Source organism: Pseudonaja textilis, chromosome 1 (assembly GCF_049901715.1).
Source record: "Pseudonaja textilis isolate UNSWEBS1 chromosome 1, rPseTex1.2, whole genome shotgun sequence".
Lineage (NCBI taxonomy): Eukaryota > Metazoa > Chordata > Lepidosauria > Squamata > Elapidae > Pseudonaja > Pseudonaja textilis.
In genome coordinates, this window is record NC_141990.1 from 80,702,062 (window position 1) to 80,823,957 (window position 121,896).

General features: G+C 36.9%; 3 protein-coding genes and 1 long non-coding RNA gene across 4 annotated transcripts; 1 reads left to right on the forward strand and 3 right to left on the reverse strand.

Annotated features, from left to right (window-relative positions):
- Positions 1–3,402: 3,402 nt before the first annotated feature.
- Positions 3,403–13,422, reverse strand: VIP (vasoactive intestinal peptide). Its single transcript, XM_026705251.2, has 7 exons — positions 13,190–13,422; positions 11,333–11,449; positions 8,745–8,888; positions 8,456–8,560; positions 6,534–6,668; positions 5,922–6,042; positions 3,403–3,776 (listed from the first exon to the last, which is right to left on the reverse strand). Exons 2-7 carry the CDS (start codon positions 11,437–11,439, stop codon positions 3,768–3,770), a joined length of 621 nt encoding a protein of 206 aa, XP_026561036.1. The 5' UTR covers positions 11,440–11,449; positions 13,190–13,422; the 3' UTR covers positions 3,403–3,767.
- An 11,903-nt stretch (positions 13,423–25,325) lies between these two features.
- MYCT1 (MYC target 1) lies at positions 25,326–37,215 on the reverse strand. Its single transcript, XM_026705019.2, has 2 exons — positions 37,042–37,215; positions 25,326–27,024 (listed from the first exon to the last, which is right to left on the reverse strand). Exons 1-2 carry the CDS (start codon positions 37,103–37,105, stop codon positions 26,495–26,497), a joined length of 594 nt encoding a protein of 197 aa, XP_026560804.1. The 5' UTR covers positions 37,106–37,215; the 3' UTR covers positions 25,326–26,494.
- A 15,156-nt stretch (positions 37,216–52,371) lies between these two features.
- LOC148127696 (uncharacterized) lies at positions 52,372–58,421 on the reverse strand. The gene is made up of 2 exons (XR_015744715.1): positions 58,295–58,421; positions 52,372–52,655 (listed from the first exon to the last, which is right to left on the reverse strand). It is a non-coding gene; the product is annotated as an uncharacterized LOC148127696 (long non-coding RNA).
- Positions 58,422–58,478: 57 nt separating this feature from the next.
- LOC148127697 (nesprin-1-like) lies at positions 58,479–121,591 on the forward strand. Its single transcript, XM_087913478.1, has 14 exons — positions 58,479–58,736; positions 71,664–71,933; positions 95,770–95,831; positions 103,846–103,941; positions 105,774–105,857; positions 107,258–107,350; positions 108,968–109,146; positions 111,167–111,363; positions 111,512–111,621; positions 112,969–113,073; positions 113,392–113,529; positions 115,277–115,441; positions 120,674–120,786; positions 121,387–121,591. The coding sequence occupies exons 2-14, from the start codon at positions 71,831–71,833 to the stop codon at positions 121,589–121,591; spliced, it is 1,650 nt and encodes a 549-aa protein (XP_087769604.1). The 5' UTR covers positions 58,479–58,736; positions 71,664–71,830.
- The last annotated feature ends 305 nt before the right edge of the window (positions 121,592–121,896 follow it).

The following is a 121,896-nucleotide window of genomic DNA, read 5'->3' on the forward strand; positions in this document are numbered from 1 at the left end:
TGAAGTTTTCCCCCATATTATTTTTCTCAATAATTAAACATAAGGATGAAAATATTCGTTAGTGTGATCATAAGAGGATTGAGAGTGAGAAATACCCGTGGTTCTACTTAAAATAATCTCTACTAAGAATTCCTGAAATCTGCTAACAATTTGTCTGGTATAATGGTAAAAGGAGCTCCGATGATGCAGTGGTTAGAATGCAGTATTGCAGGCAAACTCTGCCCACAAGCTGGGAGTTCGATCCTGGGTTGAGCTTGAGCAGGGGGTTGGACTAGAATACCTCCAACATCCCTTCCAGCTAGAAGGATTGATCCTGATGAGGGTCAAGGTTGATTCAGCCTTCCAACCTTCTGAGGTTGGTAACAGTGGTGGGATTCAATTTTTTTTTTTTTACTACTGTGGGCATGGTTTGGTGGGCATGGCAGGGGAAGAACACTGTAAAATCTCCAGTCAGAGGAGGTATTTGCCAGTTCTCTGAATTACTCAAAATTTCCACTACCGTTTTTCCAGAACTGGTCAGAACCTGCTGAATACCACCTCTGCTGAAGATGTGTATAGGGACTTCTGCTGCTTTCCTTGCATGAAGCCAAAAGTCTCTATCCCTCTGTCTCTGTCTCTGTCTCTCTGTCTCTCTCTGTCTCTCTCTCTCCCTCCCTGAGAACAGAGCTGGAGACAGTACCCTGCAAGCCCAAATAAAGAATGATCTATCAGTAGGAAAATGGGGTGGGAATTTTCCTGTAGACTTTTTTTTGGATTTTCCCAGGGTCTCTGGTCCGCGGGATTTAAAATTATGAGTGTGGTGGTCCCTGAGGTCCAAAAGGTTGGTTACCCCTGCTCAAGACTACATAGTCAAATGCCAACCATATCATGGTTTCTGAATCCTGATCAAATGCTAACATACTATATTCTGGTCCAGATCTTTTAAATGAATAACAACAGCAGCTCCATCAGGTAAGTCCTCAATAAGTCTTCCCTGTAGCTTGTCTTGTGCATCTATTTCTCCTTTATGCTGAAGAAGGCTCTAGAGTATCTTGGACATCATGCTAATATTAACTGCTAGGACAGAAAGAGGGGTAGGTTTTTTTATATATCCTTACTGGAATAAGGATGTTCCCTGGCTACTACTGGAAAAAAATGATAGCAACTACAACATGGGTCCAAGCTGGTTGGTTGAACAACAATCTGAGATATGAATTTGGGCAGTTTACCATGTACTATATTGAGAACATTCCCCTAAGTTCTTTTGTAAACTGAGTATTTTTCCCACTTGGTCTTTCAAGAAAATTGTTTGGATCATAGCAGAGACCTGGGAAGGAACATCTCTTCAGCCAGTTCTAACTTGCTCCAATGCCCCTTCTCATTTTCTTATAAGTCTCACCTAGTTTTTGTAACACTTAGAACAGGGGTCCCCAAACTTGGAAACTTAAAGACTTGTGGACTTCAACTCCCAGAATTCTCCAGCCGGCTATGTTATGCTGACTGAAGAATTCTGGGATTTGAAGTCCACAAGTCTTAAAGTTGCCATGTTTGGAGACCTCTGACATAGAATGTAAAGATGTCCAGATGCTAGAATAGGGGTCTTCAAGTTTGACAGCTTTAAGACTTGTGAACTTCAACTCTCAGAATTCCTCCTCCAGTCATGTTAGCTCAGGAATTCTGGGAGTTGAAGTCCACAAATCTTAAACTTGACAAGTTTGAAGACCCTTGTACTAGAAGCTTTGGGATACTGCTTTAAAAATAAAAATCAGCCTGGGATGTTCACATTTCAAATTCCAGGAAGGAAAAAGAGGAAAAGTCTAGCATTTATAGTTTACTGCATTGTTCACTTGGAAGGGTAAAATTCCACTACAATAATTAGCTATCATCTACATATGGAAGGAGGTGCAAGGGACTAACATTCTCCCATTGAAGATAAGCAGAGCACCATCAGAATAGCAAATTATAACTGTAAAATATGGTTTGCTAGCAGCTGTCAATATTACAAAATTGAAGCCCTGGCTACCTATGTTGAAAAATAATTTAGATGAAACAATATTTAGCTTGTCAGTTTCCAGCCTTGAACTGGCAAGAGGTTTATTTATGGGTGCCGGGCTTTTTCCAGTTGAAAACGATCAATGGCGATTTGAGTAAGTCATGTCTCAAGAGGTTTCACTTGCTGGCTCCACAGAAGCTAGGCTTATCCCTCAAAAAGGTCAGTCAGTAAACCAAACTTTGTCAAGCTGGAGAAGCACTTGGGAATCAGGCAGAGTATGTGTATGTATACACAAGATTTCTACTTCTCACCTTCTGCATTGCCAGTTTTCTGGGAAAGTAATTTCACCATCAACCTGCATATGTGTGTGTGTGTGTCTCCCCCACCCTCTCTCTCCCTCTCTCCCTCCCTCCCCTTCTCCCTCCCTCCTTCCCTCCTTTCCCCCCTCTCTTTATGTTTGTGTGTGTGTTTCCATTTATTTAGTCCATCAAAATATTCCCATATCTATTATACTTTGCTAGAGTTTTAACAGTGGTGGGATTCAAATTGCTTGACTACCGGTTCTGTGGGCGTGGCTTGGTGGGCATGGCAGGGGAAGGATACTGTAAAATCTCCAGTTAGATGTGGTATTTGCCGGTTCTCTGAACTACTCAAAATTTCCATTACCAGTTCTCCAGAACTGGTCAGAACCTGCTGAATACCATCTCTGATTTCAACCATTGCTCCTAATGACAAGCCAATGTTCCTAACATTTCCATTCCCAAATTCAATCAATTTATGTTCTTATTTTCTGACCTTCCCTAGGAACATCGTTTTTCTGCTGACATCTGCTGACAGGCCTGGGCACGAGCATTAAAAGTCAGGGCTGCAAGCTTTTATTATACAGGTAGTCCCTGACTTACGACCACACTTGAGCCTAAAATTTTTGTTGCTAAGTGAGAACAGAAGTGAGTTTTGCCCCATCTTACGACCTTCCTTGCCACCGTTATTCGGTTAGTGGCATGCTTGTTAAGTGAATCTGGCTTCCCCATTGACTTTTGGTTGTCAGAAGGCTGCAAAAAGTGATGTGATCCCAACTAACCGTCATAAATATGAATCAGTTGCTCAGCCTCCAAATGTTGATCCCGTGACCATGCCGCCACAGTCACAAGTGTGAAAATGGTCCTAGGTCACTTTTTTTCAGTGATGTTGTAACTTTGAATGATCTGTTGCAAGTTAAGGATTTTCCCTGTATCACGACGGAAGGCAGAAAAATGCTGCCAGGTTTTGCATGGATACTTTATTCCAGCATATTTCTGGAATATCTTCCAGCGTCTCCCTTAAGGCGGAGATACAGGGATGAGGAAAGCACAGCACAGAAATCCCTGAATTACCCAGCAAAGAGCCTAAGCCATTTTCTATACCAAGTATAAACAGCAACTTTTGATGTATTTTGCTTCTCTGCATTATATGTCTTTACTGAAACTGCAGGCATCAAAGCAACAGACCACATCAGAAGACAGAGAATGTGTATGAGGTAAACCAGCATACATACAGAATGTACAGTCAGATCCTTCTTAAGTTATTATTTACAGTGTAAACATCCATTTTTATTATATAAGAAACATAAATATCACAAATTTCACTCCAATATATATATATATATGTATATATTCATTTTGATTTTAAATAATGAAATCATCTCTTTGAAATACTATGAGGAACTCAAAAAATAGCTTGATCTTTTTTTAGGATTTTTTCTTCTTTTTTTTGGCAGGACTTTTTGCAGAATGTTTTTTTTTTTACTGAGTCGTCTTCAGAGGTTCTGGAGAGAGAGAAAAAGAAATAAATAAAACACACATATATTTGTGTGTATGTATGTGTATATATATATGTGTGTGTGTGTGTGTGTGTGTGTGTGTGTGTGTGTCTTCTTAAGTTTTCACGGGTACTTACATGTATGGCATTCAGCTTTGTTCGGGTATTTTCCCACGTCATTGTAGTTGTGCTTTTAAAGTTGTAGTGACGTTTCAGCAGAATCTCATCTGCCATCATCAGGCTTCTGTACAGAAGCCTGATATAATATATATAAATAAATATTTTCTTAAGTTTTTGTGGGTACATGTATGGCATTCAGCTTTGTTCGGGTATTTTCCCACGTCATTGTCAACTATATATATATACATACATATACATATACATATATATAGAAAACAAATATATATATGATAATGTGTGTGTGTGTGTGTGTGTGTGTGTGTGTGTGTGTGTATATATCTATATATATATATATATATATATATATATATATATATATATATATATATATATATATATACACATACACATACATACATACACATACATTGCTCAAAGAGTATATAGTTGCATTCAGAAAAACTAGTCTTGGTGGTTATCCAGACAGTTTTAAAAGGGGATTACACAAATTCATGGATGAATATATTGCCATATATTGCCTCCAGTATCAGATATATGTCTGTTGCTCAGGAACAGTAGTGGGGAAAAAATGATGCCTAAAAGCAGGTGTTATGATTTATGGAGGGATTAAATTGATCACCTTGGAAGCAGAATGCTGGGTTCAATAGGGTTTAAGCTTGATCCACCATGCCTGCTTTTTGTGTTCAAGTGCTACATGTATAGTCCAGTTTAATGTCTTTTAAATAGGATTTGATATTTCCCCACTTGTCAAGACATGACTCCTCCCTACCCTGGCTATAGGTACTACCCTGTGTACCAATAACTGAAAGTTATGTCTAAATTCCACCTCCAACAAAAGGTCTAGGCAAGGCTGTCCATTTTAATCACAATCCTTTGAAGAGGGTATTTTCCTTCATTGACTGCTTTTGACTGGCTTAATGGAGAACAACTCACTGCTTTGAAACTATTGCATAACTAGCTCGATACCCATGCTTCACTACAAAACTATGTGGCTAGGCTTAGCTTTTGGAGAGGAAAATAGAGGGGGGAATTCTGCCTCTGCTTACCAGCATCCATCAGTATTCATCTGGCTAGCGCCCTGTCAGTGTGTGAGAGAGCTAAGGGCTGTTTGGAAACAGAAACAGTATTTACTGTGTGAGCAAGAAGGAGACAGCAAGGAGCCTGGACGTGGCTTAGCTCAACTGTTCTTTACTAAAGCTGCTTGGTGCTGTGAAACTAAAACTGAAACTGAAACTCCTCTCCTCTGCTTGTGTTTTGCATTTGGATTTCTTTTCAGATGGGGAGAGGGAGTAGAACTCCTTAGCATCAGAGCGTATTAATAATAATATACAAAATACTAATGCTCTGATGGTCATTTCAAAAAATCCTTTCTTAGTGAGCACCTAGAAGCCAAGAGGAATATACATGCGAAATTTCAAGTTTGTAGGCCTTACGGTTCTGAAGATTTTGTGATGATGCATGAGTGGCATTTCGCTTTTAGATTTCAGTCTCATATATATGGGAACTCACAGTTTAAGAGTGACGGACAGGTAATCAAGCTATGAGACAATAATCTGTAAATGCAGGTCTGGTATGTCAGGATAAACTTTGGGGATTGTCAGCTACAGATTCTGTTTCAATTAATCAGGATATGAAGAAAAAAGCTATGGATTATCTATCTATCTATCTATCCATCCATCCATCTATCTATCTTCTATCTATCTCATTAAAGTTAATGATCTTCAAAGAAATGATTCTTACCTTAATTAAGGAGGAGGCACATGGAGCTACAGCTTAATTTTCACAGTTTAAGAAAAATCCCAGGAAACTGAGTAAGTTAACCGTATCAAACTACTAATTTTCATTAGCTTACATATATTTATTTAAGCCCTGCAATTATCTTCTTGTGATATGAAGTTATATAATGTAATTTATTTATTTTTTATGGACAGGGGAAAGGAGTAGCCATGTCATAGGTGTCAAGGATTGAAGGTCAGGTGGTTTCTGTGATTGGGAACAAATTTCAACCTACCAGTGGGAGGCGATTCAGAAAACTCAGATCATCTACAGTGACATCATCATAATTTTCTGAGAAGGCTGGTTCAAGCAATTCTACTTCATCCCGAAGGTTGGGTTGGTTGAGATCTTCTTGACTAAATAACAGAGAAACAACGCACATTTTGCTGAATCCTTAGGAGTGAATTAATCTTAGTGCTTTTGTCTTTTATTGTGACATTATAGGTCTTTACTGAAAAGATACATCTCAGCTAGTTTTGTTATATAAAAGAACGTACAGCTATTCTATGGAAACATAATACAAACCTTTTTATTTAGTCATTATAAAACTACCATTTGATAGTTAGATCTCCAATTCTTTGCTAAATAATTACTTTGCGTGCAGAAGATGTCAAAAAAAATAACAAATAGAAAACGCAGAGGTTATGCTCGTTTTTCTCTAAGTACAAAATCTGTTGTAGTTTAACACTATTTTTATTATAATTTGTCCTCAAATTATAATAAAATAACAGAAAGCTGCTGTTGTTAACTCTTTTGCCATGCATTAAAAAGAAGATTTTGTTCGTGGGTTATGTTACTGCCTGATCCTTTTAAAGCCCATCTATTTTTAGGTATTTCCTCAGCCTACCTTCTTTTCCCAGTTAAAACAGAGTCCAGGTACTTCTTCACCGCCATCTGTTGTCGTAAACGGCTGTAGTTGTCAGTGAAGACAGCATCCGAGTGACGTTTGACTGGCACCTGCTCATCAAGGGGGTTGTTGTTTCTTCAAGTAAAAATGGAGTTGCAAGAAGCATATTAATGCACAAGGCTCTCAAAGACTAGGCCAGTCAACATTCATACTTTTATTGCAATTCTCACTTTAAAAAAAAAAACCCAGCAAAACCACTTGTCTTGATCTTACCCTCTGCTCTAATGGATTAACACCTGATTAAATGTTTCTTGGGTTTGGGAACACATTGACTCTGAAGGGAAATCATAGCTAGAATAAATATCCAAGTATGAAATGTGGCGTTTGGGCCATGTGCCAAATAATGATTTTTTTTTTATTGGTCTTGAAATACTATCTGTCATCAGTAGGTGCCATCCTCAAAATATCCAGCATATTTAAGTGCAAAAGTGAACAGTGCAATGGCCTAGATGGGGAGTTCTTGCCTCACAATCAGGAGGCTATGAGTTCGATCCTAGGTAGAGGCATATATTTCTCTTTCTGGGCACGATGGGAACATATCTGCTGAATATAACTCCACATTGGTGACAGGAAGGGCATCTGGTTAGTAAACACTCAGCTCCATTCAATTGCCCAGAATCCCGATTTAAGTGCAACAGTGAAATGCCTGCAAATGAATTATTGACGTCACTTTTTCAGCATAAAAGGTAGGAGACCCAAGGCACAGGGGATGTTTCTGGGCATGTGTTCAGCTTTACCAGAGGCATCTGTGTTCTCACATTTTAATTCATTTGTTCACAGTTTATTCAGTGTGACTGGTTTGTATCTAATGCAAAGCCATAATGAGCAGATTTTCATGTCACAACAAGTCCTATTTTGTATACAGCACACTATCAGGGCTTTCCCTAAGTTATGTTCTAGCTTCAGAAATTTCCAGCAGCTCCTTCTTTCTTTACTTTTTTTTAGTTTTCCAACCTCAGCTTCTTTAATAAATGTATTCATGTCTTGGATTTATATCCAGCCTTTTCCCCCAGGAGCTCAAAGAATCATATAGAACAGTGCTCTAATTTTTTTTCTCTCTCAGACTCAGCCCGGTGATCCCGACATTACTGATGTCAGGCAAATCCATTCAATTTCCAAATGATCTTTAAAGCTAACCCCACATATAGCCTATTACAGCAGGTAGTCAAGATATGAATAACTGAGAGAAGGGCCTCCCAGTCCAGGAAAGCTCATCACTGTTGTACCAGATGGAGTTGTGTAGTCTTCCTTGCCACATCTTGTACCTCTCCTTATTGCAATAACAAATAAATTGTGTAATAAGGTAAAGGTAAAGATTCCCCTCACACATACATGCTAATCATTTCTGGATCTAGGGGGCAGTGCTCCATCTCCGTTACAAAGCTGAAGAGCCAACGCTGTCCAAAGACATCTCCATGGTCGTGTGGCCGGCATGACTAAATGCCGAAGGCGCATGGAATGCTGTTACCTTCCTACTAAAGTGGTCCCTATTTTTCTACTTGCATTTTTACATGCCTTTGAACTGCTAGGTTGGCAGAAGCTGGGACAAGTAATGGGAGCTCACTCCATTATGCGGTGCTAGGGATTCGAACTGCCAACCTTTCTGATTGACAAGCTCAGCCCCTTAGTCCCTGAGCCACTGCATCCCTTTGTAATAACATACTGTAAATATCTCTTCAGCTATAATTCAAATTTCTAAATTCACTGCAAGGTTCAGTTAAAGTTTTCTTCTTCAGCATTGCAAACTTCTTTGCCATTAATACAAAATATAAAAAAAATAACAAACTACTGGATCATATGAACTATATTAGGAATATTTAAAGGTAACCTGCACTGGGGAAATACATAGTATAACCACTTACCCAATCCTTTTTCCAATTAGGGATTCCAAATACTTCCTTGCGGAAAGTTGACCCAAAAGTTTGCTGTAGCCACTTGTAAAGAGCCCATCAGCATGTCTTGTATTTCTATAATAGATTTAAAATGTATGATCAATACATTTTGTGATACGCACAAAATTGCTATGAATTCACTCCTTGTTGAAAAGTCTTTGTTTCAAACAGGACAAGGCAGAAAGCATCAATGAGTTTATCAACATTACTTTACAAGGACTTTTTTTTCCCAATGTTTATTAGAGTTCAAAAGTTTTACCTGTCAATAGCTCTGGACATATCAAAATAGAATTTCTCATTTTCAGGTAGAGCAGTCTGAAGAACCCCGTCAGCCTCAGGTTTTAATGAACTTTGGGTGTGATCAGATTCACTTTGTCCATCAAATGGTATTCTGTTTCCTAGTCTGAGAAAAGTTGGAGAAGGGGAAATAGGGTGGTAGACAAATTTGAGAATGATTTGGAAGGAGAGCATTCACAAGGCAAGGACTTCGAAGATACTTTATAGTCACCTACTCATGTCATAATGGTGGCATATCTCTGCATTGCCTAAAAGCAGAAGGAAACCATGCTGTGCTCTCACACAAGAATATTCCAAACAGAACTGCAACAATGTGAGATTTTGAATCATTTGTTTAACTGATCAGTTACTTAAATATGGTCAATTTCATTGAGATGGGGTATGCTGAAAAGAACACATACATCTGACAGTAAATATATATGAGCTGAGGTCCCCATTCTAATCTTAAAATAGAAAAGGAAAGGGGTTGATTTCTGGGACCATATTTGATTAGGAATTCTTTGCAAATCCTGATGTTTTGTTACATATTTCTTAAAAATAGCTAACTAGCTAGACAGCTAGACAGACAGCTAGACATAGACAGATAGACAGACAGACAGATAGATAGATCCTAAATATTTCCTTAACACCTTTCCCAGAATTAATCAAAAACTAAACACAAAACGTAAGTTTCAGAATTGCTCTATGAATTATGTCTTGGCAGAAGTCATGGATTAACATTAAAGGCAATAAATAACAAGTGATTTGATATAATTTAGCCATAATATAGCAATAATTTCCCTTTCATGGGAAATCATTTTCAGTATAGAAGAAGAAACCTGGAAAAAAATATATTAATACAGTCAGTATGTGAACTATCAATTTGCTTCTGATTTGTTCACTTATTATGGTTAGTTTAAATAAATAGGGCTCCAGTCAATTTCTGGACTATACATATTAATGTAAGGGTTATATGTGCAGGGTTGACGTTAGCTAGTCCAGATAAACACAACCAGGGGTACTAGTTCTATCTTTATTATAAGGTCACAAACTTTTGCAAGACTGAAAAGATTTTTCAGAATACTTTTACCGTCTGAAAAAACTAAGGAATCTCTTTTCAGACACTTTCTCTTCTTCAGACTCAATTTTTAGTTATCAGACTGTTTTCTTGGCTGTGGCTCTTCCTTCCTATATGTCAAAGTCATTCCCACGTACCATTCCATAACAGAATAACAGAGTTGGAAGGGACCTTGGAGGTCTTTTAATCCAACACCCTACTCAAGCAGGAAAACCCGTATCATTTCAGACAAATGGTTGTCCAATCTCTTCTTTAAAATCTCCAGCGTTGGAGGGCCCCACAACTTCTGAAGTGAAGGCATTCCGCTGATTAATTCTTTCTAGCTGTCAGGAAATGTTTCTGTCTTTAATTAATTCCCATACATTGCTTCTTCTTCTGCCTTTAGGTGGTCCCCACTCTCTTTGTAGAGTGCAGCCCCTTAGATATTGGAACATTGCTATCATGTCATCCCTAGTCCTTCTTTTCATTAAATTAAACATTCCCAATTCCCACAACCCTTCTTCATATGTTTTAGCTTCCAGTCCTCTAATCATCTTTCTTGCTCTTCTCTGCACTCTTTCTAGAGTCTCAATGTCTTTTTTATAATGTGGTGACCAAAACAGGATGCAAAGTAGTTACATGAATGATGTATTGTTTTCTGGACAAAGTAGTGCAACTTCCAGAAAGTTTTTCTCCCTAATTCTAATCTAGATTACAACACTTGTATTTCCTTTTGGGCAGCCATCTAAGTACTAAGACTTCTTAAGGCTTATAATAAAGATATTTCTGAATATCTCAAATATTGTTTTTTTTAAATCTCTGAGGCTTATTGCTAAGGATGCCTAAGTGAAGGTGTGCCGGTTTTCTCTTGTGTGATATAGTAATGTGTGTCTTCTATACGAATGGAAAACAAAGCTTAGAATTCAGATCCCAGAGCACCAAATTTATGACAACTATTCAAGTTTCTCATAAACAAATATAATGACTATTTTAACAGCTTTCCAAATAATTAAGAACATATTCTTTATATTCACAAGCTAGCAGCTGTATAATGACCTTACCTACTTACAGTAGTAGGTGCATTTGCACATATGGAAATCTATCTCCCCACCTCCACTATCCCCAGCCTTGAGTTTAATAATTTAAAGACACCCAAACTAAAAAGTAGTAAATCTCCCAGTTAAATCTTTATTGTTATTGGGCTTTTTAAATATTTACTGAACTAGCTTATATTTTCTATCCTGCTTCATGTATTGAGGTAAAATCCAATTGCAATAGCTCAAAAATACCTAATCCATTTACCTAAAGAAATACTCCAGTATTTATTTGTCAAAGAGTAAAAAGTAGCATAACATTCTTCAGATGACTTTGGGGCAGTGGAAGCAATATTTATTAGATTTGGCTATCAACACCGGTAAAAATTCTGTCTTATTTCAGTCCGTGGGATTCAAGTAGTTCTTAAATTTGCAAATCGTGTTAACAGTTGTAGGAGGGATTGCTTAGGGTTTTCTTACCTTATAGTTGAGTATGATCCTAAAGGAGGCAAGGCAATGGCTTGAGACCAGAAAACATAGAGGAATGTAAAAAAGAGGAGAAGATGGGTGCTACTTCTGTGTTCCATCTCTTTTGACCTGGATTGGCAAAAATGACAGAAATAAGCACTACACGCTATGAGTTTCCAATGCTTGATAAATAAAAATCTTGACAGAAGTAGCCTTCTGTGCAAAATCAGTGCCATTGATATAGAGAGGGGAGGGGGGAAGGAGGCAGGGAGGGAGAGAGAGAGAGAGAGAGAGAGAGAGAGAGAGAGAGAGAGAGAGAGAGGTGGAGATTTATAGTAAATGAGATCTACAGTAGATATATAAGTAAATGTAGGTGTAAATCTATAGATCTCCCTCCATCCTTCTATCTCTCTGTTTTTCTCTCTGTCTCTCACTCTGTCTCTCTCTCTCTGTCTGTCTCTGTGTCTGTCTGTCTCTCTCTCTCTCTTTCTCTCTCTCTCTGTGTACCTGTGCTCATTTATAGCTCAAAGTATGAATTAAAAATGTGGACTAGACATTTTCATTAAAATATTCAAGAAGCCAGAAATTTCTTCAAACTGAATATCTGAGGTAGGAATTGTTGTGCAGGTCTACACAGAAGACTCTGCTGATTTATACAGAAAAAGTGTTTTTATTCATTTGAATAACCCCAATAATACATTGAATATCATATCTATGCTCGATAAAAGCTTTCTTTCATGAGGTTAAGCATATGGCATGCAGAAAAATTCTAAATGAATCCTGACATAAAAAAGCAATGGCTGAAGTTGAGGTACAGAGGATATGGGAGGGTGGGGGTGGAAATAGACTGATTGACAGATAAACAATTTTGCTAATTATATATAATTAAAGTGTCAAAATATTAACTTAGATCATCTTGATTTTCAAAGTAAATTTATCCTGTTGTTAAAAATAGCATCAAAGAACTTGTATTGGCTGCATTTGCTTTAAAGTTATGACAGAAAATAGAGCAAAACATTTGAGACACCAGTAAACTCATTGAAAATTAGTCCATAACATCCACATAAAAAGCTCTGAGATTACAAGACAAGAAAGAGGAGGGGAAAAACGTGTGATGGTGATCCATTTTCCTGAAAATATTTATCCAAGGGAGAGTGTGATCAAATAAAGCTTCTGTTATAAAAAAAAAAAGTACAAATCTTCAAGCTGCTACAAAATGTTGTTTTTACTGCCATAGTCTAACACAGTTTCCCCTCAGGAATATGTTCACATTGTTCTGCAACTGAAATTGTATGAGAAAAATGATGGTTTATTTCATTGTTTTTTTAAAAAAGTATTTATTTTATCTGATCACAAGAATAGAGTTAATATAAAAAATATTAGAGCACCACTGAAATTTAAGTGAATAATTTTAAAGAAATGGAAGCTAAACTACATATTTCTTAACTACTTTTTAAGCATGTGTATGTGGAAAATGATGGGGAAAAAGTCTTCATGATTTATTTAAAAAGTTTTAAGTTGCATATAAATATAAAAGAAATATCTAAGTGATCAGAAGGAGGTGAGTAATAAGTATTCCCTTTTATTCAAGGAAAAGGGACAATTCAAAAAGAATATGAAATAATGAAATACGCATTTTTTTTAAAAAAGAGAAACTTTTGTTATTTGAGAGAGAAATCAGAAAATCATCCCAGAGAAGAGAAATTCATATTTTGAATTCCTTTTCAGCCTTCCTACACTACATTGTGATAACTGTTTGCATTATTATTAAATCAGACCAACTCCACATGCATACAGAAAATCTAAAAATGAGTTCAGGGAAAAAACATTTCTCTAGACAGAATTGAACAAATACCAACTTTTACTTACAAAGCCAGAAGATGGACTTTTGGATTCTTCAAAAAATCACCGTAATGGTGATTTTGGCACAAGTAAAACTTGGAGCTCTCCTTGGTGCTGAATTTCTCTTCAGCGTGCCACACTTTCTTCTTCAGATACTGAGCAGAGCATTCAAAGGCAAGTATCTGGTCTCCTGGTCTGAAGTTTACCAGCCTGCTTTTCTTTGCACTTAGTGCAGCCTTTCCAGCTGCCTCATTTAATGGGTTTATATACACAGGGCCACTTTTCCACTTCAGAAACAGCTATCGCATTATGCAGGAGACGTCACATTCCCCAGGGGGGGTGTATGGAAATATCCGTCATGGTTTTGTTAAGGATATTATGAGACAAAGGAAGTTCATATTTAATTCAAGGGAAGGCACCCTCCCCCTCCCCTTCCCTGATTCGTCAATTTATCACTTGATTGATGAACAACTCAGGATGAGTAACATTGAGCCAGGCAAAGCATTCAACTGCTTTTGGGAATGCAGAATTAAAGCTGGTAAGACAGAAACCTTATCAACTAATATTGATTGTGATGGGTACCCCTTTCCAAATTCCTTGAGGAGAAAGATGGTTACAAGAGTCTAGCATTCATACAGAACACCAATCAGAATTGTAGGAGGAATTGAGAGGTGTTTGATATTTTCAAAGTCATTGCATTTGTCTGAATTCTATCACCCATAGTTGAGGTATGTATTAAGATGAATTTTAGGAGATTAAACAAATATGGTATGAAAATAAACTCAAGCGTTCTAGCTTGCAAAACAGTTCTGATGTACATGTGACTTCAAAGGTACATAGGAAAGAAAATGAATTTATCTTCCTAAGTAGAATTTTCTACTATTCTCAATTTTAGCAGAAAGAATGTTTCTTTTTAATTTTTATAGTCCATGAATAAAGTAAAAGAGAATACTGGCCTCTCTTTTTGAATTATCAGTAGGCCATATTCAAGTCACAATGCTAAATGGTTAGCTAAGCCCTCTTGAATATTTTGAGAATATTTGCTCTGACAATCTTTCTAGAGTTATCTATAGCTTAATTCTTTGAAAACTATTCTAATTTTTTGAAAACTAACAATACCACTACAATTGTTCTAAGATCTGAAATGTAAATTTGATCCATCTGCTGAGTTTACATGGGACTGACTGATATTTGTCATGCTTTGAATTCTGGTATATTCCTACAGGTATAAATATTTGTCATCATCTGCTTTCTCATTTTAAATACAGTATTTTTGATCATTTCATTGATAGGACACAAACTGGACCTTGTAGCTACAAGTCAAACCAAATAATGGTAATTTATGATTTAATTTACACATCAGACTTGCTAGAAACAGCTAGTCATACCTAAAACAATTTAAAGAAAAATATATCACAAATTCAAGGAAACATTCAATAGAATGTTCATTTTGTTTCTATTAAATATCTAATTGTAGGATAAAGATGTAATTAATTTGAGATACAGATGAAAATATATATGATTTAAATTTATCTACTGTTTTAACAAAATATTTTCTCAATACATTTGCAAATATATTGTAGAGGCATAAAAGAGAGGCTATCTGGAATGTAAGGTTGCCACCAACTAGGGAATTTTGAATTTCTTATAGCTAATGTTTATCTGTTCAGGACAGTATCTGTTAGAGCAATAAAACAAACTGTTGTATTTTAAGAATGGGAATTTCAGGTACATTTTATAAAACACACATGTCCACAAGGGTGGTGGGTGTATTTTCATTGATCTATTGTTAAGCATGTAAGGCTCAGTCATGTTTACTTTTTCCCCTAATTTGAGAAACCTGACAGAAGAAATTGAGAAACCTGACAGAAGAAAAAATCCCAGGTGCATCACCAGTATTTCTTTTGTGTGACATATTTGTAACAAAAGAATGCAAGTGTCAGCCTACGTAGCAACTTGCCCTTATCATGTTATATTGTCAATTGTTACAGTTTTATACAAATGCTTTGAAGTTTGTGTGTGTATCTGTGTGTAGCTGGGTATTTACTATTCACATATAATTCCTAAGATGGGGTTTCTAGACAAGGCCATGGTTGATGGACAATTAGGAAAAACTGCTTAGATTAATTCTAACGAGCATCTTTGATTTTAAGTTGACCTGATGGGGTAGAAGCGGTGAATTAATGAGATAAAAATATTACTTGTGGTAAATCTGGAATAAAAATAGAAAGCTGTGATACTCTCTTAAGCAATCATGGTCTTAATATTTAGAAATAATAAGTATGTGAGGCATTTATATTGATATTATAGGACTAACCAGTTTTTCCCCTCCAATGTTCACTCCCACAAAATGTGGTAGACCTCCAGTTCCAATGTATATTTTGCATGTAACCCTCATGGAGAAACCACTTATGAAAGCTGCAATAAACAGCCATGCTTAGTTTTGTTTCAGTCTGAAACCATGATCAAGCTAAAGTAAAATATTAATACTAAATACCATCAATTCCAATGGCCAAAAAATAAGCATGAAGCCAAGCAATGTTTACTTTGGACTGGAGTGTTTCTTTTTCTTCCTATTTTCCAGTGGAAAACTAATTTCCACTGAATGTTTGCCCAGTAAGTGTTGAAAGTTAAATTCAAACACTTACAAATAAAATACCACAGAAATTAGAAGAACATATTCAAAAGTAAATCACTTTAGTCTCAAAGCCTACTAAATAGAGAATATCTTTTTCCTTCTAATAAAGTTTTCATCTTTTTATTTTGCCTCTGCTTCATGAGTTTGTAAGTTTAGACAAACCTGGTAGAGAACGTTCAATGATCTTTAATCATATTTTCTAATTCATTTAATGTAAAAATTAAATGAAGTAAGCCTCCAAAGAAATGTCTGGAAATCTGTTTCTGAGTTGACAGCTGTGACCTAAACCAGAGCTCCTACAAAATATTAATTCCCTGGGAAGCTTCTTTCCCTTCTTATTTCGTGACTGGTGGTGGTGGTGGGGGAACCCTATTTTGTCTTAAAATGGAGGGAAGGAATCTATCTCTTGCAGTCATCAATGCTCTCCTTCTCACATGGAAAGAGGAAAAGAAGAAGAAAGGGGAGTAAGCAATGGATTTGTCAAACCTGCCATAGCTTAAACCTGTAATTAGAAACAACCCTTGGCTCCATTTGCTGAGAATGGTATAGTTAATTAGAGGTTGAGTGTATTGCAGTAAGGCAAAGCCAGATCTGAAAATTGCGTGCCCAAAACCCTAAGTTCCACTTTTCCCTCCCCTAATTGTCTGTCATTGTTCCCCTCGGTGTAATCAATCTGATTCAGACAAGCTGTTTTAATAACGGACAGGCCAAGCCTATGCATCCCCCCTTCTTCTAACTGGGTAGCCTTGAGGCAGCATCTAGAGGAGATACAGCATTTACTTTCATTTCCCGAAGCATTCTCTTCTTCATAACCCCCTCCCTGATAATAATTTAGCACAGGCATAAGCATAAGGGGGCAGCTGTCAAGATTCAAATCACAATCTAGAGGAAAGTTCTCTTACTTATTAAATTAATAAAGATATCCCACTCTTCCATGGTTCACTTAATAACAGAAAATCTTCTGCATCCTCTTTCCTATGAGAACTCTTGTTTGTTATAAGTGTCCAGTTTCTTGTACTGAGATGCACACCCCTCAATGTGTATATTTCATTTAACTCTTATGGCTAATATCCATGGCTGGAGAGATGTAACCTTCACTTTCAACATTAATGTACCACTGTAAGTACCACTTTAGCCATGTACGGAAATGGACTCATTGGAACAAATTTGCATGTAATTATTCGTACATTTACTTTCCATTTATTTTAAAGACTATTAGAAGCGTAAGTTAGCACGAAGGGAGCAAACGCAAGTTAAATGATACATGCTAATGAAAGTAGAATATAAGAAATTAAAGAACACAGAGAAGCAAACAGGGAAGAGGAAAATGAAGAACAGCAGCATATTAATCACTTTTTCAGTTTGCTAATAGCGACAAATAAAGTTCCACAGCTTTCGGAAAGCAGGCAAAGAAAGTTTGAAGCTTTGGGATACGAAACAATTGCGTTTCCGTATAGCTTAACAGCGCCACCTAGCCGTTGAATTAAGTGTTTTGTTCCTGGCAAAACTTGCCTGAAGGATTTACAACATATTTTAGTTAAAATAAATAAGCCATTCAATAAAACCCCATGCCATGTTATGAAAACAACAATAAATAAAATAAAGTACTCTTCAGAAAAGAAATATCAGAATATAAAACTAGATTCCAAGTACAGTTTAAAAGGGATGAAAAACTGTACATCAGAGAAAGCGGAATCCTGGAACCATCACAGGGAAGGCTCTTGATTCCAGTCAGATCTTGTTCCTGGGTGACATCCTCTGAAGATACTGAATTAAAGAGTAGAAGGGTATAATTTGCTTAGGATGTAGTATACCGGTAGTCCTTGACTTAAGACCACAATTGAGCCCAAAATTTCTGCTAAGCACAATAATTGTTAAGTGATTTCTTTTTTATACAATTTAACAACCCTTATTGCCAGAGTGGTTTAGTGACGTACTGCAGTTGTTAAGTAAATAAAATGGTTATTAAGTCAATCCGGCTTCCCCATCAACTTTGCTGTCAGAAAGTCATAAAAGATAATCACATGCCTTCTCCCCGCTTTGGAAGAGCCTTAGCGCTCCCGCTGCCTTAAGAAAGTTCAAAACATTCTCAAAAGATCCATCTCATCCTCGGAACCCTTTTTTTGCACTATTACCATCCGGCAGATGGTACAGAATAATAAAAACAAGGACAAATAGGCTGAAAAACAGCTTCTATCCCAGGGCAGTAGCTCTTTTGAATTCTACTGTATAGTGCAGTGTTGGTGTAGTGTCGGGGATTTTCAGTTCAATGTGTGAAGGGTGAAGGATGTGTGTTTGTGTTTATTTTCATAGTGGTGGTCATGATGTGCACTGAAGATGGTGTTTGATTTTGTTGTACAAGGTGAAATGACAATAAAGTGAACTAAATGAGCCCAGGACACTACAACTGACATAAATGTGAATCAATTGCCAAGCGCCTGAATTTTGATCACATGACCTGTGCTGCAATAGTCATAAGTGTGAAAAATGGTCCTAAGTCACCTTTTTTGGTGCTGTGTAACTTCAAATGGTCATTAAATGAGCTAATATAAGTTAAGGACTACCCATAGTACAGTTTTTAAAGCATTCTGCATTAAAATTGGTCAATTGCATAATCATTCATGTTTACGCATTTTGATAACTGTTATCAAAATGCATAAACATGAATGACTACCCCAAAAGTACAGTTGGATACTATTTTAAGACCATGGAATGAATGTTTATAATTTTTACTTTTCACCACTCTCCTTAATCAATTCCTGGTATCTGAAATGCATTTTGCTGCTCTCCTATGATTGATCCACACTGGGGATGCTAACCTTGAACTGTCTTCTATTGCTCAAAAATAAGCTGTTGCATGTGTGTCACCTCCCCCCCCGCCAAATCTTCTCTAAATCTTCTCTCTTTTCCAAATCTTTTTGCTCTTCTAACACTAAAAGACCATGTATATCAACCTGCAGATCAATGTCATGTCCAGCACTAACAGAAAAGAAACATCTATTTCTGTCTCTTTTGATCCTAGTAAATACATTTAAATGTCCTCTCTGACATCCAGGATTCAGAATTGAGGGATTTATATATAGCAGTACGTTTTCACGTCCCTACAATGTTTTCTCCATCCATTGAATGCATGGGAGAAACTCACAGCCAGATTCGGGTTCATTCTAATGGAACGTATTCTTGTTTGTTTTATCCTGACAGCAGTGGTCTGGGTTGTTTGGACTGGTAGGGTTGTCAATCATTGAACTTTTAGGGAAAAGAAAAAAGTGGTCGATCATATTGCCACCAGCAATCTGGATCCTCATTTTACCAACCTCAGAAGAAGCGAAGGCTGAAATAAATCTTGAGCTAGCCAGGATCGAACTGCTGGCTGTAGCCTACAATTCTGCATTATAACCACTCCACCAGCCCGGCTCCTAATCCAGTCAATTATACGGTTAGAGAAGATTGTCTTAAAACAGCCCTCAGGTTGTTCAGAGTTAAAATAATTCCATAAAGTAATCCCATGAATAGGAGAAACTGAAGCTTTTCTTTCATGCTGCTTCCCACAGAGACAAAGTCCTTGAATGGACAGATAAATATGGGGCTTATCTAAGTAGGCCCTTCTCCATTTTTTCCTGCTTTCACATTAGAGGATCAAAATGAGTAAGATTCCTCCAACCCTAATCTTGGACACCCAGTCCCAAATTAGGTCACCATACATTTTTATTTTTGTTTTAAAATTACAACATTAAAATAAAGCAGAATGTGACGGCTTCCTCAACTGACAGGATAACAAAAGTGTCATTTCCTGATTGAATAGATCATTTCTGATCATATACTGTTGGTATGTGGAGTATTACCCAGAGTATTACTCATTTCACTGAGTAATGAAACATATTTATTGAAAAAAGGCCTCTAATTAATTTATTGTTTAATGCAGTTTTATTGAAAGAAAAATGTTGAAAGAAAGTATTTGGTGGTAGTTCTATAATTATGTCAATATATATCAAGAACCAGTTTGGTGCAATGGTTAAGGCCTAGAAATTAGGAGACCGTAAATTGTAGTCCCATTTAAGACATGAAAGCTAATGGAGTGGCTATGGGACAGTCACTCTGTCTCTCAGACTAACACACTTCACAAAGTTGTTGTGGGGAAAATAGGAGAAATGAATGTTAAATATTTCACCATCTTGAATTAAATATATAATATAAATAACAACAAACAAACAAACAAACAAATAAATAAAATAAAAACAACAACAATAACAACACTTGGGTCCAGGTCCTGAAAACCAGTTTCAGGGACCTAAGAAAGACTAATAAGATCTACATAGACCCCTGCTATATGTAGATGTATCTCAAGAGTCTTCAAACTTGGCAAGTTTAAGACTTGTGGACTTCAACTCCCAGAATTCCTGAGCTAACATGATTGGAGGAGGAATTCTGGGAGTTAAAGTCCACAAGTCTTAAAGCTGTCAAGTTTGAAGACCCCTGATGTATCTGGTGCCACATGCATTATTAAATCAAAGCAACCATCTATATTATTGGAAATTAATTACTTCTGTATGCCACATGATACAAACTGCAGAGCTAGGTTCACAAATAATAGATTGTATCCATCCCAAGCAGTGTTAAAAAATTTACAAGAGGTCACAGAAGTCTGTGAAACCTAATCAGGTTTCCACTGGCAAAGTGGAGAACAAAAGTTCAACTGATCTTTAAGAAATGGCTAATACTATAGGACTGATTAATTGATTATAGACCATAAAGTCATTGTCAATTCTTTGAAACACATAGACTTTCTCCATAATGATCTGTCCCTAACCCGGTCCTTCAACCCTTCCAATGGGGCACCCATCACTACTGTAATTGAGTCTATCCACCTTAATGCTGATTGTCCTCTTTTCTCAATGCTGTAAGTCTAGTCTCTATCAAAATAGCCACAGCTTTATATCTTTTTCAGTGGTATTCATGAGGTAGATTGCACCAATTCATTTATCACTATAGGTGACTACTATATCACAAAGTTCGAGACAGGCAACTTTGTTGATCAAACAAAGCAATAAAAGAGAATTAGATCTACTGACATTTCCTCTCTCTTTGATATTTTTAACAGCAGTCATGCATGGATCTAATCATTTTCTGATTTTTTTTTCTTCCACATACAAATCTTTTAATATTTTAAGAGGCCTATAGGGGAAGCTATTTGTGGGGAAATCTAAAAATTGAATTGACTCTTCAAACTATACTTGGAATGAAAAGAAAAATCAATCCTGTCATTTCATCTATGGAGATTCTCAATCATCCAGGTCACGATTGTCCCAAGAGTACTTTTTCAAAAGGCAACTGGATTTTGTTTCACCTTGAAGATGTTTCCCTTCTCATTCAAGAAGCTTCTTCAGTTCGTGAGGAAGCTTATTGAACTGAAGAAATTTTTGGATGAGAAGCACAGTAATGTCTTCAAGGAAAAACAAAGGCCAGTTGCCTTTTGAAAAAGCAGCAACTTTAGGACAACCCAGACATTTCAAATATTTTATTCTATCTAGGATGGGGACCTTTTCTTGTTCCCCATTGCCTTAGAACTACTGTTCTACAGTTCCAGAAACCATAAAATAATTCCGTCTTTTTTCTTCCCTTCCTAGCCTCCACCCTTTTGTTTTTCTCCATAGTCACAAGGGCGGCAGACACAGTCCCGTTTTCTTCTTGAAGTGAAATAGCCAGGAATGTATTTGCACTAAGAACTATATATATATTTATAGAACAGGGATTTTTTGCTATTCAGATATCTGGGCTCATATACATACTAAATCATTTATATGCAAATGTGATGTTTCATGAAAGGCAGGCTAAAGGTGAGCAATGAAATAAAAGTTCAGTTAAGCTGCAGTGGTAAATCTCGGGCAAGCAAGTTGCACAAAAGTCTATTCTACTTCAAAGGAAGCCCCCAGGTTGAACACAAAACGGTTGATTCTCAAATAGGAGAGTGGAGCATTATTGTGGTCTGCTGTGCTCCCTGAAGCCTACAGAGTATCTGTCTTGGAAAATAATCAGTTCCTCTGCTCCCTATCAGTTTCTTGCTACCTTACCTGATGGCCTGCAGTCAGATCACCTCCTCCTTTCCTGGGATATGGGATAAAGAAGAAGGGACAGAAGCAGCAGCTTTGTGGATTGTCTATTTGTGATAAGACCCAAATTCCAAGGGCCATGTTACCATTGTCTGGAACAAGTAGAGACACTCCTCATTTTAGTGGTATGTGAAATTCAAACTCATATTTCGCAAAGAAGTATTTATTTTATATTATGGGAAGGAGAGGCTATAGAGCCTTTGAATCACTTTTAATGTTCTCTCCCTTTCCCTCTCTCCCTCTCCCATATATGAGCTGATTAACTTTACCCTTTGGGCTTTGCCAGAGAGATACTTCCTATCTCTGTTTTCATTAATTGCTGTAGAAGCTGAATCATATCACTAGCACTTCTAATCTTCTGAAGTATTTCTAGGAGAAAATCTGGCACAGGCTGGTACATAACTCTGGTAGCTCCAGTAAATACAGTTTTCATTTTACTTTAAAAAAAAATAGTAACTTGAGATGAGTCAAAGACAGGTAATGATTTTCTGGTGAACTTTAAAAACCCAATTTTATCCAAGTTCAAATCATCTACTTGATGTCTTCTCTATCAATGATATATAACATTCTGCAAAATATTATACCAGAATTGTAATTTATTGTAATCCAGTTTTGCTCTATTAAACTGATATTTGTGATCGGTTACCCAAGAGAAATACTTTTCTTTTTGTTTAGGACCTGAGAAAATTTAAAACTACAACTAGGTGTAACAAGAAATTCTACACGCTTTCCCCTTCTAAATATCTCCAGAAAAGCAATCCTGAAAGAATGACTGGCCCAAAGTCGTCCAGCTAGCTTTCATGGCTAAGGTAGATCTAGAGACTTGATCTCATGGTCTCTTGTTTTCTAATCAGGTGTCTCAACCACTAACCACACTGGCTAAACCACAGTTCAGCCGAAGAAACCAAGGCCATGTAGGTCAGAACTACTTATAGTAATAGCACTTAGACTTACTGTGTATTCTGCTTCACAGTGCTTTACAGGCCTCTCTAAGCAGTTTACAGAGTCGGCATATTGCCCCCAATAATTTGGGTCCTCATTTTACCCACCTCAGAAGAATGGAAGGCTGAGTTAACCTTATCCTGTAACACCTCTAGTAGCAGAATCTTGCAAGTCACTTTGTGTGAATAAAAGAGCAGTTTGTCTGTGACATTTTTCTCACAATATTTTTTCTTTTGTTGGTCCTGGCTCAAGTTCCACTTATCTGACTGTTGCCTTGGTAGTGGCTCTTCCTCCTGCCTTTCAAGCAACCAACCACATACTGATAGTTGTTGTTTTTTTCATTTTCTAACCTATTACCACTGGTCCTTGATTTACAACTTTTCATTTAGTGGCCATTCTACATTTCAAGGTCATTGAAAAAAGGACTTATGACCATGTTTTGTACTTATGACTATTGCAGCATCCCCATGGTTACATGATCAAAATTCAGGTGCTTGTCAGCTGGCTCAGATTTATGATGGTTGCAATGTCCTGGGGACATGTGATCACCTTTTGTGATTTGCTGACAAGCAAAGTCAATGAGTGAGCCAGATTCACTTTATAACCAAATAACTAACTTAACAGCTGTGGCAAGGAAGGTTGTAAAAAGGGGCAAAACTCACTTAACAACTGTCTCAGGAAATGTTTGGCTCAATTGTGGTCATAAGTTGAGGACTACCTGAAAATCTAGGATCTTTTGCTAGGCTGCCATGAATTAAGTAACATGGCAACAGGTTGGTCTATTGACTTCAGCAATAATTTTAGTTAATAAAGATGATCTAGCCTCCAATTCATTGCATGTGTTTTTCTATATCATATACTCCAGAGGTCTCCAAACTGGCTGAGGAATTCTGGGAGTTGAAGCCCACAAATTTTAAAGTTGCCAAGTTTGGGGATTCCTGATATACAGAATAGATTTTCTGCCTAGGAGCGTTGTATATACATATTTAAAGAATAACTGCCCACTTTTCCACCTGAAAAAGTTTAACAAAAGAAAAACTTTCAATAGTGCAGTGATACTTGGTACTTAACTGCTTTGAAACTCATCGCATTTGGTATTCATCGCATTTTGATACAAAAATTTTGTCCCAGTATTCATCTTTTGTTTGGTGCTCAAGCCAGAACTTGTTGGTGTCAGCTGCCTTTTGACTCACTATATTATTGCTTATGCAAAAAAAAAAAAAAGTTTGATACTCATTGTTTTTGTCTCCCAGAACCTATTAATGATAAGTACTGAAGTACCACTGTATATGATTGAAACAATTTTTCTTTACCCTCACTTCTTAAGTGCCAACAAAGCTTGAAAATATTAACTGAAACATTAAAACTCTTCTCCTTTTATGCGATGATCACATCGGTTATCTGGAGTTCTAGAACTTTTGCATGTGGAATTGGTCACATGATGGATGACGGTGCCCTGAATTTTTTGGAATAGGTAGGCAAGATAAATTTGTCAGCAACACGGCAAAGCTTTCAGAAATGCCATGCTGGCAGAGTAGCCAGTCTTCTTCTGGGTGTCAGAAATCCTGTGGCTTTTCTTGAGAAGGACTCAAATCTGTCGATGTGTCAGTGACTCTGCCTATACAACAAACAGCTTTGTGTAGCAACCCTTTCTTGGAAATTGTGTTATATCATCCATAGGGCTTCTGTACTAGTAATGCATGCAAAAAAGGAAGTACCTTGTGAAAGGAAAAGAAAGAGGATCGTCAGAACTATGTTGAAACAGTCATAAGATTGAGATAAAATTGTAAGTTTTGCTTGTCAAGAATAAATATACTGGACAAAACCTACTGTAATTTCGTGTCCTGTTATTTAAGCATAATGAGAAAGTATCATTAGGCACAGTGAGAAAGTACCATGATTTTTAAGAACAATGGGAACGTACCATTGGGGAAATCACTTTTCTATTTTGGAAATGAAGTAAGCCAAAATAAACAAAATAAGCACAGAAAGTTAGGAACAGAAAAGGATTTGAATACAGATCAAGTCAGAAGTCTTTCTATCCTTTGGTAGCTTCTTGCCAAAAAAGATAGCCAATCAAGAGCTTTCAAAGAAATGTATTGCAAATGGCACTGCAAGGTGGAATATTACAATAATATCACTAAGGAAATTACTTGCCTCAAGCATTCTAAAAAGAACACCACAGGGCAAGACATCAGAGATATAGTGTCAATGCAGTGTTAGGAAAAGAATTGTAACTGTTTGGGTATCTAACAAAATGTAATACCTATCTCTTCCCTTTCCCAAAATGAATTCCTTTCAAATATAATGTAGAACAAGGGTCTCCAACCTTGGCCACTTTAAGACTTGTGGACTTCAACTCCCAGAATTCCTCAGCCAGCAAAGCTGGAATTCTGGGAGTTGATGTCCACAAATCTTAAAATAGCCAAGGTTGGAGACCCCTGATATATAATAAACAATCAACTTATAACACAGATCAAGGGTCAGAAATTTATTTAAATTGCATCATTTCCACAGCACTCATGAAATAACAGATTCTACAATGTTTTAAACATATACCAATAGACAATTATTTCACAAATTGTTATGAAATAAAGAATTTATGCATCAGCCTTAGGACTTCAGCTTGACTATACACATAAAGGGAAATTTCTGCCAGTATTTGAGCTGAATTATAGTAAGGAAAAATGCCTTCACATAAGCTGTTTATGAAAGTTAGAAGTTACACGTGGAATAATATCAACTGTAACTTTAAATAACTCTTCATGATCAACAAAAGCCCCCACAAATTTAACATTCTCCCTGAGGATACCATTCAGTTCACTGGACAATAAAAGGCTCCCATTTTTATAGGTATAATGCATAAAGAACTCTAACATTAACAAAGAGCATTGTCATTTTGCAAGATCAGTTTACACTCACAAAAGAACGAAGTTTGTAGTTTGATAGCTATACCCTAATATCAACATACAGACTCACTGTTTCTCAATCATGGGCGAAGCAGTTTAAGATATGAAGATGAGTTTGCCTTCTCAGGTATGAATAAATCAAGGACTCAAACACGGAAGTGACCCTATTATAGTTTCTTTCATATTTCTTATGTTCAGCTTGTGGGGCTGAATGACATAAATCAAAACCCTTTTGGTTCTGCAAAAGTAATACATGAAGTAACCTAGTTTTCTGCTGAAGAATTAGTGAAGAGCCTGCATTCATATACTGTATTGGTAACTGATATACACATCACAGGAAAAATCAAATCTGGAAATTCATATTCCCAGGGAAAAGCCTTTGAATTTAAATCCCATTTTAAAAGAGAAAACACTGCTATGTTCTAATTAATAGCAGGATATTTACCATTGTGTTTATGCTTTGTGTCTGTACTGCAAGCCATTCTGTATTGTCTTAAATGAAAGACAATGCTTAATAAGCAAAGTTAATTATAAAAATGCATTAATACTGCAAACATAGCTACAATCGTGAGAAAGATCTTCAAAGTTGAGGAACATCCAGATACCAAACCATCTGCTCAGGTTTCATTTAGATCCCTCCTGTCCCAGCACTGTAGTTCCTTTTGGTCATAGTAAGCTTCCCGGGTATCTTCAACAGCCCAGAGAAAATCATAGAATTGAGATTCAAGAATTGAAGTCAAGAATCTGGAAAGGCCTTTATGATAGAGTCATAGGCAGGAGGCGGAATTTGTGTCGAATGGCAGACACGAAGACTGTTATTTGACCAGGTGAATTCTGGATGAGTGAAGCTGTTGGTAGAAGTTCCGGTAAGTGTGGTTGTTGTACTGGTAGGGACCAGAGTAATCAACTGGCTCTCAGTTTCCACAGGAAGTGGAGGGCATTGGAGAAAAGGGTGAAATGTGGAGGCCCGAAAACTTGATTTCCTTGGGAAAGAATTATTCTGGTCTAAAGATGCTTGCCTTTGGAAAGTGAGGCTGGCTAAGCTGAGATTGCTTCGGCGCTCACAGCTGCTGTTGCGATAGAATCCGGGCCTGCTGGCCACACAGCTATGAGCAGCTCTGGTACGTCGGCTGGATGATGAGGTGCTCCACTGGGAAATGTGGGCACTGGCTCTACGGCCAGACAGGCAAGTCAAAAGGGCCCAGATTATGCTTCCAATGACAAGTCCAATGACCATAGAAACCGAAAATGCTATTAGTATTTGATCTAGAAAAGAAAAATAATGGTCAGGCAATTCATCACAAATTCCATGAAAAAAATGGCATTTTTGCAAAAAGCATGCAGTTAATAGTAAGTACAGTTCTCATGGAGAAATGATTTTCTAGATTTCTCCAACCTATTTATCTTCAGAAGCATTGAGACTAAAAGTTCAAAGATCTCCTTCCCACCAGTGGGATTCAAAAAATTTTACTACCAGTTCTGTGGGTGTGGCTTGTTGGGCATAGCATGGCTTGGTGGGTATGGCTTGGTAGGCATGGCAGGGGAAGGATACTGTAAAATCTCCATTCTCACAATAATAACAATAATAACAATAACAACAACAATAATAATAATAACAATAACAACAACACATGTTGCTTGTGCTCTATCAATTCAGTGAAAGTCAATTCAATAAAAATACTGTAAAATCTCCATTCCCTCTCCACTCCTGGGGGAAGGTTACTGCAAAATCCCCATCCCTCCCCACCCACTAACCTGCTTTCCAGCTCCGTTGTCCTGTGCAGAGCAACAAAAGAAGACCCAGCTGATCAGCTGGGACTCAGGAGGAAGATAATAGATGGGGGTGGGGCCAGTCAGAGGTGGTATTTTCCAGTTCTCCGAACTAGTCAAAATTTCTGCTACCGGTTCTCCAGATCTGGTCAGAACTTGCTGAATACCACCTCTGCTTCCCACCCTGGCCAACAGCTACGCTAACTGAGAATCCTGAGAATTAATTCCAATATAAAGAGAGCAAAGGTTTGCAGGCCAATCTAAAATCTTTGGTACCCTGCTGGGTACCAACATAGTTTTTGTTTTCTTTTCAATGGCTATATTAAAAACTGACTGTCTCCCAAGCTTTGACCTAGAAATCTTGTAAGATTTCATCCACCTATCATCATCATTATCATCACCATCATCAAATTAGGGGAACTGTTGGTGCCATTTAGAGGAAAAACATGTGTCATGGTCCCTGAGTGAGATGGGGTCCTATAAAAGCTTTCAGTAATTTTGTAGTGATCACATTAAAAAAAAAGTTTGGAACCATTGAGCTAGAGGCCTCCAGTTTAGGAGAAGATTTATAGGTTTAATGTACTCAAGAAAATGCAAGATGGTGAAGAGGCAATACCACCACCACCAAGAATATGATGACTAAAAAATTCTGAGAAATTCTGAGAGAAATTCTGAATTTCTGAGAAACACCGCTCTAGAATTATTAATTTTGCTAAATTTCTTGGTCACTTTTTCATACATGAACATGAAAAAAAGAAATCCACAAATATGTACAGGACATAATTAAACCATAAACCTTATTTTATAAATCAATATATTGAAGAAAAAGAACAAAAAAATAGATACTTGCTACATTTTATCTCAAAATGATGGGTTATTTATATTAAGATATATTAAAAATTAATTTAAATGTTAATATATTGTATTAATCTTCCATTTATATTTTTTCATGGCTTGCTGATGTTTTTATTTAGATACATTTTTTCCCCATATTTTCTGTAAAGACAAAATAATAAATTAAGAATAAGGAAAAGAGGGGAAAATAAATTTGGGAATACAGATAGCTGAGAAAATATATACTCCTAGAGAGAAATATAAAATTGTATACATTTATATTCAAAAGTTTTACTAAGATATGAGGAAAGCACAGATAAATTAGCGGGGGGCTGGACTACTAACTAGATGACCTACAAGGTCTCTTCCAACTCTATTAATCTGCAAAGCATGTTTTCAAATAAAACAGCCCTCCTTTGTTTGATTTTTTTATTATTTAAAATATTTCTGTACCTCCTCCCCACCCCCCACCCCCCCAAAAAAGCAATGCAGTTTATAACAACATTCAAAGAATTAGAACTCCAGGGTAAAACAATTGATAAAAGTAATTTAGTTCATTGTTTAATGGTTAGTCTAAGAACCGTATCAAATAAAATAAGATAAATATGATAGTGTACTGGATATTTTCTACACACACATACATTAAAACACTGTATAAAGTATACAACCCAAAGTATTACCTAAAACAGTCTATAAGGCAATTTCAGAAAGTCAAAGCAGCAATAAAAAGTTAATAAAAACTAGCAGCATTATCACATTATTTAAAAAGTCAGTACCAGAGGTGGTATTCAGCAGGTTCTGACCAGTTCTGGAGAACCGGTAGCGGAAATTTTGAATAGTTTGGAGAACCAGCAAATACCACCTCTGACTGGCCCCGCCCCCATCTATTCTCTGCCTCCTGAATCCCAGTTAATCGGCTGTGTCTTCTTTTGTTGCCCTGCACAGGAGAATGGAGCTGTAAAACAGGTTAGTGGGGTGGGGAGGGAATGGGGATTTTGCAGTAACCTTCCCCCAGGAGCGGGGAGGGAATGGAGATTTTACAGTATCCTTCCCCTGCCATGCCCACAAGCCATGCCCACAGAACCAGTAGTAAAAAAATGTGAATCCCACCACTGGTCAATACAATGTCTTTCTGTGGGTTTGAAAAGCTATGACAGTAACCCCAGATGTGGTTCCATTTCAAAATCTGGGACTCAGCAGACTGAAAACATTTGCTACCTATAAGCATTCTTAATCCATCATAACATGGGAGCACTAAAGTATAGCAGGCAACTATGGGAAGTGGTACAGATAGTCCTTCCGATCCCAATTGAACCCAAAATTTCTATTATTAAGTGAGACATTTGTTAAGTCCGTTTTGCCTCATCTTACAACTTTTCTTAGCACAGTTGCTAAGTGAATCACTGCAGTTGATAAGCTAGCAACCCAGTTGTTAAGTGAATCTGGCTTCCCCATTGACTTCGCTTGCCAGAAGGTCACAGAATGTGATTCACATCACCTGGGGACACTGCAATGGTCATAAGTATGAAGTAGTTGCCAAGCATCAGAATTTTGATCAGATCACGGGTGTCAAACTCGTGGCATCATGTTGACCTCACGTGATGTTTTGTGACATTTTTTCCCTTCACAGGCATGGCCTGTGTATCTCACGGGCTGCCAGTTTGACACCGCTGGATCAGATGATCATGGGGATGCTATAAAGGTCATAACTGTGAAAAATTGTCATAAGTCACATTTGTCAGTGCCGTTGAATGGTCACCAAATAAACTGTTGTAAGTCAAGGACTACCTGTATTCTTTCAGCTCCTGGGATCTGGAGAGCTTTTATACTTAATATTATCATCTTGAATTGCAACTGGAAATGAATGGGAGTTAATGAAAATCATAAAGAACCAGAGTGTGAGGTGTTCTTTTTATTTTACTCACTTCTAGTCAATAATATTTGTTGCCTTACTGTTTGATATTACTTTCCTTTTTAAACTTTCTACAAAGGTAGCATTAGGAACAGTGCACTGCTGTTATCCATTTTTAGGAAGGCAATAATAAATAGTGGTACTTTAAAAGCTTGAAGTCTAAAAATGTAACACTGTTCTGTTGGAACCCAGTGGCTATAAAGGAAATTAAGCTTAATGAAGTCATGAAGTAATCCACTAAACACGCTACTTGTATATACTGCCAAACGTGGATCCAACCAAACAAATATAAATCCACTCGATTTGGCAATAGAATTTTAAAATGCGGTTTGTGCATTTAAACTCAGTACCTTTGATATGCATCACTTATGCATGATATCTATGGAGATTCTCAGTCCTCCAGGTCATGATTGTCCCAAAGATGCTTTTTCAAGAGGCAACTTGGACTTTCTATTTTTTTCTCTGAAGACGTTTTGCTTCTCATCCAAGAAGCTTCTTGGATGAGAAGCGAAACAGAAAGTCCAGCTGCCTCTTGAAAAAGCCCCTTTGGGATTTATACATTGTAGTTTACTAGCTTTAACGGGGAGGGGGGGGGAATTTAAAAGGGAAATAAAAATTATTGGCTGAAGCTGGTGAAGCTTCTTGTGAGTAGAATTCACCTTTTACTTTGCGTGTATCAGGTGTGGTAATATACTACAGCAAAACTGTTTAAATAAAACAAATATGTACCACAAGATCCTTAATTTTGCTCTGCAACGCCAGGGATTAAAAATGGGAGAATGAACCATTTCCCTGACATGCTTTTGGCAACACTGCCCTCTACTGGAAATGTGCTTGAATAGAGCAATTAGATGTATGAAATGTATGCTGTATGAAACATTAACAAATACTATTAGAAAGAAATGTATCCCCTTAGCCTCCTAATGTAATTCAGAAGCTTGTTAGACAACAACTTAATAGATTAGTTTTCTTCGTTAACATTCCTAATGCTATGGTATCAGTCTGATGACACTGTACTCTATAACTGTTTTATTTTTCCAGCAAGACAGAAGTGACAGGAGGAAAAAAACAGAGAAAGATTACAAATGGACAGTAAGAGTGTTTCATTACCTCATGAAATTCTGCTAATCATACAAGGTAATTACATCATTTAAGCGTTAGTGCTTTCATATCTGCAGTGCACAAATCCAGATGACTATTTAATGAAAGCAGGGGCAGAAATTTCTGTTTCTTTTTATTGCTATCTAGTGGTTATTTAAGCATTAGATTGATATGGTTCAGTTTACTGAGATTCATTTGAAAAAATCCTGAGTAGCAATATACCACAGGTGTCAAACTCGCCGCATCATGTTGCCGCCACGTGATATTTCTCAATATTTTTTCATTTGTGGAGCTGGGGTGGGCATGGCCTGCATGTGACGCATCTGGCTCGTGGGCCGCCAGATTGACACCCTTGCAATATACTCTCCATGCCACCAAAGCAGGCCAGATGTTTTTTGGTTGGCCACTTTAGCACTGTAGTTGCGTTCCATATTTCAGCTGTAAAAATCTGGATGGCCATTAGATGGCAGCCCAAAACAAAGGTTAACTTCTGATTGTATGCAGTTGCTGAAGGATTTATTTCAGAACTAGCTGCTTTACCTAACGTAATGAAGCCTGCATTGCTTTTGGAAGCCAAGTTGCATCTTATTTTCTACATAACTAAGAATAGACTGAGTCTTTACTATATATTGCAATTCTGTGTTAGGTCTTGAAAGATCTTTTACTAAAATGCTCAGGCATGGAAAGATATTTTCTTTGGAGTTCAACCAATATTCAAAAGAAGGCATTTCCTTCTGCATTATTTAAACAGAATCATTAGAAAACAACATTGAATATATAGTACATTATCAATCTAAATAAAAAGTACCTAATGCGTGTAAGCACTAAAATATTAGTGCTGTTAGAAAAATTACAGTAACATCATTAAGATCTATGTTCCTCTCCTAGAAAATATGTCTATATTCAAACAGATCTTGATTTATTATTTTCGGTTATGTACAAAATTAAATTAGATGGAAGTAGCAGTTTCCTGCTGTTGTTGAGCAGCTAACCAATAAAAAGTAGTTTTGCAAAAGTTGGCAAGCACAAAGCTTTCTGTGGAGCCAGGCTGCTTCAGGTGTCCCTTAATAACAAGGAAATTCAACAGCATTGCAGTCTGCAAAATATCCTGCTCAAACATTTGGCAAATACATTATAAATCTGATCAACAGGGTTTTTTTCCAGATCCCCTCCATCTTAGACATGCTAAAAACCCATGCATTTTAAAAATTGAAACTGTAAAATAAACTCTGTTTTTTTCTTATTAGGCATGAATCGGTATTTCTAATTCATTTATAAAATGCATGTGATTTATGGAAGCTTTTGTTTTAAATGAGCATGAAAAGGAATATTAATCACGTAGCAGAAGAGGCCATAACCTTCCCCAGACCTCACAGAGCCATCACTGATCTAAAAAACTAAAATTAAAAGACTCAAAATTTTATAATGTATTATATTTATTTATCAAATTTCTATGCTGCCCACTTCACCAAAGTAACTCTGGGGAGTTTGCAAACAACATCATAAAATAATTTTAAAACTCGACTAAAACAGAGTTAAAAATAGAGTTTAAAACAAGGCTCAGATTGACAAGCTAAAAGTAAAAAATAAATGCTGACATTGCACTTTTCCATAAGATGCACTTTCCCGCCCCGCCCCGCCCCACCAAAAGGGGATGGAAATGTCTGTGCATCTTATATACTGAATGTTGCTGAAGCCCCGCCCACCCACCGGCCTCTGCCTCCCAGCAATTTGCCTCCTTGAAGCAAACAGCAAACAGCCTGGTCAAGCTTCAGCACAGCCTGAGTTAGCACAAGCAGCTGATTGGCAGTTGGATCGGCCTCCTGGAATAGCACCCCGTTCCAGGCTGCAGCGATCGCTGCCGCCCATTGCCGCCATTGCTGCCCATTGCTGCCACCATCTCTGCACGTCCTATTTTGGGCCTCCATACACCCCATTTTTGGCCTACAGGTGTCTCATTTTCAGCCCATCCCAGGCAGCGGGGATTGCTACGTCCGTCTATCACCACCAAAGGGCAGCAACGATCAGCGGCAAGAGGCGATGGTGGTGATCCCCGCCATTTGGAACAGGCCAAAAAACGGACACGCAGAAGTCGATAATAGGGCGCACGGATGCGGTGATGGGTGGTGACAGTGGTGATGGACAATGGCAATCCTAGTAGCTTGGAACAGCTGATGGGCGGTATTCCGGGAAGCTAATCCAACCACCAATTTGGATCGTTTGCTGCAAGAAGGCAAATTGCTAGGAGGCAGAGGCAGATTTTTTTTCTTGTTTTCCTCCTCTAAAGCTAATGTGCGTCTTATAGTCCGGAGCATCATATAGTCCGAAAAATATGGTATCACTTTTTTTTTTCTTCAAGGTATTAATTTATCTAAATCAATAAATTGATTATAAAATAAGTTGGATAAATTATGACCTGTACATATTTATGGAATTTTTTCATGTTCAATTATTCTGTTAAGTGACCAAGAAACTAAGCTAAGAAATTAACAAGGGTAAAAGTTTAACAAGCTGGAAGGCATGTCCTGAAGCCACTTGCTAGCCTCAGAGTTGCATAACACTCTTAGACTCCCATGCTAATTGGTAAATCCAGGTCTTAACACTCCTCCAGAAGGCCAGCAGAATGGAGGCACACCATATATTTTGGGGTAAGATGTTCCAAAGTGTAGGAGCAATGGAAAGGCCTTCTTCCTACATCCTGTCAGTCAAAATTATTTAACTGACAGATCCACAGCATGCTCTCCCTGTCTGACTGAGTGGGATAAATGGGCATGAGATGGCTCCTAGGTAACTTGGTCCCATACCATGAAGGACTTTCAAGGTGATAACCAACACTTTGAATTGGATTTACCCAGGGGTGGAATTCTACCAGTTCGCACCTATTCGCTAGAACCGGTTGTTAACATTCTAAGCAATTTGGAGAACTGGTTGTTAGAAGAAATTACTGGCCTAATCTTGTAAGGAAGGCAGGAAGGAAACATTCTGGTGTTGCTTACAGAAACTGCCTCTCCGTTAACCCTTATTACATTCTTGGCAGGGTTAGACTTCCTGTCTCAGGAACTTCTCTGGAGTTTTTTTCCCTTCCTTTGCTGGTACTTTGCTTGTTTGGAGTGACCATTGAAAAAAGTGACTCATGACCATTTTTCACACTTACGACTGTTACAGCATCCCCACAGTCACAAGAGAGACCAGACGAGGAGATGTGTGCCTCGATGTGAGTGATGTTGAGTTGACCAGGCCCAGCCAGTAACATGACCACCAAGCCATGTCCGCCAACTAAGCCATGCCCACAGAACCGGTTGTTAAAAAATTTGAATCCCACCCCTGGATTCACCCAATGCATTCATGTAACGGAGGTATTACATGTGTCAACTCAGGAAGTTCAGACTACTCTAGGAGCTGCTGATTCAGTTCTACACAGGAATTATTGAGTCTTCTATAACTTGTACTTCTATAACTGTCTGGTTTGGTACAGCAATCAAAAGTGACAGATACAATATACAATATAAGGATGTACTACTATTGGATGGATTTAGGATGATAATATGAATTGTTATACATTAATTTAAAATCTTCAATATCTCATATAAAATGAAGGAATAATAGTTTGGTCAAATAAAAGATTAAAAATGATAATAATGTAAACATATATATTAGATTGATAATGTGAGAATTTATACAAACAATTGTAAGTGAGGACTATGGATTGGATGCACAAAAAATTCGTAACCAATCGACACACTGTATGTATGTAACTGGAAGATAGTTTTATGTTTTATGTTTTGTTTTTGTCCAAAAATAAAAAAAATCTTTTTTTAAAAAAGGGACAGATACAGACTCCAACAGATAGTTAGGACTGCATAAAAAAATAATGGCAGCCAGCCTGCCTTCCATTGAGGACTTGTATATTATATGGCTCAGAAAGAGTGCTGAGAAAATATCTACGGACCCCTCATATCTCAAACATAGCTTCTCAGCTCGGCTAACTGTCAGCTGCCTGCAATTTGGCAGTTTGAATCTCACCAGGCTCAAGGTTGACTCAGCCTTCCATCCTTCCAAGGTTGATAAAATGAGGAGCCAGATTGTTGGGGGCAATAGGCTGACTCTGTAAACCACTTAGAGAGGGCTGTAAAGCCTTGCGAAGTGGTATATAAGTCTAAGTCCTATTGGTATTGTGATTGATTTCCAGTATTTCACTATATTGGGAGGGAAGCATGGTGAATCACATGGTTAGGACCCTGGGTGGAGGTTAGCAAGCCCCTTTTTGAGAAAGCCCTTGATCTCTGAGAGGAGGTGCTGCAGGCCTGGGCTTGTGTTAGGCCTCCCAGGGCCTTTCCCATCCCTAAATCACCCTGTGTTCCATTTAATGATTGCTATGAGGAGAACACTGATTGAGGTTGTTAAGCAAGGCAATCCTTTGGTCCCTTTCTTAACAACTGTCATGACTTGCGACCAAAATGGGCAAGCTCCCTTTATAGCTACTATTCACACCTATCATCTCAAAATAGGACGTACTCATTTGTGACAAGATTTTCAGACAATGCAATATAATAAGTCCCATATTCAGTGAAGTATATTATTTGAACTCTCTGCAGTTCAGTTTTCTACCAAATAGTACAGGATTTCCTGTCCCTTCCAATTCTGTTATTCTGTTCTCTATCGAAATGAAAATTAATTAATAATCTTTTTATTAAACACTTAGTTAATTAAATTAATTAAGTGTTTAATAATAAGAGCTCAAAATAAAGGTCCTTTATGACTACTTATCAATATAATTTTCAGCAAAAGGACATTCAATGACCATGCTTCTTTATACATCTAGCTCCTTATCTAAAAATTCATCATTTTACAGGTTCCCAAGAGTGGTAAAAACAGGCTAGTGTGGTTCTTCATCACCAGCCCACAACTTCCTTGCCTGTTTCTGTCTGATCTTTGCCCAGCACATCAAAAGGCAGAACATCATATAACAGCAATGAAGCAGTTGGAATAAATCAACAGGCGGGCCCAGTAACAGAGAAATGTGACCATACTTTCCAAAACAAACAACAACACCTTCTTGGAACTTGGAAAACAAAACAGAGGCACCATGCTGGTTGGATAAAGGCAGAGAAAAAATAACAGCAATGAGGATGCCTAAGAATATCATAAAATTCAAAGTATTGAAATTCAAAGCATTCCATTATTTTTATAGTTTCCAGTTTAGGCTTTTAGTTTGTAGGCAACAAAAAACAAAACACCTATTTCTCTACTGGATTCACCTCTGTAGATCTAATAAACCTGAAAGTAGCAATCCTGCTCTTTTTGCGGTCAGCATAAAATGTCCTTTGAAGGTTAGTGACATATTTATATTTAAAAACAAGCTGAGCTTAATAAAACACTCGTAAGTTGCCAATATCCGCCTCAGTTTATGATTGTTGTCATTATTATTACCCCAACATTGCATGAGCTAATGAAACTTTATTTCAAATGTGGGATAGCAATGTTAAAACATTGTTCTACTTTGGAAATGCTTTGTTTATCATAAAATATTCTGATTTATACTGAATACACTATCTATGCTGGACACAATATAATTGAATAGCACAAAGAATTCAGAGACCATACAGTTTTAAAAATATTTTCATCCATATTGTTTGTATAAATAACAAGTCAACTAGCATACTTACTCCAGAAATTGGGTGGCCAGAAATTCGCAGAACTTGTGCTGTTGTTATCCATAGCATTCAACATGGACAAAGAAAGTAATTTTAAGAATAAATGGGGAGTATATTAGAATTTTGATTTAGGAAAACAAAAATACCGTTACACATTCCCTAAACTTGTTCTGTTTTCATGAAAGGAAATCAGTGTATCAGATTTCCTGCTTTTATACTAAATTAGCAACCGTTTCCCTTATCTTGCATTGCCACATGTTTCCTGAGAAATGGAACAATTTCCTTCTCGTCATTTCCTTGGTTAATCAGTGTATCAAGTGTGAACAGTACCTCAATCTTTTGTGTTCAGCTTGTTGTTGGATCCAGCTCATCTCTAAGAGAAGCAGAAAGGTTTCCATCCCTTCTCCAGAATATTTCTATAAATGGAGCGGTTCATCCTGCATTCTGAAATCATCAAAAAGACACATGGGACTTACTATTTTCTTCATGATGATGGAGCCATTTTAAAACTTTGTCTGGTGTTGTGCTTACTTCATTTTTGATTGCATTTTCTTTCTCTTGTGCTTTAGATTGGGTCCCTAATAAGATAGCTCTTCTTGTTATTTTGTTTGGCTTTGTTTTTTCTAATTGTTGTAGTAGGATAGTTTAAGTGTTGGTACATTTTATTTTGATATTAATTATGTAAGACCCTTTGGAGGGTTGAGATCAGCTTCAAAATATTCCAACATACATAATGTTTTAATTAAAAATAAACACAAAACCATTTCATGTGCATTATTTAGTTATGCATTTATTTACTTCATTTTTCCATCAACGGTTGGCACTAAAAAAGGCTCACTAAGCACTAAAATGCAATTTATAGTGCAATTAATTTACGACCATAATTTTAAAAAACAATAAACATTCAAACATCAGAAAGCTGACTTTGCGGGAAAGAAGTATAGATGCAAGGCTAAGAAGCTCTAAAACCTATTCAAAATATTCACATTTTAGCTAAACACTGTTTAATTATTTATTATTTACTTCTTGTCTCACATTTCTTTACTCAACAGGTAAACTGAAGACTACTTTTGCAAAAGTATAAGTAATATATCATGTGAAAGCTGGCAAGTACCAAATCTTTCTTCATCAGAACTCATGTTTCTCTTCCATCTCTTTATGGGGAGAAAACAAAGCAGATTAAGCTAACATTGTCTAACCAACAATTAGAAAATGGTAAACTGTTGTATAATACCAACAATGAGAGTTTAGTTTTCTTTTTGCTTCTTTCTAAAAAAAAAAAAAGTCTGAGAAATGCTGGTCTGATCTGCAGATCAACCCGTGTTCTTAGAAAAGATCAAAGGTGTCCTGTTTCACTTTATCTCTTTCTTTTAATTTAAAAAAAGTACATGGTAGACAATAGCTTCTAGGTCACTTTGCTAGCTCCTTCCATGAAGCATGTCTATGAAGATACTGACTCATCCAGGTCATGGTTGTCCCAAAGGTGCTTTTTTTCAAGAGGCAACTGGACTTTCTGGTTTTTCTTTGAAGACGTTTTGCTTCTCATCCAAGAAGCTCCTTCAACTCTGACCAGTTGGAATCCTTCCATTCTCCACCATCCAGTAGGAGCTGAAGAAGCTTCTTGGGTGAGAAGTGAAATGTCTTCAAAAAAAACCCACAGAAAGTCCAGTTGCCTCTTGAAAAAGCACTTTTGGGACTTCCATGAAGCAGGCAAATATTTATGGAAACTACTACCATCTTTACTAATAATCATATGAATTTTCTTTTACGTGCATTGTCTCTTTCTCAGTTGCCAATTGCTCCAGCATTATTAATGTTCAATCTTCTTAAATAAAACAAAGGGAGGCAATTGAAATTACTAAGTAAGAGAGATCAGCATCAAATGGATATTGGTAAGTGGGGACATCATACCTGCAAACAAATCAGAAGAACCAAATATATTAATCTGTAAATGTGTATGTAAGACGCTAATGTCATTATTATATTTTTCCCTTTTAAATTCATTTGAGAAGAGATACAATGGAAGTTGTATCAAGAGTGGCATCTTCTGGTGTACAACCATAGTTGCACCATGAATTTTTAGTTACACAGATACAAAGGTCTTAGTATTTTTCTGAAGTACACTTCTATAGTTCTCTGCTGGGGCTGGTGATAAGTTTGTGTATGTATGCTTGTGTGTTTCCTTGTTTATTATTTTACTGTTGCATTTATTAATGTGAGTATTGGTTTTAATGGACTAAGTAGTCATTGGTTAAATAGTTAATAGTTATTGTTTTGTGTTTTTTGTAATTTAGATACTAGAGCTTTGGGTGAGTTTCCTTGGTGATTAGATAGATGAGGAGAGTTAAAATATTTAAATCGTCCTTTTATAGAATAATTAATTCTGCTTTTTATTATTGTTTTGAACCAAAGTGAACTTGCCTTGACACAAAGACAGCTGTCACATGTTAAGGCAACCCGGGAAACAGATTTCCTGGGATTCTTGGTGTTCATTTCAGTGATTTACAGAAAAGAGCACATTGAGTGAACTTTGGACAGCCAGGAAGAAATTGCTGACTTTATTTCTGTAACCCTGGCTAGCTGCAACCCTCCAGCTTCATTGATATGATGTGTGTGTGTGTATGTGTGTATGTGTGCACGCACATGCTTGCACTGCCATTTCATTAACAGAATAGAATAATAGAATAACAGGTTGGAAGGGGCCAGAGGTGGTATTCACCAGGTTCCTGGAGAACTGGTAGCGGAAATGTTGAGTAGTTCAGAGAACCAGCAAATACCACCTCTGATTGGAGATTTTACAGTATCCTTTCCCTGCCATGCCCACCAAGCCACGCCCACAGAACCGGTAGCAAAAAAAAATTGAATTCCACCATTGGAAGGGACCTTGGAGAGCTTGCAGTCCAACCCCCTACTCAAACAGGAAACTCTATAACATTTCAGACAACTAGTTGTTTAATCTCTTCTTAAAAACCTCCAGTGTTAGAGTACCTACAACTTCCAGAAGCAAGTCACTCCATGGATTAATTGTTTAACTGTCAGGTAATTTCTACTTAGTTCTAAGTTTGTTCTCTTTTTTCATCCATTGCTGTCTTTATTCATCCTATCCTGCCTTTGGGTGCTTTGGAGAATAATCTATCCTCTTCTTTGTGGAAGCCCCTTATGATATTGGAACACTGCTATCATATCACCCCTGATCCTTTTTTTATTAAACTAGACATACCTATACACACATTGGGAGTCCCAGCAAATATTTTTGGTGTATATGGGAATTGGACTCACCGTTTTATAGAGGTGCTTCCTTCCTTCCTGGTCAATTCCATACAGTGTCCATAGGATGAAGAACTGCCTCCTTTGTGGGGTGACATAGGCCTCCACATTTTTTATCCTTCTATTTAACATCTAAATAGAGGCCTGGATGCTGTGTGGATCTGAATGGGGAGAAACTGGCTCTAGTTCAATCCTAAGGCAGTAGCTGTGGCTGTTGGGACTTCCTAGGCTGTTGGGGGCAGGGAGGGATCTTCTATCTTTACTTATGGACGTAATTCCATCCATAAGTAAAGATAGAAGATCCCTCCCAGAGTGGTGCACTACTTGGGGTTCTCTTGGACCCATAGCTCCTGCTTGAAGAGCAGATGGCTGCTGTGACAAAAATGCTAGTTGTGATCAAGAGAGGGATTTTGCAAAGCTGCAATGTTCTACACCAGATGAGTCCTTTCATGGATTGGCTGGTTCTCTAGTAATCCTGCCCTGTCACTTTACAGCATAATGAGCGTAATACACTGTACATCAGGCTACCTTTAAGGGTCACTTGGAGACTTCAACTTATCCAGAATTCGGTGATAAGAACAGAGATGCGTTGGATCATATTATCCCTCAATACTGTGAGCTACGTAGGTTGTCAGTGTGCTTCTATATGTATTTCAAGGTGTTTCTTATTACCACTCCCCCCCGCAAAAAGAACCCCAACTCTTAGGTCATATAGAAAGGTAGAAAAGCCTGAACGAAAAAGTCACCGACCTGCTAAGCATACCATTGTGCTGCGAATTCATCATATTTTCTAGGGAAAATACATAGAACAATCCCATTGGAGGGTAAATCCACTTAGGGTTAGGGTTATATCCCCATGAACTCCTACAGTGAAATGGACATCGCCAATGAGTTCATAACACATTGGTATGCTTAGGAGGGAGCTTACTTTTTCGGTCCGGCTTCTCTACCTTTCCAGGGAAAATACATGGAAAAATCCCATTGGAGGGTAAATCCACTTAGGAAAAGAAATAGGTCCCCGTGAACTCATACAACAAAATGGATGTTGAAAATGAATTAGCGGCTTATCGGTATGCTTAGGAGATCAGTGACTTTTTCATTCATTCGTTTCTACTTTTCTAGGTAAAATACATGGAAAAATCCCATTGGAGCGTAAATCCACTTAAGGTTAGGTCCCCATGAACTCGTACAACAAAATGGATGTCGCCAATGAATTCACAGCACTGGTATGCTTAGGAGAGCATACTGATGGGCTGCTAATCCATTGGTAACATCCATTTTGTTCTTTGATTTCATGGATACCTAACCCTAATCCTAAGTGGGTTTACCCTCCGATGTGATTTTTCCATGTATTTTACTTGGAAAATATGATGAATGTGTAGCACATCAGTATGATTAGCAGGACGGTGACTTTTCGGTCAGGTAATTCTACCTTTCTATGTAAAATACATGGAAAAATTCCATTGGATGGCAAACCTAGGGTTATGGTTAGCTCCCTGTGAACTCATAGAGCAAAATGGATGTCACCAAGGGTTTTGTGGCACTTCGGTATGTTTAGATGTGTTGTGCGCAATTTTCGGCACAGGAGCCCAAAAAGGTTAGCCACCACTGGTCTATGAGAAGATGAGGAAGTATCAGGGTTTGAAAATGGAACTAAAGCGATCTGATTAGAAATTTGAATAGAAGTAGAAATAAGAATACACACCTTTATATGAATCAATAGTTAGATGGAAAGATTGGACGTTGAAAGATGGTATTAGGTATGTTTAAATAATAGGAAGACTGGTACTTGAATAGTGTATTGTGACTTTGAACAACTAAATAACGAAGAACTATGTCTTAATATAAACGTGTATTAATCCTAGGATTAACAATGGTGACCTGATTAGAAGCTAGAATATGGGGAATATTAGCAGATATAATTTTTATATTACAAAATATAAATAATAATTCGATAGAAAAGATCAGAGTTTGAAAGATGGTGTTACCGTGTACAGTAGAACCTTTGGTCACGAATGCTTCTGACCATGACCAAACCGGATTCTGACCAAAAAATTCACAAAATTTTTGAATCTGGTCACGAACACATACTCAGGTGGCGCTCAAACACGGTGGCAGATTTCATCTTCCGCACCATTTTTTTTTTTTTTTGTAAGTAACAATTCGATGGGGAAATGAGGTAACATCCATTTTAACAACCAATTCAGGTTGAGACCAAAGTTATGCAATAAATTATGGTAGTGACCAGAGGTTCTACTGTATGCTTATAATATCATTGTCATTAAAATGGAATGTGGAAATATTGAATATCTACTTTAAAAAAAACCATGTATATTAATACTAGGATTATATGTTTGATTAATATAACAACTATTATGATTATCATATTGATATTTTGTATCTAAAAGAATTATACCCAAAGGCCATATTGTTCATGTATTGATATTGATGTATACTTAAAAATAAAAATATAATAAAACTTGAAAAAAAAGAAAGGAAATGGAACTAAAGAAGATAACAATAGCACTTAGACTTATATACTGCTTCATAGTGCTTTAGAGTCCTCACATCCTCATTTTACTGGCCTCAGAAGGCTTAGTCAACCTTGAGCCAGTCAGGATTGAACTATGAGCAGAGTTAACCTGCAATACTGCACTCTAACCACTGTGCCACTATGGCTCAAAAAAGAAGATCTGAGATTGAGGAAGACACCACTAATAGGGGTTAGAAGGATTCTTTTACTGGTATGATTAATTTTGCAACATGTCTTTCATGTATGCTGTCCCAAGATATCCTAAGAAAATCATCCAGATTTGAGGAAAGATCACATGCCCCCAAAAAGGCAATGAAAAAATCAGACAGACTGTTAAGCTTGCTTCCTGCTTCTTGAAAGTACAGCCAAAAAGGACAGTGCTATTTCTATTCAAATTTCTAATCAGATCACTTTAGTTCCATTTTCAAACCCTGATTCTTCCTCATCTTCTCATAGACCAGTGGTGGCTAAACTTTTTGGGCCGAAAATTGTGTGCTTGCTCACACGCGCTTGCTCACATGCCAGCACCCAGAAGTCAATGTGCCCCCTGTCCCCTGCACATGTGCACACAATCCTCCCTGCCCCCTTACCTGCATTGCATGTGTGCACACCTCCCAGCTGATTTTCCGGCCTTTTTCGGACTCCCAGAGGCTCGAGGGAAACCTCTGCAGTCTTTGGAGGCTGAAAAATGGGCCCATTTCATCACTTCCAGTATTTCAAATACAGGAAGTGATGAAACAGGCCTGTTTTTTGGCCTCCAAAGGCTGCAGCGACTTCCCTTGAGCCTCTGGGAGGCTGAAAAAGGCCCGAAAATCAGCTGGGAGGCACATGCATGCACAGTGCGGTAAGTTTGCCTGGGGCTCGTGTGCCTGCACAAATAGCTCTGTGTGCCACCTGTGGCACACATGCCATAGGTTCACCATCATGGTCATAGACCTTGATGTTGTTGTCACTTGACTCTACTATGTCTATTACCACTGCTGCTAGCAATGATTCCTTTCCTTTATACTATAGTGATTATGATCAAGAATGTTCTTCACCATTAAAAATAATCATCTGAAGAATCCAAAAATTTCTTGATCAAGTTGAAAGCTCAGTTCAGACTTCCAAAATGATTACTCCTTTTTGTTTTGGTGAAATAATACTGAAATGGCATTCCATTCTGGTATAAGAAAACCCAGTCTCCCCTCCACCCCTTTCCCTCCCTCTACTGGAATGAGATGAAACAGATCAGTAAATTAGGCAGCTGGAATGTTGTAAATCATTTCAATTGTTTAAAAAACTGGCATAGGAAATTTTGAGTTACCCAACCTTAACACCCTCTCCCCCTTTTAAATTAAGTAACTAATAACTTTGTTGTTTTGGGACAAAATGTGATGTAATTTTGAGCAATAGTCATTTCTTTAGGTGGAAACATTCCAAATATCAAGCAGGTATGGTAATTCAATTTTGTTTAAAAGACAATGTGTTTATATGATAGAATTATCAGCCTGCATCAAGTGAAACAAATTATTGGGAGTTGAGATGGAACTAATAATCACAAATCAACAGTCAGTCATCAATGTTATTGAATGCAGTGGCATTTTTTTCCATTGGCTCTTCAGAATATTTATTTCAAATCAAATTTATAACTGTAAGCCACCCAGAGTCCCCTTGCAGGGGAGATGGGTGGCTTAAAAATTTAATCAACAAATAATTAAAAAAATAAAATGTCCACATGGATTTATCGTCAAGTAATTTCAATTCCTAGGTAGAATTGTTATATAATGACTTCACTATTGTCCAGAAGGTGGCAATATATTGCTATTTTTCCTTTTAAGATGCAGAAACTATGACCTTCAGTGCAGCACAATTTTTACACATTTTGGAACAGCTGATATTTCAGTTGCTACATATGGTTTATCTGGTAATGTGAGGTACGCAGTGCAAAACATATTATTTACAACCAGCCACCATTATCCCATTTTTCTGTGAATTGTTTACTGTTATTTATATTGATTTTTATAGCCATCTTGCAATTGCAACTCCGTGTATTGAACACAGGATTAAAACCTACAAACAACAAAAGCAATACTGTACATATATTTGTATGTGTGTGAGAGAGGTTAAAATGTTAGCTTAGAATATCACAAATGAAATGCAAGAATAAAAACTAAAACATTTCAAAGCACAGTCTGATTTTTCTATTTCTCTTTTGCACCTGTGTACAGAGAGCAATGGAGATGGCTTTGAGGGCAATATTTAGAAATAGATTTTTTTTTTTAAAAAAAAAGGGCAGAAGCATTCCTTAAGCCCTGGGTAGTAGTATAAAGATAATTGTTGTTGTAAATGATTGGCTCCTCCATGACTCATTGAGATATAAGAGGGAAAGGATGAAAAATACAATCAGTCTTGCAAGATTCTATTAAGATAGTCAATCTCATTAAAACTTGGTCTTCATGTAGAGTCCGTATCCTGTTTTGGACAACCATGAAGGGCTGACACTATGTGTTTTAAAGCAGGGGTTGCCAACGTTTTGGACCTCAGGGACCACTAAATTCATAATTTTAAATCCCGTGGATCACTAATATGATTTTTTAAAAAAGATAAATAGTATTTAGTGCAATATAAAAAAATGCAAATAATTTTTCTGTGGACCACCAAAATTTTCTTGTGGACCACCAGTTGGCAATCACTGTTTTAAAGAGAAAATTAATGTATCTTACCTGAATGGTGTGATCTTTCTGAAAGACAAATTAGAAACATACCTGATTTATCTCAATGTGCAAAACTTTTGCAATGAACGGAATTATGTACTCCATTAGCTATTCTGAACATGAAATAGCACTTCGCACTTAGTCTTATATACCGCTTTACAGTGCTTTACAGCCCTCTCTAAGCAGTTTTATAGAGTCAACATATTGCCCCCAACAATCTGGGTCCTGATTTTACCGACCTTTGAAGGATGGAACGCTGAGTCAACCTTGAGCCTGGTGGGATTTGAACTGCCAAATTGCAGGCAGCCGATAGTCAGCAGAAGTGGCCTGCAGTACAGCACTCTAATCACAGCACCACCGAGGCTCAAATTCAAAACGAATCCGTATTTCTTTTTCTGAAGAAAATATAGACATATAAGATATTTGCCTACTAAGGCCAAACACCATTGAGTTTGCAATCAAGGCACTATGAAATCAACCACTTCCTTTTATAAACTTCCTTCGAGTAATCAACATAATGCAGTGTTCAACAGAAGACCAGGTACTGGAAAAACTTGCATGGTTTCTCAAGAATCCCTTGAGGTTTAGTACAGCATGGGGGTCTTCTTCAAAGTGAAATCGTACTATTAATTTAACGTGGGCTGGTACCAGGCTTACATAGACTTAACTCATGTACTTCTGCAGCATTTGCAAGCAGTGACTATTCAAATTTACAACAGAATTGGAAAAAAAAGTAACTTAATGGCTGTTTCCCACGCTTATGACCATTGTAGAGTCTCTGAATGTAGCATCACATGATCAAAAGTCAGACACTTGGCAACTGGTTCATACTGATGACGGTTGCAGTGTCCCAATGATTCCCTTTTGCAACCTTCTGGTAAGGGGGAAGCCAGATTCATTTAACAACTATGTCACTAACTTAATAATCATAGTGAGTCACTTAACAACTGCAGCAAGAAAAGTCGTGAAATGGGACAAAGTTCACTTAACAAATGTCTCACTTAACCACAGAAATTTGGGGCTCAATTGTGATTGTAAGTCAAGGACTACCTGTACTGTATATTGTTATTGGCATATGATTAAATATCCTAGCTGATGTGCCCTGTGAATATGGACACTGCATAAAAAGCCAGATTGAAAAATGTCCAGTGCATAGGAAATGTACACTATTTTAGTGGATTATGGACTCGGGTCTTGAGTCAAGTGCTCAATACAGTTGATAGGTTTTCTGCTAAAACACACAAATATTTCATTAAATTTACATGTCTATCATCTTTTTCTTGTCTTATCTCATCTAGTCAACTAATGAATCCAAAGAAGATACTGAATAGTATCAAACATGGAATTTATTTTACCAGTGGTTGGAAAAAGGGGTGGAGATTAAAAATGTAATATATATTGTCAAGCAAATTAAATACCCAGACAACACAATGTTTATTAAGCACTAATAAATATAAACAGTATAAAATTAATACAATTTATTTTTAAAAAAATGAATCCAGAGCAGTTATTTGTAGCTTCAGGATTGTTTGGAACTAAAATAAGTACTTCCATATCATCTATATTACGAAAATATTTGATTTCTCAGGTAACTGACCACCCATACTCTCTTCACAAAATGTTCCAGGCTCTACAAAATAGGCCTTTATTAAGAATCCCTGGTTTTATTTTATTATTTTTTTACACTCCTGTAATAATATGCAGCACGGAAAAAAGGATGAATGAGATTGATAAACTCGATCACACTGTCCATAGTGATACTCACCCACAATGAGGTTACCATAGATTTTCCATTTCAGCAAAACATTCTGCCAAAAGGAATGGAAACCCAGGGAAGTGGCAACATTGCAAGATTGGTTATGATGCCCGGGAGGGCTTAGAAATTTCCCAGCTGATTGGGTTGCCAGAGATTGTGCATTTCTAGTATGTGCATGTGAGTTTTTTAATTGGAGGAGTGGTTAACTGGGTCAAATTATGTTATGTAAATACAGCCAGCGAAATACACATCATTTGGAAACGATGCTGTTTGTCCAAATACTATAGTGCAATATGATAAAGAAAACAACAAAAATGCATATTCTTGCTTCCATGCATAAGCAAAAGCCAGAGAAAAGAGATTAGTGTTTTATTTTTAGCTCTTGTATAAATTTCCACCTGTCACTAATCATCCATTATTGCAGCTTCCTTTCTCCAACGCTTGACTGATTGTTAAAAGAGAGGAACTGAAAGGGGCTCCACTGAAAAGATAGTTCAAAGTTATGTAAATACTGAACAAAGAAACTATTGTCCTCATAACCTACAGAACTGTGAATAATTTTTAGCAGAAAATAATTAAGAGTTGCTTAATCTACAATTAAAGCATTCTGGACAAAAAGAACAAAACAAAATGTACTGGAATAATAAATAACTTAATTTTCAGCATCCATCAGTAGCACATTGATACATAATTGGAAGACTACTTAACTACCGGTAGTGGAAGACTGAAGTGCTGAAGAATATTTAGCTATGGATTACAAATGATTCAACAATGTTTAATCAGTTATTAAACTGGTTTTATTATACTTTGAACAAATTGGCGTATCATTAAAACCTGAGCAAAGATATTATTTCCACATATGGCTTAATATAGCGGAAACTAATCTTTCTGGCTTGGTGGCCCGTCATTGGTGGTGGGGAGCGGGGATGGTTTTGTGTGTGCATGCAAGTGTGCACAGCTCCATTTGTGTAAGTGGCATGTGCATGTGCACCAATGGAGCTTTGCACGAGCACAAGTACCTGCCACTCATGCCAACGGAGCTGCATGTGAGCAGTCGCCCATTGCTTGTGTGGCCTGGTTCCAAACAATCTGTGACCCACTAGTGGGCCATGGTACAGGGATTGGGGACCCATAGCTTAATATCTACCATTGTTTGGCTACAATGGCTGAAATTTTGATTTATATTCATATCTCCTTCCACTTGTAGGAAAAAAAACCACCCTTAGAATCTCATTAACCAAAAATTTCTTAGCATCTGCCTCATCATCTTCTAGATCCTCTAGCCTTCTGGAGTTGCTTTTTGAGAGGCACGTTGTTCAGTTGTTAAGTTGCATCCAGTTCTTCATGACTCTCTTCCCTTTGCTGTGTCCCAGAGTTTGCCCAAATTCATGTTCATTGTGTCTATGACACCATCTAACCATCTCATTGCCTGCCATTCCCTTCTCCTTTTGCCTTCAGTCTTTCCCAACATCAGGGTCTTTTCCATCGAGTCCTGTCTTCTCATTAGGCGGTCAAAGTATTTAAGCTTCATTTTCAGTATCGAGGAAACATAGAGCAGTGCAAATGGAATGAGAAACTGGCAAATACTTCTGCTCACCAGCTTCTAAGAATGCAAGTAGAATTCCACAGAACTCAAATCTGGATCTAAACTTTAGATAGTCAGCTAATAGGAGATCCCCAAACAATAGGGATGTTTATCCACCAACTAAATGTTATAAAGGCTATGAATTCACAAATCAGTGATTACCTTCTATCCATGGAATAAATTACCTGTCTGACAGAAGGAGGGGGAATCTCCAAATCCCTCTCTCTAAAAATGGGAACTGGAGAGTCAATAATCAAAGGCAACACAAGCATATTGGAGACTTGAAAAAAAGGATTTATGCATATTTATTAACAATTACTTTACATAATATACCAATTATGTATGAATCAATATCTAAATAAATTAATTGTTAACTTTAAAATAAAGGTAACGGTACTACAAAAGGGATAGATGCTAATTCTAAAAATAGTCAAACCATATCTTAAATTACAATTAGAAAAACCTATTGTAACTTTCAGCCAGTTACTTTCTCTCTCTCAACCAAATTCAGAGGTTGTTGTGGAGAAAAGAAGAAGAGGGATAAGTATCAGGGATATTTTTACTGCCTTGAATTATTTATAAATAATAAAGACGGGATTAATAAAATCAAATAAACAAATATTAATAACACATTTTTTAAACATGCCCGTCTGAGCAGCTGTTTTTAAAGTTTTCCAAAAGTCAGCAGTAATGTTGCTATCCGGATTTGTGATAGGTGGCTATAAAATGAGTAATATTGGATTTAAAAAAGGAGAAAGAGTTTTCCAGCTTTATTCTAGACCTCATGGGAAGGGGAAACTTAACCACATTCAAGATCCATCTACTGCACAAGCAGGATTTATTTGAAATCCTGTAGATGACCTGGTGCTAAGCACGGTGTAATTTGAAGTTAAAAACAGAAAGCACTACTGATATCATAATGTAGAAGCCTCAGCAGTAGCATTATGTGTGAACAGGGACTTTTAATTGCAATAAGTGCAGATGACTAATTGCAGCTTCAAAAGTCACTCCATGTACGTCATATTTCAGTAATCTAACTGGGAGTTTACAGGACCACAACTTGACATTGCCAAGCAGGGCTTCATTCTCCAGAAAAACCAAAGCTGAGCAGTTTTTCCCCTAAATAAACAGTCTTCATCTTATCCAGCAGTAGCTGGGAAAGTCAATAATATTGCAAATATTGAAAGTCACTACATTGTCACAGAGGCATCACGTGATGTATCGGGACTTTTTCCCCTTCACTAAACTGGGTGTGGGCGTGGCCAGCGTGTGATGCATCTGGCCCATTGGCCAGGAGTTTGACAGGTCTATACCAACCTTCAAGTCACACACCTGCTACTTCCAGAGTAATGCTATCTCATTCAGAGCTGCCACTGGAGTTGAGAGCGAGCCAAACAGCGGGTGTTCCAACACTGGAGATTTTTTAAAGAAGAGATTGGACAACCATTTGTCTCAAATGGCATAGGGCTTGAGCAAGGGGTTGGACTAGAAGACCTCCAAGATTCCTTCCAACTCTGTTATTTTGTTAATTCTGTCTAGTTTGGATTCAATTCTAAATATTTTTTTTTCCCCTTTCGGATTCTCATAGCCTTCAAACACCAGTTCTGGATTTACAATACATCACCAGCTAGAGCAGTGCTGGCTAACCTTTTCAGCACCTAGCGCTGAAATGGGAGCTCACGGCGCAAGTGGCGGAAACCAGAAGAGCAGCTCCCTGACACACGGACATGGGAGTGCCAGAAACTGGCTCAGCTTCCCGGTATGCATATGCGTGCCAGCCACCTGGTCTTCCGGTTTCTAACGCATATGTACGTGCGAAGACCAGCTGGCCGGCACATGCATGTGCTCCGGGGAGCTGCTCTTCTGGTTTCCTGCGCTCCCACATGCACAAAGACCAGCTGGCTGGCATGCGCATGCATTCCGGGGAGCTGTTCTTCCAGTTTCTGGCACTCCTGCGCACAGGAAGACCAGCTGGCTGGTGTGCATGTGTGTGCCAGAACCTGGTGATGGCTGATGTCTCCAGAGACATGGGTCTGCACCAGTGGTGGGATTCAAATTTTTTACCACCGGTTCGATGGGCATGGCTTGGTGGGCACACTTTGCATGCATGCACACACTTTGCAGGTGCGCATGTGCCAAATGCGCACTTTGCGCAGGCACAGAGGTGTTGGCATAGGTGCAAAGGCATTCTAACTCACCTCCTGCAAGCCTGCAGCTGAGCTCCAAATTCAGAGGATAAAGGTGAGTATGGGAGCCTGGGTGGGCGGGTGGGCCCAACAGCAGAGGGGTGGAGAGAACTGGTTCCGTCTCCGCTGCTCATCACCGCTACTGGCTTGGCAGAACTGGTAGAATACCACCACTCTCTGCTTGCCACTTCCGGCACACATGGCATAGTTTTCCCATCATGGAGCTATAGTATCATTGATGTATTGCTAAACCTCAATTCAAATTACTAGCTGACCTCTCCCAGCAATTTCATGCAAATGTTAAGCAGAGGTGGAGAAAGAAAAGTACTCCATCTCACACATGGCTATAAACATCTACTACATTAAGTGATCAACCCTTCTGGGTGGCCTGAAACTTTTGCAGGTGTGGCCAGTAGTATGAAATGCCACTGGGAGATTTAGGAGTCGCTTCCCTTCATAATTTCCATCTCAGATCAACCTAAATTCTGGTTTTAAAAGATAATTGAAGTATATATTTATCTTAAATGAACAAAAACAAAGGATCTCAGGATGGGATGGCTGCACAGTGGGTCAAAGTTGTCTAACACAGGAATCGCCTTTTCCAGAGATACCAAATCACTGTCTTTTTCAAGGCAAGCAATACTATCCCTCCCCAATGTTGACAACTTCTCTTATTTACCTGATTACTCCCCTCTCTGCTTCCCAGTAAAAAGCTAGTCTTAGAACTCAAATGGAATGATGTTTTAGATTGCTCATACTGGCAAAAATGGTACAGAACAAATATTCCAGTTCAGTAATGGCCATGCTGACGATGAGAGTTGTAATCAAACATTTGGAGCGTACCAAGTTGGGAAACTGGGTCGGATCCCGCAGGTGACACTATCAGAGTGGGAAATTGTTAGGACTGGGAGACCCAGCAGGGTTTGCCCTGGTTAGGACTTGGTTGCAACGTGCCAAGGAATACCAAGATTTCTGTACAGCTGCCTACAAAACTACAAGGATATGAACATGAAGAGTGGAGGGACACTGTTTTAGATGTTCATAGTAGGCATCTTTAATCTAGCTACAGCAAGAAGTACTTTCAAATTATCCTAATAACTACCAATAAAGCATATTCCAGTATAGTAGTGTAGTTTTAAAATCACCAATGAGTGAATCTGTGGCTGATTGGAAAACACAAATGTACAATTTTTTTTTTTTAAAAAAGCCAAATACCCAAATAGTTTTGATTGGAATTGAGAACTGATGACCTTTGTATCAAGCATCACAAAAACATGTGTCGTGTGAAAAGTATAGAAACACAACAATCTGCAGAATAGTTTTATTACCAATAAATATATATTTATCTTAACAAGTTTTATAGGAGAGGGCGGAGCTGGCGTCCTGACGGTTGGATGGGAGATCTTGATTCTCCAAGATCACCGTCGATATCTCAGCTGCTGGTCGGTCCCCATGGACCTAAACCGTCCCGTAGAGATGGTGATTGACAAGGGCACATCCTCTTGATCCCAGGGACATAGCAAAGTCCCTGGTTGATCCAGGGAAAGCCCTTTTTGCCGGTGGCAGAGAGGCAGCCTCCCAAGCTGCTGAAGCTGGGACAGCTCTGGAATGAAAGAGATTGGAAGAAAGTGTGTCAGTTTGGTGAGATGAACTTTTACCTATTATTTCTTGGAGAGAACACCCTGAAAAAATGAAAGCGGACTAAAACTGAAGAGGAAAGAGTTTAAGCGGCGGTATTAATTGTCAAAGTGAAAGTTTTGTCCTTTTTCTGCCCCTTTTTGTTGGAATTTTGAACTTGGCAAAGCTGTTTTACTTTTTAAGCTGGACTGGTACTTTTTAATCTTTTTATTTCTGTTTGTATTTCCTTCTCCTTTTTTAAACAATCCTTTTGAAAATTCTTTTTTGATCAAGACTCTTCTTCTTGATTCAAGATTCATTTCTCTCCCTTTAAAAAAAGGGGGGGGATTCTACTTTTTTCTTTCTTTCTTGTAGTTCCTGGCTGTAGATTGAGGAGGGGGAAGTGAAAGTGAAGGAAAGCAAGTAGCACTGCTGAGCAGAGGCTTGGATACATTGTTTCTTTTTCCTTTCACTAGTTTGTGTTACAATCAAGGACTGTTGAGCTGTGTATTGGAAAAGATAGAGATGAGCGTGGCAGTTTGTTTATTCAGGTGCTCATTTCTGAGCAGATAGTTGGGAGTCTGGAGTTGAAGTTGAAAGAAAGAAGATTGAAGTGACCTTGAAAAACTCTGAGCTGATTCATCAAAGAGCCTTGGATATTTGGCGGCAGAGGCTTGTTTTATATTAGAATTGCTTTTTACCTCTTGCTTCCCTTTCTAACCCCCACCCCCACTAGTGGGGCTCTTTTTTTTCTCTCTAATTGGATTTTAACTTTTCAAACCAGGAACTAGAATGTAAACCTTTTATTTTGGTTTTCTTTTTGACTATTAAGAGGAACATATAGAATATTTTTCTTTTTTTCCCTTTTTCTTTTTTACTTTTTACATCTACCATTGCAAATAATCGGATTAAGGTATACAAGTACCTGAAGAGTTTCTTTTTCCTTTTTTCCTTTGGAGTGGCAACTGCTTGCCTTCGGGGTTTTATTTTCTTTTTCCTTTTTCCTTTCCCTCTTTTTTTTTCTTTTCTCTCTCTCTTTCTTTACAGATAAGCATTACAAGATGAGTAGAAAGACAACAGCCCCAGCTTCTTTGATACCAACCCCCTCACCATCTGGAGGACAACGATCTATACAGACAATATTACAACAGGAAAAAGAGAAATAGAAGGAAGTGATCATTCAAGGAATTCAGAAAATTGACCAAAAAATTGAAAAGACAGATGAAAAAGTGGAAAAGATTCAACAGATGATGATGAAATATGAAGACAGATTCCAAAAAAATTGAAGAAGATATACAAAGAGATAAGAAAATTGGAGATATTGATATTCGTTTGAGTGATATCGAGAAGGGTAGGGGTGAATCATTCGGATGGGAAATAGACAAATCAGAATTTTACTTAAGATTTCAAAATATAGAAGAAGGGAAAAGTGAAAACCTTGCTGAAATAATGGCAGAAATATTGGCAGAAGTACTGGAAATAACTAAAGAAAAGATGATGGATAGGATGGATGAAGTGATTCATGTCTACGTGTCTAAATGAGGAATAGAGTACCAAGAGAAGTTCACATCAGATTTACTAAGAAGAGTATTAAGACACGGATGCTCCAGGTGGTGAGAGAGAAAACACTAAAATATAAAAATAAAAAAATTGTGGTGCTGAAACAGATACCAAGAAGAGTAAGAGAGATGAGAAGAGAATATTTATTCTTGACTAAAGAGTTACTTAAAAGAGGAGTAAGGCCTTTTGTTCACTTGGCAGGAACAAAGACACAGAACTGACACAGTTGGAAAAGCTGAGCTATTCTACTTAGAATACTTTAGAGAAAAGGAGGAAGAAGAAAGAAAGGAAGAGTCACTAATTGAATTCCAAGAGGAGTCTATAGCAGTAATTGAAAAAGAAAAAGAAGAAGATGCAGTAGGTGGTGAACCCAGAGAACGAGAATTGAGATCTACTAGATCAATAAAACCCTCCTATAAAGCTTAACATGGATGAAAGAAAATTGATTACAATTAACATAAATGGACTTAATTCGGCTATTAAAAGAAGGAAAGTATTTCACAAATTAGATAAATTAAAATTTGATATAATCTGCTTACAAGAGGTACATATTAAAAAGCAACATGAATATATACTAAAACAAGAAAAATTAGGGAAATTATTCACATCGCTAGCACAATCGAGAAGAAGAGGTGTGGCATTATATATTAAAGAAACAATTTGGCAGAACTAATTTATACAGATGATGATGGAAGGATTTTGATGGTGGAGATAACGGATAACAGCATTAAAACACTTTTAATTGCAATTTATGCCCCGAATGATAAACAAGAAGAATTTTATAGGAAATTACAAAAATAACTGATTTGGACTATGTTGATATCTGCATGATGGGTGATCTTAATGGAATAATTAATGACTGGTTAGACTATAAAACACAGAAAACAACAAAAAAAAGAAAGATACTACCAAAACCCTTCCTTCGAATAATAGAAGAATTTAATTTAAAAGATGCATGGAGAGAGAGAAATGCGGAAAGTAAGCAATATACTTTTTATTCAAATAGACACACATCCTGGTCTAGAATAGATATGATATGGATGTCAGCAGAATTATTGACTAATGTATGACAGATTGAAATAGAAACAAGAACACGAGCAGATCATAATCAATATCAGTTATTTGGAAAGGATATAAGAAGAGATCCAGATGGACTCTAAATAATATGATTCTGAAAGAAAAAGACTTTAAACAGAAAATAGAGAAAGAACTTGTTTTCCTCTTCAAAGAAAATAGAAAAGAGGATACATCTTCACAGAATCTCTGGGACACGATGAAGGCCTACACAAGAGGCTTGATAATAGATTATACTAGGAGAAGAAACATAAAACAGAAAAGGATATTTAAGACATTAGAGGATGACTGTAAAAGACTGGAAGAAGACTTACAGAAGTCCCCACAAAAAAAAGACATTAAAAATAAAATGGATATAATTAAACATAAAATGGGACTAATGGAAAAAGAGGAATTAGCACAAAAAATTAAAAGTGCGAAACCAAATTACTTTGAAGATGCAAATAAACCAGACAGGTGGCTAGCTTATAAACTGAGAAAGGAAAAAGAAGCAAGAAGAATTAGCCAATTGATAAATAAAGAAAGACAGGTTTGTGGTGGAAATGAGAAGAAGAAAATTATACAAGATTACTATGGAAAACTATACTTTCAAGAGAATATTCAAGAAGAAAAAATCAAGCAATATCTTCAAAAAGCAAATTTACCTCAGATACCCAAAAATATTGAAACAACGTTAGAAGGAAATATAACAATGATGGAACTAACAGAAGCCTTAAAAAAACAGAATTCTGGGAAAGCTCCAGGTCCAGATGGATTGTTAAAATATATATTATATGGGTCAGTTGCTGCTGACATTAGATCATTGTCTGCTTCCCAGAGCAGATGATTGATGAAGATAATTAAAATTGTTTCCTTCTCTTAAGGAGTAGATATCCTGAAAAGCTTGCTTATAATTGGACGAACTTTTATAGTCTGAGATAAGCCTACCAAATTTGGGTGGTATAAATTCAGACAACTGGGAGAGGGTAAGCAAGATCGAGCAGTTTCTATATTGTATGCCTGCCATATAATCATGGCAGGAGTTGTAGCCCAGATCTTTTAGCCTTAGTTGGAGAAAAGGAAAGACCCTTTTCCATGTTTCCCACCCCCCATTATGGTTTGAAAGTCAGAAAGGAATATCTGGAAGAGGACTTTCTGTGATGGCCTCAGTGTTTAGTCAGTCTCATAGGGGAAAATATTTTATTTATTTATATCATTTCTGTTATTACTCTTCTCACACAAGTGACCTCTGAGCAGTTTTCAAGATTGAAACAAACCACCCTAACATGTTCCTCTGGTGCCCAAGAACAAATTGTTAACTCCACTTGTCAGCAATAGTATAGTCATGGATGATTAATAACTGATAAATATGTAAACATATGTTAGTTTGACAGTGTGAAGATTGATATAAATTGTGAGTAAATGACTGATAAAAAGTAGAGCACAAAAGATACGTAACCAATGGACACACTGTATGTATATAAAATGGAAGAGGATTTTATGTTTTTATGTTTTTGTATGTGTATGTTTGTGTTTAAAAATAAAAAGAACTTTATCTACAAAAAAACCACAAGTTTTATAGAAAAAAATAGAAAATGCAAAACAAAAACAAAAAACAACAACCCAACACAAAACCAGCAGGAAAAGAACCTCAGAAAGGGAAGGCTGATCCTCGACTTGCCATCGTTTGTTTAGGGATCCTTCAAAGTTACAATGGCAATGAAGAAAGTGGCTGGCAACTGGTCCTTTGCACTTAGAGGAGAGTTGCAACCTCCCTAGTTACAGGATCAAAATTCAGGTGCTTGGCAACTAGCATTTATTTATGATGGCTGCACTGTCCCAGGGTCATATGATCACCATTTGTAACCTTCTCAGCTGGCTTCAGACAAGGAAAGTGGGGGGGGGGAGCCAGATTTGCTTAACAACTGTGTGAGTCACTTAACAACTGCAAGGAGTCACTTACCAACCTTGGTCCCAAAAAAAGAAAAAAGAAAAAAAGGTCGTTAAAAGCGAGTGAGGCTCACCTTGCTTAACAACAGAAATCCTGGTCCCAATTGCAAGGCCTAACTGTAAGTTTCATGAGAGCCAGACCTGGGGGCGGGGTGGGGGGTAATAACATCGCCAAGTCTTACCTATAAACATGAGACTTAAGATGTCGCGACTTGCTATATTAAGCCGAGTGAAAGTACTTGACGTGCACCTGACATTTCAAGTGCAAGTGGAAGAAACGAACCGCGCTTTTTTTTCTTTTTCTTTTTGCAGAGGTTCCTCTTTTGGATGGCGGTTCAGAAAGCGAGGCGAACATTGGCTACCCAAACCGTAACTCGTCTCTCTTCTATCTACCGTCGCTCGGTCGCGCGAGAGGCTTTCTCTGCCCTTGTAGAAAAATGGAGGCTCTTCTTCCGCCTCCCTACTATATACATATACATATACATATACATATACATATACATATACATATACATATACATATACATATACATATATATATATATATATATATATATATATATATATATATATATATATATGTAGTATATACACACACATCATCTCTCACGCACACACATCTTGATCCTTCCCCCCAGAAACGTTACACGCTCGCCCTGGCCACAAATTGGGCTGTACGCGCTGCGGCTAAACCGCTCGATAAATCTTTTGGGGAATGTTTTCTGCGGAGGGGGAGAAAAAGAGAGAGGCGGGAGCGGAGGGAAACCACACTCGGCGGGCCACAAATGCCCCAATAGCTGCTCCTGGTTGGCGGCGAATCGCCACAAGCAGCAGACTTCCCCGGGCAGGAGCGCGCGCTCGGATCCTCGGACTCAAAGAGGGCGCCTCGGAGCCTGTCTCGCGCCCTTGGATCGCACCGCGCGTGCCCGCCCGCCCGCCCGCCGTAGACCCGTCCGGGCCTGGCTCTGGCGCAGCATCTCTGCTCAGCCCTATCTTGGGAGAGAGGCCGTCGGGTTCCGTTCCCCTCAGCCCCGCTAACCGTCCTGGTAGGCGCGCACGCACCTGCTCTCTTTCCTGCCTTCCTTCCGTTTTAGCCTCCCTCCCGACTAAGGGAGTTTAAAAAAAAAAAAGCCAGCCACCGAAGGAAGAAGAGCCCTGCGCGCTCCGTTAAGGGAGGCGAGAAAGAGGCGGGGCTTTCCTGAGAACCCGTTCTCCCCTTAGGTGCAGTAGTGCCATATACCTCTCGGTGGCTGCGTGCGCGCCTGCCCGTTCGTTTGTAGTGTAATGTGTGTGTAGTGTGCGTTGTGCGCGGCTGTCGCTGGGGTGGGATTGTTGCCCTCGGTAACCAGGGAACCTGCCGTGGCTGTCCAGCCGCTCCGGAGCTCTGGGGAGATTCAAGCGGGAGGTTGTTGGGGGGTCAGGCGCGTCGTTTTGAAGAGGACAGTTTGGAGAGGCGGCGAGGGAATTGCACACCGTCGCCGGCCGCCTCGGAGCGTGAAGAAAGGTACGGGCGACGCGATTTCTATCCGCCTGCTTTACTTGCAGAGGCGATGCTTCTGCTTTCTGCGCCGTCATGTCCGTGAAAGGAGAGAGCTTGAATTGGGGCAGGTACAGCATGCCTTGGGGGGCATTTCCGGAGTTAAGGAGCGAGTTGCAGTTCAAAATGTGCACGCGTGCACTGGGTGATGGATGCTGCACCTCCAAAACGAAATCTGTTGTCGCTCCGGCGGTCCCCAAAGCAGTTGAGTCCATGTATAGTTGGACCCAAGATGACTTGGCTAATGGCTAAGGGAATGCGGGGGGCGGGGGGGGAGCGGCGGCGAGGATTTATTTAAGGGTGATTGACTTAATTGGGTTGTAAAGCTAAATCTGAAGTGTGGGAGTGTTGGGTTCCAGATTGAGTAAAAAAAAAAACCGCACACACGCACAAGTCAATTCAAATGAAGGAGAGGGTAGGAAGGTTGCCAAGATGGGCAGTTTGCACAGTAGAGTAAATGCACCTGCATTTCTGAATCTTGGTTTTCAACTCGTGTAACTGAAAGCAGGACAACTTTTGCTGAGGAAGAATTGACTCACTCCGCTCCCGCGCCCCCCCCTTTCCTTTTATCAAATGGCTGTTGAATTTATAACACCTTCAACAGAGTTCTGACAAGAAGTGTTAAATTGGTACTGGATGGAACTACCTGTAGTAATATATATTCACATTTAATCAGACATAGTAACTGACATCTAACTGTTGAGCTACTTGCCTGTGAGAATTCAATGACCAATCCATTTAATGCAGTTCAGCTTTGTAGGAGGTTATCTCAGCTAGTTAAACTTGTTTTTGGTCAGAGCATCTTATGAAACATTTGTATCAACTAATACTTAAAAAAAAAACACCTTATCTATAAATTGCTCTAATATGTAACAACTTATACAGATGGTTGTAACAGTGTAATTAGCTTCGCCTATGAAACAACTTGAATTAATTTCCAGGCATTTTCAAAGTTTCAAAAGTGTTTATGTGACTTTCATTTTTAGACGTATGGTTGTGGATACCTAATATGTTTAAGAGTGTTCTGTTATGATTAAAACACAAAACAATAGCAATATGAATCAGCATCTATAATTAATCCAATACTTTTCGAATAGAGGAAAATCTGCCAAATAAGGGAGAGGGCCTAATAGATTTCAAAAAAAATATTTTTGAAGAGCACAAACTCATCCTTAACTTGGATTTAAACCATTAAAGTTCATAGGCTTTAGAAATAGGTATGTTTAAGCTTCACCTGGCTAAAATGCAAACCGATGTTCTTATTAAGCTGTATGCTTATTTCAGTGGGGTGATTGGAAGTAAGTACCCAAATAAATAAACAAACAAACAATAAGCATTGGAAGTGAGTATGCATTATAAGAAAATGCTTCTATTGAAAAATAGAAAGAGGTTATTTTAGTGTACATAAGAAATGGAATAGAACTTTTGAGTCCTCAACATGGTAGCAATATATCTACAAGCGATTGTGAAGAGATATTTGGAGATAGGTATGTAACTATGGGCTGCTTCTGTGAAAAAGAGTCCCACCCTTGGAGTAAAACAGGACTAGAACTGGGTATCTATAAATTCTGTTTTAAGCCATTTATAGAAAAAAGAACAAACTAGGGGAAACATGCAGAATATGATTACTGAAATTCTATTAAATCAATTCTTTAATCGTAGCTCTGCTTGGGGTCATGTGACCTGAATGGAGGGGCTTAGAATGGAACAGTGAGCAACATTCTGTGCCAATGCCAGCTTCCTCTCTCACGGTGATGCACTGTGAAATCTGTTTTCTGAATTTTTTGCTCCACAGCCTGTCCAGCCAGAACTGGCTCATTTTTGAAATTGGTCTTTCTTTTGTTGACTTCTCTTGCCATACCAAACTAGATCCCATTCTTTTCTGATTGTCAGGAAGAATGTTGACCTCTTTTACATAATTCCTTCCAAACATTCTCTGGGATTGGGAAGGATTAAAAAAAGAACAAAAAAGTAATGGTTTCTGAATGCCTTTCTGAATGCTAAACCACCTTGGGATGATGGGGCAGAAAGAGGTTCCCACAAATTCAGAGTAAATGTATTCAGTCCTTTTTAGGCCTTAGCTCAGTTCTACTATACAGGAAGTCCGGGACTTAGAACTACAGGTGAGCCCCAATTTTTTGTTGCTAAGTGAGACAGTTGTTAGGTGAGTTTTGCCCCATTTTTATGGCCTCTCATGCCACAGTTGTTAAATGAGTCACTGCAGCTGTTAAGTGAGTAACAGAGTTGTTAAGTGAATCTGGCTTGACCATTGATTTCACTTCTCAGAAGGTTGTGTTGGAAGAATTATCCTTCTGGGTTCAGTTCCAAGTGGGGGAAAAGACACTGGAAACATGGAGGCTGTTTGGAAAGATGGTTTAATGGTGGACAGGATCACAAGCCCTTGATGAAGAAAGAAGGAAAAATGATGCTGAGATGCTGAGAGACCCTTAGTTTTATAACCTCTGTTGGGCCCTATCTTAGTTTTTCCTGTTCCTGTGTAAGAAATGTATCCCATTGGCTGTCAGACTCCCAGGGGCGGGGGTCTTAGCTAACTTTGTAGGCTTTGTCTGGACCCCATGGCTTCACCTGAGTGTTGGCTGATACAATCTTCCCAGGCCAGGTAGTGAGATGGGTAGAGGCTGTTATTATGTAGAATACTCTGGCCTAGGCCTTAATGGCCCATTAGCAAAGGTGTGGGACTGAGTTCCTCCCTCTCTGAGGTAAGTTTCTGTTTCTGAGTTTCTATTCTTTTTATAGGGGAAATATTCTACCTTTTTAATATTTCCTAGGATATTTCATTTTTCTAGGAGTGGGGTGGGTGCTAACTTTCTACAGTTGCAAAAGGTGATCACATGTTCCGGGGACACTGCAACCGTCATAAATATGAGTCAGTTGCCAAACATTTAAATTTTCATCACATGACCATGGGGATACTGCAACAATCCTGTGAAAAATGGTCATAAGTCACCTTTTTCAGTGTCATTATAACTTTGACGGATCATTAAATTACTTTTGTAAGTCAACAACTACCTCTATTAGCAAATTATATAATATGATATAATATAGGCCCTAGTTAAGGAAAATAAAATATTTTCTATTTGAAAGGTAACTACTGTAACTGTAACTGTGTTTAACCCTATATCTTAAGATATATAATTCCGAAATACCAGAAACAAATTTATCTTATGCTACCCTACTAATTTTATATTCATATGTCATTCTCTCATTATGTCTTATTACCATATGTTTCTGCATCAATCATCTTTGATTCTGACAAATAGGTTACAATAGCAGGATTACCATTTATGGCTGCAGTCATATATTTACCTGCATGTGTTTCTTTCAATTTAGTATTTATTTCTGAACATATATTCGGAAGAAAATTATTACTCATATGTAATTTCAACTAAACTCAGATGTAATCATGCTTAGAAACAGAAAATAATATTTTGTAATTATTTAAACTTAAACTTTTTCTAACAAACACTTGAACAGGTTGCTAGAAAATTTTAACACCGATGAATGTGAGTGTGTTTGTGTATGAGTGTGAGACTCATTTACTGTTAGGGCAAAATCTCTATTTTCATCTTTAGAAAAGCTTATGTTATAATTTGTCCTGATTGCCACAGTAGTTTTTGTGTTAATGTTTTGTTCTGACATAGCTCTTTCACTAGAAATTGTCTTTCAACTTTCATTACATGTGGAGAAAAATTACAAATAAATCAAAGATTTGAAGATTATTACCAATGACTAGCAATAGAAGATAAATGAACTTCTTAAAATGCTGAAGCTCTTAGCACTCCTTCGATTTTATATTACGGTTGGAGGAAGTTTTTTTTTTTTACTTATGCAGTGCCAAAATTAATGTTGTTAGTTTGGATTTAGTGTTCATTTGACACAGTAGCATGATTGTCTTGTCCTGAATTAACAACATGTGCTGAAAAGGTCTGGACATCAGCCATATACAGAGTAGCACTTTGTAAGAGTATTTTGGGTCTTGGGCTAAAAATTACTGTGTGTGCAATTGTGTGCAAAGCCTTTCTCTAAAGATGGTCAAGAGGGGCAGTGATATATGTATAGACAGCAAGTTAGATTATCTCTTCCTGTCAAGTAGGAATGGAAATTGAGATGGAAGGGCTAGATATGTTTAGCCTTCAGAAGGAATAATTTCAGGGAGAAGATAGCATTTTGTGAATACATGAAAAGATGTCACCTCAAAGAAAAAAGGGCATGACTGTTTCTGCATTATTCTAGAATAGACCTGGGCATTTTACAGACCTCAGGCTTCTAAGCCTTTGGCTGTTCTCATCTGCCCTGCATGGGATCACTCTGAAATTAGAAACTGAATGTAAATGTATGGCATGCAGGCAATACAACTGCATTACTTTTAATTTGAAGGTGACTGCTATTGTTTTTTTTCAATTTATATATGTGCATGCGTGCCTACGCACCTTCACAGTATTGTGTTGGTCCTATTGATTCGGCAGACACAACAGCCCCAGTTTCTCATGTAGCTCCTTGAGAAAATTAATTGCCCACCCCGTAACCTTTCTCAACTAGGCTCCATGGAATTTATACTGTAGGTGTCAGAAGAGGTTGCTAGGGATTCCACATGAGACAGGGATTGAAAACAAATTTAAAAAATTTGAACTTCATGCACCATACAATGCTAGCATTTGTAGTGGTGGTGTTGTGGCATGCCAGCTGCCAGCAGACTCGGACAGTGAGGAGGTTGGGGAGGAACTTGGGCCAGTCCTGGAGTCTGGGGAAGGCTCTGATGGATGCTCTGCGTCAGAAGCAGAGATGGGATCAGACCTGTCTGACATTTTTCAGCTGCCTATGGAGTTGGAGATAGGTGGGGAAGAAGAATAGCTGGAGCCTGTTCCAGATGCGCAGAGCTGTCAGGAGAGGAGAACAATTAAGGAACAGGGGACAACTTGGAAGGAAAGGCACATGTGGATGCTGAATAGCCCCTCCCTGGGGAATAGATAGAAGCAAAAGGGGACAATTAGTTCATATTTCTTTTGGAAGATTTGCTTATCAGAGTTTGTCCCTCACAGGGATTCCTTGCTAGGTATTTAATTTATAGCTTTGCGACTGGAAGCTCTCAGCCTGGCAACTATCCAAGGACTGATAAGGTCTGTTCTTAAAATTAACCCTTGGGAGGATTATTGCCAGGACTTTTTCTGTGTGTGTATGTCATGAATTCACAGTAACTAAATAAAGGGTTTTTTTTGGGGGGGGGGATAAGGAGTGTGTTTCTGGGTTCTGCTAAGCCTGGATCAGAACAGGTGAGATTTTTATGGGTCTCAAGTCATCTGCAAGCCTACTGCTTTGCTGTTGTAAATATTGTAAAATGTGGATTGTGTAGGTTAGAAGTGAACTGTGTTGTGATTTTCATATTTTTATGCATGAGCTTCTCTGAGACCTGAAAATTCTTTTCCTGGATTCCTCTGGACAAAAAAGGTTGAGAAAGCCTGTTCTAGAGTATGGGGTATGGAATAATGTTCATAAATTATAGGAAGGCAGATTTCATGAGGAGGGTAGGAAAAATTCCTAATTGAAAGAGCAGTTTACCTAGAGTGGTGATAAATTTTCCTTCATTAGATATGATCAAAGAGAGCCTAGACCAGGAGTGTCAAACTCATGTTGGTGTCATGTAATGTATCAGGACTTTTTTCCACTTCGCTAAACTGGGTGTGGGTGTGGCCAGCACTTGAAGTATCCGGCCTACGGGCCAGGAGTTTGACAGCCCTGGGCTAGATAGACATTTTGGTGATGCTTTAATTTGATTTCCTGTATTGAATGGAAGGAGGTAGACTTGATGGCCCAAATGCCTCTTTCACACTCTGTGACTCATAAACAAAGTATGTTATATTTCACATTTCATTATTTTTAAACACCTGTTAATATTTTTGATCACCTTGTTCTCATCTTGTGTCTCCAGATTGCTGAGGGTAAGAAGAAAACATGAGCGGAGAAAAATATTGTGTGAACTCAGATGTCCATTTTCATGTTCTGCATGTGATGGACAATTTCCATTCTAATGAAGATAATTGCTTTAGATTAATATTGGGAACACTCAGTCATTTAATTTAAGCATCCAAAGGGCACCATGTAATACAATTATTGTAATAACTGATTACTTGTATCCCATCTTATCCCAGAAATGCAGGATTGGGCTTGGTGAATGTAACTTGTGAATAGACCCTATTTTCCCCTTTGTGAAAGAATTGGGAGTCATTAACAATACAAGAGTCTGTTCATCAAGAATAATCTGCCTACTTTTCAAGGGGGGAAATCTAGTTTTCAACCATAATGAACATATAAAATTTATTTTTTATTTCAAAAATAAGTTTTTAAATGACAACAGTCAAACTCTATTGGACATTGAATCTAAGGTGTTAGGCTCCTTAGGGGAAAATAACCATATCACATTGACATTCAAAATATCTATGAGAAAAACTGGGACAAGTCAGTCATAGATCTTGACTTAAGGAAGGCCATTTATCCTGTTACATAGACAAAGCCAACAGAGATAGGAGTGCTGTAGAAATTAGAAAATGAAAGCATAAACACACCCAACTTCATGACAAAAATACAAATTGGAAGCTTTAAGGAAACCTATTTAGATGAAGAGTGAACTGGTAAGAATTGAGTCAGAAAGTTCAGCATGAAATTAGGATAGTACAAAATGCAAAATTGAATAAACAAACAAAAGCAACATCTCTCTTGCAGAAAGGTAGATACATAAGATTGTTTAATGCCTTATTTGCATCTGTTGTCTCTGAGAACATGATTTTTAATATGATTGGGGGCACTTCTTAAAATTGATTAAAACACTATTTTAATCAAATTTGTCTCCAGAGCAAGAGAAATTAAAATCTAAAATATTGACAAAACTGATAGTTATTTGAAAATAAAAACCAAGGAAACTCTGTGGATATAGTATACTTGCTCAATGTAGGTAATCCTCAGTTAACAATGGTGATTGGAACCAGAATTTCCATTGCTAAGCCATGCAGTCATAAAATGTGATGCTTGGCTACAGTAATTCTGGTACTCTCCATTGCCATTGTTAAATGAAGATCATTAAAGAAGTCCTAAGCAGCTTACAAGCAGACTGGTAGATAGATGCTGCTGCTAGGCAAGGATGAGTGTGCAGGAGACCAGCACAGTGAGGAAAGGTGCACGGCTTATATCCAGCTCCTGGTTTCAAATGTGCACACACACACACACACACACACACACACACACACACACGGTATAGTAATTAGTTTATTCAAGGTCAGAAATAACAGCAGACAAGGAATGCAAACCAAAACAGAATCTCTAGAAAGAGCTTCCCTGAAAGGCTGAATTTAACAGGAGTGTGCAGAAGAATACTCAAAATCCAGTTCAAGGTTCTGAGAGCCTAGTTAGGGTTTTCAGTCCGGAATACCACAAGCAGAGTCCAAACAAACATCACATACAATAGCCAGAGATGAGATACCGTATTTATCGGCGTATAACACGCACTTTTTCCCCCTGAAAATAGGGGGCAAATGATGTATGCGTGTTATACGCCGATGTCCCGTTCCCAATAGTGCCTAGCGGCGGCGCAGCGTCATGACGTGATGTCAGCGCTGCGCCCGCCGCATATTTTTTTCCTGAAATTTCCCTCTTAAAGGGAATGCGTGTTATACGCCTGTGCGTGTTATACGCCGATAAATACGGTAATTACTCCCGATGAAGGATCGTGGGTCAGGACTACCTCTCATCATCATCTGACTTCTCCAGCTGATCAAGTGGGGCCTATGTTTGATCAGCCTCTTGGCTTTGTGTCCCCAGAGGATGACATTCTACAGGTCCTGCTGGAGCACCCTTTTCACATCCATAGTGATTATCTGATCCCTAGATCATGACAAGTGGCCTGCAAAGTACAAACATGGCAAGGCTGAGGGTGGTTATTGCTGAGTGGGGTGGAAGTGACTTACTAGAGCAACTTATGCCTTTCCCTGCTAGCTTTCCCATTGACTTTGCTTCTGGGAAACCAGCAGTGGAAATAGCAATGGTAATCATATGGTTACTACCACTGTCCTAAGTGCAAGCTAGTTGCCAAGCACCCAAATCACAATCAGGTGACCATGTAAGGGTTGGATGGCTAGACCTTTGAGGACTGGTTGTAAGTACTACTCTTCTCACCTGAGTCATGCTGGCAGGTCCAGGTACCAATACAGTCTGCTTATTGCACAGCTATACAGTGGCAGGTGGCCTCCAAGGGTGCTGGTAAAGCTCCACCCCAATTTTCCCCCAAGGCAGCCACACATAGTTAGCGGAACCCGGTCCCACAAACTATATCCAATAATTACCAGAGCTGATCCACAAGGTAAGGAGGAAGTCCTGGATCTACAAACAAGCTTTAGAGTCTACAAACAAGGACCGTAGTCCACAAACAAGGTTCAGAGTCCACAAAGCATGTTTCAGAATTCATGCATGTCAAAGCAAATGGTTGTTCCTGAGAAATGCACCTTCTCCCTGTGTCTGACTAAATCACCCCAAACCAATCTAGGTGTTCCTTGTGTGGCTGGCCTCTTCTGTGCTTCCTTCCACTCTGCTCTACATGCCTGCATATTGGGCGGGGGAGACAGCTGTTCTTCATCAGAGGTGATCTGTAGCCTTTTCTCACTGCTGACCATCAGTAGCCGATCCTCCCCTGCTTTTGTTAGGGCAGGCATCTCCCTGTCCAGTCAACCACTTCCCTCTATGCCTAGCACTCTATCATCCTCAGTCCCCAGGCTTTCAGGATGTGTCTGGAGAGACATACAACCCCATTGGATGGTCTTAGTTCCAGCTCTTCCTACAAACCAGCTTCCGATGGGGCCATCACAACTCCACATTCAGCACTGTCATAACCTCAAGTACTTGTTAAATGACAACTCCCTGTAAAGTGTTTGAGAAAGTATCTCAGGATATATAAATGTAAGCTGAAGCATACCCAAAAGGCGCTTGTAAATGGCCCATCAATCTGTGTGGTTCAGCAACTTTATAAATCACCTAGAAGATAAAATATTTATGAATTTTGCAGATGATGCCAAGCTCTAACACTTTAGAGGACAAAATCATGATTCAAAATGACCCCTACAGTCTTGAACATTGGGCCATATCCAAACAGGATGATACTCAGTTATATTAGGTGTAAGATCAAGCAGCAGGAAAAGTCAAATACATGGATACAGGATTGGGGAAACCTGGCTTATAAAGGGGATCGAGGGGTTTAGCTAACCATTGGCTGGAGATGAACAAATAGAATTTACACAGTAACTGAAAAGGTTTATGCACTGCAATGCAGAGTAGCAGAAACACTAAGTCCTGATAATGGGCAGTAATTTACAATTTCCTCAGTATTTGTATTTAGATAAATCTAGATATTAGTATTATATAACAAATTTGATGGCTAATTGTCTCATACAGTTTCATTATATTTTAAAGGGTTTAGGTAGCACATGGAATAGTATCCATTGTTTTGCACTGCCCACACTTGTTTTGGGTGAGATGAACAGCTATATATATTTGATGAATAAATAAATAAAAATTCATAAATTATGTCCTCTTCTGGGCATTACACTTGAAAAGAGATATATAAAATCTAAAGATGGTTCAGAGGATACCAGATTCATAATAGGTCCAAGTCCAATGAAGAATTGTCAAAGAGCTATAGATCATGCAAACAATTAAAAACACCTTATAAAAAAAGTTACATTTAACTTGCAAAATAGAAAATGTCATGTGCAAGAGGTTGTAGACCTGTTTCTCTTAAAATCGAAGGCTAGACAAATCAAAGAGGTTGAAATTAAATACTTCGGCTGACTCAAGAAATCTCTGAAATAAAATCCTCTCTGTTGGAGATTTCTATCTATTGGGGAAGGTTTAATAGATTCTTGCAAAGCGTTGGATTAGTTGACAATAGATCTGATATTTTAATTACTTGTGACTCTTCTTATGAGTAGCTTTAAAATACTATAGGAGTTCATGTACCATACAAAATTGGCCACATGTATGTGCAGTATTTCATCCTGTAAAATCAGTTTTGTATGAAATAAAATAATATAAACAAAACTAAATATAAATTTATTATTTCATGTGATTTTGCTGAATTCTTCATATTGCTGAAATGAACATAAGGTTTGATTAAAGTAGTATCCTCTCTATTTTCTTTAATTTTATCCATAACAATTTAGTTTCTATCTTTTAAGATAGATATAGATTTTTGTAATATATAACAAATCTTCTCTGCACATTTGTGTGTGGGAGTCTTCTTTTGCTTAGAATTATGCTTGCTTGTTGCAAATTTTAGACTTTGTGCCCACTTGTATTTAATCTAGGCATAATCATGTCCTGAGATGGTTTATTTTCTTCCTTGTTTTCACAATTGCCCTCGTCTTATCCTCAACCCATAAGTGAGTTAGTTTTAAGTCATTTTTAGTAGTATTACTATAAATCACAGGTGTCAAGCTCGCCACATCACATTGCCATCATGTGACTTTTGCAACATTTTTCCCATTAGCGGAGCTGGGGTGGGCGTGGCCTGCGTGTGATGCATCCAGCCCGAGGGCCACCAGTTCGACACCCCTGCATATAAATGTATGATCTAACATGCACACTTCCCTCTCAACCTTTCCATAAACTCTTTCAACCAGCTATAAGGTGTTAACCAGTTTAGCTTTGCTAACAGGACTGAGCAGCAACAATGGGGCTGGAGAGAAGTTAGCACGGAAATCAGCAGTTTCATACCAGTATAGTTTTTTGCTGATTGAGAGAAGGGAGGTAGATAGGAAAGACCCTCCCTTAATAGCAGGTGGATAAACTTGAGCAAAGTGGATAAACTTGACAAAATTAACTATCAATCAACAGCTCATCTTAATCAAGTATAAATAAAGGTAGTTTTCAAATTACATCCATTTGTTCAGTGCCTGCTCAAAATTACAGATAATCCTCGACTTATAACATTCATTTAGTGAACATTCAAAGTTACGACGACACTGAAAAAAGTGACATGACCATTTTTCACATTTATGACCGATTCAGCATCCCCAGTCATGGGATAGAAATTTGGATGCTTGGCAACTGGTTCATATTTATGACAATTGTAATGTCCTGGAATCATGTGATCACCTTTTGCGACCTTCTGACAAGAAAAGTCAATGGGAAAACAACAGCTGGGTTACTAATTTAACAACTGCAGTGATTCACTGAACAACTATGGCAAGAAAGGTCGCTAAGTGAGGCAAAATTCACTTAACAAATGTTTCACTTAGTAACAGAAATCTTGGGCTCAATTGTGGTCGTAAGTCGAGGACTATCTGTTAGCAGTGCTGAAAAAATGGACGTATGATCAGTTCTTAATGTTGTGGCCATTGCAGCTCCTATGGGGTTACATGTTTGCGATCTGGGTGTTCGGGTGACAGGCTCACCGTGACAACACTGCAGAGAGTGACAGACACAAGACTGTCATTTTCAGCCTTCCTTGCTGGCTTCTCACAAGCAAAGACAATGAGGAAGCCAGCAGGGATGATTGTAAATTACTTTAGAGGTTGCTCCTGCCTCTAGCACCTTCCAGTTTGTATGCAACGTCTACTAGCCCCGCCCCCCCAACTCATGGTGACTTGCGTCAGGCCTTCCTTGGCCTCCCTGGATTTGTATACAGGCTCTGTAAGGCCTCCACAGCCTTTCCCCCGGCTCCTCCATTCCTCTGCAGCACCCCCACACTCCTTAGCTCAATGATGGCTAACCTTTTCGTCATCGCGCGCTGAAAATGCGTGCATGCGCACTCATGCCTGAACCCATAATCCAATGCGTGCATGACCCCCCGTGCCGCACACCTCTGTACATATGAACGCAACACCCTGCATCGGCGCCTGTGCGTATGTGTGCACGACCCTCCCTACATGCACCCCACCCCACTGCGCATACTCCCATGTCTCCCACATATGCACAGCAGATACCTGACAATCAGCTGGTGGGGGGCATACACACTTGTGCAGGATCAGTTCCGGGCGACAGCTTGCATGCCGGCAGAAATGGCTCCGCGTGCCACTTCCGGCACATGTGCCATAGGTTTGCCATCACGGCCTTAGCTAGTACTCCTACCCCTTTCCTAAGCCTAGCAAATACGTGGTAAAAAGCATATAAAATAATAAAATAGATAAAGACATTTATGAAAGCCTCAGGAAGTCTTTGGTTTGTTGACCCATTTTGTTTCATCTTAAATATCTTTCTTTCCTTACATATGAGCCTTTTTGAAGGAACCTGGTTTTTTCTATCATCACTATATTGATTTTTATGAAGCATTTGTTCAGTAACTTGGCTAGTTCTCAGCTAGAACAGGAAAAAGAGAATTTCCTAAGCAAACAATCCAGTATTTTAGAGCATAACAAATTTTCTCTGAAAATGTGTAAGTATCAATCACTTTTTGGAAACAAATATGTCTTTAAGCTGTGTTAGTACAGAAAAAGAAACGTGGTGGGATTGTTATTATAGCAGCCTGGGTTGCAATCTCAGAATAACTGAGATGTCCATTAAATAGTGTGTTCTATAATATTCATTTTCTAACTACTTAAATTTTCTGCAATAATGACATTAAACATTTTGACCTACTGTGCTGCATTAATGTGAATTCTAAGGTTTGCTCAAAATAGAAGTTCATAACAATTTGTAAAGCTTACTGTTGATATATAGTGCACAATTTCTTGTTCTATTTTACCAATGCAATTCATAGTATTAAGTCATTAGTCACATGGAGTAGCCAATCAACCAGATTTCTAAATGTCTGATCTAGTGGAAGTATGGAAACTGTTTTTATACCAACGTACAGGTGTTCGCTCAACTTTCTTGTGTATTTCTATATCTTTTCAGGCCTGAATTGCAAGCTATTGAATGAGAACAATTCTAATACAGTGGCAAGCCAGACAGCTATATAGCTACCGCTTAAAGCTGCCATGACTTGCTATGGCATGCCATTCTGCAACTAACGATGCTTTATAAAGAGAACAGTTGAAATGTTGCACTTCAGATAGAGAACTATGCAGAAAAAAACAACACCATTGCCACGTGGCACAATGGCATCCTCAAGACTAGCAGGAAGAACATCTCGAGATATTGCTGGAGTGATGCAGAGACTCCAAGGTAAGTGATTAAAACAGAACCTAAAGGGTTTATTTTGAGTTTTCAGTGAAACATGGGGATCTGTTGTGTGTAGAGCCTAAATACATAGACTTTAAGCATCTAACCTGAGTGTTTTAAGATTTGATTAGTCTTTCCTTCAACATGCTACATCCACTTTTCTGAAATTATTTCTGAAGTGGCATCTGGTTCTTTCTTTCTGCTGTTCTCTCAGAACAGTCTAGCATCCATAGTCTTAAATTTTGATATGACCAAAAAAAGTGAGATGACAGACAAAGAACAATAAGAACAGACATAGAGAGAACTTAGTTTTGAAGGAATTCCAAGAGGTTTTCCAGTGTTTAGTTTTGGCTATTATAGATTTCTAAGTTCTTGTCATTATCTATTGTAATATTGTTGGCCATAAAGAAGAAATGAAGGATAATATTTTGTAATATATTTACAAATTGATTTCTTTAAATATTTGGAAGCGTCTAATTTGTAATTCAAATTATATTGAATAGTAGTGAAACATATTCATGAGAACAAAGATGGGAGCGACACATAGGCATTTATTAGGATATTCTAAACCTTTTTGCTTATTTTCTTACTTCTCAAAACAAAAAGGCTTCAGTTGGTAATAGCTGATTTTTCCTGCAAGTCAAGCAGATCAAGCAGAAGTTTTTAAGATATTTAACTTCTGTTGTGCTTATATACAATCTTTTTTTTTAGTCTATAATCCTGAATTATGGATGAGCAGACAATCTGTAGAACAGACTGTTTCTGGCTTTGTGAGTTAGGAATTTATATCATCTTCTGGAGACATCAAACATAAAACTGGAGACTGAATTTATAAATTTGAAAATGACAACTTGTACCCTATTAGGCCAAAGACAACTACTGTTGTGATTTGTAAGGCATTTGAATCCATTTTCCTAATTCTGCTATTCTAAGAAGGTCTCTAGAACAAAAACAGAAAAAAAAACCCTCCACTTACTCTTTATACTTGCTGTTATATACCAGTATAATTTGATGTAATCTACAATAAAATACCTATTTTATTTTTCTTTATTTTAAAATATATATTATATGGGTCCATTGCTGCTGACATTAGATCATTGTCTGCTTCCCAGAGCAGATGATTGATGAAGATAATTAAAATTGTTTCCTTCTCTTAAGGAGTAGATACCCTGAAAAGCTTGCTTATAATTGGACGAACTTTTATAGTCTGAGATAAGCCTACCAAATTTGGGTGGTATAAATTCAGACAACTGGGAGAGGGTAAGCAAGATCGAGCAGTTTCTATATTGTATGCCTGCCACATAATCATGGCAGGAGTTGTAGCCCAGATCTTTTAGCCTTAGTTGGAGAAAAGGAAAGACCCTTTTCCATGTTTCCCACCCCCCATTATGGTTTGAAAGTCAGAAAGGAATATCTGGAAGAGGACTTTCTGTGATGGCCTCAGTGTTTAGTCAGTCTCATAGGGGAAAATATTTTATTTATTTATATCATTTCTGTTATTACTCTTCTCACACAAGTGACCTCTGAGCAGTTTTCAAGATTGAAACAAACCACCCTAACATGTTCCTCTGGTGCCCAAGAACAAATTGTTAACTGCACTTGTCAGCAATAGTATCACCACCTACCCATTGATCTGAATGCCTGAGAAACAATCAGATCTTCAATATCTTGCAAAAGTTTTACAGGATTTGGTCTATCTGACCCTCTGGTGGGAAGCTGTTCCACAGGGCAGGTTGTGCCATTGGGAAGACTGGACCTTTTGGTCCAGCAAGATGACATTGTTTAATAAAGGGAACCCAGAGCATGCCTTCTCTTCTAGCTCTGATGGGATGGTAGAGACAATAGGAGAAAGGTGGTCCCTCAAATAACCTGGCCATGGATATATAGCAGCTTCAATTGCACCCAGAAACCTACTGAGAGCCAGTGCATTGTTATATGAGAATAAACAAGAAATGCCAGAAAACTGCCTATGCCACTGCGTTCTGGATCAGTTTTTGAGTATTCTTCAGCAGTTTCCCCATGTAGAACACATTACAGAAATCTAAACAGGAGTAACTAAAACATGAGTCACTGTGAGCATCCTCATTTTCCTTTCATATTTGGAGTCTAATAGTAACACAGATGCCTTTGATACCTTACTATGCCAAAGGCTTGTAGTTTCTTTAAATTTAAGTTACATGAATATTTTCAGTACTTCTAATTTGGATCCTAATTTTAAAGTCATTTGAGTCTCTAGGTTAATTAGAATTTGTGGCAATAGTAACATGGTTTTTTCTTATTGATGGTACATATGGTTTAGAAAAATATATCAAGTTCTAAGTAGAATTACATACTGCTCCATAGTGCTTTACAGCACTCTCTGAGTGGTTTACAATGTCAGCATATTGCCCCCAACAATCTGGGTCCTCATTTTATCTACCTTGGAAGGATGGTGTGATGATCCAGGGCATGGCACAAAGGCAAAACAGTCAAATAAGCAAGAAGAGTCCCTTTATTATCTCTAACTTTGCCCCCAATGTCCAGGATACCTTCGGCTGGAGAAAAACTCTCCCAGGAACAGTCTTTAAGTGGAGGAAATTCAGTCTGAAAACAAAGTACATACAAACTGTAACTAAAAATCCAAACAAACCATGCTGGAATAATTAACTTGACAGGGCACGAGAAGGAATTGCAGACTTGAAAGCACAGCAAAACTCACACAGTTGGGAAGGCGCCAGGAACACAGATAAGCCTTGACGATTCCAGATAATTCATGATTTTCTCCCAACAAGTTGCTGTGCGCAGCTTCCTTTTTTAAACACTGTGTTCCCAGCTACAGCTAATGAAAGGGAATCAAGGCCCTTTCCTCCCCTGTAAGCCATACAACTCACGTTGCTCCCTTTTCCATTCCTTCCTGCATGCCCTAGGATGAAGAGGGCCAGGGTCTTCCTCTGAATTCCCTCTCCCTTGCTCTACCTCTCCCCTGCTCTGCCCAGTCAGACTTTGCCTTTCCCCAGTTTCTTCCACAGCCAACGGAGCGACACTCCCACTCCCTGTCAGCTGCTCAGTGTCCCCCTCTGAATCAGATTCTGACAGGGACATGACAGATGGAAGGCTAAATCAACCTTGAGCCTCCATCAGGATCAAGCTCCTGACTGTGGACAGATTTTGCCTGCAATACTGCATGCTAACCACTGTACCACCAGGGCGGTATATATTGAATATATTGTAATGCTTCTGTTACTTTATAGTCTAGTGCTGTACAGAGTAGTGATTCATATATTCACTTTCTGGAAGTATTGTTTTTCTGTAGGTATACTTAAGTCTTTGGCATACTTAATTGTCAGATATTTACAAAAAAGTGAAAGATATAGCAAGTAATAGTCTTGCTAATAACAAACCTCATTCAATGAATGAATAAGTTATACTTAAAATTGAAAGCCTCAATAGGCACATAGATTTTAATTCATAAAATTGTTTTATCTTTTTACCCAAAGTTGCATAAGTTTATTTCTTACATTAATCATAGTTTTTAATTCATTGCTTTAATTGATTTAGCTGATTTTACTGTCATTATTCATGCAAGATGCGTAGTGACATTAAACCTGAAGCTATGGAATTATAGAATAGAATTTAGGTTTCAGAATTCTATTTTTACATGTCATATGGTATATTCCTATAGATGTCTATTCAACAGTAAGCTTTAATGTAAGAATGTATAGGCAGCGGTCAAGAAAATATAACTAGTCAGGCATCATACTGATAAGACAAAACCAAATAAGATATTTTCTCTTTATGGAAAAAGCTAAACATAGCTAGCAACTGAATATGAGTATGTCAGAAAGAACGAAGTCAAAAAGTAGATTGACTCAGTGTACCTAAGAACATGACAGGCTAGACAGAAGAATTGCAGAGTACTGTCAGTGCCAAGTAGCAAATTGATGAAACACAAATAACAATGTTCAAGTTCATATAATATTCTAGTAATTTATTGGATGATGGGTTGGCTTAGGATGATGCATAAATCATTATTATTTGTAAATTGTAAAAACAAATCACTATGCACTCTTTAAAAATCATGATTTTTGCATGATGTATAAATCTAGCATGGGAATCTATATTGAAGAACAAAGTATATCATTAAAGTTGTTTAAATATGGTAATTCCTTGTTCCCTTTTTGAAGTCAACTTTGGGGAATCTAGAACTAGAATGTAGTAATTAGACATGAGAGTAATTAGTAGCAGGACATGACCTTAACATTTTACCTATGAAATAGCGAGAAAGATACTCTCCCAAGATTTATTCCTTTTAAATTGCCAGACCTTTATTTTCTTGATTCCTAGACATGTTTACATTAAATATCATAGCTTATGAGAAATCATAAAACTATCTAGATTTTGTTGTAAATAAAAGTAAAAATTAAAGAAGTGTGAGAAACAAATGACTAAAGCAGCTGTTGCAATATTATTAAATAGTTTGAGTGTGAAATTTGCAAGACACTTTAGTCAGCTGCTTTGCATAGTTGGGTGTAAATGGGCTGGTTTTAAAATACCTTATTAGTTTTAAATATTTTATAACTAAGCAAAATTAAATTAGGTACAATCCTCCACATTCTGAACTATTGCTATTATTTTATTTATTTATTTATTTGATTTATATTGCCACCTATTTGCCCATTAACTATGTATTATCCTCAATGTACACTTCACTTCATCTTGATTGCTAGAACATAAAGCTGTTTTGGTGGCTAAGAGGATTATATGTGATCCGAGAGACATTGATTCATTATTGTTTGACAGTCCTATATGTCTGTGTGTGTGTGTGTGTGTGTGTGTGTGTGTGTGTGTATGTATGCATGTATGTATGCATGTATGTATGTATCAGAGGTGGGATTCAAATTTTTTTACTCCTGGTTGTGTGGGCATGGCTTGGTGGGCATAGGAGGGGAAGGATACTGTAAAATCTCCAGTCAGAGATGGTATTTGTGTGTGTGTGTGTGTGTGTGTGTGTGTGTGTGTGTGTATGGCATTCAGCTTTGCTTGGGTATTTTCCCACGTCATAGTAGTTGTGCTTTTAAAGTTGTAGCGACATTTCAGCAGAACTATACAGAACTATACAGAAGCCTGATGATGGCAGATAAGATTCTGCTGAAACATCGCTACAACTTTAAAAGCACAACTACTAAGACGTGGGAAAATACCCGAGCAAAGCCGAATGCCATACATGTAAGTACCCGCGAAAACTTAAGAAGATATATATATATATATATGGTATTCAGCTTTGTTCGGGTATTTTCCCACGTCATTATAGTTGTGCTTTTAAAGTTGTAGCAACGTTGGGGTCTGTTTGAGCTGGAGGTATTGGGGGGGTCTGCTTGTGCCCAGGTGTTTGCTTGGCTTGTGGTGTGGAGATTTCTTTTGTTTGTGAGTGCAGGCTTCCAGATAATTGACAGTCTGGTGGAGTCATCTCTTCTATTCATGCTTTCAGGTCTTTTTTAAATCTCTATGGCTTCTCTGATAATTCTGTAGCTGGGGTTTTCTGTAGTGGCTGGGGTTTTGGTGCCACTGAAGCAAATACCTGGGCACAAACAGACCCCCCCCCCCGATACCTCCGGCTCAAACATACCCCAACCAGGCACCCAGATGAAACCTAGCTTCCTAATAAATGATAGCTGTCTGTTTACCCAAAGCAAGCTGCACTAAAAGCCTCCAATACAGGAAACACAATGTTGCCAGCCAATCAAGATACAAAAAGAGCCAAAAAACAGACAGAAGATATTAGAAACACCAATCAAGCAGAACACAGCAAACTCCAAGACCAATAAACACAGACCAAGACTCCCAACCAATCAGGGTGAAGAAAAAACCATTCTGGCACAGCAATAGGCTGCCCCAAATTTAAATCTGAAACCACTATAAAAGCCTGACTCACAGATGAACACTATACAGAAGCCTGATGATGGCAGATGAGATTCTGCTGAAATGTTGCTACAACTTTAAAAGCACAACTACAATGACATGGGAAAATACCCGAACAAAGCCGAATGCCATACACGTACACACATACATATACACATATACACATATACACATATACACAGGCTTAGTGATTTGGAAAATATTATAAAATACCCAAAATAGTCTTCCTTTCTTAAACATTTAATAGTATATGAGAAATAAATAAAGTTGGAAACAAGCAATATTAAATTCATGCTGGAATGCAAGTAATTTTACCAAGCCTGAAAATTCAGTATAGTTACTGGAATTGAAAAAGGCATTCTACAATATTTTCTGCAGTTTTCAAAAGATAATGAAAGTTTAAATATTCTCAGTAAAACCTTACAGCAGTGGAAAAAATCAAATTGATTTTGTTATAAGAATATGTTCTAAAAATATATGTTAAGCATCTGAAGGATAAAATCTCTTGGATGCAATTTGTATTGAACTCTGCCCTTGAAGCAGGGCCAATAAAAGTTCAAAATAGTGAAATAGACACTTCGGGGATTGCAGAAATGCTACTTTATTGTTGCAGAGTATTTTAATAAAATCTTGAAAGCCTGCCTAAATTTATTTCTGTCCCATCTTATCCTGAACCAAGCCAGGGCAAGTGATTTTGAATTTCTTCCTCATGCTTCCTTCAGTCTCCAGACAATGTAATCTCTCGTCCTTAATGTCTCTCTTGCATTTTCCCCGAGGTCAGCTCTTAATTCCCTTCATAAGATGTCAGCTCCTATCACTCCCAATCTGCTTGCTAAGGAAGTAAGAACTGAAGCTGTAAGAATTTGTAAGAAAACCAATTGGTGCAAAAATTTTACTCTTGGGCAAGCCAACCAGCTTCTGATATGGATTGGCATACGCTAGGCTGTTCTGAGAAGCACATGCTTCACTTCTCCAGGTCATGCTTGGTACAGATAACCCCCAAGGGCAGGAACCAGACATTCTATCTTTCTGAGCAGGCCTAAGGGCTACCTGCTGCTGGTCAATACCTGCTGCAAGGTAATGGCCATGGAGGTGGCTGAATTAGAACATGTTAGCCAGAGTTGAGAGCTTAATTCTGTGCTGTCTTGCTGGGTCACAACAGGTGTCCCAATCTGGATCAGTCCCTAAACCCAGCCTTTCCATACCAATTACACTTGATATGCAATGTGGGCTTCTTCTCTTTTGCCTTCTCCAGAAATTAGAACTCCATAAATGCTGCCCATCTCTGCCCGCCCATTTTTTAACCCTTCTGGTCAACCAAAATTGACGAGATTGCTCCTACACCTCAACAGTACTCAGTTAAATATCTAAGCCCTCATGTAATAAATATGTTTAATTTGTCAAGTAATCCCAGCCCCAGTATCTATTCCCCATCCTGAATCAAATCTGAATGGTGAATGGCCCAAGGTTGCATATCCTTATTTTTTATTTGATGCCTTCCCTATGAACTAAAGTTCTATATATGCTGGGAGATTTTTTTTTCTGTTTTCATAGATTTAGTAGTATTTATTATTTCCCTGAGAGATAAAGATATCACCTTAACAGCTTCATCATATGCAGACACTAGAAAAACTGTATTTAGAAATGATTATTTTTTTCCTTAAAAATTGTAATATTTTGACTCAGTATAAAGTCAAGTATAAAAATTAAAAAATGATTGATCATTTTATGTTTTAACCTGAACACCTTTGATTGTACATATGATACTATTTTGTTGCTGCTTTTTCAAGCAGGAGGCCAATAATTTCCTAGATCTTTTTCCTTACTCTCTGTATCTTCAGTATACAATTCAGTAAATATTCTGTATCGAATGCATAAAGGGTATTCCCCTCCAGTTCAGTAAATTTGATGTAATTCCACAATAGACTGTCTCAAAAGCTTCTCTTCAGCTCAACATGGCTCTGGTAGCTTACACAGGAAGAAAAAAAAACAATAAGATAAAGATAATAAAGATAGCACATTTAATATAAATCCAGGGTTTCCAACCTTGGCAACTTTACGGCTTGTGGACTTCATCTCCCAGAATTCCACTTGTGGAGTTGATGTCCTCAAATCTTAAAAGTTGCCAAGGTTGGAGAGCCCTGATATAGATGATCACCAACCCACTCAGCCAGAAGCAACTTCTCTTTGAAATACCCACTCAAGCACCCCAATCTTACAGGAAGTTAAAAGGAAAGGTACCAGGTGCAGCTTTATGATAAAGCATACCAGAGTAAAGGAGTCCATAAGGTATGACCTATCTGCAAATACTCATAGGAGGTGGTACATATCCACCTTGTAAGGACCGTCCCTAACATACTCTGGGACAAAGTTATACAGAGTTTTATAATCAAAATTAGCACCAGGTATGAGGCTTGAAAGCCCTCTGGCAGCCAGTGCAGCGACCAGGTGTTATATAACCAATAGTTCTCAGCTGCCTGTTTGGAGGCCACTTTCAGTGCCAACTGTAGTTTCAAAATTATTTTGAAAAGTAGTCCTGGGTACAGATGTTGAAATATTGTAGTTGGATGCATCATTCTCACATAAAGCCTCCCCCCTGCTATTCTGCAGGAATCACAGCCCACAGACTCATGAGTTGCAGATCTGCACCTTCAGATGGAGAACAATCCTTCTAGGGCCAATGCTAAGATCATCTCAAGAGTATTTTTTTAAATATTTTTTTTATTTTTTCATATCGCCTAACTCCTGGGTAATTAGGATTATTCTGGTGAACAATCTATTTTGTAGGGTTCTATAAGTAGAAATCGTAGTTTTTGAAAGTTTCATAAGAGATCATAATCCAAGAAGCTTCTAACTCCAAGTCTTCTAACTCCAAGTGAATATGAATATTTTTTTTTCCTTGAAGAATCTGGCAAACATGTCCTAACAGCCAGATGAAGAATTTAACTCAGCTGCTTTTCTGGAGAGTGGATCAAGTTATCCTAAACAAAATTCCTGGATGAGAATTTGTGGATGCAATAAGGGTGGAGAAATAAATATGTTTATGGGTTCATACTTGCAGTTGGATGGATTCATTCCTTGTTTTTCACCACCATTACTTAGACGTCTCTCCTGCTGAGTCATTTTTCTGAGATTTTTGGTAAACCAACAGTCATGCACAACAATTTTTATGCCAGTGATGTAAAGTGGTCAGACTGAGTGAGATATAATATATTTAACAATCTGCTGCTTATCTGTCCTTTGGATACATAGTGAGATTTAAAGCTGATATTGAGGTTATTTTGATTGGCTAGCTTACTGCAATGTGAATGAATGAATTCTTTATTGGCCAAGTATGATTAGACCCACAAGGAATTTGCCTTGGTGCATATGCTGTCAGTGTACATAAAAAGAAAATGTTCCTTCCAGTGGAAAAATACTGATTATGAAATTAGAAATATTTAATATTACAATGATAATAAATGAAACATTGGAAGACCTGAACAATCAAGCTGGGATGGATTCTGTTGGGGAGAATTTTGTTCCTCTTTTCAAATTATTTAATATGAGAATTCACCCATCAAAGCATAACCTTATTAGCAACGGCACCTTGACTGGTGGCTTCTTACTGCTGCCTATTATGATAATCACTACAAAGCACAACAGTATTTGGTGTGTTTCATATTAGTTCTGGGAAAGGATTTTTTTATTTTTTTGAGACCACAAAACCTGCTAGTTAAAAAAAACCCAGTTTCCTGGATCTCCTGCTTTCTGCCTCTCAGATACACACAAAATAATGACTCATCATGAGCACAAATACTTTTGAATGTTAGCTGAGAAATGCTACCCTTTTCATTGTGGAAATAATGCAGTGGATGTCCCTACTTTTGTTCAAGTACATTGTCTTTCTGTCCTTAGTCTTTCACTGAAGCCCATTAAATTCTCTGCAGAACACAGCTTGGAAAAAGCCTGATTAGGCAAAGATAGACTCAAGTTTAAAACATGCTAAGTATATATAGATGTCTACCTTCAATATCCAAGTGTGTGTATGAATTTGTGGCTAATAAGATAGGGATGGATAATCTTTATGTGATAAACTTACTGTGTCAAGTTCACAACTAATCTTATAAAATTTAGCATATTTTGATGTGCCTTTTAATGTGTGCCTTTTTTAATCTCATGAAATGTAAAACTATTTTTTAACCAAAAGGAAACCTGCTTTTAGTTGGCCAAGAAAAGAAATTTCATGTGGTAGACTATGAGATACACATAGGTTTATAGCTCACTGTATTAAAAGAATCCAGGAAATTTTGTATTTTTCCCATCTTCAAGACCATTTGTTATCTTAATGCTCTATATACAGTAGAAAAATATAATATAAAAGTACAAATAGATTTCCATTTGTATTAAATTTATAAATCTGTTGAAAAAAAAGAGAATGATTTACTAATATTCAGTGATCACTTGATAGGATTGTTAGGGTTTGGTTTTACAAGTTAATCCTAATATACTGAATCTTGTAAATGCCAAAAGTGAAAATCATTGTTATTCTTGCGTTGAATTATGTGCAGATAAAAAAACCCAAATATCTGCTTAATTTTAAGAAAATTGTTTATTATATTTTATTATTAAATTAATTTACATTTTTGCTACCAAAAATTTGAAGAAATTTATACTGTGTATTAAATTTACAATGTATCTATTAAAATATAGGAGATGACACAGCCCTAAACTTGACTTTACATTGTTTTCTGTTAGTTGCAAAATTATAATAATATGTTTATTGCAAAATGCAGAAAATATAGTATCATTTCTTCATTTTGTTCCTATGTTTTAAAAATATATTCAGCTAAAATAAAGTGTGTCTTACAATGTTGACACATGTTGAAGGGAATCCAAAAACAAAAGATGAAGTCATAGTCATTTTTTTGTAGTTTCCATAGATCTCCACCCATCAACAATGTTCTAGTAGACAAATTAGAACGTAAAATATAATTACCTTGGTAACTGCAAGCAAATAGCAATAGCATATGTAAATAGTAATAGCACTGCTGATTGTTTTAAACTATTGTACTTGAGTTTTGAATACTGTTACATAAACGCACATTATTATAATATTCCAGAACCTTTCATTTTTACTGTCAAAATATGTCCTGATTAAAAATACATTGTACACAACCCGGGATTTTCATATATACTTCATACAACGATGTGTACCCTGATTTCACACATTGCATTGTGATAGTATGTTGATTACAGTCATTCTCTGATTGTTGATATCTCTGATCCCAGTTGATATGTAGGCTCTCTTTATTGAACTTCACTGTCTCAAATAATCTGTTCTGCAATACTTAGAAGTTATTCACTTAGGAACTATTTTAAGAAGGAAAGTCACACTTGGTAAGCCTAAAATAATCAATTCTACTGTTGATACTTGTATTGATCTGCCCATAAATAAAGGCAGGCCAAAGAATCCAAGGACACCTTCCGTTTCTTTTCCTCTGCAAATGGAAAATGTCCTCTAATAGCATACGAATATGCTTTCTCAAACAGATAGAAATGTTGCATAAAATCAAGCTGAAAGAGGTCAGATTTACATGGGTTCCCAAATAAGTACCAAAATGCCATCTCTTAGAATGTATTGATATGTTTTTATTTATAGGTTAATAAAAAAGCTTATTCTCTCTAAAAAGGGAAGATAATTTCAATAATTATCAAACTTTCAAAAGTTCTTGTATTATTAGCTTACTGTCTGGGGTGGTTAGTTTAAATAGTTAATTTTATATTAGTTGGCAAACTTATCAAACCATATGGCTGTGCACCGAGGCATGCCTGAGTGGTTCAGAAAATCTTATTCTGGCTGAAAAGTATACAGATCCTACAGAGTTGCTTTCTTTTTTGCCAAGTTCTGTTCTTTGCTCATAAGTCACATTGAAAAGTGGTTTAGGCAAAATGCAGGAAGGAAGAAATGAGAGAGTTAGGTAAATAGTCTTCGCTTACAGTGTTATTTTTCTGAACCGGATCAGTCACTCTTTCTACTGCCTTATTCTAGTAGGAGTTTGTGTTCTTGGATATTTTATTTAGATGATAGAAATTAAATTCATTTAATCCTTACAGAGTGCCCTCCATTCTTTGGAATCCCCCCCACCCGAGATCCATGCAGTTTTCTCTCTAGTGACATTTCACAGTACAGTTAAATACTTGTGTTTCATCATGGTTACAAAAATTGTAAAAAAATATGACAACTCAAACAGAATGGACTGCTGCTGGTCCCAGTTGAGCTGATTTGTTCATTGATCCCATTTCCTTCTTGCCCTAGTGTGGATGCATGCACAAGACCACTCTGAGTGCTTAAACTAGCACTGCTTCCCTGGAGATTATAACCCTCTTCCCATTGGCACCTGCCTTAGCATTTTGAGAATTCTGGCTATTTTGTGATGGTTGCTAAACTTTGAGGGGTCCAACATATTCCCACCTGGTCTGAGAATTAGGAGGCTTGATGTACTATCCAGCAACTCCCACCTGAGAACATCTGAATCCTCACTTGAAGACTGTAGGATCTTCACAAATGTGTTACACCATAGTGTAGTAAATTTAGTGTTTGAACTTTGGCCATGGTAGAATTGTGATTAAGAAAAAAGTTTATTTACTGAAGTTATGACTTCATCTATTGTTCAATCCTTGATGGGGGGGAAGGAGGGGGCTAACCAATAAATAGTTTTCACAAAGGCTTTGAGGAAGGAGGAACAGATTTTTCCCATTCTATCTATTTCCCAATTTTTCCCATTCTATCTATAGTAGCCATGACCACAATGCACCTGCATTCTAATTTCTCTCTCACTTCACATATAGTAGTGATAAGTAAATTATTCAGGGGAAAAAGGTTTAAAACATAATAAAGAGATAATGGTGGAAAAATTAAATCTATAACCCACATCTTCTGGCAGGATTTCTAACACACTTGAGAAATAAAGGAAGGCTGCTAAGACAAGAAAAAAATAAAACATAGGGAACAACATTTCCATAAAATACTGATTTGTTTTTTTCCACTGCAGTCATCTATTATTGTTTTGTAAGGCTTCCAGTTTCTGTACATATGCATATTTATACACATTTTCTAACAAATTTGAATAACATATAACACTAACTTATAGTGTTCTTGATTTATTTTGAGATTAGCAATGATATGTGAACCTGTTTCCGATTTATAGTTAGCTGTATATTAAGCTTCTATGATTTATTTTAGCAATCATGGTTAAAAACATGGCTTATGGGTTCTCTGTATGTGGATTGCAAATACCTGATTAGTGATTCAGTCTACCTTTGTAGTTTGCTCTCAGTGATTCATCAGTATTTGATCTCAGTCATTTAAAATTGAAATTTATAAGATAATTTCCACTGTAGTTGGCACCCAAAACACTCTCAGTAAGTCCTCTCTCTAGATGAGAGCAAATATACCACTCAGTTCAGCTAGCAACAAATATAGGTTGATGTTTATTCATTAAGCATCAGCAATCATGATATGAATAAAGGTGCAAGAACAAGGGAGAAAGAGAAAGAAGGAAATGAACAATCAAGAGATTAGAAGGGTGGAGAACTTAATATCAATTTTATATATTGTATATATTTTATATTTTATATATATATATAAAACTTTACAGAGCCATTGAAATAATGCTATAGGTAATTAGCATGGACAATCTCAAAGGGAGAAGCTTTAGTTAATCCATATTTAAGCCTAATGTTTTACGAATTGAATCATATAGTTTAAACTGCAGGAAGTGATTTATTTTTGAGATTACAATCTGTTTTTGACCTACTGTTAGAAACAAAGAGGAAATTCTGAAATCTTTTTTTAATTTCAGTTTCAGAGAATCATTGCAGTACCAAAGACAATAATTTGTCAGTGATATCTGTCTGTCTGTCTGTCTATCAATCATCTATCTATCATCTAACTTCCTATCTTCCCTAAAAGGCATCCTTTTTTTTCCCCTCTCAGGGTTTCCTTTTAAGAAAGTGTATACTTAACTCTCGAACAGGGGTGTCAAACTCAAGGTGCTTAGATCTGGCCGTGGGGCCACCCTGGAAACAGCAAAGGACCAGCCCACAGTGCCTCTGCCAGCAAAAACAAAGCTGGCAGAGGCTAGCAAAACAAAACAAAAGGAGAAAAGTTTCCCCTTTTGCATTTGAGAATCTAAGAAGGGACAGGAAAGGAGATAGGTAAAAAGAAAATAAAAAGAAGGAATGGTGGGGAGAGAGCAAGGAAGAAAAAATAAGGAAAGAGGGTAAGGAAGAAGTAAGAATGATGAGGGAAGGAAAAAGAAGGAAAGGAAAGGAAAGGGAAAAGGAAAAGGAAAGGAAAGGAAAGGAAAGGAAAGGAAGGGAAGGAAAATGAAAGGGAAGGGAAGGAAGGAAAAGGAAAAGGAAAGGAAAAGGAAAGGAAAAGGAAAGGAAAGGAAGGAAAATGAAAGGGAAGGGAAGGAAAGGAAGGAAAAGGAAAGGAAAGGAAAAGGAAAGGAAAGGAAAGGAAGGAAAATGAAAGGGAAGGGAAGGAAAGGAAGGAAAAGGAAAAGGAAAGGAAAGGAAAAGGAAAGGAAAAGGAAAGGAAAAGGAAAGGAAAAGGAAAGTGATTTTAATGCAAGTGAGGGAGGGTCTGAGGGAAGTCCTACTTTAGCACCACAAGGGCCCCTGACATGAGTGACATTGAGCTGGTCATGCCCTCCTTGGCCCTGAGATCAAACACAACCCTGATGCGGCCCTCAATGAGATTGAATTTGACACCTGTGCTATAGAAGAAGTAATTTAATTACATGTGACTTTTTCCATTCTGATGAATAAATATGCCTAATATTATTTTATGTTCATATGATTCTTACTTGGGATGGAAATCATTTTAGGATCTGGGTATGATACTCCTCCATCCAGTTTGTCATGCCCCCACCTCCTAACTGGAAGGCCATTTGTACAATCAGCAGTTTATTTTTTTAAGCCTACTATATGCATAATGGTTCAGTCCAGATTGCTTCATCATGTGGATTAAGAAACTTTAATCTCTTCCATCCTTTTCACTGGAATTCCAATTTGTACTATATTCATCCCTTCTCACTGTTTGCTTGTGGAATAAAGCTTCCATGGAGTAAAAGCATACTTACCTGCTAGAAAGACATCTATTTGAACATTAAACTTGTTGAACTAAATATATATTTCTATGGTGGCTAATTCAATATATCTTGACTGATTTGTGTTACATCTCACGTTACATTTTATAGAACTACTCAAATGGCTAGCCATTTACAAGTGTACCATGTTTCATCTATTTCTATGGTGCCATTTCTTTTACTTCTCCTTTCCCCCAGTTCCATCTGCTTTTAGACACAGAGGGTCAGATACTTTAAATTTGGTGAAATGGCACTGTATTATCCAAGGAAGTGTTCTATGGTGAAAGATTAAATTCATCATATTCTGTACGGCAAATAAATCAGTGCTGATAGGAAATTACACATGGAGTACTAACAAAGCTCTGCAGTACTGAAAGCTATACAATAGAAGCATAAAATATGTGTCTACCATGGTATTATGTCCAGGAAGACATGTTTGGGCATGTTTGTTTATGAAACACTGTTTGCTTTTCTAACACTAACAATAAGAAAGAGTACTTTCCCACATTAGCTAAATATTGAAAGAACAGCTTGTCTTCAAATAACTAATGTATTCAGAAAATCTTTTAGCACTGCAAAGTGAAAAGGTATGTGGTAGTTGTTAGGAAAATTGGGATCCTAACTGTCTCACATATGATATTCCAGACAGCACTGTGAAGTTCTTTTTTTTTTTTTTTGAGAAAATACTGGATAGTTTATGACTTTGTAAAATTAAACATGCAAATGAACACAACTGACACTGGAACAGTGAATAGCTATATCACACAGCAAATCTGGCATCATATTAGCATTGCAGGCAACAGCAGCCTCTTTACAAGGGATACATCCTAACATCCTACCTTAGCTAATTTAAACAATAATTCTCAGTTCTCTCTGTTCCAGAAGTCAATCTTGCTAACTGCTCCTACTGTTCCCTAGATATATCTGCAGATTTTTCAGCTCATCCATCCATCCATCATGTGAATTGTTCACATGCACAGCCATTACAATTTTTATCAGAATTCTTACCACTATGGGAATAATCATGTTGACCAAACATGCACTAGACTGACTGGCCAAAATCAAATAATGAAGACAGGCCTGTCATTGCTTTTATTCATGCTGAAAGAATCTTTTATGACTTTTTTTTTCCCCTGATGAATTTAGTAACTGAGCATGAGACTGGGTTTAGTGCTATTCGTGAATGATAAAATATTTATAAATACCATGCATGTCTTTCAAAAGTTTGATTGACATATCTGTTGTGACCTTTATTTGTTAAAAAAAAATGCAGCCATTGTAATCCACGCTTTTGTTACATATAATATAGATAGAGAAATGTGCTTTTTAGGCTGCTGTCATCTTTGAAGAGTGACCAGAAATTAGAAAATTTGTAACTTTAGCATTGCTTTCTATTAATTTCTTGTTTCATTTCAAACAGTCAAAATGCCCTTCTTGTTTCTTAAAAATTAAGTCCAATTTTAATTTCCCATTTTTGGTATCATCCAGATATGTTTGATTTTTAACCTTCAAAAATCCCAGCATGGTTATAAATTCCTTATAAATAAAGGATGGCAGCTGGAAATTAACAGGAATGGCCTAGACATCTGGAGAATACCATATTGGCAAATGTGAACGTCATCTGATATTGAAAACTGTTGCTGTTATCGAGAGACCTGTCTGATTTCGATGTCCCAATGGTCTGGTTTAAGATGAAGTAACCTCCAGTGTTTCTATAAAAAGAATAATGTTTAACTGTTATTTGGGAGATTGTATTAAGCTGTGATGTGGTATGATTCACTTTGGCTGGTGTGTTATAGGTAATATGTGGCTTATTTAACAAGCCATACTTTCATTCTACTTAAACTTTAAAATGTGAAGCTATTGTCTGTCATATTATAGATGCTTTCAAACAGCATAGCTTTCTGCATTCATAGATGATGACATGAAATATTACAAAATACAGTATTTGGAAGATACAGTATTTGGTTTCATTCTATCCTCTTTTTCATAGTTGTGATCAGTGGTGGGCTGCAACCGGTTTAACAACCGGTTCTCTGAGCGCACACTTTGCATGCGCACAGCATTCAAAATACAGCAATTTGAAGTTCAACTGCTTACCTTCTAGGGCAGCCCTGGTAAGTAGAACAGCTGAGGCATGGAAATCAGCTGCGTAAATCAACTGAGCCAGAAAGATGGAAATATAGGACAGGTTAGGGCAGGGACTGGTAGGCGGGGCCAACTGATGATTCAGAACTACTGGTTTATGAAAACCGGTCCGAACCGGCAGCAGCCCACCACTGGTTGTGATGCTATGTTATGTATAGCTTGCTGTTGTCTCTGCACAGAAGAAGTATTTTCTTAATAGTTTGGATAATTATTATTTTTTAATTGCAAATAAGAATGAAGAAAGGATGAAGGGATGACCTATACCCATCAGAGTCACCTCAGTGAGCTGGTCAGCATAGTAATGTAATATATAAATAAAAAAGTAAATAAAATATCATAACTGCTGTGTTTATTTTAACTATTTTAAATATTCTATCGCATTAAAATGTTTCTTTAAAAATTATTTGATCACTAATGTTCCAAGGTTTTCAAAATTCTACAATAGGACCTTCAGTTTTTCTGAGAATACAGTTTCTTGGAAGTGTTCATTTATGTTACATGATATGATTTATGTTTTGATTGTTAAAGCCATTTAGCCCTCTGCAGTTTGAGGGGTAAGTAAAAGAAGCATAAGGAACCTAAAGTAGACATGCATGCTTGCCATTATTAAAAAGTCGCGTGTGCTACAAATCTTTTTATCTCTTGCTGGTCTATATCCTGACTATGAGTTGTGGTTTTTGTTCCCAACAACACAGGAAGTGGTATAAAATCATTCTACCTTTTGTGAATCATCGTTGTTACTTAGAAACAGGCTGTTTATCCATTCATATAAGTGACATGAAATATATCAGCATTCTGTCAGAGCTATGGTGAAGAATGGCTTTTTATGCATTTATATATAACTTCTTTAGCCTGGAACTCCAGATTATTGAAGTCAGTGTGGTTTTTAATGCTGTATAATATCTGTACCCCAGTAAAGTAGACCTTGACTTATGACCACAATTGAGCCCAAAATTTATGTTGCTAAGTGAGACAGTTAAGTTAATATTGATCCATTTTATGACTTTTCTTTCCACAGTTGCTAAGTAAATCACTGCAGTTGTTGAGTTAGTAACATAGTTGTTAAGTGAACCTGGCTTCCTCATTAACTTTGCTTGTTAGAAGGTTGCAAAAGATGATCACCTGACCCAGCACTCTACAACGGTCATAAATATGAGTCATTTGCCAAGCTTCTGAATTTTGATCATGTGACCATGGGGATGCTGCAGTGGTTGTGTGAAAAACGGTCATGTTACTTTTTAAAGTACTGCTGTAACTTCGAATGGCTACTAAATGAATTTTGTAACTCAAGAACTACCTGTACCAGAAAATAAAGTGAACCTTGGAAAAAAAAATCTATGCTGTTATATTTTCACCTAACATCCTTCAGAATATTCCATGTTATTGTTCAAACTTCCATTCTCAAAAGCAATGAATTACCTGCTCAAATTAATTGGTAATAATAGTCTCAAAATAATAGATTATTGTTTAGACAAGGCAATGGACACTTGTGAATCTGTCAAAATAGCATTTTAAAACATAAAGTAAACATTGATTCAGTTTCATTAAAAATTAATTTCTATTGGAAATAATTTCAATACATTCTTGAGTTGTAAATAGAGCAAATACTTTTTACCAGAAGTTGATAATAGCAAAGATAATGGGCTAGATGCATTTCCACTCAAGAAATATTTTGAACTGATGCAGACAGTTAATTATTTCAATAAACATTGCAATTATGTCCATGTATGCTTATTTGTGATGGGTCCTTAGTGTTATCTGAGCTTGGTTTTCTTGCAGTTTTTTCATTACCATCACTGATGACGTCATTTAGTTTGATAATGAAACATCTGCAAGATAAACCACCACACACAAAGTACCAAGGACTCCCCAGTTCAACCTCAGTTAAAAATATTCTCTTCTATGTGCATAAAGAAAATCTTGATAGAAGAGTGTGTGTAATAAAGCAAACATTCAAATTAGGGATGTAGTGTGGAACATAATACCTTTTTTGGTATTGTGCCACTTCTTCCACATAGCTTCAACTTCTGATGTTGAAAATCCCAGAGTAAAATTCTTCCTATACAAAAGAAATGCTCTCCCTTGTTTTATTTGATTCCATCAATGGGTAGTAATCATTAATTTCACTTGTTCTCAATAATAGGAAGGTGGATTGTTCATTTTAAGTATTTTTATTTCTGGTTAGGGATGCTTAACTCATTTCTGGTTAAGAGTTAACATGTATGTAACACAGTAAATGCAGCATTGTGTTGTAGAATCCTATTTGTATTGTTAGAAAAGGGGAAAAATTAATTGTTTTCTAGAATTAATTTACTTAAGCATAGAGTTTACATATTGCAGCACCTGGAATTCAAAATACACACCCAGATTGTTGGCTGCAGTTTCTCAATTTCTTTTATTATGTTGTGAAGGTATTACATAGTAGGTTTCATTTGCAGAAAGCTGGAAGATATCCAGAGTAATCACTGAGTAAAAGCAGCATGAGTATCATATTTATGTATGTAGCCAGTGCTGATTTAGGTTAACTTTATAGTGCTTCACCACACTAAAATTTTATATTGAATAGTAAACTGTTCTTGGGACAGCCACATTCTGTACAGCTCAATAAAAATGCCATCAATATTACTATATTTAAGAGCCAGGTTGGTCTAGTGATAAAGGCACTGAGCTGAGAGAACTGGGAGCCATAAGTTTTAGGCCCCCACTTTGGCAAGAAGCCAGCTGGGTGACCTTGAGCCATTATTCCCTCAGCCATAGGAATACGGCAAGGGCAAAATATCGCCAAAAAAGCTACAGGGATTCATCCAGGCAGTTGTAAGAAATCAATATGAACTTGGCACAGTTTTATGTATTTAGAGTATTTATTTGGCTGCCATTTGAGCAAAGCACCCAGGCAATGAACAAAGATAAAACCAGGACCAAAGTCACAATCCTTTACAGGAAAAGAAATATGCTGAAGTCCCATAACTGATACACAAGCTCTAGAAGTCCATTAATATCCTGGTTCATAATTCTTGCCTAGAGCAAGATCCAGATCCTTGTGATCTTCTAAAAGGCAAGCAGAGATGGAGCTGCCAGAGAGAGGGAGGTTATTCCACACAACAGAGATGCTTCTGAGGACCCACCAAGTCAGTGGTGTGTTTCAAATATTTTTTTACCACCGGTTCGGTGGGCGTGACTTGGTGGGCGCGCTTTGCACATGCACACAGACTTTGACACTTCAGCAGCTGCTGCGTGGCAATTGTTGGGCTGTGCAAAGCAGCTGTGCTTCAAAAGCAGGACATAAAGGTTAGTATGGGAGCCTGGGCAGGCGGGTGGGCCCAACATAGAGTGTCAGAGAGAATCAGTTCGGTCTCCGCTGCTCATTGCTGCTACTGCCTCGGCAGAATTGGGCCAAACCGGTAGAATACCACCACTGCCCCAAGTGTCTTTTTCACCAATGGGGGCCTAGAGTATGCCCATTCTGCCGAATCTGTTGGAATGGGAGAGGTATTTCTGTAAGTTACTGGCCTCATGCCATATAGGACCACCAGCACCATGAACTGTACCTGGCGCAAGGTCAGTATAGGCACATGGCTGCAGTGTTACATGGATATACCATGGAGTGCCTCATATTGCATGTGTTACTGCATTCTGGACCAGCTGAAGCTTAGCTTGAGCTTCATGCCTTTTAACCATTCCACTCTGATATATTAAGCCAAAGTATTGGGCTACAATTGGTTTTAAAAAATTAAGGACATTATTTTTCTTGTGAAAATAATTGTGTAAGGTTCTCAGAACATAAGTTATTGGTTCAGTCATTATTTTCCAGGATAAGCCTTGATTCTGTGTGACATTATATACAGTGCATTTAAATATTTGTGATTATTTTAATATTAGACATTCCAATCCTCAAATAGAAGATATTTGTTAAATTATTAGAAATATTATGATATATAAACATGCTATTTTGGTACTTGTTTTTCATTTTTATTAGTGTCATTTACTAGATTCTCTTTCGTTGGCTTGTTGTTTTCTTCTCTAGCATTAAGGTCTGCTTATGAGTTCAAGACAAGAACTAGATTTTTAAGTTCTCACCTGCATATTTTAGGGCCCAGTTATATCGAGATCATTATCAACTGAATAGGTTATGGATGCAATGTTATTATTCAGGAAAGAAAAACCTGTGAAACTTGCTCCCTTTTCTGAAAAGCCAAGAATGAAAACAATGATAGAGACACTTATTGTCATGGCAACACCTAGAAAGGAATTTCTCTGGTTTCCTTGGTAAAAATCTTCTGTCTGATTTAGCGTCTGTTTATAGGACAGTTTTCAAAGTACCAAAGTCAATGAAACAAATGCAGTGTGTTCAGGAAAAAAGTAGTTTAGGGTGTGTGGTTTTCCCCTCTCCCTGTATTATGCTCTGAAATAGAAAGAAACACAATAGTAGTCTCTCTGTTTTATACAGATAATTGACGTATGACTGGTTACTTAACAATCATTCAGAAGTTACAATAGACCCCCCTCCCCCAAAGCTGCTTTTGACCCATTTTGAAGTTACCTTGGCCGCACATATCACATGATCACATTTTGGGCACTTGGCAAATGAGCTCACCTTTTTGGCCATTAGCAATTGCTTATGGTCACATGATTGCAATTTCTGATGGTTTTTGCCAGTTTCTGGCAAAAAGTGCCCATTGGGTAAAATGGATTCATTTAATAACTGCTTCAGAAAAGGTCATAACATTGGGTCATAACATGATGACCTACTTAATGATTGTGATAATGTTGGGCTCAATTAAGGTAGTAAGTCAAGCACTACCTGTAATAGAGGTTCTTCGGGTTTAATAGCATGCAATTTTACTTATGGACATTGCAGTTGGTTTTTGTGAACCTCAGAAAGCTAAGCAGGGCTAGACTGGGAAATGCAGCTATTTAATGGGAAACCATTAGGAAATATCACATTAACAATATCCCAGAAATAAATAAATCACTTTTGCATTGGTGCCATGAAAACTATGTGGAAGTGTCCTTACAGACATAAGGCACTTAACTCGACTGAAAGGAGATTTTAATGTATCTATTCGACATCTAAATAATTGTCTACCATAAAAACAAAAGAATAAATAGGGGCATGGGATAAGCGTGATTTTCTTTCTGTGCATGCTGCTAGTTCAGTTTGTTCATATAATTCATTACTTGATTTTTAAACTCTTGGAGTGCACTGGGACATTAAGGCAGTGACTCTAAATCAGTTATATGTTTATCAGAGGTAGGATTCATAGGAAATCTTGGTAAGGTATAGGGTTAATTATTGAAATTATAACCAAGTGATTTCAGTTTTTGTTTTGGTTGTAACAGTTTGATAGAAATGGGGGAGCTTAAGATAGGACTGAGAACAATTGCAGAAGTGAATGAATGAAAATGGTCATGGTTGATTTTTACCCTTTTAGTTACTCAAAATCCAAAACACACACTCCCTGTACTGGTATTATCTACTTTTATCTACTTTGGTGGTAAAAGAGACCATGGATACTCCCCTGAAATGCACATTATTGTGGTTGTGACCTTCAAGCAGTTAATTGAGGATGGATAGCATAACATTGCCCAAGTGTTGGAAAACTTCCAGGCATTATATCAAAATGACAGTAACATTAGACAAGTTGCTTCAGAAAGTAGATTTTATTTTGTCTCTCCTCAGAAGAAAATTTGGAAACAGTGTGTTTCTCAGAATTCTGAGAATAAGCTGGTAGATCCCATTTTTTCAAGGAAAAACAGCTTGGCATCACCCCCTATTGATGTAAAGAGCTTTGTCTGATTTCAAAGTGAAGTTGAACTACCAGCATCCCTGGGGAATGCAGCTATCAAATGGTGTATAAAAAGATGATTGTCACACACAAGGAAATGTTATTTAAGTAACTCAAAATAGGACTTCTTAGGAATGAGAACAATATTTCTTACATGGAGGAACTCAGCAAGTGCTTTTCTGATGAATGACACAGGATGTTAAGATCTCAAGCGTTATAACTTTTAGTGTCAAGTTGTTGGTTGCTGAAATAATATTCTTCTATTCATGACCTGTTACCTGATACTGTATTTTTATAAATAATAATAGAACTATTTTACAGCTTAGTTGATTTTTGTTTAGTATTTTAGTTGTTTGTTTAGTATGTGTTATAAATCTCCTAGCTATAGTTTATTCAGCTTAAATAAAAGCACGGTAAAATAAATAAATTAATAACTACTAAAATGTTCTGCAGCTGTAGTTAATTCAATTGCAATTTTCCTTAAAGATTTGCAGTAAATGCTTTAACATATTTTAACGTCACCTGTTTGAGAAAATGGCTGCCATAGCGCTGTGACAGGCACAGAATGTTGGGGCAGCCGCTTTTCATTGCAGCCTCTATAGTAGCGTGTGCAACCTTTATAAATTAAAAAATGGGTCATACGTAGCTCTAGGAAAGTCTGTTATAAGTTAAGTCTGTGGTTAAGTGACTGGTTACTAGTCAAGGATTACCTGTAGTGGTACGGACATCAAAACTGCGGAGGGCCACATGCCACCTTCCTGTATTCTTACTGCACATGCATCATAAAGAGCTAAATTGACTATATCAGCTCATGACATAAAGAAATGTATCTGAAAGTTTATCATTTTTCATTTTTTCTTCCTTTTTAAGATGAACAAGAATCTGTGCAAAAGCGGACTTTCACAAAGTGGATCAACACACATTTAGCTAAGGTAATACATTATTCTGCTTTTTATAGAATAAAAATGCTGAAGTTATAAATTGGAAGGCTTGAAACAAGATCTACCACTTGTAAAAAGAAAGCATTATCTCTAAAGGAAAACTGGATAAAATGGATAATGTTGCTCTGCCCATTGAAGTAATTTAGAATGAAAACTGTCCCATTTGTATAGCAAAAGAGGGAACTATTATCATTACAACATGTGTTTCCTGTATAATGCTGGACAGGAAACTAAAAAGGAAAAGGAAAGTTTATATGTACTTTTCTTTCAAAACTATTATTCTCTCTTTAAAAAAGAAGTATCATAAAATTATAATTGTTTTCATTAATTATTAATTACATTGATTTTTAAAAGCAAACAAAATGATACCAGATTTTCTTCGCATCTGGTATTTTTAGAATATCACAATACTCTATTTTCTTCTAAGAAAGTGTACACAATTCTGCTTTTAGTTTTAGAAAACTAGCAAATATTTTAACATTCCACACTCCTGCTTAGAAATTGGAAGTACTCTTTGCTCAAAGATTGGAAACAATCTGGATTTTCATTCACTTATTGAATACTTCCCTCATTTCTTAAGAACATCATTATTGAAATCAAACTCTCACTTTTTTTAGAGGGATGCAACTGGAAGTATAGTGAATGAATCCTACAGAGGAAGCTATTTTTCCACTTAAAAATGGCTCTGAATACTTTTCCAATCTTCTGGAGCAAGTTTTGGAGAAATAGCCCTGGAACAAGAGCCCTGGTGGCACAGTGGTTAAAATGCAGTACTGCAGGCTAACTCTGCCCTCCATCTGGAGCTCAATCCTGATGGGATTCAAGGTTGACTCAGCCTTCCATCCTTCCGAGATCGGTAAAATGAGGACCTAGATTGTTGAGGGCAATATGCTGACTCTGTAAACGTCGTAGATAGGGCTATAAAGCAATGTGAAGCGGTATATAAATCTAAGTGGTATTGTTATTGCTAAAAGTGACAGAGCTATATGTGGAATGACAACAAAGGGAGTTGCTGGCTGGTGCATAGATTGTATTTGCATAGTGCTGAATTTGTCTCATCTTAAGAAAATTGGAACTGTCTGATTAATTTATTCTATGGAACCATGAAGAATTCTTGTCTGTCCATTTATCTATCTATCTATCTATCTATCTATCTATCTATCTATCTATCTATCTATCTATCTATCTATCTATCTATCTTTCTATCAGAGGGAGGGAGGGAGGGAGAGAGAGAGAGTGCACCACCCCACTCACTATGACCTTTGGCAGTATACACAAATGTGGGAACTATGATTCTTTGTTCTTTGTGTACGTGCTAAGACAACGGAGCCTTCTGGTGGTTGGCTGGAACACGGAGCAAGGAGCAAAGGCAAATTGTTGCCATTTCTAACCAGAACTGTAGCAAACTTAAACTTTGCAGCCTTGTATGCTTTATGCGAATGATCAGTGCATGTTGTGTGATGTAATGCGTTTGTGATAGGACGTTAACAAAATTGCTATGTTAACAAAGATTGCTTCTAATAAAAGAGGGTTTCGGAGTTCTCTCTGCGCTCTCATCCCAAGACAACTTTGCGTAGTGTCTTCTTTTCATGAGAGACCACCACACACAAATGTGAACAAAAATATACCCCGCCCATTGAAAAATAGCATAATATATAAAATCAACTAAAAAAAATACAGTGGCAAACCATCTAAAATACATAACAACTCAAACAATTGGAAATTCATTGCCTTATCTCTATGCAAGTCCAACAATCATCAACTTTTCAGTCCTAGTGTTGGAAAAAAATCTGCAAAGAATTCCCAGTGCTTTATAGAAACCTGTTTTATTTTAACTTTGGTCAAATAATCCAATTTTATTTTCCTTCATTTTATTTCTAACAATTTTTTTTTTACTTCATTCTGATGCTATCATAGAATTCTCTCTCTCTTCAGTTTTTATTTTTCCCATCCCAAAAATACCTTTGAGGTTTCAGCCAATCTTTTTTATAAATCCAATAAAAATTATTGTCCGGGTTGTTCTCTTGGTTTATCATTTGTATTTCCACTTAATCTTCAAACTTTAACCAACTTCTTTTATATATAGAATAGAATAGAATAGAATAGAATAGAATAGAATAGAATAGAATTCTTTATTGGCCAAGTGTGATTGGACACAGAAGGAATTTGTCTTGGATGCATATGTACATAAAGGGAAAAATACATTCATCAAGAATCATAAGATACAACACTTAGTGATAGTCATAGGTTACCAATAAGCAATCAAATCATACTAGGAAACAAATAAAACAATATAAATTGTAAACATACAAGCAACACGGTGATAGTCATAAGTGGGAAGAGATAGGTACTAGGAAGGATGAGAGGAATAATAGTAATACGGTCTTAGTAAATAAGTTGAACAGTGTTGTGGGAATTAGTTGTTTAGCAGAGTGATGGCATTCAGGGAAAAACTGTCCTCGTGTCTAGTTGTTCTAGTGTGCAGTGCCCTATAGTGTCGTTTTGAGGGTAGAAGTTGAAACAATTTATGTCCAAGATGTGAGGGGTCTGTAGATATTTTCTGCATATTTTCTGTAGATATCCAGCAGAAGTTCCCTATCCAGACATTTTCTTGGCTTGTCATTTCTTGGCTTTAACTGCCTTCTTTGTTTTACAATCCATGCTTCTGCTTATCCAGCATTTCTGCTTCTAATATTTCTACATCAGACAAATTTTTTCACATTTGTCATTCCTTCATTAATGTATTGTAGACATAATCTATCCATAGAAACAGACAGCATTGCTGACATTGTAACTGCTAAACTCTGAACCCATTCTTTAAATATCTCCAGGAACAGTGTTCCTTCAAACCTGTTCATTGATAGAGTGCATTCAAGCCTGTGGGAGACCATTGTCTTGTGGTCTCCTTTTGAGGAACACATGTGGGTAATATCCAGTCCTCTCCTTATCTGGAGAGGTTCCATAGAACTCTTGGTTCTTCAGTGTTTGCCAAGGTCAATGTCTCCACTCATTGCCACTTCACCTCCCCCAGAATTTTATGGAAAGATGCTGATTCTTAACTGTTTTTCTAAAGGCACAGACATATATCAGGGCTAGATTGTTCCAAAATATTTTCATTCACATGTTTCGTTTTAGAAGAAATACTGTCTCGGATCTTAGAGGATAGTTAGAGCTGTTGGAGATTACCATTAGTACTCACTAACAAACTTGTTGTTCTTGGAATCCATAATAGAGGATAGTGATTTCAAATTCATAAAATAAAGCAAAATAGGAGGAGGTATGAGAGGTGTGAAGCCAAGGAAAAATCCATAACATAAAGATAAGACAGGAATTTGGAAGAGACAAACAAGAGGCATAAATCTTCTATGACAGTTATGCTTTATCATCAGGAAAGAGTTGATTAAATTGATAATATATAAAGCAGATATACAGTAGGCTTTTAAAGAGGATTGCATTTTGAGCTGTATTGTTGGGTGTCCTGGAGTTGTTTGCTTATAGATAAAATCTGGAGAAGTTCATCCTCTGATTCTGTGGACAGTGGGAAATATCTATTGGGACATAAAATTTAAAAAGTCTCACTTAAGGTTATATTGAATATTGGATCATCCATACCATTAGATCAGGGGTGGGATTCAAATTTTTTAACAACAGGTTCTGTGGGTGTGGCTTAGTTAGTGGGCATGGCTTGGTAGTCATGTGACTGCCTGGGCATGGCCAACTCAACATCACTCATATCGAGGCACACATCTCCTCGCCTGGCCTCTTGTGACTGTAGGAATGCTGCAAAAGTCGTAAGTGTGAAAAATGGTCATAAGTCACTTTTTTCAGTGCCATTGTAACTTTGAATGGTCACTCCACACAAGCAATGTGCCAGCAAAGGAGGGGAAAAAAACTCCAGAGATGTTCCTGAGACAGGAAGTCTAATCGTGCCAAGAATGTAATAAGGGTTAATGGAGAGACAATTTCTGAAAGCAACACCAGAATGTTTCCTTCCTGCCTTCCTTACAGGATTAGGCCAGTAATTTCTTCTAACACCCAGTTCTCTGAACTGCTAAGAATGTTAACAACCGATTCTAGTGAATAGGTGCAAACTGGTAGAATCCCACCCCTGCATTAGATCTAGGTATTAAAGGAGCAAGAATTAAAATAGATATAGGTAGTCCTCAACTTATGACCACAATTGAGTCCAAAATTTGTGATGCTAAGTAAGAAATTTGTTGAGTTTTGCTCCAATTTGCAACTTTTCGTGTCACATGTATTAAATGAATCACTGCCATTGTTAAATTTGTAACATGGTGGTTAAGTGAATCTGATTTCCCTATTGACTTTTCTTGTCAAAGGTTGCAAGAGGTGATCACATGACCTTGTGACCCTGCAACCATCATAAGTTGTCAAGCATCCAAATATAAATCATGTGACCATGGGGATATGTGTGAAAAATGGTCATGTCACTTTTTTCAGTGCTATTATAACTTCAAATGGTCACTAATAGAACTGTTGTTAGTCAATTACCTATAGGTCCTCTGTAATTTGTCTCACTTCTTAAAATGAGATCTTTGTCCATCTGTCTCTACTCTTTATGTGATGGTATTTTCTTATTTTTCCAGTTTTTAGCAAATACAATCCTAGCTGCTGTTAATACATTTACAATCAGGTATTTCAAGTCTTTACTATATATTTCAGGTAAAATTCCCGATAAAAATATCTCTGGTTTCAAGTCTATATGTTTTTTTGTCATTTTGGAAAAAACGACAGCATCCGCACAAGTCCACCACATATGGTAATAATATGAGCCAGGTGTTTGATGACATTTCCAACATTTTTCGGATTTATTCTTGAACATTCTTGCTATTCTTGTCGGGGGGAAATGCCACCTGTAAAACATCTTATACAAATTTTCTTTATATGCTGCTGACATTGTCATTTTATAATTTTGAGACCACAATTTTTGCCATTTCTCTAAATCGATCCCATATCCAAAATTCTTCTCCCAAGCAATCATAATTTAACTTGTTCTTCTTCTAGTTTAATTTCTAATAAATATCCATACAATTTTTTAATCACCTTTTCATCAGTACCTGTCAAAATCTTATCTAAGTCAGTCAGTTTATCATAGAAACCTTCTGTTTTAGAATCTTTATCATACCTTGAATGTATTTGCGCATATGAAAACCAATTCATCTTTATACCTTGTTCCTCTAGTTTTTGCATAGATTTAAGTTCACCCTTTTCATTCAGTATTTCGCCATATATAACTGTTTGTTCCTTTTTGTATATTATAGGATAAGAAAATGCTTCAATAGTCGATAACCAGACTGGAATTTTCAAATAACATTGTCTTTTAATCTTCTCCCAAGAAGATAATTAGCTTTCTGATGTAGTGGGTTCTTGGCACAAATAGATGAGTGGTTTACTGCTGATTTTGAATAATGTTATAACTTTAATAAGATGTTGCATTTGTATTATATTACTGTCACTTTGTGCACACTGCCCAGAATCTTTTTAGATTGAAACAGTTCATACATTTTCAAAATAAGCAACCATATGCGCTTTCATCTATGGAAATTACGGAATGGAGGCACCAAGTGTCAGAAAATAACATACCTTGTAACAAAAACATGAAGCTATTGTAGGTGGATATATTTTTAGTTTTACGGGACCATTAAGGACAGGAATATTGCATCTCTCCTGCCAAGTTTAGTCATCTGAATATTTTAGAAAAGAGGCTTTTGTGTGACCTCCAACTTTCTAGCTTTAATCGTTAGCTAAAAAGGTAAAAGGTATAGATTTATAATAAATCTAATAAAAAGGTAACCTTTTAAAGATTTATAGCATGGTATGTGTTATTAGCTAATGAGTAGCAAAAAAAATAGAGAAAATGTATACTGCAGATATTTAGAAATCATTACTTGAACCAAGCCAAGTGCTGATGTAAGTCAAATCATTTGGCATTTTGGAACATGGGTGGAATAAATGATGGGGACATATGAACTGATGATTTATTATTAGTCAAATATTTGCAAGCCGAACATTATATAGAATTAAAAAAATGAATTTTACAAAATTGATTTGTCAGCCAAAGGTGGCTGAATAACTTTCATTCCTTTTATCGACTTTATCCTTTTTGCTACTGTGAAAAATATCTTGATGTGTCATATGGAAATGGAAACATCATACTGTTTCACCACATATTTTTGTTTGGCTCTGATATAGGAACTGTTGTTGGTTTGGTTCTGGTTTAGGGCCTGTATGTCTTTAAAAGCTGTATACTTTTTAAAAATAGTCTCTGACTCCAATTTCTCTTCTAGTGAAAAGCTAAGCAATTTTAGAGCCTAGTTATGCATAATGTTCATATTTTAAAAGTCCTATTTCCAGTTAGACTTTTCAATCTTAGAGTGACAGGTTAAAAATAATATTTGGTTCTTAAGAAGAATTATGCAACTGCATAATTTGAGATCATTGTTGTTAGAAGTTAAGCAGTTTGTTCCCATGCCAGGGTACAATAAAAAGCAAGAAGATAAAGAAATTGTTAATTGCAATACAGCCCAAATCAACCAATAGGCAAAGATTTAGCAGTTATTCCTTATCATCTCTTACAGATTTCTAATTCAAAGATGTAAGCCAATCATTAGCAATGAGAGTGTATGGCATTAGCCAACCACACACAGAGACACAGATATACAAATGCACATAGAGACAGACACATAAAAGCTATATAAACTTTCTGAATGTGAAGCCTCACCTGTAGTTCTCTTCCCTTATTATTTAATGTAGCCACAATGGCTACAAAGACAATTAAACAACAATTTTGTGTCTATAATCTTCCTGTCATGTAGCTTTTCTGACATGCTCACTTACCCTTGACGGAGCTAGCTCTCCCTGCAAAATGGTATCACTGTTGCTCATTACAACTTTTTTGTTTCTCACCAATTTTTGTGTTATTTTAGATATTATTATAAGAAAAAAAGATTCAACATTGTGACTGTGATAGATAGTTATTATGCCACAGACTAATGGAAGAAGTACTAAGGTAGAATAATATCCTATTTGTGGGTGCATCTCCCAAGTTATTCCAAATCTAAAATAGAAGGTGTTTGGTATATAGTATGTATCCTACAAAGCTTGCTGACGTATAAAATAGAACTTTATTGCTTTTTAGTATTTTCACTATTTGAAAGACTGGAGAGAAGATAAAATTTCCAAACATTGATTGTCCCAAAGTTATTCTCTAGCTGTGTGTGGCTGGGAAGGACAAGTTGAAAAAAGGTGCTACATAAATACAAAAATAGAAGCAATAAGAGGAAATGTACAAACCAAATGTGAGAAAATAAGGGGAAAATTGAGTGAGAAAAATTGGTCTAATAAAGAATCATTTTTGCTATATAAAGATGTAGTTAGTTTACCTTATGTGTTGCTTGGGATGGAGTATATAAGAAGTATTGCTTTCACTGTAAATAAAGATGCATTGGAAGACAAATACCTAATGTACGTTCCTTCTATTTTTTTAAATTCATTCATTCATTCATCAAATTTATAAGGGCTGCCCATTTCACATGAAATTACCATAATGTATGTGTCTTCATATGCTATAAGAAAAATTAACTGTACTCAGAAAATATTAAGTATACAGAAGATATTTTTCCAGGATAATTTTGCTCCATCAAGAAAAGTTTTCTGGATATATTTCTTTTTAGACTAATTTTTATTTTCTGTATAATAATGAAGAAAGGTAAAGATTTTCTCAAGTAAAGGTTGACTTTTGGTGACTGCAGAAGTAGAGCCATAAAGGAATTCTGATAAGAGTATAGAAGTGACTCTTCTATAATGCTTTCCAATTTCCCAGTGTGATCTCATTAACAGACTTTCTCTGTCACACAAAATCTTTGACATGCTAATGATAATGGTAAAATAGAAAGGTAGAAAATCATGATTAAATTAAAGAAGATACAATATGAGAACAATTTGTAACAGAAGTTTTTTCAATTTTTTCTACTTTCATTTGCAGCGCAATCCTCCCATGGTGGTCAAAGATCTATTTGAAGACATTAAAGATGGAATTGTATTGATTGCTCTTTTGGAGGTCCTTTCAGGACAAAAATTGGTAAGTATTTTTAATATATAAATACTTATTTATTGTACTATTAATTGATCTTATTCATGCTTTGTAAATAATGGCCTTTCCCCGAAACATTGGAATGTTAATGTTCTTTCCCTGTGCATAATAAATAATGCATACTCTATAATATTGATCTGGTATAATAGATGAATTTATGAATTGTTGATCGTCCAGTATACATAACCCATGCTAGAAAAGTAAATGAATGAAAAATTAAGCATTAAATAGTGTAAATATTTTCATATTAGCATTATAAAGTATCAAGAGTATACTGTTAAGAAATCAATCTATGATTGGTTCATTTTGACTTAGTTTTATAGTGTTAGTCACTGTAATTTTTATAAATCTCAGTGTGTGGTGTAATGTTATGGATATATCAGGCCACTCTTTTTTTTTCAATAAACCATAGTTAAAACAAGGCCTTCCAAGTTCAGATCCCATGGACAGTAAACAATCTTAAGGTGAAAAAAATCCATTTTAGAGAGCAATTTCAGACAACAGTAGTCTTTCATACTTTAAATCTAATAATCCCCTGTAATCACAGTCAACATGTCCATGGGTCATGTTAACTGAGATTCTGAGATAGCTGGAAACATTATTATTAGGAGCGGTGACACAGTAGTTAGACTGCAGTATTGCAGGCTAACTCTGCCCACAGCTAGGAGTGTAATCCTGACCAGCTCAGTGAGGTAAAATGAGAACCCAGATTGTTGGGGGCAATATGTTTACTCTGTAAATCAGTTAGAGAGGGCTGTAAAAGCACTATGAAGCTGTATACAAGTCTAAGTACTAAGTGCTGTTATGGAGAAGTCTGTCCTAGAATAATTGAGCAGAACTAGGCAAGTTTAATTAGAAATTAATTGAGATAAAATGGTGTCACTGCTCAGAGGAATTTGTTTCAGGACCTAGCAACTAAATTGCTGAAATCTTGAGCAAATTAGGGCTGAAGAACAGGTATTTTACTGTTGGTCTTATATCAGTTACTTCTTGGATTTTATAGTCCAGTAATCCCTGGTTTCCACATGACATGTGCAAAGTTTTTCATATGGATTATAAAATTGGATTATTCATTGAAATCCAAGTGCTGTTGTCTTTTTCAGAGTGCAAAGAGCTCTTTGGTTCCTACTTGTTAAATAACTTTCAGTCATCTATTATGATAAGAAAAAATACTCCCTCTTGTGGTAGAAAAAAATCTTAAAGATAAAGTTTGTCGTTACTTTTCTTTAATTGAAGAATACTACAAATTAGTTTTATTAGCGAAGCATTAAAAAATTGAAATTGATTTATTTTGTATTTATCCAAAATATCTATTTTTTAAAAAATATATAGAACAGGTTTTAATCCAAATCAAAATAAAATATATTTTCAGCAGTTATTTTTATTTAAAAGTTAGTACAGTTTAAAGGCAATTTTTCCCAGTTTGATGCTGGCCATATTTGTTCAATTTAGCTTCTGTGCTTAATCCCCAGTTAGCATGGCCATTCACTGGAGATTTGGGGTGTTTGACTGCAACGTTTCCAAAAGTTATCACAAGAGGGGTAATTCTGACTTGTAAACAGTGACAACTGACTTCTATAAATTACTGGTAGATTTATATTCTATTCCCTCAGAATATAAATATAAAAAGAATAGGAGCTTTAAGAGATCAATAACTTTTTCTAAAATTGGTTTACTTATTTGGATATGAGGCTTCAACCCGTCACTGAGTTTCCGTTCTAGTGGTTTTGTTTAGGTATTCCCATTATGAATACAGTCTGTTTTTATACTGTGATTTGTTAAATGTCAATGGACCTTTTTTATTTATATTTTTTTTAAAGCCTTGTGAACAAGGGCGAAAATTGAAGAGAATCCATGGAGTGGCCAATATTGGTACTGCTCTCAAGTTCCTAGAAGGACGTAGGGTAAGTTTCAGAGTTTTGTATAGCCATTTGCCTCTTTTGCACACACCCTGAAAGAAACTTACCAGACTTAACCAGTCACAATTTTACCCTACTCTGTAGCGGGGATGAAATTAAATGAAAAATAAAATAAGAACCTCGGGAACTAAAGCAGTAACTATTATAGAGAGATGATAGGAAGTAGCGAGTTTAAAGCCCTTTTCATGTTAACTTGTTACTCTGTGTAAAGCATATTTTTACTTCATCTTATTCTAAACATTATCAACATATAGGATTTTAAATACATATTTATTTGTTTTCCATGCTAGTCCGTGTATAGAGGATCACCGGTTAGTATAAAACTTTTATCAAACATTCAACAATATAACAAATTTCACTAAAATTAAATAAACATTTTTAAACATAATTAGCTATATTACTTAAGTACTCTATATAGAGAGCAAAAGGTACAAAGACATACATATTGTAGGGAATATAAAGACCAGATATATCTAGAAAGGTACTATAAATGTAGTTCTTCAGGTATGCTGCCAGGAGCATGGGGGCTTGAGTAGTTAGGACACTGGCTTGGAGGTGAGCAACTCCACGTTCAAGATCTGAGAGCTGCTATGGAATGGGGTTGAGCTCCCATCCTTTACTCCAGCTCATGCTGGGAGCATCAAAGGAGCCCCTCAACTGGGCATCCACAGGGTAACACTGATGTCACTGCTAATCCTATCAACCTGGAAGCACCTCAGTGCTTCTGACACGAGGGCAGCAGCAGGTTATCTGCCAGGTTATCTTCTCAAATGAACATATTGGAGCAAAGATTGCTAATTTTTGTCAATAGTTGTCTTCTTATAATACTCCTTGCTAGTTTCCTTATATTAATTCTCTATCCTATTTGATCTTGGGAGTGAATGCATTCTGCAGGGGATGGCAAGCTCAAGTGGTTTGGCTTCCTATTTTTGGCAAATGGATGCAGGGAATTTTTATAAGCAAAATAATGTGTGGGATCTAGTAATTGACAAGTGAAGTGTTTATATACCTAAAAGTCTATTTGAAAAGCATCCAGTGCAGCATATTATTTTCTTCCTAATCTACAGAGTGTCAAGCCTCAATTTGATTGGATGGTAGATTGGGTTGGACTGCCCTAGTTTGCAGGATTTTCATGGTCTACTTTCATGTACATTTCATTCCATCTAAGAAATACAAACATAAAGTGACAAATGTTTGATATAGAATTTTTTAAAATTTGGAAGAATAACTGTAGGCATAGCATAGATTTTAAGCGTATATGCTATTTACATTAAAGCTCATAAACATATCCACAAATGATTTCATCTTATAACAAGCTACCCAGTTGTTGGGCTTTCTCTAATGCATGATGATAAATGTGTTTGCATCTTCCTACCCCAAAATAGATTAAGCTTGTCAACATTAATTCAACTGATATTGCTGATGGAAGACCATCTATTGTTCTTGGGTTGGTGTGGACAATAATCCTGTATTTCCAGGTATAGTATTTTCCTTTTTTAAAAGCAATAAAAGACACATTATTACTGCACTGGTTGCACAAGTCAGGCAGTGTCCTTCCTAAGCCAGAGGCATTGTTTGCTATTCGATGGTGTTAAAAGTAAAACTGCCTCTTGCAATTGACTGATGATGATTTTGTCAATGCCATTGTTGTTCAAGTGGTGTTCCAAATGTTTTGGAATTGCACTCGAGGCATCTATTATTATCTTCACTTTCTTTTGCCACAGTTATTCTATTCTATTCTATTCTTGTTTGCAGGTCTTTATATTTTGTAATTTCCTAAAATAATAAAAGACAAATTATGGTTGGTCATACAGTCATCCAAACTTTTAGATTGGATTTAGTATTTTTATCAACCCATCAAGCCCTTCCCAAGATTAGACAGGACACAGAAGTAATAATATGCTACTGTAAGTAAAAGATATGGGGATATTTAGGTCAGAAATCATCACAGGCAATTCTCACCATACTACTGTTCCAAATCCTGCTTTTTCATTCTCTATGATAAGTCTTCAACTGATTTTTCCCCACAAAAAGCATTTAGGGGAATTTGTCTTTCATTGGATGCACATACATATATGGGATTTTTTTCCCCTAGTGTCAAGAGATTGTGTATGTTCTGTAGTTGCTACACTTTTCCATGCTTCATGAATAACTTCTTCCAGTAGAAATGTTTCAGATCAGGATGTAAAGTCAGTGAAGGAAGGTGCAAGGTGATGGAAAAAAGTAGATCCAGTTTGTAATAATACTTATTTTTGTTTATATCTCAAGAATGGTCTCATTGCTCAAGGGATTCTGCCATACCTTATGAAAGAGAATTAGTACACCGTAGCACTGTGTGAAGGATCAACAATTTATGCTTTAATGGTGACAGTGAGAGTTTATATGGCTTACTGTCATATTCTTTAGACTTGGTTCCTAGTTCCTACACAATCATCAAAATTATAGTAATCATAAAAATGTGTAGTTTTTGTGAAGGTATAATTCATCTAGTTGGTTCACGCATACAAATGCCATTTGGCCAACTCAATTCCATGGGTGAGGCAGGTAAATATAACTCCGCTCTACATCCTTTAAGATGTATCTTCTGAGAATGCAGTTTCTTTGTCAGACAATGTTTGATTTGCACCTGTTCATCACAATTTTTCATATCCTGTTAATCCGCTGCTGAACAAAATGCTAACCTCAGAATTTCCACTACCCATAATACAAGTAGTCCTCGACTTACAACAGTTCATTTAGTGACCATTCAAAGTTACAGTGGCACTGAAAAAAAAAGGATCATTTTTCACAGTTACAATCTTTGTAGCATCCCCATGATCATGGGATCAAAATTCATACTTATGACTGTTGCTGTGTCCCAAAGTTATATGATCGCCTTTTGCGACCTTCTGATAAGCCAGACTCACTTAACAATGGGAAAGCCAGTCTCACTTAACAACTAGGTTACTAATTAATCAATTGCAGCAAGAAAGATAGTAAAATGGGGGCAAAACTCAATTAACAATTGTCTCACCTAGCAAGAGAATTATCTGGGCTCGGTTGTGATCATAAGCTGAGGACTACCTGTACCCTGAGAATTTTTCTTCTACATGCAGATAGAGGAACTTACGAGCAACCTGCCACAGTTGCAGTCACTCTGCAGTAGTACATCGTCTGTGGATAGCGTTGTCAGTTCTGAAACTGCCAGTCCACCCTCCAAGCGGAAAGTTTTTACTAAAGTCCAAGGAAGCGCAAAGAAGGCTCTGCTAAAATGGGTGCAGTACACAGCAGCAAGGTAAGCATGAGTTCACCAAGGTAATCAACTCATTTATATCAGGGAGGTGAATGAAAAATTAGGGGAAAAAATAAACCTCTACATATTTTATCATTCTTCACTTCCGTAAAAGTTATTTTAAGACAAAGGTGGCACAGTTTGAGGAGAAAGATACTATAATTCCTACCCCTAAGCGCCTTCAACTGTGTCTCTAAGGTGCTTTTTCAAAAGACAACCAGGGTTTGTTTGTCCCTGAAGATGTTACACTTCTGATCCAAGTATCTTCCTTGAAACAACTTCAAGGAAAAAAAACAAAATCCAGCTGCCTTTTGAAAAAAGCATCTTTAGGAAAACCATGACCTGGATGATTGAAAATCTCCATAAATGTCCTTCAACTGTGCTGTCATTTTTGACATCAAAGTAAGTTAATTTCGTCCTTGCTGTTTTTTGCAGCATGAGGAGTTTTGTCAGCTAATGTTGGTAGCATTATAAAGTGCTAAGGATTTGTACGTGGGTGGGAGGTTTCCACCTCTGCTTTGAGGTGTTGTTTTCTCTTCTCATCAATATATTCTTAAACTATAGTTATGACAGTTATGACAGTGATGAAAAAGTAACTTTACGAACAATCCTCGTTTTTATGACGTTGGAGGTTTATATTAAAGAAGATGATAAGCACAGTCGTGGTTTCACTTAGCAACCACTTCAATTAACAAACAAGTTGCCAGTCATTATTGTGGTTGCTAAATGAGCACGACATGTAACTATTTTAGACAATATCTATGTGCTAATGTGACATGGCAAGGGAATTTTTTTTTGTAGTTATCTATGGCATCTTATTAGTGTTATTTTGCACAGTGAGAATTTCTATTGCTTGCTGTTGTGATCTTCAAACTTGGGTCTTAGTGCTGCCTTACAGAAGCCCAGGCAGGCACACCTGCTATAGACCTTAAAAATCATATCTAGTGACTTCCTAGCTTGATCTCATGGTGTTCTTTTCTTTTCTCATTAAGTCACATTACATCTAAATCCCCTCTGCCATATTCAGGCTACTTTTTTTTTGGCAGAACTAGAGGCTGTACTGTGGATCTGATTAGTCTGTGTAAAGTTTCAGATAGTGTCAGATGTCTGTTGAGGTATCTTTTCTCTGAAGGTGTCACTTACAACTTTCCATGTGCCAAATTGTATTGATTTTCATTTTTGTATTGTACTGATTTTCCTTGATGTACTCTATTTAGAAGAGATTTTGATTGACTACTTTGTCTGAACATCTGATTTGCAGAAGAGCAAAATGCTTGTGTTTCCATGTCGCTGTCTGAATATATGATTAGAACACTGAAACATGAGATAATGGGACAATAATTTAGCAACATAAAACTAAATGTGAATGTGTAAGAGCAAATTAATGTTTTTAGCTATACAAATTACATCCCCTTTTTTATTTCAACTGAAAATTCAAGGCAGCTAATAGGTACAAGAATACAAAGTACATAATTTTATAAAATGATAATAAAATCCTAGAAAAAAGAGATGGCGCTTCCTAAAGAGTAGGAAAAAAGACCATTTCTATAGGCAATGCATTCCATTGTTTAGGTACGATGAAGTAAAAGACCTACTAGATGCATGCATAAGAGATGTCTCTAAATTTGAGGGCAATCTTGAGAGGAACTTCCCTGCAGAACTTGTTTATATATTCATGCACACAAAATATATTGTAGCCAGGGAAAATTGCAAGGAATATCGCTGGTTCTCCTTTCTTACCCCATTTAGGTCCTCTGCTATAATGTTACAGTTCTGAAATACTTTGAAAGTTATTGTGCCAAGGACAGAATTTCTGAATTTATATGTAGCAATTCCATAGATATAAATTAAATATCTAAAAGTTTGTTTAAAAGCAAAATGGAATCAGAAATTATAGATAATTGAATAAAAAAAGATTATTCATTCCAGAAGCACGGCAAATATAGCCTTAATATAATGGTTTAATGCTAGAAGTACAATAAGCTTGTTCAAATTAGTAGTGTGTTATTTTTGTATTGTTAAGGCAAACTGGGATTGAAGTCAAGGATTTTGGACAAAGCTGGAGAAGTGGTATTGCCTTTCATTCAGTTATTCATGCTATCCGTCCAGAACTAGTGGATTTGGAGAAGGCGAAAACGCAGTCTAACAAAAAAAATTTGGAAGAGGCCTTTACAATTGCAGAATCAGAACTGGGAATCCCCAGGCTCCTTGATCCTGAAGGTAGGGTAACATTTAATGGGTAATTTAAAACAATTTAGAAAATTTATAAATGTTTTGATCTTTTATTTCACATGTGACAAAGACAGCATTTGTTTTTATGTCTTGTTTTTACTGTTTTTTTTAAAAAAATTCATCATATTTTTTTCAGATGTGGATGTGGATAAACCAGATGAAAAATCAATTATGACCTACGTAGCACAGTTTCTGAAACATTATCCAGATCCTCATAACACAGCAGGCGATGCACAGGAGACCGATGTATGTTTTTAATTACAATGTACAATAAAATTATCAGACACAATAGTAAAGGTTTACAGGACATCTAAACATAGTCTGAGTTAATGAGTATTCGGGCCACGGATGGGGAAAAAAATGCAATTTAGAAAAATAAGGAAAAGAGTTTGAAATGGAAAAAATGAGATAGTGGCCTTCATTGGGATCACAAAAATGGAAAGGTGATAAATAATTTCAAAAGTTGTTTTGATGGTAATCTGATGGTAATGGTTTTTCCATTTTTATCAACTTTTTTTTAAAAAAAACTTTGTATTAAGGATTGTAATTGCAATAGTAAAAATTAATACAAATTAAACTTAGAGAAATGTTTAATGGAAAACATTAAAAATGAAGGAAAAGGGAAGAAAGAAGAAAAGGAAAGAATATAATAAAGAAAAAATATATAAAGAAGTGACTTCTGATCCTCATTAGAAGAATAACTTTACTCCCTGTAAGATTAAACATTATTTCTTCATTACATATACCTTATCTACAAGCAAATCCATAATACATAAACGTTTCAATTGCAAAACAAGTCTTATTTTCACTTTGATTAAATAAACCAGCTTTCTGTTCCTTCCTTTTATTTGTAGCAACCTTAATCTATAATGCAATCTAATAATGTAATGGTATTTGATTTCCCTTTCAATTCTTTTTTTCCCATCACACAAACTTTTTCAAGGTTTTAGCAAGTCTTTTTTTTTTTTTTTAGATCCAATAAGATCATTCTCCTGGTTTCTGATTTGTATTCATTCCCATATTTACTTTTTAAAAGCTCAGCCATTTTCTTTTGCACATCTAGTAAAGTGCCCTTTTCCAAATTGTTCTCTTGGCCTGTCATTTGTAATTTCACTTGCTGTTCTTTCTCTATCTTGCGAGATAAAATTGTTCCACATCTGTCATTTATTTTTTAACATCTTTTAGACCTATTCTATCCATAGAAGCAGACATCATTACTGACACAGTTGACATTTAGTTACTAACTTCTGGCTACATTCTTCAAAGATCTCCTATTATTTTGGATGTTTAACATTTTGTAACATTTTGTCCAGTGTTAACTGACAGCAGGCATGCATGTTTCTTCTTCTTCTTGTGCTTAAAATCCTTAGTCTGTTTCTCATGACTTGTTTATTTCTTATGATAATTCCAAAATTTTATAGTAAAAGTCAATATTCCTAATTTATCTGGACTCTTAATCCACTTACACGTTTCTTACATCAGAACCTTGCTTAGCTTTTTGCTGTTTGTTTTAAATCCCTTCATCTTTTTAAAGATGGGAGTTAAATACATGCAGTTTGGTTGTGAGTTGAATGCTCTTTTTATTTGTCATAGAAAGATCAACCGATGCTAAAAGATCTGAAAATTTGGATTGAACAATTTGAAAGAGATTTGTCAAGGACACAAATGATGGAAGCAAGTTTACAAGAAAAATACCAGGTATTTCTGATTTTCTAATTGCAACAGAAGAACAGAATGTGATTGAGAAAGGCTATATCAGCCAAAAGTCACCATGATTGCAAAGTAAAGGAGTTTTACTCCAACAAATAAAGAGGCAATAGACTGAAGTATGTTGCACTTAGATTTTGAAGTGGTAGCCTTGAACAATTTTTTTCTTTTTATAAAGATTCTTTATGTTGTTTTTTGTACTCTTTTTAATACTGCATGCTGCCCATAGTCACATTGAGGATAGCAGCCTTATAAATTTGGTCGATGAATAAATAACACTGTATCCTTTTCCTTACATATTTTCTGCAGTCATTCAAACATTGCAAAGCACAATATGAAGCAAAGAGGAAACAAGTCGAACGTGCGATCCAGTCTTTAAGAAAGGACGGAAAACTTTCCCTTGACCAAGCTCTGGTAAAGCAAGCCTGGGACAAAGTTACTTCTCAAGTAAGTTTTTAAGACATAAATCTTCCTACCAATTTTTATCTGTGGCTAAAGCTAAGCAAAATGTTTGTGAGTGTTCAGGCTTGATATTATAATAAGCATTTTTAAAATAAGCACATTATTCAGAAATTGAACAAAAGTTGCTGTATATTTTTTCATTTCTTGCACACTCATATTTATTTCTAAGGAGATGAATAAAGAAAGTGTCCAAAGATGACATTGTACAGAACCTGAGATAGTCATAGGCCTTTGTAGGAATGTATGACACAAAGAGCTGTGACATTTTCAAGTTTATTTCATCAAAGTCATGAATATCCTCTTGGTTAAGTTTGGAGAATCTTTTCCCCCTTCATTGATAAGATAACAGTCTCAGTTGATGGCTGACTTAAGGCAAAATATGGAACATCAACAGTATATTGTTTCTTTATTTTTGATTTAAATGAATTGTATGAATCCAGTTCTTTAGGTTTGTTGTCATGCATGGCTGCCAGATGATGATGATGATGATGATGATGATGATGATGATAATGTTAATGATGATGATGTGAAACTCAGTCAACTGAACATTTAAAAATGTATCACAAATATCATTGATTGGATTACTATTGTTATTATTGTTATTGTCATTATTATTATTATTATTATTATTATTATTATTATTATTATTATTATTATTATCATCATCTTATTTAGAAAAAACACATAAGGAAAAGGAAATACCAAACATATTAAAGAAGTAAATGAGCAAATTACAAATGATGAAAGATGGATCGATAAGCTAATGGTTTAAAATTTCATAAAGACTTATTTTTTCTTCTTCGTTATTGATTATTGCAAAATATATCAGGTCAATATTTAATACAAAAGTTGAAATCTTCTTAAGACTTCAACTTCTTAAATCTTCTTAAGATTTAAACTAAAAATAATTGGTTAACACCGTATAAATCACTAACTAAAATTATAAACTATGCAAGATGAAACCAATATTCAAAGTCAAATTTTTCATGAAATTAAAATCTAAATTTTATATGTAAAAGACCTCAAATGTGAGGTTTGATGTAAATCCACATATAAAGTTATATTGCAAAAATCAGAACTGAATCCTGCATCAGACTTACTTTTTAAATATAAAGTTATTTTGGACAATAAGGCATAATTTAGTTACTCATTCTCCAAAGAAGGAATCAAGCAACCTTTCCAGTAGGTAGCATTGAAAATCATTGCAGGTGTTAAACAAACATTGCTAGTTTGGTATATTTCAGAGGAATATCTCAGATTGAATTGACATCTCAGTTGTCATTTTTCAGAACTGCTGGATTTTATAGGAATGTCACCACAGATGAAATGATGAACTAAGCTTTCATTACCTTTCCAGCATTTGTCAAAAAAGTTATCCATTTTAGGAACTAGAAATGGGTTATGTATACTAATGATAAAACATTTTAAAGCATTTTTTTTCTAAATATAACCTTCACAGTCAATGTTCTTTTTCCATTGAAATTCCAACTTGCACCTTTATTACTATATTCAAATTTTGATCATATAATATTTAACGCATTTATAAGTCATATTTCACTAGCATTTTGAAAACTAAACTCAACAGGCACTTGTCATTCCATGTTGATTTTCAAATTCAATCAAAATTCCTCAGTATATCCCTTTCATCAGCTCTTTTATACTGCATATTTAGGGAACAAAATAAAGCTTGGAAATTGGGATTAACTGGTTCTCTTAATGTCCTGTTTCCCAGCTTTTTGAATGGCACTTGTATCTTGATAAATCTCTTCCTGCACCTCTGGGCCCTATTGCAGCCTGGCTTTGTAGGGCTGAGTCCTCTCTTAGAGAAGACATTTCCATTCAACAGTCTCATGAGGAAACAGCAGATACGTTACATCGGAAACTTGAACAGCATAAGGTTTGTATGTTTTCAGTTAAATGATATTATTCCTAAATTTTATTGTACATATGGGAGCATGAGGATTGGAAAGTATGAATGACTTCTGATATGCTGTAAGTACATAAAGTAGGCCCAGCTGGTCTATGACCACAATAAACCTTTGATTTAAAAAAAGGCTAAGATGTACAGTATTTACAGGGATAGAAAGAAGACTCTATTGAAAAAGTACATGGTTTTTGCTTCCTGATTGACTTATTGTTGCATTTTACAAAAATGTTTTTGAACGTAGTTTTCTTCTGAATTAGTAATTCATTCCAGGCTATCCAGTCAGTGTGGTGAACTGCTGGGAATCTTGGAGACTCTCACTCTAACAGCCTGGAGGGCATCTGGGAGGTTAAATTCTGTGACATTTGTAGAAGAAAGCAAAAAGTGGGAACTACCTATGCTTTATTTTTGAAATCACCCATATTTTCCATGCCATTCCCAATAAAAGGAGAGAATGAAATGCAGTTGTGCAACTTTGCCCTGTTATATTTATGAAAAGACTTGCTTCAAGATAAAGCCCTATAGAATTATGCTGTTGGATGAGGTTTTTCTCATAACGATTGAATATCGATCTCAGTTCTATTTAAGCCAATTCATTATTTTTATTTTAAAATTACGCAACTAATTTGTTTAAAAGTTATGCAACTCATTTGTTTAAAATTTGAACTTGCATTAATTAAATTTAATTGTCTTGTTCATTATATATAATTATAACATTGCTTAAATTTGTAGGATACCCTGATTTCTTAGCACTCTGGTAGCTTTAAAAAATACAATAAAAATATAGAAAGGTGTCATGATCATCATTTTAGCCATTGTCTATCTACTGAGGGATGAAGGCCAACCTATATGGTCCTGACCTTTCTTTTGCCAATTGCGCCTGCAATACTTGCTGATGTCTTTGTTCTGTCTTGGTTTGAGTCTCTTTTGTGGACACTTTTTATCAAGTGGAATCCACAACTATCCATACACCTTTCTCTCTTCTTTATTGCATCTTTAAGCCACCCGGAGAGCTAAGGAATTGGGGTATCCTACAAATTTAATAAATAAATACATAAATTTAAGCAATCATATTATTGTCTTCTAATTAGTTAAATTAGACCATTGGTCAATGTATTTCATAATTACTTTTACTACTGAGATAATTTTCTTTAATTCTGTACATCTCCTAAATGAGAAGATGACAAAAATATAGATTAAAAGCATTTATGTTTTAGATTAATAAACAATCCAAATGAGTATATTAAAATATAAGTGATGCTGTTGTTATTTTGCTGAAATATATGAAATGCGTCGTGATGGCTCTTATATACACTTGAACTTTAGAGGCATCACACCTACTGTAGTTCTGTGCTATGATTTTTAAAAGAGAGATTTTGAGCAACAGGAATGATTATATGTATATATGGAAATGCACAAAGCTTTCCTGTTAACTAATAATAGCTAGTGTTCTGGTTCTGGCTACATATGTACAATTTATATTTTATGAACAGTAAAAGCTCTGCTTTGCTTTGATGATGCTTTAAAGAAACCTATAAACTAAAACTCTCATCGTCATGACTTGGCAAAAGAGTGCATCATAGGGCTAGACTTTTTGAACCAAGGTACCTCAAATGGGCTAATGTGCAGAATGTGTCCAAAATCCAGGACTCATGTCTCATGAGATAATGATATTTCTGGAAATCGTGGCTGCTTCATTGTTACTGGCTGTTGTTGGGCTGCTCCTTCGGTCATGTAATCACATGATCTTAATTTTTAAGTTTTTTTTAAAATTTGTTTTTAATTCTGTGACAGTGTCCCAGCCTGCTTGAAAGAGAAAGGGAAAGGGGGGTGGGGAGGAAGGAAGACTTTGGAAAAAGTACAAAGAAGAGCAACTAAGATGATTAAAGGCATGGAAACTAAAATATATGAATGGTTGCAGGATTTGGTTTTGGCTAGTCTAGAGAAAAGAAGGACTAGGGAGGACATGATAGTAGTATTCCAGTATTTGAGTGGTTGCCACAAAGAGGAGGAAGTCAACTTATTCTCCAAAGCACCAGAGGGCAGGACAATAAACAATGGATGGAAACTAATCAAGGAGAGAAGCAACCTGGAATTAAGGAGAAACTTGCGAACAGTGAGGACAATTAACTAGTGGATCAACTTGCCTTCAGAAATTGTAAATGCTTCATCACTGAAGGTTTTTAAGAAGAGACTGGATAGTCACTTGCCTGAAATGGTATAGGGTCTCCTGCTTGAGTAGGAGTTGGACTGGAAGACCTCCAAGGTTTCTTCCAATTCTATTCAGATGAATGGATGGATGGATGAATGGATGGATGGATGGATAGAAAGGAAGGAAGGGATGGGAAGGAAGGAAGGGCATTTAATGGGAAGCAACAGGAACTCAGAAGTCATTCCTGCTTCCAATACGTTTTTACCTGTCTTTGGTCATCTCGTTTCTCTATTTAAATAAAGTAATATCTCTGAAACAATGACCCAGTGGGGTCAGCAGCTTTTCTAATTGCTCAGTAAAAATAAAGTATTTTAAAAAACAATACTTCAAGTAAAGCTGCTTTCTAGAAAGCTTTATTTTATATCTTTGATTGTCTCTTCTGAAGAAAGAGTGGACAGGCAAATGAAGTGATATATATCTTCAGAGGTGAATAGTGTCACCTCTGTTTCTTTGAAGTAAATTAGAACTATCTCACAGTGGGATTTGATGTAATAGAAGATTCTGTGAAGAGAATACAGAAGCAGGAAAGTTATTTTTTTATATATTTTCTCTCCTTTAATCAAATTTCCTGTGCTGCTCCAGGATTTCAGATTTATAAATGGCTGTATTAATTGTTAATATAGTTGAATACATTTTTGGAAAGGCATCAAATGTTGTTGCCTTCTTTTCTGGCTCCTTATGCAAGAGGTTAAAACAAATTCAATGAAACTGAAGGAAGGTTGCATAAATAATGCATTGTGTACTATCTGAAAATATGTACTTGACTAATGATCTATTCACCTCGAAGTTTGGACATGTTGACCTTATGTTTTTATAGTTTTTATTAATCTTAGATAAGTCATAGTGCTTTTCATTGTGTGGATAGGATAGTTCTTTTACAATATTATTAACCTGTTTTAAGGCTGATTTAGAGTTGCTTGCCATGGTTCATAGCAGTCACATACTTATGCTATGAAAGGGTTGATGGGTAAGCATGCATTGCAGATGGTTGCAGAGGGGCCAATGCAAACACCTTCCAAATCCCAATTGCATGTTGTGGGGAGGTGCACATCCTGTGTGCTGATTGGTGGATCTAACTTCCTGTTCTATGCTTTGCTGTTTGAGTGTCCCTCAGCCAGAAAGTTAAAATTCACAGACATATGAATGCAACAGTTATGTAACTATCTATGAATGACAGACGCATGTGTTCCCTCCCTCACGTGCAGTGCCAGATAAGTCTACTTGACCCTTTATTCAGAATACATGCATAAAGAATGTTCTGGACTGTAACTAGAGAATTACTTTCTCATTTTTATCTGCATTCATTTGGAACTAGATTGACAGTAGATAGTAGAAGTTGTACAACTTGCCTCGTGGTGTAACCAGAACAATCTGGAACTGAACACACTCAAAACCATAGAAATGGTGGTAGACTTTAGGAGAAACCCTCCCATACTACCACCTCTTACAATACTAGACAACACAATATCAACAGTAGAGACGTTCAAATTTCTAGGTTCAATCATATCACAAGACCTAAAATGGACACCTAACTTCAGAAACGCCATCAAAAAAGCACAACAAAGAATGTTCTTTCTGCACCAACTCAGAAAGCTCAAACTGCCCAAGGAGCTGCTGATACAGTTCTACAGAGGAATTATTGAGTCTGTCATCTGCACCTCTATAACTGTCTGGTTTGGTTCTGCAACCCAACAAGGCAGACACAGACTTCAGAGAGTAATTAGGACTGCAGAAAAAACAATTACTACCAACCTGCCTTCAATCAAGGACCTGTATATTGCATGAGTCAAAAAGAGGGCTGTGAAAATATTTACAGACCCCTCACATCCTGGACATAAGCTGTTTCAACTCCTACCCTCAAAACGATGCTATAGAGCATTGCACACCAGAACAACTAGACACAAGGACAGTTTTTTTCTGAATGCCATCACTCTGCTAAACAAATAATTCCCTCAACACTGTTCAACTATTTACAAAGTCTGCACTACTTATTAATCTTCTCATCACTCCTTATTACCTACCCCTCCCACTTGTGACTGTATGACTGTAACTTAGTTGCTTGTATCCTTACGATCTATATTGACTGTTTCCTAGTAGGATTTGATTGCTTATTGTACCCTATGACTATTATTAAGTGTTGTACCTTATGATTCTTGACTCTTGACGAATGTATCTTTTCTTTTATGTACACTGAGAGCATTTGCACCAAGACAAATTCCTTGTGTGTCCAATCACACTTGGCCAATAAAGTATTCTATCTATAGAACAGCAACAGCAATCATAGCAGGTGCAAAACAGAAACTTACCTATTTGTGTCACCTTGTTGCTAGTCTAATTAAATTGCAGCTAGTAGAAAAACATCCTTATTAAGAATACTTCTTATCTGATGATTACTAGTGTTTTATTTTAATAAATAACTGTCACTAAGTACTGTTGCTTAGATACTACAGGAAAAAAAAGTAATATTAGGCTCATTCTGGTTTATATTTTACCAAATGCCTGAGATACAGTGACTTCTGAATGGATTACAAAATTCAGCCAGTCCTTATTCCTGAGTTCACTATGCATTAAAGCTGCAGTGACTCTAAAAGATTTGACTCTATGGATTTTTAAGAAGGAAGCATTATTGTGTGTGCATGGTCCATGTGCATTGTGCAATAGGTAGAATAGGGTTCATAACTGATAGGTAAATGGATTGATTGTTAGTAAGCAACATGTTTTCCAAATGCTTTAGGCAAATGCCCTGATTGTTTGATTTATAATAAGCCAGAATTACCAGGGCACAGCACAATATCTCAAAAAGCATTTTTGTTCTGAAGAAGCTCAAGCTGCTATAAATGCTTTCCCTTCACCCCTAAGTGTGCCAGCGTGAACAAACGTTTTCATATATTGAGTCATCAGTGCAGCTTTAAAAATTATACTCCTTAAAATTGCCAGCTGTGAACCTTTTATTTTTCCCTTTCTCTCTCTTTAAAAAAAAAAATCCAAATTAGGATATGCTTAAAAATGTAGATGGGTACAAAAGGACATTCCAGGAAATCCACCGAGCTCAGTCTGTCAATGGAGTCCCTATTCCGTTAGAGCAGCTTGATGATATGGCTGAGAGGTAAGTCCGGATTCATTCTTGAATGTTGCAGTGATAAAGTGTTGTCTGTTTCTGTTAAAATCAGTGTCTGGTTTTCAAAAGGGGGTTTTAACAGCAGGGGAAACAAGTGTTCCACACTGTAATTATCTTTTCTGGTCACTGACACGATTGAGAAAAATACTTGAAAGTAAATAAGCTATACATTTTGAAAATGCAATACAGTTGTTCGTTGTTGTTGTTGTTGTTTGCCACCTAGCAGAAGGCAAAACATCGTGGAACAACATCATTGGGAAATGTTTTTGGGAGCTGAGAGAAAGAAATCACTGGATAATTAAAAAATATTTTAGTTTACAATTCTTTTCAGTGTTTATTGGAAAACAAGCTCTATATAATGCGCTTTTCATTCTGTGTGAACGTGTTTAGAACTGAAACAGTGATTCATACCTTTCTTCACTTTAGAAACCTACTCAAATGGTTTACTTTTGGTTATTAAAGAGCAGGCTATAGAATAAGGAAAATTCAATATTTAACGTCTTCATGCGTTGCAGCTTTGCAGCGTGAATTGTAATTTTATGCTCATTGCATGTTTCTGTATTTAACGATGGGGTAATTCATGTCTAGGTTTAATTTTGTTGCCTCTTCATCTGATCTCCATCTGCTGAAAATGGAGTTCTTGGAACTGAAGTACCGCTTGCTGTCACTCTTGGTCCTGGCTGAATCAAAATTAAAATCATGGATTATCAAATACGGAAGAAGAGATTCTGTTGAGCTGCTTCTTCAGAATTATATGGCAAGTTTACCATGGTTTATGAATGTGCACTTTTAAGAAAGAAAATATATGAACCAAGAGATATCACAGCTAATATGATAATATAGTGTTATTTTTCCCCCAAATATACTCCTGGATTGATTTTAAACAGGACAGAACTATAAGGAAATAGGTGGGCATGTAGCTTCCCACATCGTGATGAGTCAAGGCACACACTCTGTCATATTTTTATCATGTAGGCAAGGCAGGCTACATGAAGCACGTTGCAGATGGATCACATTCCCTAGAACAGAGCTGGTCACTCAGCAACAATATTTAAATTTGTGCGTGTGTGCCTGTGTTTATTCTGTTCTTATTGCCTC

Excerpts from the sequence above, each read along its gene's own strand:
- MYCT1 (XM_026705019.2), bottom strand. The coding sequence starts at position 37,105 with ATGTTGAATGCTATGGATAACAACAGCACAAGTTCTGCGAATTTCTGG. Across the intron at positions 27,025-37,041 it reads CTGGCCACCCAATTTCTGGA|ATCAAATACTAATAGCATTT; the intron begins GTAAGTATGCTA and ends TTTCTTTTCTAG.
- LOC148127697 (XM_087913478.1), top strand. The coding sequence starts at position 71,831 with ATGCAGAAAAAAACAACACCATTGCCACGTGGCACAATGGCATCCTCA. Across the intron at positions 109,147-111,166 it reads GTGCAGTACACAGCAGCAAG|GCAAACTGGGATTGAAGTCA; the intron begins GTAAGCATGAGT and ends TGTATTGTTAAG. Across the intron at positions 120,787-121,386 it reads CTTGATGATATGGCTGAGAG|GTTTAATTTTGTTGCCTCTT; the intron begins GTAAGTCCGGAT and ends ATTCATGTCTAG.
- VIP (XM_026705251.2), bottom strand. The coding sequence starts at position 11,439 with ATGGAACACAGAAGTAGCACCCATCTTCTCCTCTTTTTTACATTCCTC. Across the intron at positions 8,889-11,332 it reads GGATCATACTCAACTATAAG|ACTAGGAAACAGAATACCAT; the intron begins GTAAGAAAACCC and ends AACTTTTCTCAG. Across the intron at positions 6,669-8,455 it reads CTAATTGGAAAAAGGATTGG|AAACAACAACCCCCTTGATG; the intron begins GTAAGTGGTTAT and ends TTTTACTTGAAG.